The 137,870-nt window shown below is 40.9% G+C and overlaps 2 long non-coding RNA genes across 2 annotated transcripts; both read left to right on the forward strand.

The window, feature by feature from the left end:
- The first annotated feature begins 52,539 nt into the window (after positions 1-52,539).
- Positions 52,540-121,489, forward strand: LOC111267686 (uncharacterized). The gene is made up of 5 exons (XR_002684780.2): positions 52,540-52,651; positions 109,286-110,011; positions 119,829-119,915; positions 120,157-120,536; positions 121,399-121,489. It is a non-coding gene; the product is annotated as an uncharacterized LOC111267686 (long non-coding RNA).
- Positions 79,646-88,261, forward strand: LOC111267685 (uncharacterized). The gene is made up of 3 exons (XR_002684779.2): positions 79,646-79,783; positions 86,836-86,959; positions 87,122-88,261. It is a non-coding gene; the product is annotated as an uncharacterized LOC111267685 (long non-coding RNA).
- Positions 121,490-137,870: the final 16,381 nt, after the last annotated feature.

The following is a 137,870-nucleotide window of genomic DNA, read 5'->3' on the forward strand; positions in this document are numbered from 1 at the left end:
ACAATTTCAACAGTGTTCATTGAAGCGGACGCCCGAACTCGTCTAATTCGTGTTTAGCTCAAGATCGATTATTCCAAACAAGTTCAACAGATGCCCGATAGTAAACGCGCACCTGAGTAACAACGAGGATTGTAAATTGCGCATTCGAAGTCCACTAACGCCAGTACATTATGGGAGTTATGAAGTCGAATATATCAAACCGAAGTGACCGGAACGATTACACACGCCCCGTCAACCGGCGGATCTGTGTCGTCGACCTACTTTTGGGACGCAACTAGCTTTTCGAAACTTACTGAATCTCTGTCAATTATTCAAATCTGTACGCTACATTTCAGTTTGCTCTGTGTGAACTTTGGAGATGATGAAAAGTGTTTGGCCTTTTCACCTGGTACCAACCTAATTGTTATGGATTTTTTCGTCTCAACGGACATCTCACCTCTTTCTTTTTTGTAATTTATTCGTAATGTGCTGGAGCACAGTCTCGCGCGGCGGGGCGACCGCATCAAGCAAACACGCAATTTTGCCATAGTGCAATTTACTGCTGTTTAACTTACCACACAGTAACAAGAGAACGCGCTACCTCTCACTATGTTAATTTTGTTCCTATATTCCATTAACAACATCGTTGTAATTTTGCAGTGTTACTCTTGCTATTGCGCACTAATACGGCCAATCCGACTTTTACATATCCATGGCTCATACTCATGGCTCACGTATTCGTCCGGCAGTGTGCAGTATGAGACCACTTACACCTGTGGATTATCAGCAGATCAACGCCCGTAATTTTGCTTCCCGATGAACGGCAGATCGACCCATATCGCTGTCGTGTTGGGTAGCGATCGTTTAAATCGAAGCCAAAGATTGAGTGCCAAGACACCGAACAAATGTGTTTAGAACGGCGCCCACCGTGGTGACTGCTGCGGTTGTTGGTTGTGAGCGTGAAGCGGCGGATGTGGCATATTAACCCCATTCCTACACGCCGATGCAGGCGTTTGTCCCTGAGGGATATTCGAATTGTACACATTGACATTGTATAAGCCCGCATTATACTCCCCAGATACAAGTTTCGGTAAATCAGACTGGGAGCCGGTATGGCCCGATGAATGGCCGTGTGAGTTTGAATTTTGCTGCTGAACATTTTGGTGTACATGTCCACCGGCACCAATGTGCCTATTAGTGCCGTGTGGTGTTGAGGCTAAGACAGCGGTACCCTGATGATGCGTGTGATTTTGATGTGGATGAGCATGTGGCTGGGGCGGCACTGACTGTAGTGCCCCTGGTGCATTCTGCATGGGCATCATGAGACTACCATGTTCTCCGAGTGCACCCGTGTGATTATGACTCGGACTGATTTGGATTGCGTTTGAGAACAGGCTGCTGAGGTGAGCATCAACCGCCTGCTGAACCCCTGCCCCCACGGGGCTATTGAGTCCTGGCGGGAATTGTGAAGCCGCCCGTTGTCTTCCGTGCTCGCTAGGATCACGTAAATACGCATGTGGGCTGTAGACAATTGTGTTGCAAATGCCCAGATTGCAGACATCCGGATTACAGCCCTCGGGGTCGCATACGTCGAGCGAGCAAACACTTGAGTTGCACAGATTTGGCATATGCAGGCGTGGCCCGAAGATCCGACGCGCACCTCGCGCCTCTGAGAAGAATTGAGCCTTGATCTCAGGTACCATCGAACCCAACAACTTAAGCATAGATAAATCCGGTATGAACACGCTCGGAGCTCGTAGTAGCGGCCGGAATGTATCTACATCCTGATACAGCCATCGGGGATCAATTCGGTTTAGATTGAGCAAAGGATCGTCAATCCGACGCACGTACCGATCCGCTGTGCCGGGCTCACGTTGTACCACATTAACCTTCACAGGCTTGAACGGAGCATCCTGCTCGGACGATAATCGTGATGCCACGGAAACGACGTCACGAACCTGTTTCTTCAACGATGGCATGCTACAACCTAGACCCTCACCCTCGTATCCAGCTTCAGTTACATAAGTACTTTTTCCTCCAAACAGATGGCAGAGCACATTTTTAACCGCTTTCTTGTACTCGTCAACTCTCTCGGCACGCAGTTGCTCGCCATTGACTCCAAAGAGCTCCTCAAGACACAGGTTGGCATATTCAGCAGAGTCGTCGACTATTCTATCAATATCCAAACCCCCGAGAACCCGTTTATTGCCAAAGTCCGTACAAGTGTACAAACTACAGTCCGGTTTATGTCGTCGTGACCCCATGAGCAACGCTGGAATATCGAGTCCAGTTGCCCCACACAATTTGTCGTCGTTTTTTCCTGGAACTAATGCGGCCCGAGTCGATTTCGTCAATACTGTGCTATCAGCGTAGACGGTGCAGGATTTCTATCCGCTGCGATTTTAAGAGTAAGTCCTCAACAAAAACAATGTTTTCGATAACAATCGAAACTTTGTTAGGCTTCTAGGGAACACGTGAGGTAACCTAAACTCGAGCTTCCGATGTAAACAAATTTAGTTTCGTGCTGGAAGAAGCTGCGTCCGCTAGAAGCATTTAGCTTAAGGCTTATAGATTCGAGGAGTCGAAACAATTACGATTCCGCGCAGAATCGGCCAAGCAGATTTGTATAGTGTGAAAGCATTCTCTTTCAAGTTCGGACGAACATCTGGGCCTAATCAGAGTCACTGTTAGGTCGAAAAATGCTCGCATTTACGAAAAAAAAAAAGTCCTGACTTAAAATGCCTTAAAAAACCTTAAACTTTACTTATCTAAAATGAATCTTTTATCTGTATTTACACCTGTAGAAGCTTCTGTTGGCCTACATAGAAACGCTACCTCATGCCAGACGTAAGCATATTTTAGTTGGTCTTTACGAGTTTTACACGAGCTCATTTTGCAAGTTTATTGACATTATTGTATAAGATCTTAACGGGCCACGTAGGTCTTAGTGGTCTTAGCTTAATCATTTTGATAGTTAGCATCGTAATTCTAGATACGCTTAGATTAACTTCATCAAGACCAACCGTTAAGCCGAGTTAGCGTTTGTATTACCCTTCAGACGTAAGTAAACCAATAAAGTTGAATAAAGCGACGGTAATGAAACATCTGTAAGCCGGAGTTCCGAATCGGGTAAACTAAACGATTGTCGATTAAGAAATGTTTCCATATTATTTCAATGTCTGGACTTGAACACACATGGTATAGGTGATCTAAAGTACGTTTTCGAGTGTTCCTACTACGACTATTGTTAGGAAATGTTTAAGACGGTTGGAGAACACAATATGCAGTTCTCGGATCCCCTATGAATATTCACCTTTTATTTTTATTTAGCTTTCTTAGTTATTCTTGGAATAACCTTATTTAGGTTTAGTATCAAAAGATTGCTTTCTTTAGGACTAAAATTGGATTGGATCTTACCGGCCTCTATTTGAGTTTCTACAACAGACCTATTAAACGTCAGACGTTGCAATCAGACAAGCACCTATGAGCCTTAATCATTTCGTAGTTTTTTTATATTCTCTACTTTTCTCATCATTCATTTCGTTATTGCTTTTGCCAACGCTGCGATTTGAACCAGCGTAAAAGTACGCCTTAAAGATACCTGTATATTTCTGCGTCTATCCAAACATAAAAAAAGCTTTTTAAAGTTAGCTATCGTTATTCAAATGAACCCACGCCCTCAACGAACATTGCTTTGGACCTTTATTGGGGACATTATGGAACAAATCCTTACGGGCAAAAGTGATGGTTTCGAAAGCTCATCTTAGGTTGCGCCCTTTCGAGCCGTTTTTACTGAGTAGATGCCTACAGTTTCGTATGTCTTTTTTTATTTGTGCTTTGAAAACGTGTTCGAGAATTATAGATAAATATGGTAATGAGCAATGTCTTTTTACCATGTGAAACTGTCAAATAAGAAAATAACTAATAGTCATATCGTATTGCACATGCTCGATATATGCACGGCTGATGATGATCTCAAATCAATATCACTATTTAGGCCGGCCGATCAACGTACCGTTCAACTTTTTAGTTGCCGCAGACCTACTTGCTACAAGGTCGTTCGCTCGCGATACCTTCAATCAGTATTTACAGCCATTAAAATACCGTCGATATATGTATGTCAAAGTTATTTTAATCTACTCTTTTTTATTCATAATCAGTTAACGAAGTCCTTCCTCCTTATTATGATTAATCCCTTTCAAAGCATTCCGGCTGTCCTTTCCTTGCCCTTGTATTTTCATTGATCGACCAATCCATTTAACATTATCGGTGCTTCTATATCCCAAGTGGCGTGCCTATCAATCAGTTAATGATGCCACTGATCAATAGCAGTAGCGGAAATAATGAGCATAAACATTTAGCTAATATCGTTCTGATCTTACAATGGTCACCTGTTTGCCCACTAAACCCAGACACAAAAGTGAGGCGGAAGGATCCAGGTTTGAAACAAGGTAAAGAGAGACGCACGATTTGTTTCGTGTTGTGCTGCAAGGAAGATCGCTAGCCTGCTAAAATAGTACTGAACGTGCCACACGTAAAACTTGCAATGCATTTATGATCATCCAACAAGTATCTAATAAACAAAAACTGTTATGATCAGAATCCTTTTAGAGTTGCGGTAATATCTGCAAGATATTTCACGAATATTCATTAACTGTGTAATAAGGTAAGGGCATTTTGGTATACAAAACATCATTCAAAGCGACACGGATGAACTTAGCTAGTCATGGCACGGAACGCCACAACAAAAAAACGAAATAGAATACAGCTGGATACAAAAAGCCCTAATCAAATGGCCCCAGTAGGACAATGTAACGCAGCTGTTACAAGGCAGTCGCAGCGACGGCGACGGCGACGGCAGATGATTAATGGACCAGTTCATCGATGATCGTCATAATAGGTGTCCGAGAAAATAGCAGAATCTGACGATCAAAGAGGCTTGACGCGAATATCCCCGGGAACCGGGTGTGTAAAGCTTACCGTTTTAGAGTTCAGAGCCTTGCCTATTTGAGTTCGTGTTTCCTAGTGCTTCTTATAGTAGATGTGAAGCACTGTGTAAATCAGAGCACTTCAGATCCATGCTCAGAAATAACATAGAGGGTCAGGATGACGTTCTCTAAAGGGCATGGTATACGTATGGTCTTGTGGTAGGACCGTCGTTATCATTACTATTAGGTTTGTGATTTCGGTTAAACGGCTAGCTTAGACGGCGGATGTGTAATAAAACGTCACAAGGTGATGTCAACACTATGGGCCTCAATAGAAGCGTCAATACAAACGGGTTGACAAACCATCGTATACATTACATTGTAATCTAAATATGACTTTTTCCAATAATCCACTAGATAGGTGGAAGTTTTATACAAGAACAAACTAATCACTCCACTTAATCCTAGTTAAATTTACTCAATCTATATACTCACTTTCCTATTTGTTTCACTTCCGGTGACTCTAAGCGTGTTAGTTGGTTCTTAGTCCACCTTAATTTACCAGCAAACAAGGCGTAGGTACGATTGTTGGCGTCCAAAGAGGAGGAAATAGGCCCGACGTCCTGTTGCGTTGTCCAAAAATGTTCTGGAGCTCTTGAGTCTTCACTATGGGTCTGTTAATTGTAACATTTTTGCCCAATCGAATCGGGTAAAATACAACACGGAACGCACGCAGGTGTTACATCTTCTCTCAGACTTAATCGGCGTTATCTGCAATAAATAATTGGACCAAATGTAGGAAAAAAAGTTCCGAAATAAAAAGCTTGCAACTCGTTTTTATCTCCTAAACGATAAAGCAATTAAAAATCAAAACCTCTTCAATCCAAGGGTGCAGGGGTAAACATATCTAAGCTGTTCTTGAAACTGATGAGTCTATTGGTGAGCGATTTCCACTCTACTGGTAGCGCTTTTTCCATTCTATAGATTTAAAAGATTTTTGATTCGTGTGAATTGTCTCACCAGCGAACCAATATAATAAATGGTGCAGTTAAATCTCAAAACGTTCGTAAGGCGACCAGTCCTTCATCAACTTTCGATTAATTACATTCGGCCATTCCGATGATATAGGAACCCGCAGGAAACGACCTGTTCTGCTTTTGCGTGAAAAAAAAATGTTGAACTCCCGTAGTCAAACGTACGAAACATGACTACACGATCCGCTCCGTACTCGCTGCTGAGCTGCTTTGAGCCGTACATTGAAGTTGGTAGCCGGCTACCTCAGTCCTAACTTTGTGTTCTCTTCAGGAATACCCCTCGAAATTGAAGAACATAGCTGAACTCCTCCAGGTATTGGGCGGCCTTTCTTTTACTTGACAGAACTGCCTCAGGCATTGGTTCTTGTTGTCGTTTTGTCAGTCCTTATGAACAATGTGGTTTAGTTGTTCGCTTCCACTTCAGCGTCCCGTTGTTTTCTGAATAGCAGAACAGTGATGTCCGCTACAAAAAGAAGAAAGCCAAATCTGCCAGGAAGTAAATTTGCAAAAAAGACAATATATTGACAAGGTTGATTTGAGGCAGGTGGTAGAGCACAATGCTTAAAAATTCAATAAGCCGATAGCTTTCTTTTCAGTAAGTATCGTGTACGAAGCGTACGAATAGTTTGGTTTGTGAATTTAGCGAAAACATCTGCATCTGCTATTTGCGCGACGCAGGCATCTGCGAAGGATCGTTCAACAGCATCAACCGCAACGTTATTGTGGAAAATGGTCGATAGACTGGTTTTGGTTACGAGGCTTACAAACACTTAATAAGCCCCATCTAAAAATCATCCGTATATGTAAACTTAGGCAAGAAAGGGAGTACCGATGATCATCCGTACTCGATGCGTATTCGACGCAAGCTTGTTTATGAGATGTTTGCTGATACGGATAAATGGCGATAGTGATTTGATAGAAATTAAATTTGCATAAAAAGTGCAGTTTATACTTGGGAAAATACGGTAATTTTCAGAAAGGAAGTATCGTTTTTGCGAAAATGACATTTTCCTACAAGATAAATAGATTGAATTTGTTTACGCAACTATCAACGATGAGTTATAAAGGCGGAACCTATAAAGAAACAAACTCGGTGCGTGTGAATCTGGATGGGTCTGGCCGATACAAAGTCTCTCGTGGGTGCACTGGTAATTTTCATGCTTTGTCCCACACCTATATGAGAAGCATATTTTACCTATTTTTTATGAGCCTTCTGTGAAGACGCATTGTAAGTAACGCTCGTAACCGAATAGATCTAGAAGTCCCACAGGGTCTGGGCGCAGCTTGTAACACCTTATCGGCCAACTAAAAATGTTGCGTGGTTCTAATTCGGCCTAAAACAGCGTAACGATAGGTTGCCATAGGACATGGCTCGTTTGTCCATAAACAATTTTGTGACGTGGCAATAAACTGGCCAGAGCAAGACTGTTCGCGCAATTGAAGAGACAGCCAGCAAGGCTCAATATTGGAAAGAAGCATAATGAAGAGACATAGCGCAGCTTTCCTAGTATTTGATGAATCTTCCACAAGTAACAGGTGCTTCTTTAGTCGGCTTTTTGAAAATGGAAAATAAAAAGCACGATGTTCAAACGATACTACCATACTGTAATGTACCGTATGTACAGTACGATAAAAACCGGCTGATACTTGGGTAGATATAATAGAACTTCGCTGGCAGACGGCATGATAACCCAGAAGTTACTGGAGTCTACACGTAGTCTACATACTGACTAAGTAGGAAGGTTTCGAGAGCCTACAGCTCTCAGGCTTGGCTTCTAGCTGGAACTGTATTCTTCTTACAAGCGTATTTATTAATTACGAGCTTGTTTCGAGTTTTAATTGTTTAGTCAAAGAGAAAACCAAGCTGAGTTATGGATAGTGATTACAATCGTGTTTCTACTTCGTGTCACAAAAACTAAACGAGCCCATAGAAATGGCCTGTATTAACGTATGCCATTGCCAACCCATCATTCCGGATAGCCCACGAAGCCTGTGATCCGGATTATTCACATACAGGTCACCATGTAATCTATAATATTGAAAAAGAAAATTATAAATGAAACCTTATATGCGATCTGACATCCAGTCTTACGTTAATGCTAAACACTGAACTTTATTACCAGTTCATTCAAACGTAAAGATCTGTACAGATACTTACATTCATCTATGTCTGAAGTGGTGCCTACGAAGCCTGTGAAGACAGCTGAAACGGTTTGTGTTTGATACCAGTTGTGGAAAAACACATACCGTGTCGTTTCGAGGGCTGATTTTCTGAAACAGCAATGTTTAACGGCTGAATCAGACAAGAAACCGGGAAAGTTTCTCTTTTTATATATCCATCTTATTCAGGCTTTTTCATTTGCGAAGAGAATACCAGCCTTTGACAGAACTCGTCAATAAAACGTACCGCTATGATAGGATACACTTCACCTGGCTTCCATTCTAAGGCCTAATACAATTCCGGGCTAGCTTTGCTCGCCGAAGCTGTAAAGTACCTCGTACGGCCCATGTCGATGTTTTTTTCTGACTCACCTCCCGGGGGGGGGCATCTTATATAAGGGACAATAGTCTATGTTGCACGTACATTTGTAAGACGACGCGTTAGTCCCACGCTTAAAGTCAGAAAGTGAGCGGGCATTTTAGCCATGGCATTCCTCTTCATGTAGCCCACTTATGAAGCCCATCGGCCACATTTTTCCAATGGCTGCATCGCTAACATGGACTAGTGCGTAAATTTAACCGGAGTTCTGACAATATCCTGCCAAACTTTTTTGCTTCCAGAAACACGTAACGTAACGACCGACGCAATATCATATCCTTACTCCGATACGCTAAAAGGTGAACGATGTGATAACCATGCCTTACTGGGGAACGCTCGTCAAAACGTTATTTACACCCATGTAGGCCAGGGTAGCAGCTTGCTGGTGCCTGGCAAAGTCACTATATGTTGCGAAACTGGTCCTAACAAGGAAACGTGTATATGTATAGAAAGTATGGACTTGCTTCGATCGTAATATCGAAGACCGAATGAGCCCGAAAGACGACTTATTGGGGTTAAAGTAGCACTGAAAGCCGGCGATTCAACCTTGGCGAAATTCTGTGTCGATCGAATGATCTTATTGTGCCAATATAGAATGAATCGGCCGCTATACACTTTTGTGGACGGCGTCCACTTGGGGAGGTATATACATTAAAAAGAATCGCCATTGAGACGTGTATTTGATTTAGTAGTTATGTATCGCGCATCAATTAATTAGGACAATTTACACATGAAAAACTAATCCCTTAGGGTCGCTTCATTCAGCAATTACCGTGTTAAAGGCAATGAGAAGTGATTTATTAGTCGGTCGTAAAATGAGCTTCGGAGCTAAATTAGGTACGCATGCATATGTGGTGATGCTTCTACATAGATACATATATATATAAGGTATCTCAGTCTTCTAGTAATACGATAATATATATATATAATAAGGCACACATATTGCGTGAATGATAATTTTGTTAAAATATGGACTATTTCATAGCAGAAGCACAGCATTGTCACCAATAACAAATAGATGCCCGTTGAATCTGCCGCCATAACCCGATGCAGCTATGACAGATCGAGATAGCTGTACCACACACGTCTTTTCTGTTTTATTGACGTTAGCTATGCAAAGCTCGAATTGGCGACTACAAGGTAACGCAACTGCAAGTTAGTTAATATTAAGTTGTCGACTCTCCCTAGTTTATTATTTTGATCCGTATGTTACAAACGTTCTATGCGTCATTGTATCATCATATTCTGTATCATGAAAAAAATCTCTTTATTCGAACCAGAACACTTCATACTACAAATCATGACGAAACCTATTCTATGCGAATCAGGTAAATGCATAATCAAAAACTCTCGTCCTTTGGTGAGCTTTTGTCTAATTAGTTAGGACAATGTTTGCTTATTTTCTATTGCCAGGACCAATCAACACATGTGGGCCGCTAATGAAGCCCTTCGATTTTCGCTCTTGTTGAACGTTTTCTAACTGTCAGTGCTGGCTGGTTTCTTTGCTGCCCCTCAGATTTCGCTTTGGGAGCCCTTTGTCCCATGTGCAGTGGTCGTTTTTTGAAGAGCAACTTCACAAGGGCGGATGAAGCAGCTGCTGCTGCTTAACCGATGAGCAAGTCGGTGAGACCGCCGCGTGTCGGCAAAGGATACGTGGGCTTTTTCTCACAGAAGTTCGTTTAAACATGCAGACACTTAAAATATATATACATGAATACTTAAAACTCATGCCTCTCTATCCCACTGGGAATAGTTCAACTTATTTGTCGGGAACTTCATTCGTGGCCGATTCACGCTGTCATTAGCTGCCTTTTGCTTTCAGCGAGACGGAATAGTTTTCAGGTAGCACCGCTGCTCGTCGACAAGCTGCTTGCAAGTCAGTATGGCCTGACGTCAATTCGTACCTACTCTATTTCTCCAGTAAATAGCATATCTGTAGGTTAGAAGGAAAAGTCGAAGTTGTGAGGTATGGAAAATTAATCGGACGGTCTGCAATTCTGCCGTGGTCGCGTTTTAATATTGGCAGCAAATGGGATCAAGTCCTCTATGCAGTATCGGAGCTACAACGTAGGGAAGAGGTGCACCTAGAATGTTGATAGGGGAACGCTTTGGTATCAGTTGCTGAGAAATAGTTTGGTTTTGAAGATATGCAATCCGTAAGCAGTCTTTGATGTGAATAGTTAGGCTAGGTAGGCATAGTTTGTTTAGTATTGTTATGTAACCTTTGTGCGATTGAAGCAATAGTGATTTGCTCGTTTTAGCGTATCCTTCTAATGTGAAAAGATGCTAGGCTTAATTTCCTGTTGATGTTTTATAGTTCAATTTCCGCATCATGGTGTATAAGTGCGTATATGTGATTAAGGTGTACTTTGTGTGCGCTACTCCCTCCATGACTGCAGTTTTCTAACTTGCTACTGCACACGGATCAATAACTTTTTGCAAAACACAGTTCTATTAAAGAACAACCTTTTCAACTCATTTTTGAACCTCTGAGCGTCCATTGTTATTTGCGAGTTTCGCATCTATATGGCTGGTACTTGTTTCACCTTGTGAGTTACACGGTGAAAATATCGACGGATATTGATTTTCTGTAATCTCCAAAATGCTTCTCTTCTTTCTACCTCGATTAACAGATCTCATTTTTTGCATGATCTGACAATATTATGCTCTACTCGTTCCATTACCCACTAGAACACGTGTGCCATTTAAAGGATACGAGCCGTCCACAGAGCCAAGATGGAATCCAAGCATAAACGAAAACGCTGCGTCAAACGTAGCACGTGTTCCTGTCTAACAGTTTAATTCATGTTCTTTCACTCCTGTGCAGAGAAAGCTGTTGACGGCAAACGAAGTAACCGGCGAGAATGCCACGCTCCCCCGTATTACGAATCGCCGTTTTAATAGTACATTTTTGCCCCTTTTGACAATTTCTCCGAATGCATTCATTCTACTATTTGTTAATTTTTTTTATGTAAATCCGACTGGATTTATACATATATATATATATATATATATATATATATAAATGACCGGGTGATATATACAGGGTAAAACATAAGTCAGAAAAACTCATCCAACGATTTGCGTACTTTTTTTTAGTTTACTACAGCGTACTTTTGTATTACTTTCTCATCTAGCATGAAAACTGCCAAATGGCTTTTTTCAAACGGTTAAGGAACTTTTGCTCCACTCTGTAATTTCGCTTTGGATTTCGAAGAGTGTCTGTCCCTGAACGTCAATCGCAACGGGTAGGAGTCACTACTGAAACGACATCAACGATCAACTGATGCTTATTCTAAGATCCCAGAAGCAATTGGGCTTATTAAATAGCGTTCATTGATTTTAAAACGTATGTCGTCGTGATAATATAGACGCTTACTTGAAATACCCATTGCCAGTTATAGAATAAATGACATAAAGAGTGTCCAAGTACTTGCACAGTGATAAGTACACATAGGAGCAGATAATAGATAGATTCACCTGTACAAGGTAAACGTGACGGATTAACTTTCTCTTCGTAGAACTAGTTTGTAGGTATACTGGAAATTGGCCTATTGATAGGTTGAAGCATCAGTTCATTCTTCAGATTTGAAAAGCAGTCAGATCGAAGTGACGAGTAGTTCTGTTAAAAGCCAGTCGGAGGCCTGATTTTTTCTTACTTAGCAGATGATGAAGAGGACAGTTCAGTGTCAAAACACTGAACCGTCCTCTTCCCACCTCGATGTTGAACAGGGATGTCTTGCGTTTTGGGCGCGATGGGTTAATCGACTTAAGCCCCTGCTTGAAAAAAAAACAAAGCTCACTAGTTCAGATGCTCGTAATAGCACATGAGCATTAGACACCGACTTGTATAAGTAAATAAATAAACACTAGCTGTATCAAGTAAATGTATTCTTGAAAAAATGTTAAAGTCCGCAGGTTTTTCAGTTAATCCGGGGCAGTTGCTTTGACGAATGTCACTTGCCGTCCCTCGAACGTTCTCTACTTTCGTGCTTATTGATAGTACCAATAAAAGCAAAGCAAACTTTACCTGACCTGGACAAGTGGAGCTAGGTAAGAACGCCTATATACCAATCCATACATTGTCAATGACAGGTTCCTGATATTAAACGTTCGACGTTGTGTTTACGCACTTGGACGACTTGAAAGAGATAACGCGATTTACCATGTCGTTATTTCTTACTGTTGCTATAAACTGAAGTCCTTAAAGGATTCGAATTGTTTGAGAAACATGACTTGACAATGGCCATCGATTTTGATGAGATCAGAATATGAAAAGTACCGGCTAGTACTGGAGGTCTATGAAGTTTGTTTATAATCTTCATCACAAAATTAAGTTGAATTGAATTGTATTTTCCATATTTTTCGTTTTATAACTAAACGTTTATTATTGTGCTGTTGTATATCTAGAATTCAAAAGAACCACTCTATCTATGACTACTTCATACGATACAGATAATGGGTGTTAACATCGGATATATCAAGCGGATCTAGTCGAGATGACCAAACACTCAGTTGTGCCAATTGATCTAAATGTGCGGCGTTAACAAGATGACTAGAGGCAAAAATGATAACAGCTTCCAGACACCAAAGAGTTTTTATTCCATGAGCTTGACCTCGTCATCGCTGAGTTTGTCACCTGTCGGGCCTAGTGATGATCCCAAAACAGGGTAATTCTAAAACCCTTAGCGTTGAAGTGCGCTGGCTCGCCTGAAGGAGTAAACTAGGGAAACTTCTCCCAATGAAACCATGAACTTTTCATTGTCGTTGCATAAACGATAATAGATATAACACATTTAGAATGTAGTTTAACCGTGCACAATATATGTCGAGAAATACTGCATAACTAACCGTCTGCTAAGCCTGTATCGTTAGGTTTCAGTGTATCATAGTAAGGTAACCCGAACGCGCCTAGGGAGTCAGGTTGAAGGTTGTCTTCCCTAAGTGGTTTCGCTAGTAGACCCGCCGTTGACGTAAGGAAGAAAAGAGGCTTAGAAACTGCTCCGATAAGAGCTTGCAGGAAATGTACTATTTTACTAAGCAACAGATAAACCAGTCAGCCAGATGGCCAATTGGTCCTTACAAGTCCACTATGACTTCATACCTTCATAGGGACCTGACTTCAGTTACTCGATAGGCCGACAAAATCGCCTCTGTCTTATTTCTATATATAAATTTATCGAATGTGAAAACAGATCGAATGCTGGAGTTCATTGGCGAAGGTGCGGGCCGGTTATCAACAAAAACGCTAAAAATATTTGGCTTCACCTGTTTGATCGAGGTGTTAAGAAACTTGGACATTGCTATCGTTATTATTCGAAACCGCATCGTCGCAAACCAAGATAGTCTACTTCTCATTTTTGGAACCTTGTCATTATCAATGTTTGAAGGATCAGTTCGAGTCAATATCATTGTAAGCTCCATTAGTAACTGTAAAATTGTTTACGGGGAAAAAATCAAAGAAATTTCTTACGTAAATTGGCATTATGTTGAAATCGTACGAATAAATATAGTTTATCGGGCGGATTGAGTGCGCGTTACAGTCGTCAGAACATATAATATTAATAGTAATTAGTATTAATAATAGGAGAGGCGACATTTGTAAGTGTTTTCCCATCAGCAAAACAGCCTCTAGGTCATTATACGTAGTTTGTCTATCTTCCGCGTTCTCATGTCTTCATTGCACAGCCTCAGACCACGGCAGATGTTTGTCTATACGAAGACATGTAATACATCTGCACCATGATGGATCAATTGAAACGTAACGTTTTACGGTACGTCAAGGTAAAGCTCACAACAAAGGAATTGTTCACGTTTTGCCCTGAGTTTACATGTTCTCCTCCATCGACGGACGCTTAATCACTGATAGAATAAGAGGGACCGTTGCTCAATGGTCTAAAAAAGTACGACTGAGTGATAAATTAGTTATTTCAGGCATTCGCTACAGCCGCTGCTAACTTTGGGGGTGTTCTGGCTCAAAGCTCGGAACTGTCCTTAGTCTGCTAAGGCCGAATAGATTCAATGGTGTTACTGACAGGTCGGTCTCTTATTGTCATCTCGACAAGAGCTTGTTAAGAATAGGCTGGCCGCAAGGTGCAAACAATGGACAGTAAAATTCAAGTACGGCTCTGTCGCATCTGTTGCTGGTTAACGGCCAATTACCGATATCGACTAGTGGTATTACTAATTTTTGCACGTACTTTTAATTTTCACTCCATAGTAGATACTCTAAGCCATTCTGTATCACCATTGTATTGGCTTTCCGTTGCACTAAATACGATCGAACATTGTTTCCCGACCCACTTGAGGTCTACCAGTTACGTTAGAAAGCATAAATTAGTGAAAGAAAAAATACGAGACATAACAACGATATTACGACTTGAATATATCCCCAGTATATTTTTCATGATATTTTACATCGAAAATAGACTGCAAAGGACATGGCAGGTATATTGTATACTTGGATACCAACTGCAAACAACGACGCGAAACAGAGTGTCAATGTAAAGACAGTATAAGAATGATACAACTCAAATCAGTAATATTATGTAGACTATCATGGTATGCTGTGCGGCTCTTTTAAAACAGCAGAAAGAATAAAAGAAAAATTAAAGCTCTCAAAAATCAAGTAACTTCAGTCTCGTACTAGAGTCATGGGGGAACAAGCGATAATAATAATGAAAGAATACACACAGAAGAACGTTCACGTAATGCTAATTCATTGCTTTCAAAAGAACAAAACGAACGCAGAGTTGGATAAGTTGTCATATAAATAAATAAATAAAAATAGTCTTCTTTAGGAGGTCCCATATGTTATTTTTACAATGATGTCGGCATGCACAAAAGATTAGCTAAACTAGAAAGCCGGACCGAGTTGGCTTCGTAGTCTTTACACCATTCCTTTTTGCCATCACCTTCGGCGCGTTCTCCCTATTACAGGAAAAATCGCGCTTCCTTGGAAAAATTACGCCACCATTGAAGCTTTCATATAAAACATCGTCGTGCCCTATATAATACAGGTCAGAACGGCGCGTGATTTGTATTCAAGGGTCGTTCTTCCGTACTAATCTACATGAGTATTTGGAAGGCTCCCATTCGTCTCTTTTAGTCGGGGGAGGGGGAGGGGGTAACCGACCCAAACAAGAGTGGGGGCCTTGTTAACAGTTTTGCCTGCTTCTGCTTGTCTGTTATTTATTCCCAAAGCTTTCAGTTAACGAGTATCTGTTGGCTTCTCTGTTTATTTAGTTACACTTGCCTTAGTAATACAGTTCGTTCGCTGGGTCTATTCTTGTTTTTATTCAGCTACACAATTATCCAGGAACATCTGTGCTTTCTTGGAATGGAAATGCTTAAAATACTTAGGGTCTTTCAAGATTCCAATTATGTCCTCTAACGCAAATGAATCAACGAACGATAATCGATTCATATGCAACCTATTTTACAGCGTTAGTCTAATGTGAGCATCAACGAACAGGGGTTCCCAATAAAAGACCTTCCATATGCCGTGTATGAGATGTGTCGCGACAAGCGCGTGACACAGATGGATCCGTGTCGGCCTAAAACACCTTTCATCATAAGAGTCCATTTTCATGTATGACTCGTTTCGTATTTGGCAGTTCATAGAACCCATGTATTTATAGCCCAGTGACTTAATGTATTTATAGCACCGTTGTTTTCCGTAGTAGCCATTGTTTATCCGTATGCGTGCTCATAATGACGACGTGTATGGTATGTGTGACCCCTGTATGGTACGCGTGTAAATAATGAACGTATGAATTAGTCTCAGGGTCTAATGTAATTTTAAACTGTGGAAATGGTAAACAGTTAAAAGTTTAAAAAAAAAAAAAACGTGAACTTGTTATCGATCATTGTCATGGCTCAAATTGTGCTACTTGAAGATCTAACCAGTAGAATGAGCATATTCTAGGCGTCTAAACTCGTAGAAATTGCATTATACCGAAGCGGGAGCACTAGAACGCTAGCATATAAGCCTCGGGCGAGTATGTTTGCATAATCTAGAATAGGGTTCTTGCAATTTTTTTCGTGTAGTCCGTTTCGCCTTTGACGGGAGATTTCTATGGTGAAAACGATATATCGGGAAAAAAAAAATAGTAGCATTGTAACAGTATAGAACGCTTTCAAGTAGACGTTAATCTGAATTGGGCGGAATGGACAGCTCTCCCGATAATGATAACGTCTAGAGAATAATCCCAGCTATCTTTGATGTAAGTGGGAAATATAATAAATTTTCACTTATTTCCTCTTAGTGCGTTTATCGTAAAACAGGAAACCATTGAGAATATTTGAAAAGCACTAATGTTTTTCCCTTACTCGATTTCTTGCCCAGCCTGATATTTATTGAGAGTTGAGGACAGTTTCATCCTAGAGCAACGGGTTAATTGTTAGTGAAAGAAAATAATCACAGGCCAAGCGTAACACGATGACGGCTCATTTCCAAATGGAAAGCTAAGCAATTAGTATCAGGAATTGGGATGGATATCTGCTGAATCACGAGAATGGATCGTGGCAGTCGAAGCAACGATCTAATTGATTGATAAAGACAATTTGGCCATAACGTAACGCTGAGGCAGGGAAACTGTATCAGGACAACCTCAGTAGAGCAATATAAATACCTGCACTGGGCAAAATGAACGAAGAATTGATCGAAGCTTGGGATTCAGGGGTGGGAAGTGGCTACATCGTTGCATTTTTCATTGCTATATGAGCCGAACGGAGAGACCTATTCCAGTTGCTAGTATTTGATAATATCATAACTAGGTCGTTCCACGGATTGTTTATTAGACCTGTATGAACGGCAAATCAATCCTTACATGTAAATTCAATTATCTCTATTATTATTATAAATAATAGAATATTTTCTAGTTGGCATGTCTGTGCAGTAGCCTGGACGGATAAACCTCGAACAAGAAAGTCACAAGATCGTTGGTGGAAAATCGATCCTTAACGTATCGCATATAAAGTTAAGTGGTGTTTAACTTTACAAAAAAAACTCAAGTGGATTTGTGCCGTATTCTACATGATCGGGAATACGTGAACAGCTACAGGCTATCATTGTGCTCTGTATCTGGTTTGTACCGTTTATTATTAATTCGCCATTTGTTTTTCATCTGTGTTTTGGGCTTGGCTGTACCTTGAATCGGAGGTTCTATACTATTAGTCAAACTTCGCAAATTTTTAATTGAACGCCAAATCTAAATTGAAAAATTTAATTAATCTTTAAAAAAATATATTCATTCATCGCGTGTATTTTCTGTTTACGAGTTACGTTGTTGATCTTTAGTTTATAACTTCTAGCGGCCGCCACTTGCTATTTTTTTTTTGGCGAAAAACGTACCCCGTAATTGCTCTAGCATATCTACTGTAGATTGTACATCTACTCGACAAATATCTATGTGAATACTATTAACGATATCTATTTTATTTGTTAGAACTGATTGTTTCTGTCAGACCATGGAGGCCGATCTTCGCCCGTGTCCTATGGCACGATTCCACGGTGTAGTTGTACACGTCGCAGTGAGCTATAATTTGTTCTTTTCTCTTTTCGTACAGGTCTATTGAAGAGGTCGTTCTTGGCAATATTATATCTAACATAGTGAGATTGCATACGAACAAGATACCATCAAACAATCTCTCAACGACAACCGTTTCTAAATGGGGTAATTTCATTCAAATGTTACAATGTAGTCGAGAAGAAAAGTTGTACAATTGTGCAATAGCTTTTAAAGCGTGTGCAACGCTTGGCTTTCTATTCCCCGTCAGATTTCATCGTTCTCTATGGGCATTTACGTGATTGTTGCGCGAAAAGCCGCCGAAACGAACGCTGTCCTAGGGGGTGTCGTGTAATAAGCGTGTCCCGTAGGGATTTGATTTAATGTTTTTTTGGGCCTCCAACTTGATCTAAATGTGTTTTTTTCTCTGTTTAAATCTCCATAAGACAGCTTTGTTCCATCATACAGCTGTAGTATTAATTAACGACATAATGAAGATCGCAGAAATGTAGATTTCTTCATTTACTTTAGTTATTTCGCATGGTTCAATACCATCGAAATGATGAACGTTTTATTAGAATCTAAGAGCTTTTAGGCGAGTGACAGTTATTTTTTTATTGAACAGCCGTTCCCAGAGGCTTGGCCTAACTCTTTCTCTCTCAGAAAGGCAGAACAATTATTCGTACCCCGAATATGTATCCAGTCGTCTGCGCTTGTTTTTTTAACAACAGCAGATATTGACAGTGACCTTAAAGTGGATAAGACGCTGATGCGCATAAAGACATTCGAAAGCTGTATCGGCATTGTGTATTACTGTCTGAACTGGACGGCTGAGTAAATCCGAGCAGATTTATAAACAAATATAGATAGACGTACATGCGCTAGGAAGAGGGTCTTTACCATCTTAGATGCTTGCTCAGTCTAGAGATCATCAAAGGACTGTCTCTAGGGGCATTCATTAGCTTACTAATGGACTCTTTTGCAAATTCAATGTTGGCTAACAGTCCTCTCTTCTTTGCGTTTAATTAGAGAGAGCCCAGGATCCAGCTCTTGTCGAAGGTATGACTCGACGGGCGCAACATCTGTAACAACATTATTGCGAAAAGCGTCAGTACCAAATACATATTGATTGTTTTGTATAGAATGAAGAAAAACATAGTTGACTGATAAGTGTAGTCCTCATTAAGTGATAAGAATAACGATAATTATCATTATTACTTGAGTTTAAAATCAGGATACTGGATACCAGGAGAACAGCTGTATTATAATCACGTACGTCTTTATTTAGAGAAATACTCGGGCTTATTTAAAATAATTTGAAGCGAGCACTGGAATAGAGTACCCTCAGCTACAGCGTCAATTCTTATAGTTCGAATTATTCCGAGCCGTCGTTTCGGTAGTCCGTTGCGGACTTCGAAGCGGTTTAAATTTTGATGCCTATACGTGAGAGAGAAAAGGTGGCCGCTCACAATACTTGCGGGCCTTTTTCCGGTTTCCTTGTGGCACCAAATTTGATTTCACTTTCCAGTTGAATTGTACAAGCCTTCAAAGATGGAGACATCAAAAGTGAATTCAAGATCGATTCTGAAGTTTTCGTTTGAAAAAGGGCTAAATAGAACCCCGTCTCGTGACGAAATATGTGTCACACATGGACCCAATATTTGAGCCGATTATACGGTCGAAAAGTGGGTCGCTTATTCTTCAGTGTCATGCTAAAGCATGTGTAGGAAGATTTGCACTGTACTCGATCAGCACGTGTATCTGAATCTTTGCCAGATTAAAGAAAACGCGGGAGCATCCGAATCGACTGTTCAAAGGCATCTAGAAAGCTGAAATTGTATCCATCGAGCAAACGTAAGGGTTCTTCATGGGGTGACCGAACTTTTACACGGCCGATTGCTATCGAAAATTACTTTTTTCTCGCAACGAAAATGATGAACGATAAAAACACGGACAATCAGCGATAACGTCGCTCGGAGCAGATCCTAGTTAAAGCATACTAGTGCTCGTCGCGGATTCCATTTAAGAAAGATTGTGCTGTGCATTTGGAGGGATTGCAGGTGAACGTTCTTCTATGAGCTTCAGCCGTACAATCAGAACGCTAACTACTCCTTGCGATTATCATCTCTTTCAATCCCTGCAGAACTCTTTAATGAGACAGGTCTCATATCTCTCGAAGGGATAAAAAGCATCTTGACGACTTTATCTCATATAAAGATATTAGCTTCTGGGAAAATTAAATTAAATAGCTGCCTAAAATATGGATAATGGTCCGCGCTAACAGGGGCCAATATATTATTAATCGAAGAGGTCTAAGCGGAAAACAATTTTTACTCATGGTTAGGTACAATTCTGGTGCGAATTCATGGGGTGACTAATATGTAGATATTTATGGGTGCTTGAACGAGCACTTTTCTACTTTTTTTTTTTGCCCCGCACTTATTGTATGCACTTCCGTGCGGACTACTAGATAAATCTCACGTCTTAGTTAGACATTGTGCTGGACAGCGTGTAGTGCTGGAGCCGTTTCACCTAGGGACAACTTTGTCCTTAAAGGCTTATATTTAGAGCGGCAATGACGCGACCTCGCGTGTGAACAAATAGCAAATACCAGTGTAACAAACTACTAGCAGATCTGCTTCTCGCAACACATTCCTCTGCAAAACATTGGTGAGATCTCGAAACTGTCTGATAATAACACTCTCTCGCTTGCTTGCCGTTGTTATCTCTCGCTAATTTTTGATCGTACGGCTTTCACCGCCAGGAGCGTCAACGAGACTTCCTATTTGGACCTTTTCCCTCATTTGCCCGCGGCGACAGGAACGGAACGGCGACTCTTCTGTGTGTTTACAGAGGTCGCCTGGTTGGCTGGCGTTGTAATATGCCGTACAAGAAAATCCAGGAAATGGCAGACTACATTTCGTCTCTCTTCTGTACTAGATTGTTGCAGCCATCAGCTTGTGACGAGGTCTAAAAATGTTAGCGGGATTGCTTCAACAGGTGTCTGGTACAATGCCATTGAAATGTCCCGTAAAGTATCGGTAGATAAACCAGTTGTTTGTTCCGTAGTCAGCAAATGGGAACAGTTTATATGAAGAGAATCAGTAGAACCGCATTGAATTGCTAGACCACTCACGGCGTAACGACGAAATAGTCGGAACTTTAAAGTTCAACTGACTTAATCTGTGAAAATAACCAACCCTACTTTAGGGGACGTCACCGTCTGTTTACTTTTTGAAATGTCACCCGTGCCCATCAGACGTGACTGGAAGCTAATTAAATTAGAATAATAAATATTATAATGTATAGTGCATTTTTATTCAGTGACAAAAAAGGAGCCGTTTTGCATTTAACATCTGTGATACAATTTTCCTAGTTCGCCTTTAAGGGCTGTGGCGTTTAGGAGTGGAACGCGCTTCCTCCCAAAAGCGTAATTACGCATTATAAACTTAACTATTGTAAGTTAGTTCTTCTATTCGAATTAAACCCCTCATGTAGAAAAGGCGGACTGACCACTTAAATTATTACATTGCTGGAATGGTGGTGGTGGTGGCGTTTCTCCATGTTCTATAAATGTTAGATCAAGGTAGCAATAGCAATTTTCAAATGAATATTACTTTACTAAGAAATAGATTGATTTTAAAAGCTAATCTACTAGTGATTAGTGGGAGCAATCGAACTTTAAGTATCAATTTGTTGATTAAAAAAACAACAAAAACAAACTGTAACTTTCTTTCTACTGAAGTTATAGGCATATGGTTTGAAACTCGGCGTAGACTTATAATTTGTTTCATGTTGAGAGTCAACTTTTGAAGCGATAATTAACAACGGTACCGAACGTAAAACTTGAAACATTCTGACTTAAACCTGCTGACTCTAACAGGTTAATAGGTCCAGGTAGAAATAACCAGGTAGACATTAGATGTAATTGGCTTTTGTTTGACGCCGATAATCAAGCACAGGCGTACATAAAAACTGTTTTGTGTGCCGATCTCATTTACAACTAATCAGCGTTACTTTTACTACTATTACTTATCATTATTAATAACAAGACGCGTCCAGTTGCCTTCCTAGGCCTACTTACACCTGAAAATTCGATTAGGAGGCCCGGCTATCGATACTTAAAACAGCAGCACTTCTTTCGTATTCGAACCATTGGTACAAAGTGATAGTACGTATGGACTATGTGCACCAGTTAGTGTCCTAGTCTAAAGGCAAATCATTTGACGATCAGTCTCTTTTCGAGTTCCGCAAAGGTTTAAACGTGTTTAAGGAACTGTCGGAATTCTCGTATGAGAAGGCCATTGCCGAAAGGTTAGATGAATTGTACTGAGTAGTTGATTCCAGACACTGGACCTTATGATAGTCGGCACATCAGGACAAAACGACGTTAAAAACGCAGCCTGTCCGATATCACAGGACAACGTTTTCGATATCAAACATGAAAGGTTAACTTGAAAACCATGACCTTCACGATTTCTTCAGAAGAGATTTTATCTAACCGAATGTTTGATGCTTTCCGTCCCTTGTCGTTTGAAATTTTAGATACGTACTGGCCTTTAAAATATCGTCAAGAAAATTAACCGCTTTACTTTGTTCAATACATTTTATATAAATAGAATTATCAGCAGGTTGTTGCTTGTGCTACAGCCAAAACGTTTCTATCGCGACGAATTCAACTCGAGATAAATAGGGGGCGTTAGATAATCATTCGGCAGCGTGCGTCGTCTACATAATAGGATCATATATAGCCCAAATAGCTAACAAAACTTTAACGTTACACCCTGAAGCACCAGAACCAGCTAGCAGCTTTCGGCCATTGCTTGAACAACGTAATGGAAAACGAGACGCCAATCCAAACTATACTGAGTCATATAACTTTTTTATGTCGCCCCATTGTACTCTCATGCACACAAACGTTATTCTCTCTCTCTCTCTCTCTCTCTCTCTCCTTGTACACATATGTGTGCGGAAATACTTTATTGTTTTGTAAAAGCTCGTCGGGGTTTAGTTCATATGTGATTTAATGATCCAGGACCGCCTCTTTTTCTTTCATGTATGAATTATATTAGAGATCAGGAACTATGTTACATATTTTCTGCAAACTAGTATAAACACGCCATAATCCCATTATCAATTCTTTCACTAGCAAATAGTTTCAAATAGTCTTCTTATGACCTCTTCTCTCTCTCAGAGGGGTTACGTTAACCACCGACTATGCCCCTATCATCGAGCGGTCAGCGGGCTCAGGTCTATCGCCCAAGGTGCCATTACAGTAAAATCTGGCTCGAGATTCAATTACCGTCACGCACAGAAACTCTCCCTCGCCCCAAACGATGTGTTTAGCCTTTAAAATAGATTAAGAACATTGTTTGTTATAGATAGATCTGTTCGACAATTTTTTGACAGGGATATGTAATCAGTGTCCCGTGATTGGATTGACCAAGATTCACCTTTCACTAAGACTAAGTAAAATTATACTTGCTATTGCTATTAGCTCTAAATCTGTATGACACTGAGTATAGTTATCGGATTTAGACTACAATGGAGTTTTCACAGCGCAACGGAGGGACTTTTGGTGGGCATTGGAGGCTTCGAGATCTTGCTGTTCCTTCTGGCTTCCGATCGAATATTAGCCGAGCGAATGGGACAGGATCATTTATGCTATATTATACACGAACCTGATAGAGAAACGTATCTGTTTGCATATTTTACATCCTGTACTGCTTCCGTTAAATGGTGATTTAGATAGCTATCTCTAGACGCCGGACCTGTCTCACCTGGTAACACCAAGGGCGGATGTGGGAACGGAAAATGCTTGACAGCTGTGTCTTGTAAAGGGACCGTAAAAAATAACTCAAGTCTTTTCACGGCTTCGGATATACAAAATTTGACAATGACAGCAGCTTTTACGTGCGCGTAAACCGTTACGAGTGAGTAAAAATAGTGACTCACCATAATTGTTATTGCGTTATGGAACTGGCTTGTCTGGATCCTACGGTCGATTCTGCCTCGCGAGAGTAGGCTACGATGAGTTAAGCAGTCATAAACGGATCTGCGCAAGTATTCAAAAAAACACATTTTTTGCACGCCTATACCGTATTGAACAAGAACCGATATCGGTTCTTGTTCAATACGGTTGTGCTCGGAACCTAATCCGAGGTGTTACGTTATAGGCTATATAGTGTCACTTTATAGGAGTTGCTCTGTGGGCTAGTGTAGCATGGCCCTAAGGTCAGCAGCGGAAAAGCTCTCATTTTGCGAGGATGAGGAATTGTTTAGATAGTATAAATTTTAGCTTCTAGCATTTGAAACCCTAGAAGGTCGGGGCTTACTCACTGAGCCAAATGAGCGGAAGGCTTCAAAAGGTTACAGGTAAAATTCAGGCCGTGGACTGAATTTTACCAGAAAGATGCTCTCTAAATGTATTGGAATGTGGAGACAATTACAGAAGCGTCGTCGGTTCCGCACGACGAAATTTTGCCGCAAGTTTATATAACAGTTACCCAAGGGGCTTTTAGAAATAAACGATTGTATGTAAACTGCTCTCGTCATTATAACTGTGTAACTACAACGCATGATATCATCAGGTAATCTTAGCCGGTATATTTAACAATCTCTGCATCAGTGGCTTCGACTGGCCAGTATTTGGTTTTGTTAGTCCGGTAACAACTGAACGAAAGCTCACCAATATAACAAGTTACATGGAAATCTCTCTCGTATTTGTTTTATCTCAGGTCTATTCAAAGGTTGCCTATTGTTAACTGCTTATTGTTATTGTTACTTATTGTTAATTGTTATTGCAGAAACACAGCCGCGATCATATCCCTAAGAACGTCATTGTAAAATTTCCCGCCATTTCGTGAGGCCAAATCCAGTTTAATAGTACTATATGTATACTTACGCGGCACAAAATCCATGGCTCTATCATTTAACTCCTCATTGCCAAATGAACAATATCGACCTATCAATTTAGCCATGTTTTTTAAATTATCCTCCCTCATTAATTGACTTTCGGCCATACAGAAGTCAGTAAGATTACAATTAAAATACATAACCTGCAGATGTATTTGTACGTACATGCATCGACAATTCCATGCACCTTGTTGTAGGGTACTGCTAGCGGTTCTCCATAGAGACGTCCGTATAAACGCCAATTCGATCTATACTGTCGAAGCTAAAACGCTTTTTTTTCTATACGAACATCTGACGTATGGCGAAGTTTAAATGTAATGCCTCCTGTTTCAACCACATGTTTCTTTCGAGGTATGTTTAGCTTTGTCGTTCCCGTTGCGGCGGCCTTTTCCTAGCTGACATCAGGAGGCACGGAACGAATTTCTGTCGGGTACGTAACGTTCATTTGATAAGGAGCCAGTAACCCTGGGGCCGCGATCCTGTCATTCAGCAGCGAAAAACTAAAGAAGCCTGCAAAAACAGGCTTCAACTTGCCATCAAACCTTGAAGGCTTGCCCTGTAGTAAACCACACACTACTGCTGGTTGTTTTGGCTGTTTCGCCTGGTGCCCTCTCGGTGTCGCCGATCGTCAGAACAAATAGACACCAAGAAAAAAACGAAAAACATTTAGGAGACAGAAAGCAAAAAAGATCGTATTGGGCCTACGACGTCAAGCCAGAGCGGCTATTGGCTTCAAAGAAGTTTCTGGACTTCGTGGCTGATGCAAACGCAACGTTGGCACACAGGAACAGCTGGTGAGTTTGGCAAGAGCGCTAACAAAGGAGGTGCGAAGGGAAACGGGCCTGAGAGGAGTGAATTGAGAAAAATGGAGTTGTGCGGGAAAAAACCCAAAATCCAAATTTTACTATATCCGTTCTTCTATTCGTCGGCCGCATCCGCTTTGATAACAGTACGCTATTTGTAGAACGAACTAGAAGGTCAAGTAGTTGGCTGCTGTAATTCATAGTGATCTTGAAGATGATGTTATGATGAAATTATAAATGTTGTAAGTTTATAAAAAGTAACTTGAACTGCTTATCAACTAGTGGCAACAGATATTAGCTATCGAGCTACGCTAGACATTAGCGTATCGTTTGGTCTCTTTGGAACAGACTTCAGCGAGGAACGAGACAGTGTTTATTGAGAGCAGCGCACATTCCAAATCAACGAATGCTCCCGTTCGATGGCCATTATCTACAAGTAATGTTTTTCAGAGTATAGAGTAAGCTGTCGTACGATCAACGAACGCGAAATGGTGCCGCCGCGATTTCAGCTTAATTTCTTCAGTTATATCGTACATCTGCTTTTTTATTCAATACTTTTATCGAAACGTCGCGAAAGAAAGCTTTGTTGATTACAGCGCAATGAAAAAACTTGTACAACGGTTCCCGCGGTGTATTGAATTCGATCGATTCGATACCGTAGCCTTTCAGCGCACATTTGTGTACTTCTGAAAAACAAACAGCTTAACCCACTTACCAACAGTCGACAAATGGTCAGCTAATTTAAACTTATTGCGCCTTAACCTGCGTGAGTCCTGAACGTTGCTAGGGGTTTCTGTCCATCCTAGATGTACTAACGCCTATTTACTCTACCCTTCCTTCACTTTGGAGCAACTATCTACGTACACGCTTTCCAACTATCACTGCAAGACTCTGTTGTAGCTGTGGGCGCGTAAGCCACCTTCTAGTTTTGCCTTGTAACATAGTCCAATTGTTTGTCGGATCCTGCTGTTCTTCGTGACTACCTAGGTCTACATTGCACGAAAAGCGGGTACTTCAGACAGCCGTATCGGTGCGCTTCTGAGCCGTTGGATGACTGTACGCGTCAGTACGTCGAGGTAAGAAAATTACGGTAGCAAAAAAACAATTCGCAGACATAACGGGTACCTCTTTCCTCTCTTCCCGGATTCCTTCAACTATTCAACCCTTGCCTATAGTAAATCTGTCTCTCTGGTCTTTTTTTCTTAATCATAAAACGTTTTTTCTTGGTTGCACCTTTTTGTCTAAAATGCCATAGACAAGCTGTCTGTATCTTTCCCTTCTAAAAAAGAGAAACTTCCCTATCGTTGATACTTCCCTCCTTCAGAAGAGGCGTTCCAGAAAAACCGGACGTCCGCTCGGGACCACCCTAAACGCCAGGAAAAATTGTCCTAATTTATACAATTTTATTTATCTCCTATAGACATGATACGCGTACGCCGAGAAACGTCCTGGTTTCTAGAAAGAAGCTACTCGTTTACACGGTAGCTGTCAGCCGCAGTCTGCTTAGGCCACAACTGGTAGTCGAATAGGCTACATTTTTTTTGTCCCCCCTGTCCCCTTCGCTTATTTGGTGACCCAGTAGAGAAATGAACCGCAAATCAAACGCGCTGGAAACTGCGCACGTCCCACAACACGATGCCGCCTTAGGTCTGCAAGGCTTTCCATTTTGACACTAGTGCGTCATCGCTTTGTCTTGCCTGTCAAGATTTTCCAGGGTCCCGCCGCTGCTGTCCGTAAAGTGTTAAGTGAGTGTAAATCGGTACATAGCGATTAATAATTGCTATCGATAGAGCAATACAACCCTACGAAAATACTCTAACAGAAGAAAAGGCAGCTTGCCTTCGAGCCTGTCGAGTTTTCCCGCACTCGTGCGTTTTTGAAAGGCCTTTTTTGTTAAAAAGAAAATTCCAAATTACATTTGCTAGTGGACCAGCATGGGCGTATGTGCTTTAATGGGTTTTTCCTTGGATGTGCGCATCGGTTGGTTAGTAGGCTAGCCACTGGATGAAACTTCTCTAAGACAAGACATGCCAGGATAGAAAAATGGACAAAAAATAGAATAGAGATTTCCGAATGTAGCCCGAATATGTAGCCTTGGCATTCATTTGCAAAGAATATGGGAACGACCGATATGATCGGAAAGGCGATTACTCAGCAAAGCTAGACACGTGTCGGGCCATATTGAATAACATAACAGGAAATGGTACCAGGCTTTATCAGGAGCAAATGGAACGCTACAGGTAGGTTTTTAATTTTCTTTTTTCGTCAAAACATGCGTTGTAAATTACTGTTACAGTGAGTGTACACTAGTGACACGTTAACCTAGATAATTTAGCTAAGATCTTTCGACCTTCCTTTGGGCTCTCTTGATCTATCCTTAGCTGACGCAACAGATCAGTAAAGGCTTTAATGCCACAAATTGGCATAATAAATAGTAAAACCACAGATGATCAAAGTGAGCTGGCCGGTCGGTCGGTCTGAAATCATGTTTTTGAATTTTACGTCTGACTCTACGGTCACATCAGGTTCTTATATCCCGGTTTAGTCATGCGCATCATTGTGTATGTGAAACTATGAAAAAATGATGATTTACTTTTGGAAACCGTTTAACATTAGCGTTTACGGTCGCTTGACCTTCTGTAACGTAATGGTATTCTAGATCAGATACAGTCAGAATCAGCAGTATTATCTAATGCTAAACAGGAACATGCGATGAAGACGTTTACCGAGAAGTCTCTTAATTGAAATACATGCACATGGTAAATACGGCTGATATGGACTATGCTTTCTTTCAGTGTATTTCAATATATCCAAAGTTGAATTGATATTATTTTGTTAGAAAATATATGGCAAAATGCTAGGATCGGACATTTTCTCCGAACGACGGCTATAGCTGATCAAAACGCTCAACGTATAGGGTTAAATAGATCAGCAAAGATCGAAAAACGACGCGCAAAAAGTAATTTGCCTTTCGAAAGATTCGTCGAAGTTAGGCGTATTTGAAGCTAGCCGTTTTGTTAACTTTCTCTCGGTTTTTTTTTTTTTTTGTTTTTTTTTTGCTTCTGTAAATACAGATTAGACTATAGCGATAGAGCGATAACTATTCCGATGATACAACATCACTTCAAACTCGAGTCACGCCTTAAACGTGATATAAACACCCGAATAGACAAACATGGCCTGTTTCAATCTAGAAACATGTAACTACTGTTGTCTTAGCTATACGGTGCGAGTACGGCCGTAAAGTGCCCAGACTATATATGCATAGCATCAGGAACGCTCATTTGTGAAAAGTAGAAGCTCAACTCAATAGCAATGGAGCATTACTGATTACCTCTATCGAAATACAGATGCCCCTAGAGGACTGGCCTTCTCTTTTTGCCGAACTCTATGCGCAGGATGACAATACCAGCGATTTATATTGAAGTAAGGCAATTAAGCCACTGTTCTCGTTTTTGATCAGACTGTTGTAGTCTTTTTGGCAACGCTTCTCGTATACATTAACTGCTACATTACACAAGTGATTGCCAATGCGTTATTTCAGTGTTCAAGGGAAAAGATAAACCCGAAACATGTTCACAACTAATGGCCTCGAAGGCAATCAGCCATATGTAACGCTCTTGTACGACATTAGCCTACTTTCTGATCCACTCACTGCTGGAAAAATGAAAGCTGAAGTATCGTAGTACTTCAATAGCGTCGTAATTGCATCGTGTTACTCATATAATAATTTAATATCATTTTATTCAATTTAATATAACTCACAATTTAATAATACTATGTTAATATTTACAGCTCATACAGTCATAACATCTATCAAACGATCTCATCTAAAGCATTCCTTCCTCCGAAATAGTTTTAATTGAAATATAACTTTTAGGTATGATTGTTTCATTGTCTATGGCATTGTCCCGCATCGTGAGTTCCCTAAACCTCAACGTTAGCGTTTTCGATTAAATGAGACTGGAGCTGCTCGTAGCAAACCTATCAAAAAAGACCTACCCTATCATAGGTATCTTGTGATGGATGCAAGATGCATTTGTCGGTCAAGTTAAGTTAAGCCAAGTGGCCCTATTCGAAAGGGTTTCTGATATTGGCGCCAATAATTAAGATGCGCGTTTAGTCAGTGGTTGAATCAATAGTTGATTTTACCAGCGATGCTTGGATGCTGCACACTATCTTAGAGGGGTTCCGATACCGGGTGTTACTTGAAACCCGTCAGGGATCAATGTGGCTATCCCGATGCATTCGATTGCTTCGTGTTCCTAATGTCGCTTTTTTACCTGGGATTGGGACCTCTCCATAGAGGTATGTCCATCCATAGAAATCGACGAAGTTTCATGATACTGGCAGAGGTCATGGATCCTGACCGCTTTGAAAAGCTTTTTTTTTAATCAACATAGAGAATGATGTTGTTATTGTAGTGGTACATCCTATCTGTTTGCGTGGACCGACACATTGACCGACGTTGCAGTGACCGACGTGTTTCGACTTGTTGGAACTGCTCTGCCGATCCCAATTTGCGCGCCCAGTCACGCAATGATGCATCATATTATACAATGATATTTCTCCGCAGTGTTATATAGTTTGAGTTGTTCGATGTACACGAACAGCGTCATTAAGAGTGTTCTAATTTAATTATTGGGCGTGCTATACCATTCACTCTATGTAGAAAAAACCGAAAATGCAGCCGAGCTTCGTCTCTCTCTAATAGATCGGATACCCTGTAGCTAAGCAGATTGATGTACAGCGGTTTTTGTTTTGTTCGTTTTGTTCGCTTAAGTATATGCAAAACAAAGCGTTTTAACAGGTGAGGTTGATTTTGGATGATACTAGTGTGCTGTCGCATCACAATGAAGTTCTTAGCGGATTTCTAAAGAAATAGTCGTAATCCCAAATTGAAGGTATCCCCTCCGCAGGGATAGGAGGTGCCGAGAAGCCCGGCGTTCCATAGCCGTCTAATCGTCTAGCCGTCTAAGATCGATCGAACGGTGTCAGACACGTCAGCAGTAAGAGGTATCCAAATTCACAAAGCTAGGATCTATAAGTGACGTATAATATTGGATATGAAAGTTCGACTTCAAAGTTCGGACGAGTACACAACAAGTTATCGCTAGCTAGACTGGTCGTAAAGCCAGTCGGTTTAAGCGCTTCATTAGAAGTTGTATACAATTGAAAACCAGGTACACATTCAATTTACAAAGTAACAGCTGCTGGTTTTTTACAGTATCGTTTTCGAATTTAGCCTATTTGCCGGATCAAACAGTCAACTTAAAAAAAATCGTCTAACTAATAGGTTATTATTGAAGTTCAGATCGCTGGGACGAAGATTCATGTTCATTTTTTACGACTAAGAATTAACGTGATCGTGATGTGTGGACGATTTAGGAAGACGACTGTGGACTAAATCACTCCGATAATGTACAGAGCCTTGAAAGGGTCGATTGTAAATGTAGCTCAAAGATGAGACAAAATATTGCCAGTGGCAGTGTCCTTCGCTATTATAAGTTATTGCTTGCGTTATTTGACAACAGTGTCCGTTGGTAGTTTAGTATATAAAGGGAACTGATCACTTAATCTATACTAACGGAATCGTTGAAGAACCGTATAAGGAACTGATTGTTGTGTCGTGCATGGTAAACACGAGATTTAGCAGTAAGGCTTGACAATAAGCACATTTGAGATAAGTCCCTTTTCGATATCTGGGTTTGGCTTTTCAGGGCTGCCTCCCTCCTTAAGCGGTGCGATCCTTCGTAGATTTCAAATGAGTAGAACTCATTGCACAAGGAGCTTTACCTGTAAGCTAAATCTAGTATACATTCTTACGCCTTTGATACAAACATATATGAGTGCGTATATTTTAATTGCTAGGATCGTTACTTTATTATACTTTGTATTAACTATATCAGAGTTCTTATTCTAATGCCGGAGCAGCTCTTATTATAGAAAGGTCTCTAATACTATTTATTGCACGCAGTTGCTTTCGTGTATTGATTCAACTGTATGAGATGAGCACAAATCCACCCGCGATTTATGTTTCATAAGTTTTCTGGTAGAGAGACAGCGATGCGTTTTTTTGTGATTTTTGAAAAACGTTTTCTTCGGCCAGTAAGTGTCGTCCGAAGTGCGGGCTGCGTAGTAAAGATCTGTAACGATTTTCAATTTCGTTTTGTAGAATTACATTTTCTGCTTCGTTGAAACGAATAACCTGTGGTCTTCTGCCTCTGTACATCTCGAGTCCCATCAATTTGCTATAAAAAAATATTTTGAAAAGAATAAAGACAATTACGTTTCGTAATTCAAAGACTAAAATGTTTTTAAATAAGTACATAAAACTTAACAACTTGTATCCCAACGTAAATTGGCAATGAAATAGGCCTTTTGTACTTTTAGCTTAAGAAGAAGATACTTACTAAAGAAATCATCAGATGCAGCTGCTTTTACTTTTTAAACTAAAGTACGAATTAGATCGGCATACGATTGATTTTCGTTGTCGCTTCCTGATTGTCGATAAATCTAGGTTGGCAGCTGCGCGGTTCCATTGAAGAGAGCAACCCGTATCTGGACAACAAGCGACTACGTCTTTGCCCACTAATCCTAGATATTTATGGCGGTTTAGCTTTGAATGGAAGCATAAACATACTTCGTTTTGTACTGAAGGAAACCAAAAAGCGACAACCTGTCGATTGCCATTGAAATCCATGGACTTAGTGAGACACCTCAAATTGTAGCTATTTCTCTACGTTTAAATATACAAACAATTTCTTTTCATTTCCATTGTCTAGCATTAATGGTATTTGAAGCCGCAGCAGTCCCTGTTTCAAATGTGCGCCTACGAAACTTTTTTGATGTACATATGCGTATAGGCAAGCAAGCATTATATAACGCTAGGATAAATTCCCGACTCTAGTAGATACGAGTTTCACAGTATCAGACGAGTGGAATGTTCTTTCCATCATGGGTTAATTCTTCAGCTTTCCCAAGACTAGCGAAGGTATAATAGAAAGCCTCTTAAAGTAGTTTCTTTTTATATTTAATTTGTTATATTGATACACGCTCAACTCAACATGTGTCTGCACAATGATTTATACCTGCATTTAATGACAATTAAACCGTCAACTGTAGTTAATTATACTCGGATATAAAATTCCAGTTTGTTTTGCTGCCCCTGTGGTATACTTTTCTCAGTGACTCGACCGGACTGAAACATTTCCCAAGCTCTCCTAGAATGAGCTTTCTAAACGTGTATGCACAACCTGACACAGACAATAACAAAAAGAGTTTTTCAAAAAAAGCTTACTCATAACGGGTCATCAAAAGAGCAGTTCAGGCCCACTAGCGATCACTAACAGCAAACATCCAACTGTTAGCTACCACTCCTATGGCAAGACCTCCTAAACCGTCTAGACTATGTAATAAGCTTATTCACCAGGTCTGGCGGACAAGACCTATCGTGGACCGTGGACAAGCAGCCTGTGTGCTCCATGTAAAGCAGAGCGTAAAGGCCGTCCTCTTTCTAGACAGAGATCTTTTTTCTTACAAAATGGAAAGCCCAATGGAAAAGGCCGCAGCACATGATTAAAGATTAGAAACTATCATAGTACGGTGTAGCTTTCGGAATACGATAAAGGCCGAGGAAAGGCCTGCATGAGTCAAATCTCTCAGGAACGAAGCAACAAAAAAGTTGGTCGGGGCTGTACATACTAGCAAACGTATCATTTCCGCAGTTTCCTTTGCGAAAATGATTAGGCGATGCGTATGGGGTAAACTATTTGGGGAGATGAAGGAAACCCTTAAGATGTTTATATTAATAAAATTGGAATATAAGCTTCAGAAATAACGCAGCACTCACTACACAGAATGAAACCTGCGAAAGAAATCGATTTTTCCGTACTGGACTCGAATATATAGCTTTGTATGCCATATGCTCAAGATGACGATCCGTTTCCCAGAAACGTTGCAACTTGTACAGGGATTTTCGAAGATGAAGCTTCAATTCCACAATGGCGGAATAACTGCAATGATTCCGCCATAAACAATGTAAAATTGACACAGGAAGGACATGAGACGCCTGCTATAAGTTTACAGATCATTGATTTAGATGTAATAGCAAACGACTTGATTAGAGTAAATGACCAATCGCAGGAACCAGACTAATTACGATCTAATTATTAAATTAACACAGGGAATTACGATATCGCGCACGATATAATTTCTCACAACAGCGAAGTATTTTTTTTTATTGAAGCCGGTTAGTAGGTGAAGAATAATTTAAAAAACCACAATCGGAGAATAAGGTTAATTGCAGCGATGGGCGTGGTGCTATACCATAATAAAACGGCTGTAATAGATTCGACCTCGGAAGTCCGAACTCGTTGCAGGTTAAGTTCACACAGAAAGAAATCAGCCGTCTGAAGCATTTACTTAACTAAACATAAGACTTAAAACATTTATCTAGCAATGAAGACTTTATAACACTAAGCGGGTCATCTTGGATGGATCAACTTAGGAACAGCTTTGTTGACGTGTGGTCCTGACTCGAGGAGATAATGCTAGGACGTGAACAACATGGCTAAGGAGTTTGGTCATTAATTTTGAAGGCTTTCTTGTTACCATAAGTAATCCTACCTATAGCATGACGAAAATTCGTGGAGCTGTGTCTTTTACACAATTAGAATGCTAACAGCCACTTGGTCTGAGGCTCGTGATCATCGCTTGAAATGCGGGTTCTAAAATGTAAATACACTTGTATGTATGGATACTTAAAGCGTTTTTTGAATGCTGGCCCATCCTTCATAGTGCCATCGGCTTTTTAGCACGCCCAAAAAGCCTGCTATCATTGTTATATTATATATTGTCGTGGTAGATCACAGCGTCCCGTATTGGAGTATCCTCAAGCTTGTCGTTTACACGACGCTTCATATGGAAACGATGTTCATCTATTTCATTAAATTGAATTCAATTACCTTGGCTCACGTACGAAAATCATGCATGTTTTTGTCAATATTCGACACATCGAGCACGACAGGCACATTGATACCACGCAAAAATAGATTCTGTGCTTTATTCCTATTTAGCAATCCTTGTATGTACTTCTATCAACTTTTTTTTTCGATTTCCGTCTAGTTAATTTCTTTGGTCTCCCAACGACGTCAAATCAATAAAAGCGTTGAACAGCAACAATCACAAATCCCGTTCTAGGTTTGTTAGGGCGTTGCAGCATGGCTTTATCGTTGGAACCATGATAGCGTTCTTTGGCTTGTATCTTTTAGATAGGCTTAGAAGATAGGGGGCAAAACGAAAGCTATCTGCGCGTTTCGTAAAAGGTATCAATCGAATTAAAGTCTGATTTGAAATTCCCATTGTGCTAACAGCGATAGCGGCTGAGACAGCGGTCACTAGTCACCATCAGCAAATTCAAACTGTGAAGAAATCGCACACTCGTGTCTAGCACTTGATTTGATAGGAAGACATTTTTCCACTACAGATGACTGCTTGCGCGTCCCGCCATCGCCATGCCCGTGGGCAACAAAGATATTTGTTCAATTAAATCTCGTGTGAGTTACGGGCATTTAAGATCTCACTCCCGCAGGAGCTATGCTTCATGATACTGGGCAGACAGGTGTAGACAGCAAATTCGGCTACATTTGTGTAAATCTATCGAACCACGTGCATTATCAGGTTCGTAATTCATCGTGGTTCGATCCATTTTTACTTGGTTGTCTATTGTTATCGTTCCTTTGGAGGTTCTTCAGGGCTCGGACTTCCGTTTTCGACGCTACCTTTTTCTTTTTAGCTACCCCCACTTCTGTTTCGAGTCGTCACCTTTCCGGTGCTGCAGACGACTGTCCTCGTTACTTTCTCATCTTCTTTCTTGAAACTGTCCACACTATAGCACCCGCGAACTAGTGTAACAACACACATCCCTGAACCGTGTTCGCAGCCGCGTTCCGCATTGTCACTCCTTTCGTCGTGCAGACAATATTCGTTATAGTTGACTTCTTTTGTCCGCGAACAACTCAATTTGCATTTAGATCAACACCCCAGCACGTCAAGGTGCCGGTGTCCACGTGCAAGCGTAGGGCCAGGCTGCTCAGCAGTCCTATGCTGTAGTTCAGCCTCTGCCATAACAGGCGGCACTGTATTCCAAGTGTTTTGAACTACTATCAAAGGACAAGTTGACAAACGCGAGTTCCGTCGAGGAAAACGCACTCCGCAGTGATCCAGTGCTTCTAAGCCTAGCCTGCAGGGCATCAACGTTAAATTATGCTCGTGACACTGGATTAGTTAGGACGAATCCATGTCTCACAAGCTACCCATGCGCCAATGTCTACAGCCAAGCTCGCGGAGCCGACAACCGTGCGACAAAAGCTTACATGAGTAAAATAATGTAGAGGTTCTCGGGAAGCCTGACTATGTCGCATGTCCGTACTGTTGTCTAAGAAGAAAAAAGAAGGGTTGGGGGTTGCAGGGTGTTTTGGGTTTTCTGCTCGGACGAGAAAAGCGTTTTTGCTACTAAGCAACAGTAAAGAAAACGACTTGAATTCAGCTCGAGGATGGTGGGAAACTCAAAGTCGCGCTTTGTTGTTGCTGCTGCCGAAAAAAAAACCGCCTCGAGTTTGGAATTCTTCCTTAACGTCGAATTCAGCAAGACGTCGGAAAGCAGGGTACAAACACAACAGGAAGGTCGCTAAGTTTGTAAGGAGGAAAATATAGAAGGAAAAAATAGCATCAAGAAAAACTTGGTACATATTGATTAATCGAATTTCTCCAGGAGGGATCAAGATACGGGGTGATATGGATTGGGCGACGTCTCTGAAGAATCTATTTCGAGTGTTAAAGCACGGCTCCGGATGGCTTTGTATTAACAGATCTTGTTTGGAATGGAATGGAAAGAACGTATTTCTTCGAATCGTGTTTAACTTCTGGTCTATATTTATTTTGAAATGTTTCATACGTCCGAAAAGTGTACGACTTAAGACATCGATAACTAGCGGAAAATTCGTTTGTATTTTTTTTCTGGTTAAAAAATATAGCTTTTTTTTTCTAATAAATACTTAAAAAAAGAAATACTTCTGCCTGTCTATACCGAGCTCTGTACGGATTATTAATAACCTATCAGGTAATCACACGATCTTCTGCCGCTGGACCAATAGGCTGAACGCGTAGTTAATATATTGTTAACTTTTCCAATTTGCAGCAGATAGAACAGAATATACTGCAGGCATTGTATCCTATCGCCTATAAGATACACTTGAATGTATGCTACATGCATGGGCAGCGCGCGTTAATAAGAATTGGAAATAAATAAGAATCGTTCTCTTTATAGATTTGTTCGCTGGCAGACGGAAGCCTCACATAGAGCAGTAGCATTCTGCACGATCTGTTTACGCAATTTTAGCTGGTACTGTATCCACGGGTGCTCTTAGTAATTAAAATTGCATATACTTAATAATGATTAGTTAGTACATTTATGGTTTATTCCACATGTATATGCTCCTTTTTTGTGTAGTTTCTACAAGGCGGTGCCTACTTGGTAACGCGTGAGCTCTGAGATCGTCAAGTAATTGCCTGTAGTTCTGAGGGACGCATCCGACTCTGCGCGGCCTTCAACTTTTCGCAACAAGACTTGCTACTTATAGTTACCTATTTTTTCTCTTTGGGCTGAGCGTGCCATAAGACAAAATGCCATTTCATGTTGTGTTTGCGAAGTGTCGATTGTACCTTAGAAAAAACCTTTGAATTTGATAACATTGTTCATTGATCTTAAATATCTTTTGGCATTTACTGTTTACCCAAAGACGAGGAGAAATAACTAGTGGGCATGTAACAATTTTCGATTTTCCGCATCATAAATTAGTACGTTACAAAGAAATTGAGGACATAATAAATTGTTTTCTTTTTTTGCCGTCCCCTGGTCTCAGAGCGGCATGGCCTATTCTGGTTCGGTCGTTGTTCTATGGCGGCCTTTGTTTATTTATTTGATTAATTTTTATTTTTCCGTAACTGAAAGCATCCAAAGTCGGGAAGCTACGAGGCACTCGAGCCAAGATTCGGCCTGGAAAAAATTTTACTCTGCTTGATTTTTTTTCTGCTAACTGAAGTTTATTCCCCAGGTCTCCATTGATGAGGAAACACATAAGCTCTAATTGTCGCAGCAACAAGACCCGCCTACATAGATGTTGTTCTAAAGCGAATATCCTTAAGCAACATCCTTGTCGCATTACTTCGGACAGTTCTATAAACGGCCTTTAAATTAGGCTTCAGTCTTTGGCACGTCCTGGTTCAGTAATGTTCGACCGGATTCGTTGACAGTATCGCAATAGTTACAAAAATAGTTGGTTAGTCCATATGGATTAGATAGATCTGTAGCTTAATGGGTAATGTGTCTGCCCTGCTAATCTTAGGGATACGCTGCGGTCTAAGTTCTGACCCGATCATAGACGGAGAGACACTTCGTTTCGTACTAGGAGTTAGCCGTCTGATAGGACGCCTAACGGCGACACTGGACGCAAAACTCGAAACGTTATCCTCAATCACTGCCTGTATAGCTTCTTTGTTGGACGTTCTTATGAGTAAGCTTGAAAATGATTAGGTAATTGCAATTGTTGCTACGCAAAGGCAGATCGTACTAAAGAAATAATCGATTGTTATAGTGAATTACCGTTAGCAGCACGCACTATGGCTGGAAACGTACATTTTGCAGACGATGATTGACACCATATTTTGAAGTGCTTCCTGAAGTCAGCATGGCGCCTTTGAACACGTATCTCATTTTTCTCTAAAAGCTGACGCTATTATGAGAATCGTTATCTGTCATTCAAATGGCTAATGCGCTCCATCAAATGACCTCGGCCATTTTGGCTCATGGTCAGACCTTCAAATATGCTTTACGCGTAGCACCTCGCACCATTCGCAAAGTGGCAGAGATGACACTAAATAAATTCGAAGAAGTACGACCTGTCTTACTAGAGGGAAGTCTTCATTCGATTCAAGTCTACGTTCATGTGCTTCATTCGAAACTTAGAAACCAATCATTGGCTTTTACCTTATTGGCCGTCCGCTTACAAAGCCTTTTCGCACGTAACACTCAAACATTTCGTTTAGTTTAAATCTCAATACAACTCTGCATCTCATTATTGAGTTAACTGAATGAAATTTGTGTTACTCAAGGATTGCTATTACGTCTGGCTCTCGTTTTAGCTTTCACAAATCGACATTTCTGTACGTTCAGCGGTCTTGCTAACCCGGTGTCAAACCGGTGATCCGGTTATCTTCTTGAAAAGGCAACATGGGTGTATCTATTGTTCATTTTTACGCAAATCGTTCATTACGCATACCATAAACCAGTTATGGTATCGTAGCCCTCCGTCAGAAGGGTTAGGGCTTACATAATTGCAAACAGATTGAACCGTGGTGCTACAATCTTAGAATTGTCATTGGAGAATAGACGGCTGAGTTTCCATAATTCGGGAACCGTGGTTTTTAACACAGACACTGATGTATTAAATTGGGTGTGTGCACGGTAACAACCTTCCTTTCAAATTAATTCGTTTCCACTGACTTCTCGCAAATTCTCTGTCAGTTTAAGATGCTAATTTATAAAAAAACAGCGAAAAACAGCCGCGAATTTCGAAGAAAACGAATCCAATAAAATGATTAAATATCGTTTTCTTCACTGTCGTTCTATGAAAAAGGCAAAGAATGTTTTCCCATACAGAAAAGACTTTTCAGATCAGCAGTGCTTGCCTCGTAAGTTGAAGTTACTTTCGAAGGTCAATTTAATGGCGCACAGCAGTACCCATACATGTGCTTTTGTAATTTGTCATTCCGTAATTTGTCTTCCTTTTTGTTCATCTCGATGCGTTATGGGGGTACGACCTGGTACCAGACTGTGTCTCTGTCTCGTAGATTAATAGCAGTACGCATGACGTCGCGGATTTCACACAATGGGCTATTAATCACTGGATAATTTTAATGCTACATCAATGAAATATTATTTATCATGAAACATAGAAAAAACAAAAAATAAAAAAAAAAAACCTATTACTCAAAGTAGAACGTGCACATGAGGATTGTTTACTTTAAATATCGATCCTGCAATACAAATACCTGCTGTTTACGCTCAATGCTGACTAAACCATTCCAAGATCTTAAAGCTATACCTAAGTAAATTTACTTGCTTTTTCGTCTTCTAAGTTTAAATATTTTTTTCTTTGTTAGCTTTCAATGCTTGAAATATAAAAAAAAATATTGAAAATCTAATAGTTGGAAAATAGTTAATTTCACATTTGATAAATACATCGCTAACGGCTATATACACTCTTTTTCTCGGCCTAGCTATTCTCTATACCCGAGCAAATCAAAGCTCCAACGTAGGTTAGAGAAGGTCTTTTTGACGTACACCTATTGCGTGCCGATTGGCCTAGGTAGTAGCGCCGGGATCTTAAAATCAAAAAGCCTTCGTTTGATGCGTTGCAGTACTTCAAAATCTGTTCAGTAATTAAATTATAATATATTAAATATACTGAGTCTTCGTGAAGAACTTAGTTCACCGAGTGTCTATTACAGTCTTTTAAAAGTACAGCGTTTTGCGATTTTTTCAAGCAAATTCAATGTCCTTGTAGTTGGACCGAATTCCTAGATGTACGTATTCCCGTCTCCTGTTACTTATGTTAAAAAGGCCGGTTTCAGTTTTATCCACGAACAAATAAATTAATAAACAAAACCAACATTGAACGATACACTACCGCTACGTAGTTAATTTTCCCACTAATTACCTTTCGATTCGTCCGCATTTTTATATGGCCTGTTTGAGATGAAATCTCCGTCTCTCTCTATCTTCATATCAAGATCAGCAGTTCCGGCGAAACAGAAGGCCCAGTCCGAGAAAACAGAGTGTGCAACAGGCAATGATGGGCAGGGTTTTTTTTTCTCTCAAGATTGAATCACTCCGTACAGGCCAGCAACTATATGTATGGAAATAGCAGCGTCGATGCACAGCCGTTCTCTAACTTGTCATCATCTAGCGTGGCTGCCGGCATATCGCTGCGGTTCCTTCTGGGGATCAACGCGTAGTACGAGTTTGCTCACTGGTGGAAGCTGAGGGATAGTTCTTCGTCCGCTAAAACATCAACTTCGGCAGTGCTGAGAGCAATGGCATCAATGAAAGAGGTTCACTTCCTTAAGCCTTGCTTCGTCTTAATGATAGAGCTGATGAATGAACAAAAGAGATTGAGCAAGGGTAACGAAGGATCCTTGTCTTTTGCCACAATGGCATAAGGTCTTTTTGGTGGGAGGTTAATACTAAGAACTGTGGGGCGTAGGACGTAAGGGCGTACCAAGACCAGGGTTACTTGAGGTAAAGTAAGAATTAGAGCCAAGAGTTAAAAATTAAGGAAGTATGGATAGCATGGGAATGAAGTAACGTCCAACGGTGTATCGGATCTGCGGGAGTCTTGGTAGAACTTGTTGAGTCTATCTAAGACGGTGCTCGATACGATGCAGGGCAGATCGAGTCGAAACTATGATTCAAAAGGTTTTTTGTTAACTGGAAAATTATCCTTTCGGTGTTTACGATGAACAAAGATCAATGTCAGAGAGTGGCACATATATCCGTTGCAAGATATCACCCAATGGCAATTTCCAAATGGCGCAGGGTTAGAGGAAACTTTCACATTTATGATAATTCTTAGTACTCACACATTTTGAATAAGAAACATCGTTCTCTTTCTTAACACAACGAATAAAAAGACAGTCGCACATCTGTGGCTGCTTAGTATGCCCAAGCAAGCTCAGTGTGGGCAAGCATATTTACGAACATCAGCCATTAGGAGGTCATAACGCTCAAATGGTATCTGTAAGCAATATTCATTCACCGATTTTCGGCCTGACACCGCGATATGTAAATAAGCAAAGGCAGATAAAAAAAAAATCTATTGTATCTTCGGGGGAATGCATCTTTGCGCTAAACTTTCAGCCCGATGTGCTAAGCTTGTCTGACCTTAGCTACAACTTGGGATTAGCTTAGTGTGACAAACAATCTCGCACACGTATCATATTGACATACGAACACTAGCTCATAACTGTACAATTAAATGTTTCAAATTTGACCGCCACTATTGTCTTAGTAAAGTATTGCTTGCAAGTTCATCCACGCTGCTTTTCGAGCCGCAACCGCCATCTGTCCATAAGTCTTGTAGGCAAATATGTTACCACAGCACAATTACAGGGACAAAATCTTGTGCTCTGCTAAATGCATCCTGTGGAAAGACCTGAGAGGCATTTTCATCAGTTATTCACGTTGGCACTTTCGTTTCGTCTGCTCTGAACATCGATCTTGTACAGGTGTACATATAAAGGGCATAAGTTTTGTAGTGACCAAGGATTGTAGGACCTTGCTGTGCACATGGCCATCGCATACTGAGTTGTCACATAGAGGCACGTAGCGGATCCGACGAATATCTGCAGGGTTTTTGCGCAGAAAGCGTTTCTCTGTCGATTTTGAGTTATGCGTATATTTTCTCAATCGTCTCGATGTGTCCAATAATCTGACAACATGTAGTGTGTGGGGGACTTCTACAACGCTCCGAAGCTTAGGTCGAACGACAGCAAGCCTACCCAAGATGAGGGTTTTTCGTACAAAAGAGACCAGGCACATCTTAGTTCTCATGGACCTGCTATCGCGGAAAAATTTGCCGTATTTACTGAGAACATACATGCACGCTGTGTTAGTTGTTCAAACTGAACGACGCTAACTGATTCTATGTTTTTAATCTTCATATCGAAAAGTGAATTTTTTTCCTTTACGTTAAACTAGACTTGAGACTTTTTGCTCTATCCTACAGCATGTGCTAGCATGCAAAACACCTACATCCAACCTACTATCTACACCATATTCGACTTGTGAGCATTGTAACATAGCTCTGTCAGAGACTGTAAAAAAACGCTCGCAAAACAGCCTGTACGCCATACTCGTCAATCCGAGTCCAACACTAAATATGACGCCGATCTTATACAGATGATATGTATGGATATGAACGTATGGATACGTTGTAAAAAAATCGAATTCAACGAGAACATTGAGTAACAGTGAGAAATCTGCGGCGCGGGGGACGAAGAAGCACGCGGTACCCACGTATATCCGATTGTACTGCTTTGGCACATAATATATGCCAATATAGAAGAATGGAAAAAAGTAACATTAATTTGTACATAAGACAGAAGTGTAAAAGAAACAGAGTCCGATCTGATTCTAAGACGTATCGGCAATGCGAAAACGATTGGCAAAACTTACATCGTTCTATTTTGCCCCGTTCCACAGATTAGTTGATAATCTTTCCGTGCACAATAGATATAGTGCGCGATAGACGTTTCATACGACGGCGTATATTGCCTTCACTGTTACTGAGAAAAAAAGGCTAAGATTCATTTAAATGTAGGAATTGAATGAAGAATCTAAAATATCGATGCTTTTGCACCTTCGCTACGAAGTTTCGATTGAAAATAAGAAATTGACTTCGTTTTATTAACACGGGTTGTGTGGTATGTGACGTTAGCAAGATTCGAAGCACAAGGTTCTGGCCTTTTTCAGCTAAAGGCCTGACCGTTTAAGCCACTGCATCGACAACAACAACGAAAAGTATCGGGTATTTCAAATGTTGAGTTAACAAGAGGACGTTTTTAGAATATAGAAGGTTTGAAGACCATCAGGATAGCAAGTAGAACGTTTTCACGAGGGTTCATCGAAACAAGGGTCGAAATTCGAAAGTAACTTCACCATCTGCTACGTAGATAAGTGCATATCGAACGCTATAATATGTGGAGGAGCTTAACCAATTCAAAAGGTATGGACAGAGACCGTTCGATATCGCATTCTAACTAGAAACTGGAAAAAACTTCATAGTTTTTTTTTTACAGTGCTGCTTTACGGTGCAATTCGTTGCATGTTAGAATTAATAAAAAAACGTCTACGATATCTTCTTAGTGCACTGAATTTTACGTTAAACTTTACTCCTTCAATTGTTGAAACAGTTGCGGCAGGAGACGAAGTGTGTGTACGCTCAGTATCGAACCTAGGCCACGACGTGTCCTTAAGCTTCGTAGGAAGACACGTTGCCGTTGCATTACCGCGCGGGGCGAGAGTATGCGGCCTGTGGAACCAAGATATAACAGCCAATGAGCAAAAATGGCTTCCTTCCGTCGTGTAATCGCAAAAAAACATTTAATCCATATTCATCAATTGATTACTTTATTATTTATATTTATTAGATACTTGAATTATTTTAACAAATGCTAGTATGCAGCTTTTACTTTGGGTAGTATGCATGTGACGTATTCATTCAACGTACTAGTCAGGCACAGGCCTTGGTCACTGAATTCCTACAAAGGTAGGCCAGCTGTGTATAGAACTATGCTAATGCTGATTTAAATGACTGGACTGCAATTAGTCTCTCGCGCTTCTTATGAACGGCCTTGTAGATGAGCAAGGCAAAGGAGGAAAAACGATGCAGATCTAACTCAATAACTACTTAAGGTTGCCGCATATTCAAGCTAAGCCCCTAGCACAACTATTCCGTTTAAACATCTTATTGTTATTGACCTTCACTCTCTGATGGCAATCGACCTCGAATGTAGACCTGCTCGCTTTTTGTCGCGCTCCTTCGAACGCTTCGTGTAAAATCGTGCCTCGCCGAACAAAGTGGGTATGAGCCCCTGGATTGTCTGCTTGCCTTCAGCGTAGTGCCCTTGTGGCAGTGCGTCTGCTCCCTGTAAATGTTAGTGGTACATTTTTCGTGTTGAAACTTTATAATGACGGCATATTTCACAAGCGACTTCCTTCTTGCCATGTACACGATATGAGGACCGTCATTGTCTAAGATATTTTTGATATAATCTAAGAAACCGACTCCGAGTATAGACTCTTATTTTCGATTCACCAAGAGGTGGGGTACCGTAAAGCGGTCATAAACAGTCTCATAGTACCTTAACTTAAAACAGTAAGTAAACTAAAACACTTAGTACTGTACAACCTTGAGTTGAGCGTACTCTTATTTAAGTGCACCGACTTTGAAGGTTAGGTTATATTTGCATGCTTTAATCATACGAGCAATAAATGTTGCCAAACTTCGTCATACTGAGTGGAAATCTACATTTTTCCAATGGCGACTCACACACATATATGTACATTACAACTCCATTAGTCTCTCAGTGAACAGACCCCGATTTTGACCACTATTTCGACGAAAAGTAACATGCTGCATCTTTTCGCATGCTTGAGCTACTTATTTCCAGTCCAGTTCAGTTCAGTGTACACCGTTCACCTGGCTTCGATCTGAAGGCCGATGAATTGGTGAACACTATTTATGCGAAGACATCGCCGCTAAATACCTTCTGCACACCATTAAAAGAGATTTTAGACACCAGTTTGGATGGCTTCGCTCGAAAAGATATCGGCCATTTTTCCTTCTTTACCCCTCTAGCACATTTCCCTTCTGTCAGTCGAAACGCATAGCTGTCACTTCATCTTCTAACTGAAGGTCTCGTGAAAGAGATCAATAGCTGTGTGCTTCTGCCTTCAAGCGGTCAGAAACAATGAGATGAATCGCCGAAAACTAGCTTAATATTGACCCGAACAGCAACATCATAGCTGAGTGCCATCTACCAGTTGATCCTTGGGAGCTGAAAAAGTAGTTGGATACCGAACTGTCAAAGAAAAGCGGTGAGAACGATCGGATCAATATTGACGTTTGTTCCTTTAATTTATCAAGCCAGTTAGACTTCCTTTCGAACACCACACTTTTCTCGTTAGATCTGTGTGGATTTGCGTCGATTTCAAATAAGCGATAACCGCTGACATTGATTTACTGATCGGATCTTGCCGGTGGTTCGGGCTGACTGTTCTTGAGAGAGACAAAACATCTAACACCCACGATATGGAAGATCAGCTAAAAAATTGACGCGTTAACAAACAGCGTTCTATTTCCTATAGCTAAGCAGATAGAGAAACTCTATTGAAGGAAGCCGATGCGGCCACGTTCGACTGGCTGTTTTTACATTGTTATGATACTGTGTGGATGATCGAATGAGCGATAACCGTATAAGTTTATTATTCGATATTGGTGTCTACTGTCGTCCTGATATTGCAGTACTTACTACTAAATATATGCGCTTGCTTATTAAAGATAGGGGACACGAAGTGATCCGGGTTCAAAACTGGACATAGACACAAGATCTGTTTACCATTGTGAGCAAATACCTGTCTCTAGCAATGCTTAACTAGGATAGTAACACCAGAAAGCAAAAGTCGAGATATTTGTGAGCATAGATAAGTACGGTACAATCTGTACCAATAATGGAAGTTGTTTGATGATTTCACGTTCTGTTTCAAACTTCCCCCCATGTCTGATGTTCCTGTTGTATATATACGAGAAAATTTCTCCGGTCTCGTTATTAGCAGGCAAAGGTAGCATCACGCATTACACTAAGAAAACACCGCAGAGAGATAGGTAACGGCAACTTAATCGAATTCGGCAACTATGTCTTGCATCGACAGCTGACTTGCGCTCGCTTAACAATGTATCCTCGAGAGTACAACAACAACCGCCGCTCACCAACAGCAACACCTGTTAGCAAACTTTTCAAAAAAAAAATAGGCTAAACGCCTGCACGGCCATCTTTTCAAAATCCACCTGAGGAGACACCTGCATTGTGACCTTCAAGCAGGTATGTTATCACACCTGCCTGCAAACAAGCAGGACCGCTGGTTACACCCGAAATTTTTCCAGTGCCCAGCACAATTGTCTGATGAACACAATGGCGATTATCAATTTATTTAGTTATTCCTATTTGAAATGGTCCAAGGGGCCCGAGGAGCAGGAAGCATAAGAAGCTTCATTCAAACAACAATGAAACATTATCCGAATGAAATAATAACACTAAACTAAATCACTGATCTTAACAGGCTGTTCTGCTGTCTGATCGGCAGGTTTTTTTCGGGCGTGAACGTGTATAAGTCTGAACTAGTTGTACAGTTTGCGTTACCGTTCCCGGCTCACTAAACCCATGAAGTAGCTCGGCGAAAATATTTCCCTCAGCACTGAAAAGTCCCGCAACAATTCTAGTGTGTATAGTTACATCGTGAGAGGTCGTAACGAACTTGGTTTCGTCCTTTCGGGCAGGGTAGTGTTTTTTTCTTCTTCTTCTTCTTACCGGAAGGTAGCGGCAGTAGTGGTGGGAGGTCCCTTCTGCGCAGACAGAAAAGGGAAACGGCCACTGTCGGTTCGACGCAATGTCGAGTGTCGAAAGGTTGATTATTGTGAACGTTACCGGGAACGGTGAATGTATAAAATTTACTATGAGGAGTAAAAGTCTCAGACCTCTGTTGAATTAGTATAACACAGTAATTAGACAGCTCGAGCCGAAAGATTGAAACGTTCCACTCCATGTACCGGTGGAAGCCATTATACCTGCACGACAAGTCAATGCACTTTTTACTAACCGATAGGCCCAAAGAAAGCTCGGTAACCACCTCCAGCAGGAGGCAGTGATGTACTGTTACGGTGTTCATCCCTATTGCTGCATCACCAGTAATACTCTACTCGAAATATATACTATATATAAATAATTGTTATCAACATCTACCAGTCGCTACTTTCTGCTCTTCATTAATATTGTTTTCATTGCCCTGTTGCCGCTTCCTCCACATTTCTCGATAGTGATACACGACTTACAAAGTCAAACTAATATAGGAAACTACTATATTGGCTTGTCGAAAAAGATCTCACCGTTTTTCTAGCTAGATTGGCTTTAAGGCCAATGGAGTCGTCGTAACCCTAATTTGAAAGCTGGTTTAGCAAATGTAAAGCGCAATAAAATTACTGGAAATTCTCTGTTCAAGCATAAAATAAAGTGCTTCGAAGACGAACAAGGTTCCTACGGAAATTACCTGTTCTTCTTAATACTATGATTACAATACAGGTACAAATGCTGCCCCGGTCCACAAAAAAAAATAGTGTTATTTAGGGTTATTTGAAAAACGAGGATGGTTCTATCGCTTTCGTTCTAAAAATCTCGATGTGGAAGATGCTTCTCATAGTGGTAGACCAAGCATAGAGAAGGGTGACGACCTTGTTACGGAAATTATATAAGATTGGCACGTGAGCAGTCACGGTATCGACTAAGAATTAAATGTCTACCACCAAATAATCTTTTGTTTACAAACAAATACATGTTTGGATGCCACACAAATAATTCACTTGATCGTATTCCCATCTGCCAGATTCTATTACAGAAACAAAACAAAGTCAAGCCATTTTTAAAGCGGTCGACAAAAACTGTATCACAGGCAATAATATTGAGTAAATAAAGAATCTGTGCAAAAGCCTAGATGATGCTATATGTTCGGTAAGAGATCGTACGTTGCGAGTTGCCGTTACCTGTAAAAACGATCGATTCGGACCTCTACCGCCCACGACTGACAACATTACTAGGAATAGGCCAAAAAAAGGGAAAAAAAGTTGCCTCCTACCATTTTGGCTCATATGCATTTTTAGCTAATTAAGATATCTCGGAAATGGAGAGAAATTTCAGTGTATTCCGCCGTGTAGCGATGATCAAAATAGTAACCATCTCGGTCCCTATAGAACGCCTTTAACAGTGTTAATGTTGTTTTAATCGAGGAACGCAGAAACCACTTGATCGCACACGTAATGTCGTTCTCAGGAGCTATAGAACTTCTATAGACAGTGACGTTACTGAATAAATAGCAGAAGGCAATCGATCAAAATGGCACATATGTGACTTAATAATATTGATTTAAGGTATGAAAAAAAAAATTCAAACGGCTAGTAGTTTTTTCGGCGACCCCATCTATATATATGGCATACAAACATTGTGCGACACAAATGCAATATAGGATGTGTATGCCTATGGCCTATATATGCAAGCACGAAGTATTCAGTCGTGGGTTCGCCAACTAGTGGGGTTCACAAAAACAGGCTGAAACGATGTGAATCTAATTCGTTATCATGCCACTCAAGAAGGCTTCTCTTTCCATACCCACTTGCTTGCTGTTCGGTCATTATATGTAAAAGAGGCCATGTGGACCTGCTTCATATAATGGTATGGTTTGTAATTTTTTTTCCTTCTAAAGAAGAGTTGTTTATATGCATGCCCCAATGAACGAAAAAAACTCCCAGGAGGGAAATACTCAATGCAATAGGAAGGCCTACTGCCTAAACATGTAGAAACGCTCAGAAGTTACTTTGCATAATTGTAGGATCCAGCTACAGTGGAACTATCACGTTGCATTTCACCTAAGGGATTCACAATGTGTCCTAGAAATGTCCTATTTGTTTATGATCTTATCGCTACCTGGCAAATGTGCATATACAAGGCAAGTATCAAATTTAACCACGACTCACCGCTTCTTCTTGGATGCTCATCCGTAATGTATGAGATGCTACTGATCACAATGGGATAACTGTGTATAATATCCGTACAAACAGAGCCGCGGCTAGAAGAGTGGAGACCAACCGAGAAGTTTGCGAACTTCCATATCCTCATTTGTTCTCATCGTCTAGCTCCAAATTCCTTTCACTGATATCAGCATCGATTCTACTCGCGGAATAGGTGAAATACCAATCTGGTGAATAAATGGTTTTACATACATACATACATACATACATACATACATACAGCTGCTCATCCTTATTCATTTATGCAAATTTAAATAATAGGTATTTTGCCACTCCTGTGTATCGGCAAGTTTTTTGTAGTCTCGGTATCTAAGCTGTACTGGCAATTCTTATAAAATCTCTGCCCCCGTCTGCACATCAATGTGCAGACGGGGGCATTTTATCGAATTTGAGGTAAGTTCGAGACGATTTCCACTCGTAGAATCGCCGCTATCGGTACGTGGATCCACGAACGATCCAGTCGCTCTCGGCGTCCGCTCGCCAATGTCTTTGTTATTCAGCATAGTCGCCCATTGCGTTAAACGTATTTAATTTGCGCCTGACCCGCCATTTCTACTTCGCGTGTCACCTCCGACTTGAGAGCTATTACTACGCCCGTTCCGTCGCTGTACCTATACTGAAACAAAAGTTCGACTCCAGAAATCAAATGCAATAGGCGCAGGTCCTTGCCTATGGAAATCGACAAGGCTCTGGATGACTATAGTGCCGACTGCAATTTAACAAGATATAGGGTTTTTTTCATCGGTGTCAACGACATGATCCGGCATAAACATAATGATTATTATGTACTAGTTGCCGATCGGTTCAAAGGATTTGAATTGACATAAGTAACGAGCACCAATTAGGTTATGCATTAAACCTGTAACAGCTATTCAGATCACTGAATCATCATTTTCGAATTTATCAAGTGACAGCTGATAGTTTGCAACGGCCAATACAAACGGGTTGCATAGCTAACTAATATTGTCGCAGGGTTACATTACAGCTTATACAATCTCTTCTCAATCTTCTTTTACTATTTACAAGAAATAAGATAGTTCCTTTGTTTTAGTTACTTGTTGTTTTAATAACTACCTGAACAAGAACAGAAACGAGAATAGAACTCACGGTAATAATTGTATTTCTGTAATAGTCATCTTATCGTATGGTACTTCACCCTTAGTTCTCTTCCTTAGCTTTAGCTAGAATCAATAGTAAGTTTAGCGGCAAGTCTTCTAGATGGGGTTCGCAATTGATTTTTGAGAAAGCAATTGTCTGACAATGATCATTTCTAGATAAGTAAACTACGTGAAGATTAGTTTTTTTTGTGAAGCCTCTGCGTTTCGAGTTTTTACGTTCGGTATCATCGCTAGGCGTCACGAAGCGAAGTGTGTCTATGACTGAGCTCGAACGTTGTGTAACCTAACGGTGCAAAACCTCGTAGTGTAAGCAACCCGTAAAACAAATTCAAACGACCCAGCTTTTTACCTATGTCCATTCCTGGTCGTCTGTTCACCATATAAACCTATTATAGTTGTACAGAAACACCATATTCCCACTTCTTACCGAGTTTCTATTACGCTAGAAATCATCATTGCCGTTCTGATTAGATGTTTCCTTATTAAATCTGAGGACGAACCGAAGTGATCTAGAGTCAATCACGTTTTAGTTCATGCTGGGGGTCTTCTATCCTAATCAATGCTTGACTAGTGCGGTAACGAGAAACAAAATATTTATGACAGACATTAACATTCAAAACGTTTTTTTCGACCCCGTCGGAGCTGTGGGACCACATTTCAGTTCCCCCCACCGAACCAGAAAGTTTAACAAGTTCCACGCATGTTCAGTGCAGGTGACACACGACTAACTTGAACAACTGCAAATAAAGTTTGACCAAATGAAACCGCATCGACTTTGTGCAAACTGCGTCCCCCGACTTTCAGCACCCTCAATGCCGAATCGTTGTCCATTGGGGGCTCGTGTCTCCGTCGACAAACGAGTACACCCCTCGCCTTAGGACGTTCGCAGCGCCACCTGTGGTGGATATCTCTCCTCCACCAACGACGACAGTACGGGCGTGAGCGTAACGATAACCAGAGTCGGCTGTATGCCGGGTTGCGCTGAAGTCGAAAGACAGGGTTTAGGCAGGCGGTTAACCAGGAGCTAACGGGACCAGAAGTTGGGTTTACAGTCTTATTGCTTAGCTGCTTGGAAGTGCTGAGAAGTTGCGTGAGAAAGTTGATTGGACAGAAAAAGAAAGCGACAAATAATTCGAGATTTTTGATAAAGTAGAGTGGAAAAGTTTTGAGGGCCAACTGTGCCAGATGGGACGGAGAGGAACTAGAAGTTGTAGACATGACAAATGCTGTATTATGCCAGATTGCCTAATATGTTGTAGACGTGTTGAGTATTGATTGATTCTGCTAATTCGTTCGCCGCATCCTGAGACGTTTGAAAGGGCTCTAAAGGCTCAGTGTTAGTTTCAATCATCCGGAAAGTTTTGGGCGGCACGGCGCTTTTGAACAAGCAAACTTAGTAAGCAATAAAAAAATGATACAAAGAAAACTTTAAGGGGAATCGGCAAGTGGGGATAGGTTTGCCGCTTCCGTTGTGAAGGTCGCCAATAGCGTGCTAACACATATTCAGGTGTCATTTACGCCGCTATTTCAACGGCGAGATAATCTGAAATACCCGGCTATCTACGATGGTGTTTGTTAATAAGTGAGAAAAAGATAAGTGATTAAGTGACAAAGTGGACAAACTTGGATGCTGGGAAAACACATTTGTTTTTACTAAATTTATTGTTCCGCGTCAAGTTACTCCCGTTCTGAACCCATCCGCTGATAAGTTCGTAATCGTCATGATTTATAAATAGGCTGAGGTGCTACGAAAGGTCGCTCATGTAGACGCGTACTTGTCACACTGGTCGATAACTATGGTGAGACATGAGCATATTCTGCTTCGTTCTACTGCAATAGTAAGCACGAAAACCAGTTCGATTAGGCACCCCGTAGAAAGGCAAACCTACAGTGAATCATATTCAAGCAGCAAACAGCTGGAAAACATAAGAACGGCGAGCACTGATGTGTTCAAATACGTGCTACGCTAGCACGCTCATAATACCTGTTAGTTTTTTGTTCGAGTTGAGCCGATTAACAGGAAGTGAGCAAAGCTAGCGGTTACAGACATCTATTGTATACCGAGCAGTTTACCATAGCCCGGCGGAGTCCACTCTTGTGAGGATTTTTGCATTGTGCTTCCTACTATCTAACTTGTGCTAACTATAATCCCATGTGATCGTCATGTTGAGGTCGTGGAGCTTAGCTAGTGAGGCACCATCCAGCAGATAACCATATGGACAGTCGCACATTCTACTTGTTGCAATCTGCTCTGCTTTGTTCTGTCCTCGACACGGCCTCACCAGTCTTCGCCGAAAGCCTGATCCGGTTGTAGGTACCACGTCAACTCGCCTCTCTACGCAATCGCCGGTAAGTCAGAGTAGCCTGTACAACTATTATCAGGGTAAGTGCTCTCGTCAGTCTCACGCTAATAACACGTGGATTTGAATAATGCAGCACCAGTGGCGCTCCAGACGGAAGTCGGCAAAGAGGTACCAAGCCAGCCGTAAAGCTCCAGGGGCCAAACAAGTTTCGTGATTTCTTTTTTTCCCGCACATTCCCAGTCTCTCACATTATCCCTGTACTTTTCTCTGCGGTGCCATTTTGCGGTGTTTTTATTCGGCCGGAAGCGCCGAAGCGGTCTCGTTAAAAAAAATGCTCCCGCGCACGTTAAAGAAAGAACTAAGGCGAGGGAGGGTTTGAAGTGGGATGCAGTGAGGTGTAGGCAGGAGTGAGAAGAGAGTGAAGAAGAAGAAAAACGAGTGTGATGGAACGAGACAAAAGGGAACAGACATCTACGAATGCAAATGTGTGGTAATTAATTATGCCCGGAGTGCCGCCAGCCAGTAAGTCAACTTGCCAAAACGAAGGGCATTCGCAGGGCCACGTACGCTCCTTGGAGTACCAGAACGGAACGGTGGGAGGCGGGCGCTGTTAGGAAAAGAAAATAGTGAATAGAGTAAAGGTACAGCCGACGAACAGCAGGCAGACACAAGTCCAACTGGGGATATGTTCGGATTTCAAACAAAGAGGCTAGCAGGATGAGAGAGAGAGAGGGAGAGGGAGAGGGGGGAAATGGTACTCGCCGCATCCCTGTGGCCTGTGCTCACAGCCGTAAAAGAGCACTTGATGCAGTCGTGAGATATTGTTACGGTTTCGTTACAACGTAGCAAGTACAGAAGCCTTGTGATACCTTAAGTTCGTTCTAGAACAATACGGCGTTAAGGGAGGTAGTAGATTTAAGTAGCAAAGGACAGCCTGAAGCGCAAATGTATGTTTGTGAAATAGTTCTTTATAGGGGAAGGGACGAAACACTTATTATCATTTCATTCCTTCGGATCCGTTCGTTTCCAGATCGTGAACGTGTGTCCTGTTGAACACTGTTTTCGCTCATAGGAAGTAGCTGGATTTTTGAGTAAAATTTAGAGCGCTACTGCAATTTCCATTAGGGCATCAACTCACACAGTAGGATTAGTGCAAGTAGATACGTATTTCCAACTTGACTTCCGCTATAGTGGGATAAACAGCCGAAAAAGTTTGTTGAATTCTAATTCTTTTTAGTGCTCTGACGGCTCAAAAAGTTTACACGTGCTTCTGTCAGCTTTCGCAACCGCGAAAACGATTTTTCTTTGTGAGCTTCACTCTATACTAGCCTCAACTAATAGTACGATATATGCGGGAGACGTTTGGTCACGTTCAGAAACAGGTCGCAAGCAAACGTTTTCCGGCTGACCGTTTTTAAAATCAGCTTAGCGGCCTCAGGTGTGTACGGCACAATAAAGCAATAAGTATTGCAACTGTGAATTTATTCGGCACAATTTAGTTTCGTATAGCGGCGGTATAGAGCGCAAGAAAAAAATCGTTACTGCACAACATAAGGCAACGCGTCTGTCAGGCATCAGCGTAAAAAAGAATGATGTCCTCTTACTGCTTCTGGGGTAAAGAAATGAATTGTGCAGTAGGCCGGAAAAAATTCAATCTGAGCCGCAGGCTAGCTTCAAAAACGAACAGAGACCTAGCACGTTACCACATAACGATCTTTGTAGGGTTGCTCTTTGTAGACGAGCAAACTGATTTGTCGAACGTAGCCGATTCCCGTTGGTAATCAATCATGCAGAATGAATTTAAGCTAATAGGCGACGTTCGTGACTAAGGTGGCTGCCCAGTAACCGGTGACACGGATGGTGACCAAATAGCTTCATCTAACCTGGGACTATCTTATTCTGTACGAAAACAAAGTAGGATGATTAGATATTTATATCTATAAATAAACGCTCAAAGCGTTTCCGGATTTGAAGGCCTTTCCACTGGATATGTTTAATATAGGCCTAAATTACTGTTAATAAAACTTTTCGCCAAACAACTTCAGATTGAAGTCTACGTCCCGCCTCCCTGACCGACCGAGCCATATATATTTTTCCATATACAGTACTTCCAATAAAATTAGTATAACGAACAACTAAAAACAAACATGCGAGCTGCTTGAGGGCAAGTGACCTTTCCACCCCCTTAATAAACACTTCGTTGGATTTGGATAAGCAATTATTAAGAAATTCATTTTTTAATCGAAACTATTAATTGGCCGCTCAATAATAATAGTTATATTAATGGTACCAGGCGCACATAGACAACCCTGCACAAGTAACTTTATTTGTGCAGTGTTCAATTGACCATTATTCCTGCATACGGCTAGATGCACCCATACTATAATTTGTACTACCGTCACATTGTCGTCCTCCCGACTTATATGGCTGAAATCACATTGGAATTGAGCCGATCGTATATGCACATTATTGTATACAGTATACCACAAAAAACTACGACGGTCAGTCCTGTTCGCGTCATGATACATAAACGGTATAGGTCCATCAAGTCCAGCTAAACAAACTAAAGCCATCCCATGCAAGCATTTTTTGTAAAAGTAACTTCCTCGATACGTATATATTGTCCCGTTTCTTTCTTCTTATCCTTAATTCGAGATCGACACTAGCCTGAATTTCTAGGTCATGCCAAGAAACGAATTAGGTTGAAATGAAGGTAGCCTTCCCGATTGACCGACGAAGCTGTGGTCTACCCACAGGCCGTTAATAACGGTTCGCGTAAAGTGTGTCGCCAATTCTTTGGGTCTTTGCGGCTTATAAACTTCGCCTGGACGGATATGACGGTGGGCCAAAATCGATGCGAGGTTACAATTTGAGAACTGCGGTGCTACGACTTGTATCCTACGTTAAACTGGACGTTGATTTGTTTTTGCAAATTGTTTTTTCGTGGTTTTCCACTTTATTCTAATCGAATATAATTGAATTGAGTGGATCTGCACACACTCACGGGGTTCATCCCGTATTTTCGTGCCGTTGATCGCTAATTACGACCGGTTTGGCGCGTGGCCAATGACTAACTACAATATGAGGCCAAGCATAATGAACACTTCAAACGAATCATCGGTTAATCCAACCTCATTGTGCACTTCAATATATTAAAGATATTTTAGTAATGCCCACCTCAACTGATCCCTGGCGCGAAAAATTTGTGCCAAAATTCGTCTGATCGCGCTGTCCACGACAAAAGACCTACGCTGTCAGCACTGAACTGATTATTTCCAAAATCTGTTAATCTGAAGACTATGATAATAACATAATTATTGATAGAGTGGGTGCTAAAGTGAAGCTCTGACGACGGCCAATTTCAACGACCTACTACTGTCAGGAAAAATTAGGCTAAACTGATTAAGTTGGGTCTGTGAGCAACCATACGAGGAAATGCTCCAATATTCCCATCAAATGTTTAACTGTCTATTTAGACATGGCAATTTGCGACAATTGTTCAACAAAGTTGGATCAGGGTGAACTGGCCAGTTAGTATGACAATTTAATATCAGCGATATTATTTTTCGACGATAGACCGCGATCGAGCGTCGCCGGACGCCATTATTCCTTGATGGTGGCATATCTCCAGATTCTTGGAATACCGTAATAACACTAATAATAATATAACTTGTACTGTATCTAGGGCACGGTATAGGTTATTTCTTGTCGTTAAGAGGTTTTCCAAGGCGCGATGTTCCTCATTAGCTTCTCCACAAGATACATTGCACAAGGCGATGCAAGCATTTCTCTCTCTCTTACCTATGTAGATGCTTTCCGATATGTTTGCTTGTCGACGCCTGCTCCTGCAGACCAAGAAGGCCTTAGACAACGCACCCTGCCTTTTTGCACCCGTAATGGATAGCATCATGCTATACGCCGCCCCGATCTGCAAAAGGACAACTATTAAAGAGTCGACGCATAAGAAGCACGGGTTTCTTCAGCATCTCAAGGGAAAGCCGCACCGCAGTCAGGGTTCCCGCGCAGTCCCTAGCACGATGAATGTCGTAAGACCTTAAAGCTACCAAGTTGTACAAACGATAAGTAAACCTGACCACATTAAGGCATGTACGAAAGAATTGTAGAGAAATGGTCGTAACGGTGGATTTCAATCCAGAGTGTACAACTCGGATTTTGGATGAAATCCCTAGTTTTGATATTAAATGAGTGATACGGGTGTGAGCACGGGTCGTTAGCGTATCTACTAACCCAGTTGCCTACGGGTCGCGGGAGTCACGTATATAAAACAAATAAAATATAGACGTCAAGGAGGACGTAGAATGCATGTATACGCTAACTAACGAGAAAGACGCTTTTGATGAAAGGTTTTAACAATAGTTTTACAATAGGCCGTTAAGGAGCGCTTGATAACAAAAACAAATACTTTGAGCCGAATCCTACACTGACAACATTTAGAACGAATGCTATACGTAAGCACTCTTGGGACCGCCTGAACTAAATATGTCACAATATATCTTTTTAAATATCCAATATAACTTTTTGAATCCATGGCGTCATTATTATATCGTGGATACCACTATATATCTATTCTTCTTCTCCGGCTCCTGTTCGCTTCTGTAATATTTGACCCCTAGATTTTCGCCGACCTCTAAAAAAAAGTCACACCCACTTCATTAATGTAATGCTTGTAATGACGGTATATCACGTCTCCTGCATCAGCGCCCAGCACCCTAATTATTTAAATGTACATTTCGCAGAGATAAATTCAGATCCTATTATTTATCGGCTGGTCTGTAAACACTGCTGCGTCTGCATGTCTATTATCATAGGATAAAATTTAAGTTTCTTCTAAGCATAATATTTATGTTGTTAACCGAAATTTTGCTAAGTCGGATCACGTTGCAAGTTAACCTAGCAAGTTAAGTGTCGCTTCGAACACTGACCGTAGACTGTAAGGTAGCGGTGATTAAGGGAATTAGCTAAAGACATGAACTTATTTTATTCAGGAGAAAATTAGCCAGCTTCTGCGCCCGATGCCGCGTTAGACGATTTCAGCAGAGGCTCCTTATGCAGCTACGACGTGAAATTTGAGTTAGTTAGAAAAAAATGTTTTACGATGAAAGTTATTCCCACGCGCAATCAGCTCTCTAAAAGCACACCTGACCAGACCGTTTAATGAATTCCAAAGTTATCTATACAGGCTACTTGTAAAGTTGATGTGCACTCGTGAAAAATAAGTTTATACTTGCCCATTTTCTGGGTGTAGCAATTTCTGATTAGCGAAGTTACATTTGGGGGTAAAACTGAGCTTATAGCTTTGTAAAACACAAGTATATAATGAAGAAAAACGGAATTCCAATTGAAAGGAAAAGTTGTTTGCCCTTGACGATATAGGCAAGCAATTGTGTGCGCAATTAGAATGGTGTGCAGGAATTGCACACCATTCTAATTTGCGTCGAGGTGTCTCGCCCAGGGCAAGTGTACAAGTGATTTCCTACTGTGGAAATGCTATTTTGTGGCACTGGGGCATTTATGAAAGTTTACCCAAAATTTCCTATAGCGACTAGTGCTGCTGCCACTGCTGTTGTCCCCTAATCTTTTTATGATGAAATGGCAAGTTTAAGTGAGTTAAAGTACGTGCAAGGTCCAAGTGATTCATAGCATCCAGTATGACTTACTGATGATTCTCCTAATATCCATTGAATCGACGCGGCAAGCGTAAACGTTACGCGCTGCTTCTGCGCAAAAATATCCGGAGCTCGAAATAGGCAAGAGGATAATATAACTTTATTTCTATACGCTGGAATGTTCCTATAGAGAGATCTAATTATATCGTGTCATTGTTAAAGAATGCGCGAGTAGTAAGTATTATGGAAGACTTAGGAATGATAACTAAGAGAAGAATTGATTGGTTCAATTCTGGAACTATGACGAAATGCCGTGTCTGGAGTGGCATATATAAATACTGCGTTTAGCCGGCAATAATGATGGAATGTGTTTATCACTACCGTCAGCGATGGCAGCGAACAACTGATCCGATAAGCCATCGCCATTAAAATGCTTCATTTTACAAGTAAAGCTCTAAATGCTACACGTATCATACGTGTTCTGCTCTAGCTTTTGTCTCGCCGATGTCTATGTACGCTTCACTTTGTCGTGTCTACCAGTCTAGCCGCGTACATTTTTGAAAATCTACTGAATACACGCTTATCGTCAGCCGGTACGTTAATATAACCTACATTTGACCTGCTTAATAGTTTTTGGCGTATTTACTACGGGCGCAACCATTCAAAACTACTTATGTACAGATTGTATTTAAATGTCTGATGGCAGACCTTTCTTAAAGTTACATTATCGTTGCACATGCCCAAACCCTGAATACATCCAAGTTTTGTAAACCTCGCCGGTGTCCCCCAGCCCATGCGACCCTACGGTTTCTCATTTCCGCCTGGCTCTTGTCGACCCTTGACTATCTAATTCCTACCTTACCATTATCACGAACCATCTAACATACGTGTCTCAAATTGATGTTACCTCTTTTCATCAAGAGGCGTGTTTGGCTCTTTGTGATCCCCTTGACCTTAGCGCCTTTGCAATTTCATTTCACGCGAGAATCTGTAACGCGTCAGTTCTTCATCGGTGATCTCACCGTTGACAATTAACGGTCAAAGTCACCCGTGGCGGCCGCCAAAGTTGTCGTCAGTCGCCCACTCACGGCAGCGTATTTCGCACTGAATGTTAGTCGAGCAGAGGCGGCTTCAGAGGTCACTCGCGTGTTGCATCCCAGCTTCAGTGTGCACCTTCTCCGGCAACTGGCTCATGAAAGGCGACGATTCATCAACGTTTCAACAAAAAGCATTACATGAACCTACTTCGCTCGACCTCCAGGATAGGGAACGAATCCTGCCGTTGGCAGCGCCACGTCTGTCGGTGCTCCTTACGCTACAACGCTTTTTCTAATTGCTCAAATAGTAATTCGTATCTTACTTCATTACAACAAACCTACTGTCGGTTCTGTAAATTTCATTTAATATAGTGTTTTTCTCCTACTGTTTATCATAGTAGTAGTACTAGAATCATTAATAGGATAAAACCATAGCCAAGGCCGTCGACGCCGTTCACAGCAGCTGTATCCTGTGACTTTAGACAACCCGGACTGAACTAACGTACGTCTGTGTGCGTGTCATAGCGTGCGTCTCTGTATTAATCTACTGGTCTCTCAGAAAGACAAATGGGTAAAACAGTTATTAGGGTACTAAGTCATTTTTGAAAGCCAGAGTTGACGCACTAATCACACTGATCCGAAACGACGTACCCAAACTCTCATTGAAACAAAGCGATACATAATTCATCTAAATGATTCATGTAGCCGTAATATGTACAGCGTAAAAATGTCGTCCTTACGGTCATTGTGAAATAATATGGTACTAATAGATCAGGGTGTTTCGGTCCAGTACATGCCAGAGTTGGATCAGGTAAAGATATTCTTCAAAGAGGATCATTCCTACGATTCATTTTATTAAAATACATTTGATTAGCATCGAGCAAATCAAGTGATTGATCTGCTGATCGTGGAGAATTTCGATCTGCGTCAGATGGGCTGTTTGCCTGAAGACTTTTCATACCAAAGAAAAAGCATCCTCAACGAGCACCAAACTGATTCATATTGTATGTCCCTTATGGTGCCGTTGCTGGCCTGATGTGCTCTTTAGTGTCAGACGAAAGTTACACTAAGAAAACGATACTCCGATCAATGAAATGATACAACTACGTACTCCTACATGTTACCACTGAAAATGATCAAAATGACAATTTTCGTTAGTCTTTACCAGCCCGAGTTCCATTTATTTCGTACTTAGTGCTATCTTTTGTCCTTGTCTTTCGAATGTATTCGCTACTTCGTTTTTTTATCACCCCATCATGACCACCCCAACCCACAGTCAGATCGACTTGCGAATGCTCCAGCTGCGACCCGCAAAACACTTATTATTTCTTCCACCTAAATGATTCGCACAGATTTCCATGTTATTGACATCCATTGCGTACCTAGACGTACATTGTGGCCGTGGGTATCTTCCTGTTCTTTGCCCTGCTAATCTAGGTCAGCAGTTACGGCCTCGTACAACCGCCACGTTTTTGACCTTAAAGGAAAAAACATTGGAACAGTACCAACGCTTTCACTCACTGTTTCTAATCTCTTTTAATTTCTTTTTCTTTTATAGGGAGAAAGGAATAGGCCGAAAGAAATAATAGGGAAAGAGAGACAAGAACCAATTAACTTAAACGGACGTGCTATAAAAGGCCGATATATTAGAGTATAACAAAGGTTGCACGACATCACGGAAATGACTCCTAATAACGGCGATGTGTTAGCGAGCTCAGAGAAAAACGCGTTAAGGTGACGGCGGCTGCTGAAAAATCTGGACCGTGACATTTGCTTCACGTCGCAGAAGTGGTTTAAATCGTAGCCAGTTAGGTCATCCCGGGAGGTTAGAGTGCCGTATCAGGAAACACCTCTATTGACTTACTCGAAAGACGCGCTGTTTCTTTATGTGTGAACATGGAATTGGTCTAAAGCGATGAGATATTAAGAAAAAATTCACCACATATGGTAGAACAAAGCCTCCTGAGAGTTTTCTTTGTATTTTTTTTTACGTATGTGACATATGTACACCTGGTGGTGTATATATATATGTAAAATAACTTTTGTCCCCATATAGATATAATACATACTAGAAATGAGTGCACCAACCGAAAAAGTTAGTAAAGGCGAAAGGACTCGCCAGTTCTTTTTATCAGGTGACGATAATAAGAGACGTTTGAGGTCGATCAACTTAAAAAATCGGGGGCAATAATGGACGTAAAGACGGCGAGCTGTTTGGTAGTTGAAAAATATTCTCTAATACGTTAACGATTCGTGGCATTTTTGACAAATTGGGCGTTGATTTTATCGTTTATGCTGTTGCAATGGGTTTCCGGTGAACTGGTAATAACCCAAGTGGTAACAGCGCAAGGTCATCGTTTGGATATAATCTTACGTGGTTTTGTAACATATCATTGGTTTTGCTGTTGCGTATTTTTAAATGCATCAAATTGTTGGACGTGTGTTATCAAAGGTAAATAATTGGTAGATATTATATAATATATGTCGCTACGAACTGATTAAGCCTTTCGACATTGATTAAGAAAGCAGCCTCTCAAGGCCAGAAAGTCAAGCTCGAGGCGTGAATATCAAGTACTATAATTAACGTAACCCCATGCACTAAATGCGCGTTCACAGATCAACTTATGATGCGTTCGATGCTTTCAACTACTGCAAGTTTACTTCATCAAAAGTGGAACGCGTTCCCCATTATCTACGTAACATGTAATCGAACAAACTTAAAGATACGGCGAACATCAATGATTGTTTTGCGCATATTCGAGCTATTGAAATTAAGAACTTTCGAAACGAGCGCAATGTCTCCGTCTAACGCCTTTAGTATCACCGAAACCTTGTGGGTTTCATCGTGTACCGACCAAAAAGTTTTTGCTCTGTCCTTCTTCTGACCCCTCTCGGAAACTTTTCAGAGCGTAAAAAATGAGCTGACCAAAGCGACGAAGTATAAGGGCACCATAAGAGGATAAAATATTGAGTGTTCTGAAATTGTCACCAGTTTGTACGAGATTAGTCGTTTACGGCGTCCATGTGTACGGTCGTCCATAACCTCTCAATTGGTATGTACCACGCGTATTCACTGAAGTACACGATTAGACGGATACAACGTCGGGAGCTTGTCGTCGACGATATGCGAGTAAGAAACGCTTGAACCAGCCTGTACTGGCCATCAACAACATTTTTTGAAATAAGAGGCCGACACGAGCAGACGTGTTCTCTCTGCAGAGACAAGGAGCAAGGGAGAAGGAGTAAAAGCGAAAAAAATACGTTTCTGAAAGCGGGACACCAATTTTCGGATTTTTTTCTCCTTCGATATATTCGGGGACATGTAACCGATGTGTCGACGTGTTAGCCCAGTATGGTGTAGCTATTACAGGCATAGTGGTTTTAGCACCGCTGAATGGTATTAGGCCGTCTAGAAAAATGCAAATAGGATATCATCAAAGGTTTCTGAAGATGAATTGTTGAAAATTCAAGGCCTACATTTTGGTCGAAGTAGTAGTTAAACAAAAATCGATCTAGGATCACACCGAGGAAATGTGACTGTGGCATGACCTTAATGGGTATTTATGTAATTAATAAACACTGACTGATTTAAATATGCAGAAAATATCTAGGAGTAAAACGCGGTATCCGTAAATGTAATTTGAATATTATAATAACGTCCAATAACAATGTCTAATTAACATTTCATTATAACAGTGTGTTCACTACAATTTGCTAGTTTATACGGCAGGTTGGACCGAACCTAGAACTAATCTAGCAATGTGTGATACTATTATCAAGAGTGCTGATGGTAAAACCTTCATCGTTTATAGAAGTATGCATGGCTACCATTATTCCCAATATTTCACTTGTTTAAATGATGTCATCGCCTTCAAACATACCGAATATACGCACCCCGGGCTAAATATAGTAAACGGCGATTGCGAATCTCCCATCCTCTCATAGATGCTGTGGTAAAATTAATGGAGCAGAGATGGCTGCACGACCGATCTTCGTTAATAGGTCCATTCACTTCTTATAGCTCCTCAACTCTTTTACCAGCCTCATTGTGGGGTTGAGACAGACAGCCGTTAACTTTGACACTCCGTATTATGCGCGTAAGCCTTGAGCCTTGTCTCGACCAAACAGTCGCCCTTTCCTTCAGCGTCCCCAGTGCCAATGCGGATCGCGCTGATAGACCATGACATGCCTACAATCTATGGAAGGGGCGATTTTAGCCAACTAATGGATAGTGCAAACGATTCGTAATACCACTGGTCAATTGGCAGCCTGGCTGGACTAAAAGAGCGTCGAAATGCTGAGGAATAGGAAAACGATTGAAGAGAGCCAGAGCGAAACTCTACCCTGGTGTCGTTTACATCGAACCTTGCTTCCTCAGCTGCTTTGAGGTTTGCGGAGAGTGAGAACAGCGCGAGACGTCAGCGACGGTGGAGTTCCGACGCCACCTAGACACGCACCGTTGAATACGCATACACGGATTTACCTCCGCAACAGGGTTATGACTGGCCTATGCCGAAAGGATCAGACTACCATCTAGAACAGGATGGGAAGCGTTAGGGGCAGCACGTACTGCCTTGTCATCGAGTATACGTGCTATGGATAGGATACTAACCATAATTACGTAGGTAGCGGTGGGGTAACATTAGCAAGATAAGAGAGGAACTTTTTTCAGAAAAGGATTACGTGGCAAAGCAACAACAACAACAACAACTATAGCAATATGACAACAATCGTCGACCATAGATGTTATAGAATGATTCCAAATGAGCTATTTATTTACGTGTGTAAAGAATTAAATACTTCGGGCATATAGACTATTTTGAGAGAAGAGGTTCCAACTAGAAGCATTACCAAACTGAAACATCTCTGAAGTTCATATAGCTTATTATATATAGAGTCTTTAACAAGATTATTGGTGTGGAGAAGTTTCTGTTGTTACACTCGAAAGTAAACTTTGATCTTAAGGTGTTGCCGGTTACACAGTTTGCAACAGGTTTACATGGCCGTAGGCTATTTGTTGAAGAGTTGAACATCTACCATTCATTGAGACACACTTAGAAGATTTTCCTGATTGCAATACCAGTATCCTGAATTGACAACTGATTGGCAGAATGGTAATAAAAATACTTTGGCTGCAAGTAACTGTTAAACTCATAGAGGCCTAGTCAAGTATTCGGCTAGAGTGCTTAAAGCCCTTCCCACCTTTTTTAAACGTCCTATGAAGTTAGGCTGCAGTGTGTAAAAATCAGTTCTTAATTTTCCTTACCATTCCTGACTTTTTGGTTGACATGTTGTAACATAATGATATTCCCTAGATGTAGGTCACCGGTTCAAAGTATTTAGTATGTAACACGCATGTTTCTACACTTTTGAAGTCAGAGGGAACGAGTCTTGTAAGTATGGTACCTTGTTTACACTTTAAGATAGTTCCATTTTAACTGTCCTATAAGCATTTTAGTCGATGTTGAGATATTTTCTCTACTCAGTTTAAGGCTCCAGGCTTTTTGACGGACCTGAATCATCTGATACGTCTGGAAGATGTCACGTCTAAGAAAATTTGTTGCGTCTGCAAGTAGTTTGTCCTTTCTAATTTGTTTTGGGGCGCACCAAGTAGAGAACCGGCCGATCTCGTTGACAAGTTTCGTATAATTTTTGGTAAGTTTAGTCAAACTAAATCATTCTATGAGCCATTGTACAAATTGCCCCTAGAAGATTTCTGGGAAAAACATGTATATATATATATATATATAATGATAAACATGTGGTCCACACTACAAGACGGTACCCTTGTAATGGTCCTATAGTGACGTGTTCGCCTAATTAACTTGGGGACGAGAGGGATTGTCTAAACTGGACGCATGATTCGTTGGTGCAATGATCTTCGAAGGAGCTAGCCTTCTAGTATTATGTATCACTATAAAAGTCAGTTATTTTCTCTTACATTTTCGTTGGAATCGTCGCTCTCGTATATGACGGTTACGCATTTGATAGAATAATTAGTTTAGTACAGAAAACAGAGGGTTTCAGCTTGTGTTCAGTCTTATGGTACGAGTGTCCTATGGCTCTCGTAGGAGATTCATGCGGTCGGCGCGCATTTCGCATCGTCTCTCGTATCCACTTCTGGCAATGATATGTATTTGCACGCACGTACTAGTACCATGCAACAGGACACTGGAAACATCCGCAGGCAATATGATCAATTACATTTTCCCACAGACGGGCCAACTGACCTTCCATAAATCACCATTCGAACGACTGTACTTTTTTTGCCTAAAGAACACAAGATCGAAACAGATTTCGATCTACTGCCCACCTGACTGTTGCTCCGTCACTTTGATTCCCTGTCAATTCATTGTTTTCGTATTCAAAGAAGTGGCAGTAGAAGAGAATTAATCATTACGCTATTGGCATGGATAAAGTAGAGCCGGACCGTTTTTTGTTGTAGTTTCAAAGCAGCTGTAGCAGAACAACTTCTTGATGAGTCGCTGTCAGCTTAACGTACTAAATGTTTCGTGTTTCATCTACGGTCCTGTCTTTTGGTGCGCTCAAATGGAAAAGTCTAAGTTAAGTACTACCTCAGTTATGCATTACTTCAAACGACTGGCTCGTTACAGCGTCTAATGAAGTGTGTCTACGTCTGATTTCAAACCTAAGCCATCTTATGTGTACCTAAGTTTAGCAAAAAAAACACGTTACTACTCATCACGAAAATAATAATAATCACGAAAAATCTTAGCAGTCTAAAGACGAACAGATCTAGCTAAAAAATAGTCAATACGTTTGGATAACCCACTACATGTATGAGGATAGTGCGTTTCAATCAGGAAAAATTTTTGTCCTAACAACCTGCGGTCCATCCGCTACTCTTAACACAAGACGAAAGCCAGTTTTTGACAAGAATAAAACAACTAACTCGTCATAGCGAACTATAGTATATCGCTTTCAAACTAAAGCGAAAGACTGGCTGTCATCCATTATGAACAAACCCACATCTAAGTCATAAAGAAAACTTCTGTTTGTCGAATCGGTGGTCTACTTTATTGTCAGTTGAACTCTTAGGAAGCGAACCGCTGGATCCTCAGCAAGAGCTAGATTTAAGGACTTCGAAAGTTCATCAAAAGAACTTAACAAGCAATTTTCAATATACCTGTATTTTCATATTAGAAATGAATAACCACACTCTACTTGGGTCGTCTAGATTTTTCGGAACTTCCTGCGCTTTTTTTGCGATTGTTTTAGGCCTTAAATATTTTCTGCCCGTTTTCAGCTCAGAATGCATCCCGTTGGGAATTTTCGTGTGTAGCGTATTTGAGCTGCATTTAACTGGGTTCCCAGGTACCAATATCGCTTGATGTACGGTTATTACTGAGAACATTTTGGTATAGACACAACTGACCTTTAGCAAGTTGTTGTTTGATGGAAAACTAACGCTGGATTTTCAGTTTTTCAATTTGCCCCTAGGGCGAATTGAGGTGAATATTCGTATCGTATGCGAAATTACTATACGTCGTTAGTGTTCATTAAAGTCTACAAAATGGGTATAACTAATTAGCCATTCTGGTTCTCTGTAACAGTCTCACCCAATGAGTTCTGCCGTACCGCCACGGACGGCTCGATCACGACTGTCACGTGTTAAGATTTGCCAGCCTCCTAATGCGATAGCATCCCTGAAAACAGCCGTCTAAAAGGTTAAGGTTGCCATTCCATTTGTTCAAAGTCTATTCAGCCTATCCATGGCTAAAAGAGAGAAGCCTGCTAAACGCTCGAGGAGATGGTCGACCAGAGAGGTTCATCTCTGTGAGCATAAGCGTTCCACGCAATAGTGGACCCGGCAGTTGCCACAGGTCAAATAGCCATTCCAGGTAGACCCATAGGCCATTTTATTTATTGTGCCTCACTTTTCCCTGCAAAACTTTATAATGGAGTTGTTATTTTACTTGAGTCTATGTTAAGTATCAGAACGCAAATTCGTCACTAGTCGAGTTGCGCGTGATGCCGCAAAGATCCGCATAGGTTAAACTAGACGACGGCATGTCACTCGTTCCTGATGTAAGGATCCGTGACGTACAAATGATCGCTATCTGGCGACAACGGAAACTCCCGCTGTGCTTCACCGTGATATACCGTTCAGCTTATAAGGTTCATATTGTCTTCTGGCGATGAGGGTAAGCTTCTTAAGCAGTTCGACACATGTCCAGTATTACGGAGGTTACAAGCGAAGTTTAACGGGACAATCAGCGACGTTGCACTATGGCAGGCAAGGGTATACTGTCAAAAGCAATTTACAGCATCATATCATACGATAATACTGCACCATCTCCTTAAGTTCGTCCTGACGTTCTACGTGCGCTACACGCGACTACTGGCATACGAAATTAGACTTCTCCTATTTAGTCGATTTTGTCCGGTGCTTGTCACTGGGCAGCTCAACTGAGGCCGTTCTGTCGTCGACAACAACATGCAACATGCGCCCTGTCTTCAACGTACCATTAGACATACATACTAATGAAAGCCTATTGTTCTGCGATGCGTACCTGGGGCAAAACACGGGTCTGGGTTTGTTATGGAAACACAAATTTACTGAACATCGCAGCATGCTTATTCTGTGTACGTTCGGGGATTTTCTCTTCCTGTGCGACCGTTTGACCTAGTGATTCCCCGGTGGAACGTCTCGGAGGACACGAAAGGCATGACATTGAGTCTTCGACTATAAAGGGTCTCAACGTGCCGGTAGGATGTGCCGGCGTCTAGTGCCTTCTCGATTGCGCTTGTACTTCTTTAAGACAAGCGTCATGAACACGGCCGCAGTCGATAATGTTTCCACAAGTGATGGCTGAAACAGCAATGAGGCATTGCAACCCAGTACTTTGGTCGAGCCGACTGAATGAATATCATCAAAAATGCGAGTCCCTAAAGTATCGCTGATGTAGCTTTATACTTGTTTATCATTCATATTCATATTTACTTGAGGTAGTAATGATAATCAGGAAGAGATCCCTTTTATTTTATTGGCTATTTCTGGTCGCTACTGTTTGTTTGTCGTAGGTCTCAGCCAACAAGGATGTACTTTGTGATTCGTGCTATTAAAGAGACCTTGCCAGAACACCACGGTCTTAATAGTTAATCTCGTAGAATTTTCCGCATCATCGACAACCTTCCTGAAACATGCTCTATACAGAAAAGAAACGGTGTGTCTCGGTAAAAAAGGTCAACACAAGGAAATGAAGCGAACGCATACAAGTGCCGATCAACCGAAGCCGCGAGGGCGAATTGGAAGAAAACTTGAAAACCTTTGCCGTGTCAGCGCATGTCGGCCTGTCATGAACGTTGGATCAGGATGCTAGGACGACGATCTGGCCTACGCTGATCCTGTCATTGTGACCTAGGAGGCGAATTATAATTTAAACGCTTCAAACGGTTGCAGCCCACAAAGGGATACAAAAGAGCAAAGAAGAATGTCAGTTTGACCGATAGGTATACCGAGTAGAGACTAATGTTTCACAATGGCTACGGGTGCTAGAGTTAAGTCAGTGATTTCCCTGTTCTTCTAGAAGGAAAGCGTTTTCTGTAAACATTGACTTGCCGCTGATTTCAGTTTCAGTCTTCGGAATGTTACATCACCTTTGTTTATTTTCTGGCAAGGTTAAAGGCAAATGTTACGCGACTTTATTCTTGACTTTCGAGAACAGGAACGGGAAAAAGACTTCGAGGTGGCACCGACTTCTGGTCTAAAGTGATCCGGGAGCATAGCAAAGCGAAACTTCTAGCGAAACCGCTCCGCCAAAGAACACCCCAACGAAAATGTCTATGGAAAGGACGGGTCAGCTTGCAGCCTTAAAGACTATTGTAATCCTAAATCAACTTAGGTCTATTCTGCACTATTCTTATGGGTTGTCGAATAAGTATTGACGATTTTTCTAGCTAGGTAGCTTTATAATTACATATATATGTCATAGAAAAAGCGCTAAAATTGTCGGGATGCTCGTGTTCGCACTCAAGATAGACTGCCCAAAACGGCAAAAAAATGTATACTGTTTATGGCGACAATGCGCTATCGAGAAACCCGGCCCAGTGATGATTCTGTTACTTTCACTCTAAGCGATTCCGTTCGAAATGGTTGACCAATTATGCAAAAAGCTGATGTAATGGTTATAGAAATTGAACAAGACCGACACGAAGGCAAGATCGGATAATGAGCTCCTTGCCGAGATCGGCAAGGAGCTCATTATCCGCCACGAAACGAATTCTTTTTGAAAAAACTGGCCACAAAAAAACGCTCATTTTTTGGGTCTTATACGAACTGAGGCAAAAAAAAAAAAAAAATACTCGTTTGCGAAACTTTACGGAAACGCAGTGAGATTGAAACGTTTATAAAATGGTTAGTATTGGGTGATGAAGAGTAGATCACGAACGGCAATAATGTACGAAAAAACTGAGAGACTGAGGCCAAAGCAGCTGATAACAGGAGGGTGTTTGGTGGGATTGAAAGAGAGCGGTTCATTATGAGCGATTAATGTGTACCTCTACTGTCAATAATAACCAAATCTCAATACGTTTTTGAAAAAAATTGATCCGAATTACTGGGCAGAGCAGGCGTTGTTTTTCACCATAAAAATGTTAGACCGCGTACATTTTTATCTATCCGGGAAAAAATTAAAAGAACTTGGATCAGAAATCTTAATACATCCACCATACAGCCTATCAATCTATGTAGAACTCTCTTAAAAAATGTTGATCTAAGTTTGGATGAAGGCATACAAAGATCATTTGATACGTTTTTTCATATAGAAATCACAGAGGTTCTGCAATGATGAGATTATGGCGTTATTAGAGAAAAATGGCACAAGGTCATCAACGAAAATGGTCCATGTGAAATAGAAAAACAAAAACATTTGTTTCAATTTCGGCTTAAAAACAATCAATACTTTTTCTACCGTCCAATAGATCTTTCGCACTTACAAGAACCGCAAAGATTTCAAAAATGGATATTGTGTAAATTCCGCATAATGTACCAGTTGTAGAAAAGTGACAATAAAACTTGATTAAATAGGGATATTTTCGGAAAAGAGAAGCTAAGCGACCTTGGCAATACTTTTACGCACTGTTCTCATCCTCTCGTATACATTTAGGGGCTACTTACCTGTATGCGTTGCATTTGCAAATAATGCCAGTGTTATCGCTAGGAAATACAAGCAGAAAACTTAAACCAAAGTTGAAAACGACCGTCCAATTATTCAGGAGGTTTTAAAAATGGCGACGAAGAAATTAGGTGACAATGCTTTGTAAATGAACAAAGCGAACCTCTTACTCATATGGAATATGACTAAGGAAGGATCTTGACAGATTGTTGAGGATTTATCGCGACTTAACTTAGCCATAAAAACTGCTTATACGTCCTGCTTTCAGGAATGATATTGTATGACCCATTGCAAGTCTGAAAACTACGACAGTATGTTATTATTATTATTATTTTATTTTTCAATAAATAGAAAGGTTAGTAATTAAATAAATCGTACGTCTAATTCAGGGTTTTTTTTTTGTCAAAATTACCTTTACGTTTGCTTCGTTGATTTATGTTACGTGCACAAGGTCGGGCGTCTGACTGACTTGAACCAAGTACTGCTCAAGATCAAGTACATATTTCCGCGTAATGTACTGGTAATGCGTTGCTCCACAACTGGATTGTCATGTATGAGCACCATATCACAAGCTATGGGTTCAATATGGATTATGTAGAGCTTATTTACGCATGCACTTCGAACGGCCAATCCACTTAGAGTTTATAATGGCGTTTAATCCGCTGAGGGCAAACTAAGCTATGAAGTAGTCGCGTTTATCAATTTACCCAGGATAATCTCCATCCTGTACATCAAGTACGCCTATCCTTCCAAGCATAACAGCGCGCCTCCGGAATCATCTGTACATTTCGCATGTCGAGTTAATATACGGCTTAGTATGAAAAGGCACCGTATCGTAACGGGTTTAGGGCACAATACCTGTCATGCGGAAAAATCGTGGTATTCACTATGGTTCATTAGATATGCTAGGACAAAAATCTTCTGGTAGTTTGTTTGAGAGAAAGATGTTGACTGTTTAAGAGCCTTGATTTGAGCTCCATGCGAGTAACAGAAAAATAATTAGTGTAATAAAAAGAAAGAACTATAAATAAAGACTCTCAAATTGTCACAAGATTTTCGCTGCATCCTGTATTTAGTCGAGTCCAGATAACAGCTAGTTGGAATCTAGTTGATCGAACGGGGTCCCCCTCGGTAGCATATTTCCGATCTCTCGAATCTATCTTCAGAGCATTTAGGCACTAGATATGGATGAGGACTGAGATTAATATGAAGTAAACGTGCAGAATTCTTCTGCACCGCAAGTACTATAAGAACAGAGTTTAGAAAGGGGTCCTCGAAGCCAATCTCGCTCGTCGCCTAGAGACACACAACATTATTTGGCGCCGGGCAGGAACAGACAAATTTTTCTTAGCAGCGAAAAAGATTTGCTTGTGTATAAGCTGCTAATTGTGGAGTCAATGGGTTCCCGAATAGTTTGATATATCATGATTATGCAGTTAGCGAGTCTACTCTCTTATCTTGCTGTTTATCACAGCCGCGAGAGCGTTGTAACGGACTTTCGGTCTACTACAATTAAAAAAATTAGCAAATTTCAAGTTGTTGACAGCAAAGATCCGAATTAATTGTTTTGCCATACGGCAGAAACTCATAATGTACGATCTCTTTCTGTCAATCGTGTATCTGTGGGACACATTTTTCTCATACATACTAATTTTCATTGCTCAGTTTTGTTACGCTCTTGCAGAATTGGAATAACGGCTAAATAATATCCTTTGCGTCAATTCGTGTAGCACCTAAATGTCGGGCTTTTTTTTGTAGCCAACTTTTTTTTTCAAACGGTTTGAACCTGTATGGCGGTGGAGTTTCGATTGCTCTGCAACGTTATGGCTACCCACGTGTCGATGTTGCTTACTTTTTGTAATAAGCCCGTCAGCTTTTTCTGTAATCGGTTGACGACCACGAGGAGCGTCACGTAGATCTAGTTAACATAAAAGTAACGATAATGGATCTTGGGTAAAAATAGGACGATTTTTTACTGGACTAGGACTGGTTTGTTGTGATAAAACATATTTGATTTGTGTAGAGATTTGATTCATTTTCAAGGGGCTTTATCCTCAGTTTGAATACGGGCACCGTAACAATTTCGGCGCATCCACTATTGTCGCCACTCATATATAGAATTAAAGCCATCTAGCTAGAAAGCCGTTAATGCCTTTTCGATAAGCCGTGACAGTTCTATGTCCTATAGATTTAGGTTGATTTCGTAGTGCAATAGTTGTTATCCATCTTTCCTGTAGCCGTTTCGGCGTTACCGGTTTAATAAACGGCTTCGCTTTTCTATGCTTTCGGCTCACTAAACAAATCTGTTACCGACAAGTCGTAGCTTTTTAAACAATTCCAACGACGAGCAAACGCGACTTAGTTTATTTTAAACTAAACTGTGACTCCAAAGTAATCCAGCCAAAGAAAAACCGTTATACTTGTTCGACCCCACTAAACATTAACAATAACCGGCGTTCATACATCAGTGCAATCTGGCCAAAACATAGCGGTTCTCTTCAGACCGACCATTTTTAGATGGTAGTTTTTCAAGGGAATTATTTTCAGAGCTACGACCTGTAACACAAAAGCATAACAGGTATAGCAACCTGTTGTAAGTTCTAGCAAGACAGTGTTTTCTACCATAGCTGATCTCAGCTTTCGTACGACGCCAATGCCGACCCGAGGCGCGCGTATGACCTGAGATATGTAACCTTAAAGACACCGACCCCAAAAAAACGATGACTATTATTTAGACGACCCAACACACTAGCATTCTGTTGAATCGCTAGCGCGTTCCGCGGGCGTACAAGTACAAACCTCGATCCGTCTTGTTCTTACCTTTATGACAGCTACAGCATAGATGGAAGTGGAACTTTATATATATATATATATATTACCGTTGAACTACTGCTAGGCCGATCTCCGAACAGATCAGTTGATTGCGGTTACGTCCCAGCCTACTCGAAAGAGATCACTAAGTCTGCGATGTTTATCTTCAGATGCCTTTATTCTGTAACATATCTATACATATGTATATTAGATAATTGTAAGCTACGTTGTCCAAGAGCAAATTGTGCGTCTGCACAAGCCGGCTTATTCAATATCGCTTATTTGCATCGGATCTCTCCCGAGTTGTTAGATTATCCTTTGTTGAACTAGTGTGCAAAAAAAGTACACGGAGATGTTTTTCCAGCCGATGAGGCTTTCAATAGAAGGCACGAAATGCACACATTGTTTTAGACCTTTAACTGTTATAGGCTGAAGTACAGGTGAAGTGTGACCGATTTTGAGTTGATCTGGTCGCTGGGAATTAAAGCAGAGACCGACTATGGGTGAGCTGAAGTGACCTGTCTTAATACCTTCAGTACGGCCAATGAATATATCGAGGCGAAAAACGCCGTAACCATAACAATATAGCATGAAGGTTATTATTAGCAAATTGTTCAGCAAACATGTCCATCAATCTGACCTATTCATTGCTCTGATTAAATCTCGAAATACTTTCAAAACTTGTTCTGAATTAAGGAAGAAAACAACAAATTAACCAAAATGAATACAGTAAATTAACTTTTTCTGTGAAGTTGAACCGTTGAATTTAGTTCTGGCGATGGCATCTCTTTATTACAGTCAAAAGCCCCTTACGGCAGTATTCTTACAGCTTCGTATTATACGCGAATATACAAAAAAAACACTTATCAGTACAGATTTACGTTTTATTAGGTAAGGTTTATAACATTTTATAGATAGGTTATAACATTTTTGATCGAAAATCATGCCCCTTCAAACAATTTCAGTCTGAACGCGGTTTAACAAAACCTATAACAAGGTCGAGTACAGCGCATAGTTATCCAACGTCTGATCGTTGGATAAAGGAAAAAAATCAAGCAAGAAAATCATTCGAAGACTGAAGTGGAATACATTTAACTACCACATTAAACATAGCGTCACTGACTCTCGCTACATGAGTTACGTGACCTATTAGTAATTCCCAAGAATCTATTTACATTTTTTAAGCCGGGTCTTTTATGGTATCTTGCATCCCATTGGAACTATTACGGCTTAATTGGGCCCATAGCGCCTGCGCAGCCAATCAGGCTAAGTGTCATTTACCGATAAGATCATATCAATGGGAAAATTGCCAACGATATATTTCAGTGAGTGAGTGAGAGGTTAGATTTTATCTTGGTTATCCTTGTTAACCTTAAACTTGGGTATCCTTGGTTATCTTGGTTAAACTAATACCAATAGATAAAAATACATATCTTCAATAAAAATACGATGTATCCGGAGCCATTTGTGGCCGCATTGGTTGGCCGACCGATTGATAGTGCCCATTTTTGTATTAGAGAAATAGCTTTATTGAACGCATGGCATCATCACGGAGTACCTCGTTTACGCAAACGAGGATGCATCCGGTAAACTGGATCCTATATGAGCGCTAGGTAAGCTATTGTAGATCCTCTCAAGGATTGTATAAATTATTTCTATTTTCGGGGATATGTGAATAGATAAATCCGATATTGGAAAGTTATTCTAAATAACCAGTAAGCGGAAATGAGACCCTTGGGAAGGCATTGGTTCGGATTGAAACAATCTATCCTTTCGTAGCTTCAATGTACACGGGCATAAAGGCCCGTTGCTGAACAGTCTAAATGATTGCCAAAACAGTTACCAGTTGTGGCCAATGAAATTTCGACATCTCTACAATAAACACGATTTTCTAGTAGTAAACTTATTACTGGTCAGGGACTTGAAATAAACACGAAAAATAAAAACACAGCTTAATATAGCAACAAACATAATAAAAAAATCATAATAGTAATATTAATAACAATAACTTAGCATGAGTTGTCTGTTACACCTAAGACAGAAGTAGGCCTAAAAAAAATATAGAAATGAGTTTTGGGCCTTCATGAATATAATACTACGCCGCTGTCCAACTGGCCCTAAAGACCTAATTTTAGCTTAAATATCTTTAATTCACTAATCTACCTGAGAGTATCTACCTGAAACGTGCCTCATCCTTAAGGTCTCATGTACGTACTCCAGAGTTACTTATCTACTTCACTGCCAACCATACGACATGTAGTCCGAACGGTGAGCTAACATAATAAGACCACTCTCAAATATTCCTTGCATTGATAACTAAAGATTTTGGGATTAGGTTGAACTCAACGGTAAATGAATGGCATCTACAGTTTTCCAGAGTAACCACCGCGGCGATGTTTAGGACCCCGTTGAAGGACTCTAGGCTTCGTGTAGCGGCGTGTCACTCGCTTTCTTCGCTATCCAACGTATAGATTAATCTTCTTCTATTTCACATAAACTGGGTATACGTCTTAGGACAGAACTTGTCCTAACGGTTTCTAACCATTTTTCTAGCTAAGCCACCTAAGCGCAAGTAACGCGGCTCTGTTTTCAGATATATGTGAGCCGTTATGTATGTACAGTAACTAGTTCTATATAGATATTAAAGTACAACGTTGAAGACTATAGAAGGCGAGTGTTTATAGGAGAAATCCTCCCAGCTGAATCGCACTAGCCAAAAAACGATATCCCACAAGGCACAATAACAATAATGATCCGTCTCCAATCTGATTGAAAAAAACTTTGCCATCTGCAGGGGGTTGGTAGCCTGCATTAGCTAGGAGCTCAATAGAACTGTTGTGCATTTTTTGTCGTGCGCCTCGTTGTTTGTGTCACTAAATCGCGAATTGACGCATTCACACGGACAGAACTAGAGCATTTGCCATTTTGTGCAAGCTGATAGCTATAGCAAAGTAATAATGGATGTTGGCCTGCAACTTCGAAATGTAATCGCAGCGCCTACTGCGAGTTAAAAAATAATGCCGGTAAACAGCAGGACACTGCGTATGTTAGGACCGAGTGCTGCGACGGACATTCAAACGTCAAAATGCTAAGTGACTGATTCTTGTGGTATCCTTCTTGTTCGATGGGTCTAGACCACAGTGTTTTCATACATCGAATCTTGACAACCACTCGATGTCATGTGATTGGGTATTGTTTCCACGTAAAGACGACATTGGGTTCATTAAATACAAACGAGTATTCTGGTTTTGTTAGAGTGAAATACTATCTCGTTACTGTGTATAGGCACGCGCGTAACATCTCAATTTGACTCGTTGATGTGGGTAGATCGGGTCTTCTTTGGTTCTACCAATGTGTACAGGTTGAAATATTACGTACCAGGCTGATTCGGGTAGTTGGTCAAGTCATCATCAACGCTATATCTAAATATACGAAAGGCAATTGCTTGTAGGCCATATCGCTTGGCATCCCTAACAGAGTGTGAATTTGATCAACTACAAAGGTCATAGTAGTAAATATACAACTAAATTCTAATTAGCCCGCTTATTTCCAATTAAGCCGTAACAATAACAAACCTATCACGTGCTCTCATAAGGTGGCCTTGCAGGCCAAAAAATACGTTAAGAGCCCTCCCCGAATGTATTTTCGCCCCTCGTAACTCAACTCGGTAACAGTTATGAGATTTAATTTAATGACATTGAATAGACCTAAGTGAACGTATGGCACAGTTTATAGTTACCCCACAAAACTATGCATACATTTGACAGTTTTTCGTTGTTCCCTCTTGTAACGTCAATTAGGTGCGTTGTTTTTTCTGTTGTAGGCTGTCGAGCGCCTGAAAGGACGAAGTGTGTCTACGGCCGGATTCGAACTTAAACATCGCCACATGTCCCCAAGTTCTCGCGGGGATACTAAATCAATACAGGCATTGCTGAACAGCCTGCCAGAGCTGAAGCTATGTAATACATATCCAGTCTATGGGTCGTATGTATCTACGTGCTGGCGAATCATTTCTGCCTAAATTTGTTTATGCTCTTGTTTGTGCAAGTCGCCTATAAACGTTTAGACGGTTACGGGGTGAAAACTTGGTCGCGTGTACGAATTAGGGCAGTAGAAACAGAAAGATTTGTTTGCGGAAGCAAACTTAGAAGTGGGCCTTGGTGGGCCTAGTGACGAAATTCGAACGTTACCCAGCCACCGATTGACATTCTCAGCATATGTATATAATGAGGTTGGAAGAGTTACTTAATGAGGGAATCAAGCTGGCTTGCTGACCAATTACAGAAAGCCGTAAACCGCGTACAGCACAAGCAAACGAAAAAATATATAAGCTTATAGAAGGGAATCCCCTCGGTCCTACATTCAAATGCGCCTTCGAGCGGATGACTGATTTACGAACGATTTACGTTGTTTACGTCATTAGCAACATTGGATACTAAACGAAACGTTATTACGTCGAATTAAACAGCCGAGTAGAGACATTTGTACCGAAACAGCTTTGTGGATGCAGGCAGGCCCCAAGGATGACTTTACACTTGAATTGCTGATGCCTTATTATTGTTGGTAGTTATTGGACGCACAACCCCTGGCCGTCACGGATGTCTGTTTTGGTTAAATGATTAACAAGATGAACCCCAAGCTGTTTCTTCGAAGAAAGCACTACAACTCACGTCTTGTTAAACACAACGTATAAACCTAGACCCGTGCACTACCCACGTTCACGTGATACCGTATCCCATAAGATAAATGATTAACTATATAGAACAAATATTTCGAGGACCTGCCGGTACTATTGTAGTTAAAAATAACTTCGAACGGCTGGTCCCTTCCAGCATGAATCAAAGCGCGTATCGATATCGGTAATATCACTTGACAATAAGTATATGCTCGTTCCATTAAAATCAAAAATAATAGCATTAATAACAGTAGTACTGAAACCAACATGTTAGCTAACTTTCTTACACATGCTGTTGCTTTACTGACGATAACTAGCAACATTTACACACAGTCAGACATACGTACAGGCAAATATGCGTTCTGCACTTGGTGTAGGCGTAGGCGTATTCATTTATAGGTTGTCCTACTGCCGTGTTGTCCGGCCTTTTCTTTATATACCCCTTTTTTTGTTAGTTTCTTGTGTCTCATTATTACCCGAAGTTGCGACCTACCCGCATCATTCGCATGCACGTTAGCTCCGATGGGGCAACCAGCTTTCTTCGTGAAACAGTGATGTTAGTGATTATGCTCCTTGCACGGCTCTCCCGGATGGCTTCGCCACTCAGTCTGGACACGTGACGACACTAAACCCCCGTTGTAATGGTTCCACTGATCCCAGGGTGGATGCCGCTTTTGCTGCTGTTGTTACTAGTTTGGCTATGAGCAACTAGAGCCGCTGGTGACCCGCTCCTTCACGAAGACCCGAATCTCCGCTGCCACGACTTCGCATGGAAGTAGTTGCAGTGGAAAGAAACTCGGTGCGGGCGACGAAAGGTGGAGATGTACCGAGCTGGAAGCGTGCTTTTGGGCTAAGGATGGGATTTGTGTCATTTCTGTAGTAGCCGACGCTACCATCGTCGTTGTTGTCGTGTGGCGAGCATATCAGTTCTGAGAAAGTTCGTCAAGCGACCCAGCACCAAGCGCTGACGTTGCCTATCTGGCAGACGCAGCAGACGAATGAAAGAAATTAAAAATGCGAAAGGTCAGCAAATATCCATCTTTGCAGGGACATAGCACTAAAAGAGCATATATATACATATATACAGCCACGTCTTTCAAAAGAAGGGTGCCTCGTTTACATTGGTTCACTGGTTTAACCCTATCCGAGTTTGTTCCAGTATGCACAAATAATATGCACGTCTCATTTGGTTAACCTAATCTGTTGTGGGAAATGTGCTCATATAATACGAGCTGATTGAAAGCAGCAGTTTTAATATCTGCACGTGATGCATACGTTTGTATGCGCATCTCCGCAATGCGTGCCTAGCGTTATGAATGAATGTAGTAAAATTTGGTATTGCTATTTGTGTAACAGATGATATAGGAAAGGTATGATCTACCTGCTTCTGTTTAGTTATAATACGACCGATGCCATTATTATGATTATTGTCGTTTCTGTTTAATATCACAATAACATTTTCTTTCGGTGATGACCTCTAGCCTACTACTGGATGATGTTGAAGTACTTGAGGTTTCACGTATGGTTGTGCTACGTATTTCCACAGCCAAAGCTTTCAATTCCGCTGTTAAAAAGATATCCGATGCTCCTAATTGCCTTCTTCATTTATTTACCAAACATTTGTACGACAATTTTCCACTTCGTACAAATTCTTGGCCTGTTTAGACGCCTTCAACGAGTAATAGTTTATAGAATATTAGTTTTTACAACAGCTTTGTTCGCCTTCTCTTATGTCGCTTATGTCTTAGGTCGCTCCCAACCGGAACTACGCAGTGTCATAACTTAGCAAATCGTGTCTTATGATCCATTGAATATTTCCACAGACCGTGTGAATGTAAACCGGACGACGTACTCCTTCCAGAACTTCCTGCGTCTCTTTCGGATATCTTTGTAAGCATCGCTTCTGCCTTGCAGCCTAAGGCAATACATAAAAAGTACGTTACTCTAGCCCTTTCAATATGATCAATCACGGGTAGACTACCCGTTACGTTTTCGGATCTAGATTACTCTTCTCAGCCGTCTACAATGATATCCGATAATATCAGCTACGTTAGGGTCAGGACTATTACGTTCCTGTATGTTGGAAGTTTCTCACCAATTGCTCCAAAGGATCTTGCCATTCGAAATGTTCAAGTTCTCGGTTTTTAATAATTTCCTTTGTGGTTCCAAGCTAATGTGGCACATTAGCTTGAACCTTTTCTTTCGAGACGAGGGTTTCCCTTCCTGCTTAATAATTTAACTTAATTGATGAAATACGTTCAAGTTATATTCAATTAAATGCACGGACGAACCTAGGAATGGCTAGGACGACTACTGTGTAGGGATTTAGCTTGCCGAAAAACGCTATCGCACGAACGACATGTGGCAAGATTAAAATTTATGCTAACGTAATAAAAACCTCTGTAACGTATACCGTCGCTGCCAAATAAGGTGGGTATGACAAGTCGAATGTTGCATTTTAAAAACTAGATCATCCTATTTTACCGTTATTGTACGGTGAAGCTTAACCATGGATGTGTATCAAATGGTAATCGCTCGTTTGGCAAATGCTTGCCAACGCGGAATGCCGTTATCTTTTACAGAAACGACAAATAGTTCTAATATTTATTATGGGTTTTGTTGTTTTATTTGATTGAGTTTATCTATTTCAAAATAAAATATGTCGGATAGCGGGCTGAGTGCGCAATTCCAACAACAGCAGCTGAACCGGGCTGCTGCATGGCCAAGTTATTTTGAAGCTAGGATGTCCCACACTCCAATCGTTGTGAGATAGAACTATTTCATCGCCGCATCTCGACGATCCGGCAGACGTTAGCTCCAAGTTATTGAAATAGAGTCAAAAAATCTTACGATCACACAGGAGTTTCGTAGCGGCCGTTAACAACTGTTGGTGAATCTCCAATAGTCTTAATGACAAACATAGGGGCATCGGTCGCGGCACAAATTACTGGTGCGACCTTTATACATACATAGATATATAGCAGTAATACAGCAGCCCACAAATCCGCATTGCTTGCTCTCCTTTTCACAATCTGAAGGAGCTTTTTTGGACCAGCGCCATTTTTTTTCTTAGAATGTAATTTCCCTGTTCCATGCTTGACCGGTTGTCTGGTCTTATCCAAAAAGACAGATTTCCACCGCTGCCACCAAATCATAAAGGCCTAGACCATTGGTTGGTGACTATCAAGATATGAATGAATTTTTATGCCAAGACTAACAGCTATTTATTGTTTACTTTTTTTGGCTGCAGAAGGAAGCTACTAAGCAAACTATTAGATACGAACTAACCCGGCGCGATGTTTGGCTAACCCCTTGTTTTCCAAATATAAAAGCTATGGACAAACGGCACTTTTGATGGAACCCCCTTAGCGGAAAAGACATTTTGTCCCATTGGACTAGTTATGGAGGAACACATATCGAGTTGTTACAACTTATTAAACTTTCACCTTACAATAGCTTATCATATCTATTTTGCTTTACGTTGAAGGTCGCAGTTACCAAAATAATATCCTTGAAATAATCGTCTCGAAATAATTAGTATGAAAAAGGACGCTGTATAAAGGCGACTGTTCTTAAGACTGGGAGTTGTTCCCATTTGACTTAATACTACAGATAGAAAAAGTATTGACGCTTGGCCTAATTGGATGGTTCTGAAAATATGACCAATCGCGTCGGGGTGGCGCTGGCATCGTTTAAAAATTGGAACTTAGCAGTATCAGACGTGGTAGTGGGCAAAGATGAGAGAACAGTCAAACCGTTCGCCGAACTGGGGACGTCCGAGAAATACTCCGAGAAATACGTTGTAGCTAAAGGACGGGCCAGCTCTCAATGAAGGGAACAATTGTGTTTCAGAATTAACCAACGTTCATTGCGTAGAATTTGCGAGTTGTCAAAAAAATATTAGCCGTCTTCCTAGCTAGTCAAACAAGAGTAGCAACAGTGGGGGATGTGCTAGAACTGTTGGAATATCTTTACTTCTTACAACAGAGCATTTTAAAAATAAACTAAATGTGTTACGATGAAGATACAAATACTGCCCAGGTTTATAACATTTCTCTTATGGGTTATCAACTCGACTCGTTATCGGTAAATGGCTTTAAGATATTTTCTCATTTTCGTTTGAAGAATTTCGATGCGACTGAGACAGATCAGTTACGAAAAACATTAAAAAAATCATACAAAAAGTTAAGCGAGGTTAAGTAAGAGAGTAAGCGAGAGTAAGTCCGTCACATTTCCAACAAACTAGACATTTACTAGCGAACGATCTCGGGTTATTTAAAGAAAGTTAGCTAGGTTGGAAAAAAAAAGAAGTTCGACGTCTGGGTACCGCACGAACTTCTTCGTTTTTCTACGAACGAACGCAGAGAAAGTTTCCTCGATCGTGCTTTATCTGCGATGCTCCACGGAAACGCGACAAATTCCAGCCGTTGCTCAAAGCGGTTGATTATATGTGATTAAAAGTAGATCATATGTAACAATAATGTGTAAAAAATTATCGTCCAAGCGAAGGAAAGCTCCACAATCCGGGGCAAAACCCTGCCTGGCGCCAAAGAAAGTGATGCTATGCGAAAGAAACTCGGTATTATGAGCTGCTGCCATCTGGCAAAACTATTCATTCGGACCTCTACTCTCAACAATTAGAAAAATAACAGGAAGAAAACTGTCAAAAATAACGTAATCCTCCTTGACGACGATGCCACACCACATACATGCTAGCTACCCAGGAGGAACTGAGAGAAGTTCGATGGGAAATTTAAATGCGTCCGCTGTACAGCCTGTGTCCAAGAAGTTCCACAATGATAGGATTATTATGATGTTATCAGCTAAGATGGCGCATATCTAGTTCAGCAATATTATGTGAAATATATATAAAAATATTTGTCTTACTGTCAATATGTTTCCACGATCAAATATATATATATACATACGTACCAGATATGCTGACTTAATTTGAGCGTGCATTGTCACTAATTACTGAACAAACTCCCGATTCAATAGGAGAAGATAGGCGATAGTATCTGTTAGTGTCATTCAGTCGGTGACCTAGATTGTGACGAAAAGTTTGTTAGTTGCCCGACAGGCCCCATTACGTATCAACAGCGCTGTTTGGGATGGGGTCAAGATTTTATTTTACTACTTCTGGGCATTACGATCAGCTCCAGGAGATAAGAATTTTATAAAGACATTGTAGTCACGTTAGATCTATTTTAGCTTGCCCCACGAGTCTCTGCCACAGAAGTAAACTGTCGTATACGTCACTGTCTAATATACAACGTAAACCCTGTATCAATGTATCTGTAGATTGGTCAGATTTTTGGGTAGAAGAGTTTCAGCTGGGTCAAGGATAATTTTTCCAATCAGCTTATCATGCAATATGCAGGTTGGATTAGGTTAGATAGTATTTATTAATATTTAATTAGTATCCATTAGAGAAGCCTTGTCATAGGTTGCGTTATTACCGACCGCGGGAGTATTGACGTAAAGACGTTCCGATTGGCGCAAAAAGGATAACAATTGGCTTAGCAAATTAACAGCAGAGTAATGAGATAACAATGCTAAATTTCATAGATTTTATAGACCTTACTATAAAACAGTGGTATCAAGGATGTCGCCTACGAATAGATTTTTACCTGATTGGCTCTTTCAGCCTGCCGTTCGCTAATACCCTATGTGCTAGAGACCGTCTGCTAGCATGAAATATATGTGGGATGGTCTAGGTTCGAAACCAGGGGTAGGTTCGCTTTGTGTTGAGAGATGCCAGCCGTTTGAAACAGTGCTCAATGGCAGTATGGGGCTGAAGACTCAAAACATGCGGGTGTTACAATAGGATGGCACTATATTTTCGTCAGCCAAACGACAAATTACATACAATTATCCCAAAATCATGCTTCTTCAATTTTTCTTTGTTTTGTTGCAATGTTTTCCTTTGAATTAATTTCGATCGTATTTTTTAAAATTCTATATCAATTTTACGTTAATCTCTTATATTCGCAGGGTCTTTACTTATGAAGTGCTGATAATACGGCATTTTGAAAACCGGTATACCCATTACAAGCTTCGAATCTAAGACAAACAGCTCTGACTGACACAAAATAGTGATTTCAGGCTTATAAAGCAAATAATTAGTTTTATAATGATAGAACTTGGCCATTGATAAACGACAAACCGGGAGAATAAGACAATGCACGAAAATCGCGGATTTTATATGATCCATTGGGCTTGGTATAAAAAAACATTAAGACAGTTTTTTTAACTTCGTTGCCCTTTAAAAGTGGCGAGATTTTCACGCGGTTGAAAAACAGCATCCTAGTAAGGATGATGTAAGAATTGGTGTAGTATTTACGGTACCTATATGTTTCTGGTTCGTTTGACATCTTTCGTTCGATCTACATAAACCATTGTGATTTAGATTGTTTCGGCTGTTTGATGAAGCTTCTCGATTCTGGACAATTCAATCTGTCAAATATCAATAATGTATACTATGTCAACTTTGCTTCTGTTTATGTTTATCAACTCAGACGACGTCATAGTCACTGTAATAAACCTGAACAAAAGTGTGAACTCTTCGAAGATCGGCTTCGATTCTCACTCTTCGGCTTCTGGCCGGACTCAATTCCCAACGCCCTATTGTTGGTCATGTTGGAACCATATTTGCTACATGACGAGTGCTAAGCATAGTGAGCTCAAGCTAATAGTAACATTTCGCATACATCATAAACAAGGAAAGTCCTTGCTAAGTATTTACCATTGAATTTCTAATAAGATCTCGTTTTATCCATGTCTGCTGTCGACAAGAGCGAGTTAGTATACTTCCGGTAATAATATACAAACATGGCAAATCTACTATAAATACCTGAAAAAATTTGTGGACGTAATGAAGGAATCTTCTCAGCAACATCTATTCGTGTTGATTTCTTTTGTCCGTATTGACCAACGATGCTCGCTTTTGTAGATGCCATCTGCTACCACGATCACACCATTTCCGTTCCAGACAGCTCCTCTATTTAGTGCCAGCAACAACAGCGACGTTGCCTCTCTATGTGTACGCGCTCTTCCTATGTGTACTAGAACGTCTTTTGCTAGACTTCAACACATAGTCTTCTGTCAACTCTATTGTCCACGCACGATACACGTACACGCGATTGGAGAAAGACATCCCAAAGTGTCCGTACGTAAAGCTCTATGCTTTCAATTTCTGCCGAGTCTAATCTATCATATGCAAATTGGCTGATTGCATATATTCGAGGAGTTAGCAGTTCCGGGGAGGAACGGCCTTGGGGCCGCGTCAGGGGGAAAGGTTTGGCAGAGATTTAACGAGAGAGCCATGGGGTTCCGGCCTTCCCCGAATTCAGCGACGTTTGAGAAAAGTTATTGATGCGGTACGGGCGGACGCGGCAACTAATATCCAAGCGGCAGTACTATTAGTAACAGTAGATAGATAAGCAAGCAAAAAACTGACGCGTTGGATCGGGTTTACCAGCTTCGCTCTGGTGAGCCGATAATGGCGTTATTTTCCTGAATCAAAGTATTCATTTCTTGAATAGGTGCGTCGGTAAGATGGTTACTGGTGCTTCCTTAGCTGGTTGCCCAATTTTATAAGCAGTGGAACTGCACAGAGACGGGTGATGGCGATGTGACAGAAGGAAAGGTGCATTTCTCCGAAACTCTTACGTTGTTATGTAATGGTGATATGAAAGCGGTTGATGATGCATTAGGGCTCACTTAGAGTATACCAAGATTATAGGTCCATTCATTGACGACCTAATTTATTCCGTATACATTCGTTATATTCCAATTAAATTATTTCTAACAGCGCGAATGAATAACTTCTAAAGGTTTCTGTTAGTGACACAAGTTCGTCAGTGCGCTCTATATTTGCCATATAAACTCATTATTATAGTGAATAGTCAGAGAGCCCGAAGAGACAGTCAAATATCGAAGTGATGCAGTCATCTCTTGCCTTAATGGTTGATATTTACTTGTTAATGAAATGGGTTGTGTCACTCAATAACATACATACAGTATCAAATTTTATAACAAGTTATATTGAATTACATAGTTTGCTGTATAAACATATTTTTAATGAATAAATGTTACATACATAGTAAAAATGATAGCTTAACGGCTCAGATGGTTCCGGCGTCGAAGGTTAGGTACGGCAGCGGTGAGGCTCTGACGCCTGCCGTAAAACAGATGGTGCACGTAGACTAGCACGAGCGCCTAACATGCACGCACCCCGATACAGGGTCGGAGCCTTTCTACAGATGAACATACTGCTTTAAAAGCGATACGGTTAATCACAAATAAGCTTGATGCCCCCAGGGTCGGCCGTTCTTCGCTATGGTTTTTGGACGCCAGGCATTAATACCAACCGACGTTGTCTGCGGGGACATTCGCGTCGTCGTATTCAACGTACCGCCGAAGAACGAGTTTGGCGTTAGCGATAGCCTAAGTTAAGCTAAACTGTCTAGTAATCAAGCGAGCTTTTAAGTTAAAGGTCACAACATAAACGGGACTGATATTGTCTCTTGAGTTCCGTTGGACCATTTCGTTCCTTAGACTACTTCGTGTCCCTCAATGGAACGCCCGTGAGTTTCAAATAGTCGTAAACAGCAGCATGATTCGCATTATAGCAGCAGGTCGTTCGTTTCTTCGACTTCAAAAGAAGGCAATGAAGTTTGTCGTTGTTGTCAGCCTTGATTCGGACGGGGGGTAAGGAAACTTCAAACATCGGCCATACCCCGGAAATTCAAATTCCGAAAAAAGGTTAATGGCCAAGAGTACAAGGTGATGTATTCTTATAAATCTATCCGCCATCCAGTAGCGGCATCAAACCAGCGCGCAGTAGCGTTTTTTAAATGGGAAGATTGCAGGAGTGACTGGAAGGTCTGTCTCCTGGTGCATGCGTTCAGTTTAACTTCCAATACGAATATGTATTACAGGTGCTGGTTCAGATATTGGTCCTAATGATGAACAGAAAAACGTTTCGTAATGCATCCAGAATAGGCTAGATGCTATGGCTCGTTTTAGTGTATGTTTGCAGAAGACTTGTCAAAAGGCAAAGCCGTAAGTTTATAGCAAAAACATCGGATATTAGCATTCTACCTTGTGGCATAGCATTTTTCTGTATGCTTTATATATACATATATGTTTATGCCCACAGATTATGATATTCAATTCACTATGATGTCTATTAATAAATAAATAAAGCTAGAATTCGTTCCGCAGCTATTACAGGGTTAGTTGCCCCCACTTACTCGAAGCCTTATCTACAACTGTGCTGGACATCATCTGCCGTTCGTTTGCTATTGTATATATACTCGGATTGGACACGTGATGGGGTTTGGTCGTCTGGGTTTATTCGACGATAGCTCCTAGTGTGACGACGGTATAATCGTTGACTGTCGAAGGGCAAGCAGCTTCGTTTGTCGTCGGTGAACTATGGCGCGCGTTGACTACTATAATATGTATTATAATTCAACTTATTCTTGTAAATATTTCTATCTTCTACTTTACGGAAATAGATGGAATATCTAATGGTAATGTCACTGAATAATATGCTTTGTAGAGGCAACTTAACATGTACGTATACATCTATCTAATGTTCATGAATGAACTAAATCTATTGGATAGTAGTGATACAAAAGAAAACCGTGCGGCAATCTAAGTGACATGGCCACTTCGAAGACTCGATTGGCTGCCGCGCGCAGACAAAATATCGCTAAAAAAAAAAAAAAAAAAAAAGCGATCGCAATACTTAGTTATAAGGGACGCGATTCAACTATGGGATCTATAGTATATATGACCATGATATCAATCGAAACAGCAGCAGCTCAATACAATATCGTCAGCCGTGGGCAAAGTAGATCGTTATCGATGTTGTTAATATCACCAGTTATCTATGTTTAAAAATTCTATAAATCTGCTAAAATGTATGCGTCACATTGTTATTATTTCACATAGAAGACAGACTATTTACTACGACGACTATTACTGTTATTATTACAATTGTGTTTTACCAGTGCACGTTAAAATTGAACGGTAGAACAAAATCTTCAGCAAACGTCATATGATCGTAATGTATACCACTGACTGATCGATTAGTTAAGGCTAGTTATGCTCGTGTAACGTGTTTAAGTGCCTTCTCTCTGGATAAGTGTTCACCGCACATTTTGCGGTTGGTGCAAACGTGGACAAAAAACCTACTTGATAAAAATCCTAATTATCTCACAGACTACAAAACTATGGTTAGTATAATCTTATATAATAGTGAAATGTTTCGAAAGCTGTGTCCGTCGCTATTTTGGACGGCCTGCGGCGTCTTCCGGACTCGAACCTTGATCCCATCTCACTGCCTAAAATTAATGTGTAGCTACGCGGCATTTCGACTGTTGTGGTGGTTACGTCTGCCATAAAACACCTATTTCTAAAACCGGATAGAGGCGCATTGTTTTTTTAGTACTATACGTCGTACTGCTATATGAGAATGCATGTTTTTTTTTTTTTTTATATTTATTCCTACGAGATTTAGTGTTCGAACTAACAGACATCGAACGAGAAGAGCTCTAACAAACTGTCATGGCAAACAGGCTAACAAGCGTTATACTGCGTTGATCCAATGCATCTGACATGAATCGTAAATTGTGTTTGTTTTCACCAAACTTGTAACAAACACAGACTAGATAGATGCATCCAATAGAGATATATATCGAAAGTTTATACCTGGGCTTGTTCTTTGAGAAACTCTCGCAAGCTATTATTGTGTATCTACGTCTGCTTTCGATACACTAACCGTCGCCGAAAATGAAACCGACGGCGGGGCGTTAATCATATTGCTTTGCTCTATCGGAATTACAGCGTAGGTTTACCGGTTCATCGATACCCTAGCCCGATACATTTCTTAGAATACCTCTCTGCGTATTCCCAAGCTCCAGCTCCAGCTCCAGTCCACCACCACCACCTTCACAAAATAGATCTCTCTAGATGTCAGATGGTCTTCGTCTATCGCTGACAGCTGAGGGAACTCGGCAAGGCCTTCGACAGCGTGGTCCAGCGGTCCCACGCGCAGAGATTAGATCAACGGCTATTCTGATCCTTCTGTTGCCGACTAACGTTTACCTTACGAAGCTTTAAGCTCCTTTCGCTCTTCGCACTTCTCGTAGATGTCCCTGTGACAATAGAACTGACACCTACAGCAACGCCGGGCCGGGCCAGAGGCCGATCTCATCACCACCGCGATGGACGAGACTAGCCAATGATCCCTTTCATGATTCGTCTTTCGCATGCCCAGCCCCAAAAATGTATAGGCCGATTTGCCAATACCTCTCTGTAGTCTTGTACATACACACACCCAGAGTCACTCAGAGAATCATTTTCTTCGTGACGTTGCCACGAAGATGTGCGTTTCCGGAGTCACGCTCCGTTGACAGCAGTGATGGTAGCCTAGGCATGCGCTTTCATAGTTCCGTTCTGCATCGCCTGCTTTACTTATTCGTCATCTTCGTGGGTCAACGGCAATGCGATCGTTTCGTTCTGCCGCGTTAAACACTCCTCCTTTCAACCTCCTGGGAATCCATGATGGGGGTTGAAGGAAAACGGGTAGGAATAGAGAAATGAAATCGCCAGAATGCAAAAAAAATTTTCGCTTGCCCGTTACAACTAATCCGGACAAAATGTCCTCCAGCGAACCTGAAGTAACTATCGTTGAAATGATCGAAGTAGTCCCAAGGGGAATGCCTTTATGGCCGTGGATTTTCAGTAAGATGTCTTGACCGGCTTCTGTGAGAGCTAACCGAAGTGGTGTTGCATGACGACGCTCACTAGAAACAAACAGGTGTAATTTGAAGAACTATGAACAACTGAATTCGGGTCGACCTTGCGACAGCTACAAGCTATGAACGGTAAGCAATGTAATCCCAGAACACGGCTCTAGCGGAACAGAGGCATCGTTAGCAGTGTGCTAATGTTAAGCTAACCCGAGGGGCATTGCTATAGAACGCATGCTTAAACGCCCTTACAGAAACCAAAAATGCGTCAGGAGACCATCTCTACGAATACGGAAGCACACGTTTTCATTTAACACGTGACTTTTGCTACTCCTCGGAGGTGAATTTACCTACATTTTTTTCAATGGTTCGTATCTCTCGAGTTTTTTTACTTACACATTTGCCGAGTGAAGGGACTTTTCTTCAAACCACATTATCATTTCCGCATTTGGACTGGAACACAGTCCACATTGTTTCAGCAACCATATTTGAAAATGGCTTACCCAAATTGTCAGGTTAAAGTTTTACAAAACCCTATAATACGAAATAGAGTTTCTCAGATAAATTTGCCACTGATCTATTGCGTATACTCGACTTGGCTGTGCTCCGTCTCTAAACACTTGGCTGTGTAATGATCGTTAATGAATATGTATGCATTTTACTACTTATCGGCTTCTTACAACAACGCACAAAGTGTCCTACGAGAGATAGTTCTGCATCGATCGGGTGCTACTAATTTAACCCAACTCAGTCAAAGTCCGTACACTATACAGCCTATGTGCCGGCTGTTATCGGCACTTTATCATAGACTCTTCGAGACGGAAGCTCACTCCCTTGCTTGCGGCCGACTCAGATAAAATGGTGCTTAGGGCTCTCTTCAATCGACTATTTGCTGTCTAATGGAAGATCCAGATTTGCTCTATATCCCTTGTAATGGTGCTGCCGCAATCGGATGGGCTTGTAAACGATTGATCTTTATTGTTTCGTTCTCGCAATTACCGAAATAGGGCCCTTGCTATAAATTGTGATACTGCATGTATGAAATGGATATAAGGAACTGTTGGTAGCAAGCTACAGCCTCGGACATGTTGAATGAACATGACCAGTTTTGAAGCACGATTTTGTGATTTTTTTTTCATAGTTCTACGTTTTTGTTGTTGGAGAAGATATTTCCTTAGTATATGGCCACAAAGTCAGGTAGTTTAATTGTTTGGGTTGTAGATTCTAGCACGACCTAGAGTGGATAGAGGACTCTTGACAGTTTGAGATTCTTCATTTTGCCCATTTGTTTATGTTCAAATGGCAGCGGAGTAATCGGCAATAAAAATTAGGCTTAAAAAGGCTAGGGTGAAAATATTTAAATTATCAATGGACTCGTGCCCCAAGAGAGCGAAGGGTACAACAATCGAATACGTTAAAGTATAGTATACTTATATGCAAACATAGAAGGGAATTACATTCTGAAGTATCGTATCATACGTATCGATGTCTTCGTTCAAAATTGCGAAGCATTTCTGTAAAGCATCGTATTGTCGTTGGCTATATTCCCTTACGTTTACCTGTAAACATTGCGGTATGGAAAAATCTACCATACTCAATTCAAGACATTGTCACACTATGTGACGACTCAACGTTCTATTGTTTTGACAGAGTTGATTTGGGGTCTTGCCCGAAGTTTCGTCTGTTTTTCTAGAGCGCTGCGAACCTCCTTTATAGCCTTTAACAAAAAAAATATCAAAGGCTTCTGCTTAAGCAGACAGCTGCTCGAGTTGAAATGACGCAAACAAGCGTTCACCTGTGGGCTTTGAAAAAGCGTAGAGATCCCGGTTTGGGCAGTTACCACGGCCTACATAAAACGATTCGTTTCCAATGCAATAAAATTCCAGACGAAAAGCGCGCCTTTTTCGCCTCCCCATCAGCGTCGCATAACCGTTAAGGGGTTCAAGTAGCGAACGTCAGTGAAGGCGAATCAGCCCTTGCGAAATCAGAATGCCGTATAATAAGTTAAAATTTGCTTAGTGGCCTCAATAAGGTGTGTGTGCTTACTGGTTTTTGTTATTGCGTTTTCAGCCGCGAGGCCCATTTGCATCTATTACAATTAACGAAACATATTTGTTCAGTAATCCTTGATTTAATAATATTAGCAGTATATTAGCAGAAGATGTTGTTTTATGGGTTTAAGTGGTATATATGGTTAACAATTGTCCAATAAATACCCTGACTGTGAACAGACAAAACGCTGAAAACACAAAAAAACTAATGTTCGCGTGTCTACCTAGTGGCAAAAGAGAACTTGACATGAAGATTTCCATGAGCGAGGTGAGCATGCTGCTTATGCGATCTGTCTTTTATTTATTTTTCAGTCATTAACAGCTTTAGTCACCAAAAATGTAAACAAACATAGCATATATATATATATATGGCATGATGGCACAACGAAGAGCGAATCACTATAGAATAGTGATATCATATACTTTCAAAAATGACACACACGAAGTAAACGAAAAAACTATATCAGATGCGAAAGAGTTTATCAATGAAATTAGATGAGCGGGGCAGAACGGCTGATGCCAAAATGATTTGCCACCTGTTAGAAAAATATTGCCATAGCGTCTTAGTGATCCAAACGGGAGTATTCCTATTCAGAAGTACTATAAATAACTTATAAGCAAGCTGGCAATTAAAAAAAGATCCTATCTCATCTAAGATGTAAGGGTTCAAACTATGATAGAAAATGTGGCAGCTATACCCAGGTCAGGTATAATGGCTAACAAATGCTACGAATGTTGAAATTTCGCTGTAGGTAAAGGATCGATCGGGTTCGTAATTGATTTATAAAAAAAAAAACTGGGAGTTTTCGGGAGAGACCAACTGCGACTCAACGACGGAAATAAGAAGTGGCTTCTTTTCTACAATAGTTCCGTGTACACCAATCAGGAATATTTGCATGCTGTCTAACTAACATATATAGTTACAACCATAATCAACGTCCATGGTTCGTAACTTACAAGATAACCTACTCGATTTATAAACAAAGCTTATACAACACAATTAAATAATGAATTCTGTAACTGTCCTTGATTAACAGTTACAATCTTTTGACATACGCCTTACGGATGATGGCACAACACACGAAATCTGTTTCTATTCTTCAGTGTAGCCTAGTTTTCTACCATTCGGGTGGTGGTTTTATTTTTAAAATTATGCACCAATACTATAATAAACGTTGACACCTGTATTTGTATTTGTACTAATCTTGAAACTAGTATTGCGTTAACCGAACGTCGAGTTTGGTCTCGCGTATCAGGGATTAGCGATGTCGAAAAGTAAGCCAATAGGATAGTGTTCTATTGTAATGTTCTCAACATGTATAACGAGACCAATTTGGATACGTATAAACGAAGAAGATCAACGTTCTCAGCAATGCTGAATAGTTACGCGTTTCGATCATACCGGCGTGCACGGATGTTTGCGATTAAATTAAACGCTCCTGACGCTCTTGGAAGGAACGTCGTGAATACGTTAAAAGAAAAAAATTTTCGCTCTGACTAGCGATTTGTAACCATCTGTGAAAATCGGTCCTTCAGCTGGTCTTCTCTTTGGCAAACGGATACCCTTCTGAATATCCAAGGTTCATATAGGGTCATGTGGTTATATTCCGACACGCATTGGGGTATAGCAAATAAAGGTTTGGTAATCAACTTTAGTTCGAGTTAAGCATTACAAAACCCTTGCCCAGGTAGAATGGAAATGTAAGTTCACTGGGTCTCGAACCCAAGTCACCTCATGTGTAACTCGGGTTATCGAGATGTCCACTAACTTTCGAGCATGCAAAAAGGCAAATTTCGTTTGGCATTGATTAAACTGACCTCGATACCGACTTATCGAGTTACTGTGCATTTATTAAGCCTTGTAAAGGCATATTTAAAGCTTGCATGATTATGAATGAAGCCAAGCACGCACCTCACCGCTCCTGCAGTAGTGATGTCCAACAAGACTTTACAGCCGGAATCGTACGACACCTCAGGCCAAGGATCGGCCAGAGAAAATACTGAAAATCTTTATCAGTAGACTGTTTATCTCTAAAGCTGTTTCAATAACAGAGAACTACTCTAATGCTCGAAGAACTTCGAAGAAAAACGTAGCTGACCGTGATATCTAAGGTCAGTACGTTGACAATTCATCTCTTGGCTCAATAAAGCATTTTGTAATAAAGAAAATGATGTATCTAATCCACTGTTCTTGGCGGGGAATGCCTGGCTTGTCTATGCAACCACCATCCTTTATAACCTATGACTATAGGATCGAAATTAGTAGACAATAGCTTTACAAAAAAAAAAAACGAACAAAATATCAGCATGTTTATGTTAAGGATACGTGTGTTACGGCGCAGCAAAACGAAGCTAGGATTGCTTCGAAAATATTTATTTTAAACTTTGAGATTTTCCTGTATCATTTTATATTAACAACAACAACAACCTAACCTTCTGTTCGAATTCGGTCCGCCGAAATACCTATCGCACCTAAAAGATGCCACGAAGTTTCTAAATTATTTTATAGATCTTTAGATGTTAAGAAGAGATATTCGCATCATAAACAGCTATAAACAGACATGTGTGAATAAACATGTCTTAAGCGGCAGTGTTTTTTCGATTCGTTTCACGTACGAATGAACGAATGGGCAGTAGGCTCCGTAACGAGATTGGTGTCAAAAATAAATATAAACAATATTCAATATTATTCATGTTTCTTTTGTCCTAGACGTGGACAGAAAATCACTAAAAAATCAAATTATGCTTTCAATATATATATAGTTATTACTAATATTGGCAACAGCGTGAGTGATTGCTAGATCCTAGTTAATTCCATGAAGCGCTGATCGGCTACTTCCGGGACCGTCGTATACCCCTAGCTCTAGTCTGCCTCGTAAAACCGTGGTACGCACAGAAGAGCGCATAGAATTTATTACGCCATGTTTGTGTGCAAACGACTGATTGATTTAAGTTCATCATTAAGTTAAGAGCATGGTAAGTTCATCAGTGCAGAATGTTAGCAGAAAATCTGTCTATGTTGAATTCTGTAATAGCACGAATATCAGCGTGGCAATAATTGAATTTCCCTATGGAGATTTCACCTGTATATATCTACTGAAATAGATTATTGCTAGTGTGTATAGTGGACGATTCCAGTATCAGCAATACGCCTCAAACAATAACAATGTGGACTCGCTGTGATTCTGCGAACTTGAGATAGCCGCATTTGCTTCCAGTAGGCCGTGCTCCCGCCTCATTTCGTAGCCAGACTAAAGCCCATGAAAAGCGCCTGACCACCTGACGCTCGCGTGGCCTTAAATATATATACCCACCATTCTCTTGTTAGTTAATGCTATAATTTACTGAATGTTAGTAGTGGCCTTTCTGGGCATCTATGGATTTGTAGAGTTGATAAATATATTTTTGAGGTAGTTCCTACAATACAGCTATATTTTTATCTTGATACGAGCGCCGCAAGCAGACTTGCTACATTGACGGGTGCTTCAGTTGATTCATGAAGCAGTATTTCATATTCATAAAACGTCGGGTGGGATCGTCAAAAGATTCGAACTTTACGTCATCGTCCGATCTACTCTCTCTGAATAATATATTTACCACCCCAGAGAACAAAGAGAGCTTCTCACGTACTGAATTTATATAGCCATCTACAAATGTATAAGCGAAACGACAAACATCCGAATAGTCGGTGTTCTCAGTTTGTCGATCTGGATGATTAATGGCTTCTATTAACCCACTTAAGATTGACAAATGTCCTTATTTTAGGCTGTAATGATTAATTATGGTTCAAATAGTAATTTGCCGCAGCCATCGTACAGGGTAGCGAGAAGTTTGGCTTTGATCTTCAGTCCTGCCTAGAAATTTCATCGTTCCCTTTTTAGTTCTAGATTGTCTATGACCTGGAATATTTGGACTTAGCTTGATTTTCATCTAAAAAGAATACTTCCTAAGATATACCTTTCACTCGGCCGATTCTACATCAATGATCAAAATGTACGAATTTTACTCGAACATGGAGGCCCTAAGCCGCATCGGTTGAAAAAAGACTCACAAGGACAAATATATATATATTTAACAACGTAGCGACAAAGCATCGATATACAGCTGAATCGATACCCTATGCACACGATTTAGTTAATTTTTCTTAGCGCTCTTCACTCAGACATATATTTAATTTAATTATATTCCAAAGTATATTTAATTTCGTCGCTTTTCGGCTTTTCTCACTCGAGTCATGGATCAAAACGGATATTAGGCGAATTACTATGATCCTGTCAATACCATTACCTGTACTCGGCATTGCCATACACTGATCATGATAACATTGATAATTAGTTATACAGAAACTGTTTTAAAATAATCCTTTAGTCCATATCCTAAACGTTTCTCTATTCCAGTGGCTTGTCGAGGATATTTTTGTCTGGGCTCAATCGTTTCTTCCCTGCTACTGAACCAGATAAAAATCTAATAGTAAAGAAATATAGCTTTGCTAACAGTAGGTCCGGGATATCCTGGCGCGTATGTAATTCAAACATGTCCAACCTTTGTTTTTATATGGATTTCGATTATTCTAATGTATTCTAAGTCTTCTACTGTTGCTGCTATTGCAATCGTGTCTTTACCGACTACCACGCCACTTTAGGTCCGGCTGGATACTTAGGGACGCGCATCGGGAGGGTTTGTCCATAACGGATCGAATCGCGTCTAGATCTAGCTCGGGATCTAGCCCATAACGTCAACTGCAACATAATCTACATTACAGCGGGACCGCACGAAAAAATTTCGCGGAACGAGGAAGTACGAGCCTCAGTTGATAAAAAAAAAAAACACACGAAAACGTTGTTGTACCTGTTTGCTTACAAGTTCATGTCGTTTCATTTAACCCTCGTGGGCCTATTATGTACCAGAAGGTTCTTTAGGTGATAACATATACATTGGGCTAATGGATGAATGCATTGAATTGGTCTTTTTTGTATAACTTTGTATCTTCGCACTTTGAGTTATCTGCGAAGATCTCATCATCGTATTTTATTCTAAATCACCTAATATATCGTACATACATGGTGAGAAGTACTTGATAGTTTGAAAATAGTCACTTAAAAGTTTTAGAATCGTTATTTTCCCAAACTAGCAGACAAATAAAATGCGGGGCGAAGAAGAGTAAAAAAATACGACGGAAACTCTAAATATCAAGCGACCCTTTTCAAGGAGTAAAAAAAACAACGAAGTTTGCCCCAATCTACGTATTTCACTTTTTCATAGAAGCTTAGCGTAAATGCTTCACCCACAAACTCCGAACTTCACACATAGGGATCTGCTGATTGAAATCACGTTACTTGCTCATTTTTACTAACTATTGTATCTTCTCCTCCCAACTTTCACTAAAACCGTTTGCACACTGTGACTTTAATGGGAGTTGAAGAGGCCACTGCTTCCACTGAAGTGCCGCGTTATCAAGTTCGAACATTCTAAGAGATAGTTGTTAATGGTCATTTTGCTTATCGTTGGAACCGTTGCCACCCGGGCAATCTTTCTTTGCATTTCTGTCTCGATCTCTTCATTATATCAACAGGCTCTGCCAGTATCCCAATCTGAGTCATCCTGAGTGCGGTTCTTTGCCAGCTATCCCGGAGGTACTTACAGTGCAAAAGGTTTGTCATTAGAAAAAAGGTAATACGGTAGAATTGGGGTGGTCTCGCCCATGTATACTGCGGGTCGTACGCCGAACCGAACAGTTTACAATATCGCTAGTGACTACTTTAAATGGCTATACAGTAAGCAATGGAATCAATACATAAACATATGTTTATGATGTTATATATATATATGCATTAGCTAATAATAATAATGGCTTGACTAGTGCATCATGTTTATGTAGTAAGCTCCGTCGACTCTGTTTGTTTTGTAAACAATACACAACGAGCAATAGCTAGGCTTTTATTAATATATGTTAAAGACGCTCTAGCTTTTCTTCAACTAAGAGACAACTTCAGGACGGCCAAGCACTTATTATTTGAGCTTCTATTTTTAATATTTCCACCGATGGCTTCCTGATAAAATCGATAATGGAATATGCTTACCTACCACTTGTTTTTTTTAGGACATGGAATGCTCCATAATCACACAAACCTAGATCGGGGGAATTAGCGGGTTGAAGCTATCGTTGGGTATCCTTTTGCTTCATTCAGTAAGTGAAGCATGACAATGAAGTGCGTCGTTGCCACCAAGTAACCAGGCTGCGCGCGTTCGATCGCCGTGCGAGCGTTCTATGGGTCTCTTGAGGAACTCAATATCGCGAGCTGCATTCACTTTTTTTTTTTAAATTTTCCGCCACTATTTCATAGTAGCAGGTGCCCCTGAGGTAAGTTGCAAGTACGGCCATCATTCTTATGCCCGAACCTAATCGACAATGCTACCGAATTCAATTTCTCTCCAGGGTGACGCCCGCCATTCTCTCGCTTAGTTTTTCTATGGCTGGTAGCAAAAATTCAACCATACTATGTTTATGATGACCGTAGAGTTCAACGTAGGTTTTTTGTTGATTAAAATTCCGCAAGTTGTACGTAGGCTATACCACACGCATTTCTAACTAGCATAAAGTTTATTCACGGGAGACATTTTTTTACATGGCTTCTAAATGTTGAGTGCCTATGCAATATAATAAAGTACATGTAAAGTGCTAGTTTTGACCGACAGAGCTCCCAGACTCCAGACTCTACTTCTGTAAAATTTATCTCGATTGCGACAGGGCACCTGGTTACCTTCTCGCTGGTTTTCTACGTTCTATTCTTGATCCTTGAAACGTTCTAATCGTTCACGTTTCACTCAGTTTTTCTCGTATAAATTTCTAGAAAACTTGAGTACTTTCCAGCTAAATTAATTAACCTTTGAACTACACGCCGCTACTTCGAACTTCGCCAGATTCCTCTGCCTGTATAATGGCAATTGAATAATGCTGCGCGTGTAATATTAGATACGTAACATTGTACGGAAATAATTATTGTGTAATTATAGTTAAGAATGAATTGGCCTTTTTGCTTTTCGTTCATGAAAACGAAAACTTTTACCAAAACCTACCAGTGCTGAAAAGTCAAGCGCTATGACTGTTCCGTTCATCATTTTTAGTTGCACAAAGTTTCGGTGCGTAGACGTCTGCCGAGTCAACTGGCAGCGTCAAAAAGGCTACACGTCTTTTTGACTATTGCCTACCTCTCTATTTGGCGTTGTCATTACGCGACAATAATAGAACTCAAATCCGGACAAGTAACGTTTACAGAAGCATGCCTTAAAGCAGTGGTGCCATCGTAAAAACCACATCGGAAGCTTCCTCCACAGAAACGCCGTGAAGGAGAGGAGGCATAGCTAGTATATCATACTACCCCCCTCCCGCTGACTTTTACGCAGCGCAATGACCTTTAGGCGAAGGCGACAAGTCTTTACTGGAGTACTGAAGTGTTTTTTGTGTCCGTCTGGAATTTAAGCCACTACTTGTGAAATGTGTACATTCTGGATTGAAGCCTAGATGATCATGCGTTTATGTTAGCAATCAGATACATTATGCACTATGCTATCAGCCTCAAGCTGAAACACTACCAATACACCAAACAGACAAACACATTTGAAAATACGCGTTGTCACATCCTACTTGCCCGCTCTGTAGGCTAGAAAGCTACAAGCGTGGCTTTTCAGTCATTAACGGTCGTGAATTAGTTTCGTCACTCGTCCTCACCGCTTCTGTCATCGGCTCACGCCGTACTTAAAACTTCAATCATCACGTTTCCAAGCTTCTCATCCTTGCCCAGAGGCGCTCCCTGATTTCCATTTTGCCGCCCCACCTTCCGTCTCAGTCTGCTTCTTCCCTGCAACACCTTAGCTACTGAAGTTCTACCGTATCAGTTACTAAACACCCCTCCCCCCCCCCACACACAAACAAGATGCTACCGCTACCATTGCTAACAGGCGGAAACACTTAGGGCAGTAATCATTCGACTTATACTACATACACGAAAGTAGACTAACGTATGTGCTTTTCGGGTTTGGGACTTGACCATTCACGATTGCATTAAGTTAATCGTTTGGCGACTGCCCGCTGCCAATTTTAGCTTCTGCTATGTTGATTCGTCCTTCTGGCCCGTGTCGACATAACCGAGGGGAATAAAGTATGAGCGGAACAACGGATTCTACAGGGGCGTAAGGAGGCGTCGAGGGATGTAAAGCGACAGAAAATAACCTGCCGGACCGACTAGGCCGATAAAGCATACAACGCATAAGGACCAAATAGGTTAGGTTAAGGAAGCGTGCAAGGAAAGGGATGAAAGCAAAAGAATCAGAGGGGACCGTTACAGCCAGCGTATAATTGTTGACGAGTATAGCTTACGACGATCGATAATAGACAAATACGTCAAACTAGAAGGCTTTACTGGGAATTGCTGTTCGTGTGTTTTGTCAAACTTTTCTATGGTGTATGTGAATGTATGTGACTGAAGACAAAAGAACGCTGAATTGGTTTGTACAAAACAACAAAGAAAGCGACACTCATGGCAAAACTCGTCGTTGCTCATAGCGATTTCGTTAAGACGGACAATTCGTGTTGAAGAATAATAACTAACGGGGAAGGGATTTGAGCTTAGAATCTAGAATGAGTCTGCCAAGGACGTGCCATCCTTTAAAATTTATTTATCCATTGATTTCTTACCGCGAACAAACTGCGTCAGGTATTTTGAAGAAGCACCGCATCGTAAATCATTTTATAAAGTTAATTGGATAAATGATCCGAGTTTTGCGTCCGGTTTTGCTTTCAAGAAGCTAGCTCCTATCAGCGTAGGACAACATGGGTTTGCCACCTTAAGTCCCCCAAAGTTTACTAAGTAGGTGCGTTACCGCCGCAAAGACTATTGACTCACTAATTCATCGTCTCAGATAGGGTTTGATTGAGGAATCTGAGGAAATGATTTTTGATGAAATCTGAACAATGGTGGATGTCCATTGAGGGTCCTGTCTACTAGCCGCCACTACTTGGGTAGATGGTTCAATTGAACTAAATTGTCGCTTTTATCCAAGACTGCCTCTTTTTAGTAATCCGTGTTACATGGCAGTATACAAAGGTTTACATATACGAATGGAAAAATAATATCCAAGATTTTAGGAATTGATTAGCGAAATATCGATTGTTAATTATACCTTTACCTGTCCATAATACATTACATGTGGCAAGAGGCCACATTCAAAATCCAAGCAGCGCTTTTCTATCTCTAACCTGAGTTAAGTGACACAAACTTTTCTAAGACATAGTCAACCAACACGCTTGCGTGACCCATAGATAAGCCGTAGAAGCCGTCTAAATCACGTCAACAGGCACTCTCAATGCACCCTTCCAAAATAAATCATCGCGTGTATTAGTCCGGGCAACACGAGATGCCACATATACGCACTGGATTTTGTATTGTCATTTTAACAGCAGCGGTCAACGACAATAGACAATAGGGTGCTCAGAGAACCCCACTGACTCTGACTGAATATCCGAACTAGTGATACCAGCAAAACCAGTACCGCTGAGTAGCAGTACGATTACAATTGCTATTACTGCTACCAGCTATATGGTCCATTCATGGTGATCATTTCAGACAGCAGATCCTCTGTAGTTCCGGTGTTGCCAATAAGCAGTGAGTGGATTTTGCTGAGCAGACATTGTTTATCTGATAAGGCAACGATCTACTAGAGGCCGCGCAATATGCAGTAACATAAACAGATTTCGTTAGAGACAGAGACCAAATGAAACCGGGATTGAGTTCAAAGAGGATTATTCAACTACACATTGATTAAATTGCCCTGCCTCGCGCCGGTAGGCAGCTGTCAGCTGACGGCTTGGTTCAGGAACAGGGCAGGCAGATTGGACGTGTTGCACCTTGGGCGACGCATACAAAATGCTGTACAAACTCTAAACTCAAGAGCCGGGAATATCGAGCACAGGCTAAGCGAACTGAGGGACTCATAGCAGGTCAGAGACAAGGAACGGGCACGGTAGCCTCGAGGGTCTAAGTATCCCGGGTCGTTTCATCGGCATGTTTTTTATAGCGAATGTTGGCGTTGACGAAATCGGCTTTAGTTCTGGGTCGCTCCTTGGCGTTACTTAGAGACGGGAATAGCGCGCGGATAGTGAATATCTTGTAGACTGCTGATGGCGTTTCCACGGCTGAGGTCGCTATGAAGGGTCTAATCGAAGGACCCCGACAAAGTGTGTTAAGATGAAACTAACCCAACCGTAGTGGGTGTTAAAATTATGCTGACTCACTAACTTGGATAGGCATAACACCGAAATATTCTTAAGGAGCGACAAGTATAGATAAGTTCTTCCCAGGTTCTCCGTTTGAATTTTAAGTATTTTATCCATCTACAAAATGACAAAGAGCTACAAAGCGTATTTAGTGTCCATAACCCGCGTTGGAGTCAGATGGGGGCGCAGACTTCTAACTTGTTACAGCCGGCGAACGGGGTTACTTTGGACATTTTATGGGCGAGGACGTAAGCATCAGCAGCTCCATGCTATTTAGTGCAGTAAGCGAGTAAAAGCTATATGACGATTTCTATCTGATTCGGCATGTAGCGGACAGCGACCAGACAAATCTATCCATTCAGTTCTTTAGATGTTTGGTAATATGCTGCAAACCGTCTGCAACGCAGCTGTACGAGCGGGTGCATTAGTATCGATGTATTTTCGTTACGACTCGACCAATAATCGCGTTTTAAGTATTTTCGAACATCCCGCCTGATGCAAGAGTGGGCGTGGCGGTAAATTTAAAATTGGTTGCCCGCGTCTACCGTCCTTTTAAGGTTACCTGAAAGATGGAGGTATGATTAGTCGCGCGTTTTTGGGCAAGTCAGAAAAAAAAACACACACAGAAAAAGGACCTGTGCTCCTTCTAGCATCTGGTCGTATTGAGTCGACTGATGTATATGGACCGGCAGTGTGGGGCCGATGGTTTTGACAGAAGAAATGCACCTGTGTTGAGTGTTGCCCAATGGGGCAATCAGATTTTGCTGATCTAGATTTAAGAGGCAGATCAACTTTAATCTAGGGAATTGTTTGTGGAGTTCTTGGCGACAGTAACTGAATTGTTAATGACTAAATTGAACAAATCGATCACGAATAAGTATATTATTTGTTTATTTAATAACAATGACCATAAGAATAATTAAGAGAAAAAGAAAGGATGAATCGTAGTAATAGAGATATTAATAGGTACTATGCTTTTTATTATCCCTATTATTGATCACCTTATGGATATTTCCAATTCTGGTCCACCTTAGACCACTGGGCTGATGTTTGCTAACTTCTTCAGCAATCGTAGTTGATTCGAATCTCAGGTAACTAACATAAGGTAACGGGCAGTGTTAAATCAAAAAAGTTTCTCGACAACGAAGACGAAAAGAATGCTCGTAATTAAACGTTCCTAGTGTAGGTTAAGTACTCGACCCGGCGCGAGTACTGTCTAACAGCACATTGAACCTAATATAGGGCATATCGACGTTCCCCCCCCCCCTCGCTCGTTTGAGTTCCGCGAATGCCCACCTAATCATATGACGACATGATGACCGAGGAAGGCCTCACATGCATCCAATGTGTAAAACTGGCGAAAAAAACACCTAGAGATCGCATGTTTACTCGACCGTACTTCGATTACACAGCCTCCCACAAAGGTGTACAAAGTGTTGCTTTCCAATGATAATTGGTTATCAATATTTGTACAGGACGTCGAAACGGCTTGCGGGCATGCTCCTGTTGTACCACACGTACTTCTGCTCACACATTTCTCAAACGATAGAGAAACTGTTAATTGTATGGACGACCTGGTTGAATTATCAACCCAGTTTCTGGTGGAGGTCGACGTGGTGGGCAGAGGATTTACTGATAAGTTAGTTAGTAACGACCTCCGAGTGAGAGAAACTGCTGACCGGTGCTTACCTAGAGTAGGTCGCACGGGACTAACATATATCTCAGGCCTGTGAAGTTCCTTGGGCAGAATCTGTCAGACTGATTTGTCTGGAAAACTGTCCGGCCTAGGAAGGGTTGTTGCGTGCTGGTGTTTTCTACGGGTACCGGTGGCTAGGTTAAATAATGTGATACTGGTAGCTGCGCTGTCCGCGGTCGCTGGTGGAAGGAAGCTGTAGCGCTGGTGAAATGTTTATTAAGAGCGATGTTAACGTATTTCATTTCCATGGAATACATTCAGTTTCGAAACTCCTTGAAAGCGTAGCTTTTTTGACATTTCAAACAGCAAGCTACGTGAGAGTGGGAATGTCTCCATAGAGTGACACTGTTGTTGGTCGCAATATCGCCTTTACATTTAACAGACCCAAAATAATGGCTGTCCTAGTACTAAACGACCTTTATTGCGCTACATATACGTACGTATGCCTGTACGTATATTTAGCGCAATACGTACACACGTATACGTATATATGCATACTACTACTCGGTGGCACAACTAAAAAAGAGCTGTAGTGCACCAATTTGTCGAATATAGAAAAATTTGATCAAATTCCGGGCTCTCGTACCTTTCTTATTGAAGCAATTATTCCCGATATAACTGTTAAAGGAGACTGCATACAATCAACGAGCGTTAGGTTCTTGGTTTAGGTCTTGACACCGCCATAGAAAAATCACTATCATTCGTACACGTTCTACAACATAAAATTGGCTACAATTCGATAAGTCAAAGCTGTTGAAATCTGCAATTGGCTTGTGAATACGTAATCCGCAATTTTGCATTCATGCAATAATCATCACTGAAGAATTATATATCTTCTTCTGAAGAATTATATATCCGAGGAAAAAATTATCAAGACAAACAAAGCTAGGCGCGATCCGACATCGAGCACGGCACTGAATGGAAATATATATATATATATATATAGGGCATATATTTGCCCTCTTGTAGCGTTAAGGATGACGACGTAATGCCATGATTATAGTAGAGAATTTAATGAAAATTCGACCACCTCCCGTATGCTTGAGCTTGCCCTCTGAAGTTCATGTGTTATTGCATTGGGATGCACAGAACATCGAACAAAACATTTTGCTTATAAAGGTTCCTTTCATTTGTTGGCAAAGGGTTCCACACCAACTATTATCATTTTCCCATCAACTGTGACCTTATTATTATTATTTTTACAGCCGGTGAAATTGTTTCAAAGGGAAACAAATCAAATATAAATAGCCTATACACTATCTCGTGACATGATTTTTCCATATTCAAATTAGCCCACCGAGTCATCTTATTTTCGAATAAGAGTTAACTTCGTTTATTAGTTAGTCCGTATTATTCGTTCGATATCAGCCCTTAGGCAACACAATAGTTGCCGACAAGGGCGAATAAGCGACTCAAACCGGACGACTTCGAACTATTTACCATAGTCCAATTGGGCTCGGCCGCGATTTCTGCCGCCAGCATGGTCATCACCACATCCAACCTCTGGAAGCTATTGACGTCACCGTTTCCGGTAGCACGATAACCGTCAACGATTAACTGCAGCGCGCTTTACGACCGCGAGCCAAGCCGATCATGTTAAGCGTATTGTAAACGTTGTCCTTTTCCATTTCTCGATGTACGGGCATGAAGCGTTTAACCTTACGGCAATCAATTCGTCAGGTAGGGAACGCTATTGATCGGTTCAAGGGGCGTCCATGCAGTTGTGAGCGAATATAACGTGAACGTATACATGCTTTGCGTTCGTGTTTATCCCTAGGGAAGTGTTTGCGTGAGAAATCTGTCTCTGGTTTGAATAGCACTTCAAACGATGAATACACCGCTTGCCTTAGCGTACGATGCTGCAAAGAGTTCGGATGCTGTCGTGAACAGCGTTGCAGGTTGCCAAGGCCGTTAAAGGTACACTTTTGCCAAAGGACAAGCCGACAGTGGGTTACTCAATAGAAGAATAGGTGCCTTGCGAATGACGAAATGTTGAAAGATCTCATTAGCTGGCGATTGCAAGTGCTCTGACGTGAATCGAGCCAAAAGAATGGAGGCGGATAAGGTGATAGATAGGGCAGGATTAGCGGTCGACAAAAGGTGCTGCCCATTTAACTCTTGCACCTATTGGGGTCAATAATGATATTCCGAGTTCGGTTACTATCGCCGAGGGCTGTTTCAAACGATTGGCCTTTTCTAGCATAGAACGAAGGGGTCACCCCTGATTCAGAATCTGGACCATCTTATTACTATATGACTTTAATTTTAGAAAAGAAACACGTAATCACTGCACCATCACGAGGACAACTTCCTCAGACGGATACACATGCAGTTAGTTCCCTCCTATAATTGAAACGGATAAGTTGACTTAAAGTTAATTAAGAAAAAGACACTTATTCTATCTAGTTTTTTTGGGATTTTTAATCAGTTCGTAATGGCGAAATGGGCGACGATGGCAAAGCATCACTGACTTTTACGTATGGATGTTTGATATCAACGTTCCTCGGTATCATCCGTAAACAGTTCTTTCCTGTAGAGTATCAACGATGAAATGCACAGACATGTAAAAATGTAGTGAGTTGAGGCAATTTGATAGGCACGATACATGACCTAAATGTCGTAGTCTTTACACGATCACCTTTTGCTCGATATCGTTTATGGCTGTAGTCATCTAGTACGGATTTAGTTAAAGCACCCATATTGCGTATTCGTTACGTCCTCTACGTTTAATGTTTTTCTATGCATTGTCATTGACTTTAAGAACCGTGAATGTAAAGCTAAGGGTATTACGAAAGGTAGATTCCACATAATTAGTGTCCTTGGCTTGATAAATTAGCTTACAATAAACGCTAGAATTTACTATCTTGCTTTGAATAGTTGCGTATACGTATTTCCCTTCGTAAGCACGTGACGTAGAGGGGACGAATGAAGGGCACGTCGCTAACCGGAGCCTTTTTCCCATTTGTAACAGACGTCTATCTATGCGCCTTATATACATATATATATATATATATATATGTATGTATATATATATATATATATGTATATATATATATATATATATACACAAAACGGCGACAGCATAAGATTCATTATTCGTTGCTGAATGCGAATAGGCCCGTACACATACTTACGTGGCTTTCAGCGTAGCAACTAGGAAATAATTAACACGAGCGCATATCTGGACATTTGCTGTGTAGGTTTCAATTAGTGGCAGATATCGTGCGTTTCCCAAATGGAGAAACGGTATAAAAAATTAAACACAGTCCACGAAAAAACGAAAAATAGAGGACAAATAGATCGACAATGAAAATTCATTTTTGTTGTTATTATTATTATTAAATGAATGTGAACATTTAAGCAGTAAAATAGAAAAGCTTGTAAATGCAATCCAATGGCTCGCTCAGGCTATTTGAGTACAAAACATTACACCGTACACATGCTTGGCCGCGTCTCTTCAGATCACAATAGCATTTAATGGCCGTATTGGTGTATTTTGTTAGTATCATGTAGAATTGGGCTTACTGCGAGCAATTTTCATCAGACTACTTATCGACTGACCTTCTACTATAAAGCTTTGCAGCTGGCTGACGAGGTCAGGGCAAACGATCTTCTAATACAATACCCACAACTATCCTCAAGGTTGGCTATCTCATTACGGCATTATGGCGTTGACTCACTCCATTCTCGTTTCTGAATAGAGATCCTATGTCGGGACGGCGCATGGTCTTGGCAGACTTGACAACGACAACACTGACTATAAAGTGGTTCTTCTTAAATTGCTTCTTCTATCTCTGATTCTGCATGAATCTTCGGGTGCTACTTAGGCTTTTATAAATCGGGGAAAATAAGAAGCCCAATGATGTTAACACAAATTTGATACATTTTAGTAAGAATATGTCCAGTCAGACATAAACGAAAACTCGCCGGATCACCATATCCAAATCTCTGTATGTATAGAAAATGATTCACGCATGTTGCATGCGTCGTTGGCAGGATTTCAAGCGGGTTTCGAACTCGAGCAGAAAGTTGGCCGTCCACTCACTGACTCAGCCAATTCTAATTATAACCCAAGTGTCTATAGAGAATATCTGCATTATCGCTAAAATAAAAATAAAATCATCATACACGAGTCTTATCCACACTTTAGAATAGATCTAGACTGCCGCTAAACCCTGTCTGCAGAATGCGTTTTTCTACCACAATGAACTACTGCGACTGATAGCCTATGGATAGAGCTTTGGTGATTCAAGTCGACATGAACGGATCCGAATCATTTCTCATAGAAGAATATCTTTGTTATCACCAAATCAATATATTAGTTTTTTTTTTTCTTACCATATGTATATAATAGCAGCCTTAGCTGGAACGATCTCGGAATCCTACAATTGTTTTAAGTTTTGGTTAAAAAAAAAACCTGTTGCCCCATCTCGCCTCAGACCCAGCGAACGTTGTCGCCCATCTGTTTAACTGGGGTCACAAAAACTTTACAATTAAATTTAAAACATCCATTAATCATATTTGAAATATTCCTTCGTCAATCGGCAAATAACTTCCCAGTAGTAATGTGGGTCAAACGATAACGGTGGGTCCAACACTTGTGTAGGTGTCGTCCAGATACGCTACGTGCGAAGAAGAAAGAAGAGATGTAAGCTACTAAAAAGTTCAAGGGACGTAAGCAGATGCAATAGGCCTTTGCGACGGTCCAGTTGGTAGCTGATATTGTTCCCTTTCAAATGACCGTTAATTTATGCATTAAAAAAATCAATCACATCTGTCAAGAATGGTTTTTCAGCCATTTTGATAAATGTTTGAGCCCTTCAAATGTAAATTTTACTTAGTATCTTCTAGCTTACCTGCAAAATTATATCGGTTTTTAAACATAAAGTTTACCGTCATCGAAGTAAGCTACCGTAAATTAAGAAAAACTAGATCTTCAGCAGATTTTCTATAAATTGCTAAAAATGTAAGCCGTTGATTCCTTATGGCGTTATTACTGTTTAGCCCAACACGAAAATTTTGCATAAAAGCTGACGTTTAATCAAATGATGATGTTGGTTATTAGTGACGCATTGTTTTCCGTTGTGATGAGAATGTTGTCTGGATTTGGATGAACTGGCTCCCTTCTAATACTTAGAATAGATCATTCAACATAAGGTACGGGACATTAAGCTTCTAGCCATTGCGATTAGTTTATAAGTTTCTATATCGGTCGAAGACGGTAAAATCTCTTACGGTGAATCTTATGATAATATTTGTTACTATTAAATTTTCCTTTTTCAAGCATCATTTCTGTGGCATAAAGAAAAGACGCAAAAAAATAAGTGCTTCACCTTTTCATTTTGGTAAAATTATGATCTTGCTTCTGGAAAGGAATCGAATACTTTTTTTTGGCACCTTTTTGAGTTGTTTTTCCGTCTGTCAGGCGACTGAGAGTTACCGCGAAGTGGCAGTGACTTGACGTCGCTGCCATAAACTGACAACGTTGTTCAATGCGTGTTTCAAGGATTGCGCGAGCAGAGAACAAACTCGAGAGCTGGTCCCGGTTGTTCCGAACTACGAACTCATTTACCCATATGTCCTAACATCTGTCACCTGTTGTTTCAGATACCGACCGTAAACCGGCTATATGCACCTGCCAAAAGTAGCTACTTGGAATAACAGTTTTGCACGTGTGACCAGATTGTCATCGAGAAGAAATTCCCTGGGTGAGCGCGGTGGCGGTGATAGTAGCTACCTGACAAAGGGCAAAATTTTCACGTGGTCACAACTCCGACGCGAACAGGCATCGTCAAAAAACAGAAAGAAAAAGACGGGCAAAACGAAACAGAAAGGGAGTCAGAGAAGGGCAAAGATGTAGGAGCGGGCAATGAAAAACAAAAGGCTGATATCCATAAGAGCAAGCTGGCTTCCTCAGATCCCCCTCGGAGGGGTCGTGATCAGGCTGTGGCGGTACCCGAGAGCGTGTAGCATCCATCTGTTGCAATAATGTGGGTTTAACTAAACCCAATCCGTGACAATCCTTCACTTGAGGAACAAGCATAACAAGAAAGGTGGGAAGAAAATATGAGTTAGAATCGCTATTGGATAGCCCTTCCTTGTCGATTGTTATCGTTGTCGTTGATAGTGGCGGTAGTGTTAGTAAGGAACGGTAAAAAAAATAACGTTGGCCAATTGCTGAATGCGTTAACACCTATGCTAATAACCGACATGGTTCAACCATTGTGAAGCAAAAAATCATCAGGGATGGAAACTGTGCCTGTGTTAATATGATGATTCTGTCACGGAACGCTGGTTCCAGCGTACGGACTACGCCAATATCGCCCGACGAAGGTGCGTATTCGTTATGGTGCTCTGAGAAGGACATCATAAATAGTTGTTCTGCGTTAGCTTATTAATAGAGTATCGACGAAATCGTTGGCGTTTGCTGAACGGACGCTGTCGGATGGATGGTTTTGTTTACATCCACACATAGAGCGATTGCATAAAATCCAAAATTGAAAATAACTATTTCATTTAATTTACTAAAGAGACAGATTAACGCATAAAATGTTTACTGTTTTTTTTTTTTGAAACCTTTCGAGTAAGGCTCGGCGGAACTTCATGTATCTGTCGTATATGCGCACCGAACCAATAGTACGGATCTATTCTTGTCGCGAAGTTCCCTCGACAAGGCTTTCTCTTCCACGCGGGTTGGTGTAATGATAGTTTTAGGCTAATGTTATACGCGGCATAGTGATCAATATGGACTTATTTATATTACTACAGCTTTTACGTTTCGTGGGTAGATAATGCATACGATAAGGTACGTGAAAGTGGAGTTATAGAGACGAGTTTCTAAGCGATGTCTATTGAAGTCGAGAGCTGTTTTTCTGAACGAAAATCTTTTTGGCTTAATTGTATTCTGTTACGTAAAGCAACGATACGCATCTAATATGTTTCTGAAGTATTGTTTTGAAGGCAACTTCCAGTACTGCACGAACTAGGATATACGAACTAGGTTGATAGGTTGGAATCAGCTCATTCGTCGATTATAGATTTTATTGATCAGCCTCCAGCTTCCGGCCTTAGACCCCCTTCAAGTTCTATTGCTAAGTAAGCCGTGAGGTGCCTCGTAAACACGCAACGTACATCAGTCTCTCCGGCCCAAATTACCAAACTTCGGCGTTGTTGACTTATATTACGTTATTTTTCCGTAGGAGACATCTTTGCCTTCCAAACTAGGTTTAGATAAATCTGATGTCTCATGACCTTTCGTTCACGCTGTGTAGATATTCATTTTCTTGCGAGAACGTTCTCCGAAAAAAAACTTTTTACGCACTGCTTACTGTTAAATAATGAACGAGTTCTTCGTTGTTAAGTATGCACTGCTGTCTCAGATGCGATGACCGCTTCACGCCAAATCTACCTACTATAACACACATAGACAAAGATCTTGTCCAGCACATGTACATTTGGGCGCGTGGATGTGTTATTATATATAAATTGAATGTCTCTTTCATTATCTCCCTATGCATTACCGTGCGTGAGCAATTTTGCATAAGAGTCTGTCAAGCAGAAGAGACTAAAAGCGACTCGCGTCTGTCGGCCTAGTCGAAGACGTCTTGCCCAGACAGACTCCTTCCTGAGAATTCATTTGATATAGTCCGCTGAAACGACTTTCAACTCTGCAACTTGCTGCTCCCCACGGCCATGATACTTACCAACCACACCATTCAAGCATTGTATTCTCCCTTTGAGCCACTCCGATCCGCGTTCCTGCCTAAACCAGCAGTGACTTTCCTTCTGCTCCAGCCTATGTATCTGATACCGCTTTCACGGCTCTTCGCTGTTATAAGAGGATTTGCGTCAGCGGCGACACCGTTGCGGATAGTCGCTCGGTAACAGGACATTGATACGTGTATGCGGATGACCGAATCTACAAACAAACTAGAAGATTCAACTATCTTGAACGATTGCGCACACGGCCACGACTCACTGATTCTTTTCTTCAGACATGGTCGGGCAAAGCTGCCACCTCGCGCACTTAACACAGCCGTCGTCATCTTCGTCCTCAATTAACTTAAATTGAAGTTCATTTTAGTCGAGAATATTGGAGCAATTAACCAGTTAATTGCTTAAGAACGTATATCCTCATGGAACTCTCGAATCACAAACCAGCATGGCCAATTTAACGTAGAGCTTGAAGAATAACGAATAGGTAATAAAGTAACAACGACAATTCTATGCGTAACATAGCAGTCTGCGTATACAGGATTTAGGTCCTCCTACATGCGACATACTTGACGGCCCTTATAGACCGTACAGACCTTCGGACCGCAGCGGCATTGTATTCATTTGGCTATACTTGAGTACTTCTAATGCATAGTTTAAAAAACTCTTTACTGGCGCTACTCTACGCGAGGGCTTTCCCCGTGAGAAGTAGAAGGATCCCGGGCGCTCAGTCGGCGCACGGTTTGACGATGCTCGAGTCTTCCCTTGAGGCCACTGAATTCGAGTTGTATTACTTTCTATTCCCTTACAATCCGTCCCCTTCAACCCCCTACCGCCACTAAACGCAGGCGGTCTAACACAAACAGGGTCAGTCTTCTATCTTACTCACGTACGTAATTAGAACGCAAGTACGCGTTCTTCTTGAATGAGTTGGAGCAGAAGAACAAGAGGGAAAAGGCGGAAATCCACGAAGACGGTGGAAAAGAGATCTATCTGTACTTTTGCTTTGCTTTGCTTTTCTTCCGGGTCTGATGACTTATTCGAAAACTAAGCGAAAGTAGAGAGAGAAAGAAAAAGGAAACCTCTGAGGAACTCTCGAAAATACGGCGAGTCAAGGCGTTGACGAGAACCCAAAGTTGAGTTCCAATGATCCTCGCGCGTTCCTGCGTTCGCCGGCAATCTTGCCCGACGGCTACTATAGACGCTGCGATTTGACTGTAGCGGCTTAACAAAGGACATCATCATCGCCACTAGCACGGCTCAACTCAGCCGCTTCGCGCGCTAGTTCTAACGAAAGAGGGCAGAGGGAAATCAAAGCTGGAGCAACAAAAGCTCAGGAGAGACGACAAAAGCACACTGCGCCATTACGGGTGCAAGCACTTGAGACACAAGGAGAAAAGCAAAAAAAGGCGACGATGATAAGGGGAAACTTCCTTCAGTCGCCATACGGGAGCAGCGCATAGAAAAGGCCAAAAGCACAAAGACACGGCCAGGCGTATAGAATGATCCGGAAACGGAAATAGCGAAGTTATGTCCTCATACATGATATCCAAGAAAGAGAACCGGTGGCGTTTCATGTGTCTGCGCAATGTGCCAATGATGAAATACATTTGGCCCAGTAGAGTTGAGTAAAACTCAACCTTTAGCAGTGTCCCTATACAATATAAGAAAGTTGAAAGATGAAAATTCAGCAAAGAAAGGCTTGCGTTTCTGTTAGCAAACGAGAAGCTAAGAGCTTTATCTCAGCGTTTTCTCTAGCAAGATAGCTTTAACCTATTACAATGGATCGGAGCTGAGTAGTTGGTTTTCAGTTACTGGCTGAGGATCAGACAGTAGTTTTCAGTGCTGATGACTTGCTATCAATAAGGTGTCGATAACGTGTTTTAACTATCGCGGTTTGCCAACAATTGAGGGCCAAGTGTTGCTATAGGGAAATGGTAACGCGGAACTCCCAAATTTTGCAGGGTCAAAATTTGTTGCTATAATAATGATTTTGGATCAGACATCTTCCATAGCTCTGAGCTGGTTGTCAACCAAACGCTACGCAGTACAGTATTGGACAGAAGCATATAGAAGCCTTAGGACAAAATGAAGTAACAGGCTTCACAATAATGAAGCAGTTGAAAAAACGAAACCTATGTATGGTGCCGTCGTTATACGGTTCGCTCAGATATTTCACTTGCCTTCCTCGAAGTGAACTAGCAAAACAAGGCCAAGGAAGACAAGACTGGAGACCTTATGAACTCTAAATCAACAAAGATAGATGGTTCTATATGGCCAAGGCCGTTATAAATTCATGTGCCCAATGCGCCAGTATAAGACATATATACACAACATATACCTGAAACGGCAGAACAATCGTAGGAGGTCTAATAAGAATTAAAAGGTAAGCAATGAAGATGATACATGAGAGTTCTACTTATATTATATTAAAATGGCAATTAGGTATCGTTATTGATGTGTCGCTATCAGTCTGACAGATGGCAGGTCAATTAGCTAAATTACTTGAGTATCAATTATGGGTTAGGCCAAACGTAACGGTATACGCCTAAAACATATGTGTTCAACATAGCTCGTACGAATCTTTTATCTACAATCTAATCAATATTCTTGCTGTCTTCAATCATCCCGAACCCCAATCTGTTAGAGTACTGATTAATCAGTAACTGACTAAGCTGCCTTCTCCCAAATCAGATACACTGTTCAATGCTATATCATTGTATAGAATCACTATATATTTCTCAATGATAAAGGAAACAAGAAAATCTTAACTCACTCTATAGCCAAATCTCGTCTATCCAACAGCCATCAAAGAATAGCATTGTTTCATTCTATCTTTCTTGTTTCATATAATCTTTTCCTTTGAAAGTGAACGCGTAGCAAAGCGTTCGGCCGCTCGACGACAAAGGATAGTCATCATTTGATTGGTCCGCCACTTTGTCTCCTGTTTTACGTTTCTATTATATGCGGTGCTCACTTATGGAAGTAACGCTGCTGGGACACTATTGTACGTATAGCTATGTACATACATATCGTACTTATCTTGAGTGTGATACTCAAGACTAGCCATATCTCTGGTTTTCCTTTATCCTGTCTTTTTCTCTTTTACTCCTCTTTTCATCCTCACTGTCATTTTCCTGCTCATCACATTATTGCTTTCCAATTTTCCTCATTTCTGTTTCACTCTTTCAAGGCACAATCCCCCTTCCATTTACCTTCGCTTCACATTTGTTTTATCTAAAAAAGTGTTTTTCAATGCCTCTTGGCCGATTGTCCCTGTCGACACGATGGATGCATGCCGTCCAATATGGTACCTTTTGGACGCATAGCATAACCGAACGTTATGCGTAAAATTACACACGTTACCCACGTGCCTCATGTACCCCACGTGTCTCATGTATCCCGCGTACCTTTTGCTGTCTGTTTGAGGACAAGATCTTTACGTCTGCAGTACCATATGATGAAGATGGTAAATGAAAAAATGCCTGAGGGGCTTTTCAACTTATCCGCATTGCAGATTTTTATATTAAATCTACTTTCAACTAATACAGTGGTGTGCATATAAAGCGTTAAGAGCGTCGTAATGTTTCTTTGATTGGGGGATACATGTAATGCGTATGTATTGTAACGTTCACCGCGCCTTTTTTGTATAAAGCTGTAATTCAAGTAGAGATCGAAACTCTATTAACTGTTTTTCGCTTGTCAAACTAGTTTCTGGCTTCGACGACAACAGGTTCACTCCAAAAACAGAGTGACGGGTTATTGTACAGAAAACATAAAGATGATGGGTCTCGCGTTCCGTGCAACTATTTATGCGCAACTTTTAAACGGGTACAATAAAGTAGTTTCTTGCTCCTATGAATAAATGTTAGTCTGATAAATGCAGACGGAAATGTCGGTCTTTAAATTAATTAGTGGACTTTTGGCGTCGATGAACGCTTTCAGCAATACGAACTTATGGGGAAAGGGTAACTGCTGAATCAACCCAGGAATAACCCGATAGATAAGGGAAGCAAATTGGAGTACAGCGGCAGTTGTTTATTCGACTTCAACGACCGCGCCTTCGCTTTTGTAACAAAAATAAAACTAGACAAAGGAGAGTTACGAAGTAGAACGAAAAGGTGGAAAAACATTTCAATATTTTCAGTTTTTTTTTCACCCAATCTCCATCCTGCTTGGTTTTCGCATGAATCCAATGTGTGCCATGCCTTTATGAATGCAAGGAATAATAGAAGACCCGGAACTAGACTGAAGCCTGGTGCCTTAAAAGTCAGCGACGATCGTTTCATCTGTTTATTACTAAGGTAAATATTGCAGAATGTATCGAGATCGCAAAGGACACGATATAGTGTATCTACCTGTGAAAGCCCATATCATCTTTCCATTAGCAGAATCTATAATCAGCTGCTGTCACGTGAATAATATCTCAATTCATGGTAGGCCCATAATCCAGTCTAATCACAGACCCTCTTTCGTGAGGCCCCTTGTAGGAATTGCTTCTTATGATCCTTCATCGGTTCGTTCATCCTATTGCAACCGTAAAAGGACCTTCTGTACTCTATAGTCTACAGTGCACCTTAGGAGATCGCGTACCGAGGAGCTTTTACAATTTCGACAAACAAAGATAACCCTAGGTCCAGCGGTGATTTGAGAGAACTTTGAAACCAAAAAACAATAAAGCAACTATCACCCGTTTCAATTCTAAGAGAATTGAAACAAGGAGACGTACATGATCAGCAGAAATCTCCTATTAGACTGCAGCGTAGTAAACGCTACCAACACTAAATCAGTCTGTAAGCTGTACTAGAGGCAGACGTGGCAATCAAGGGGGCAACGGCTCAAATTGAGAAAGGACGACAGCCGAACATGGCGGAAATACAGAGGGTCAATATACTTCTTTAATACTGGCCTGAAATCTGTATTACCTTTTGATACGCTTTTTTTTCGATAAATGAGTTGATGGCTCACCTAGCACCGCTGGTTTAGAATTTTTCTACAAGTATCTACAGATATAGAGAAATCCGCCTCTTACCAACGGCAAGATGTTACCACCCATTTTTAACACTGCTTGGTCGCCCCGTAGTTTCGTCTATCAATACAACAAAATAACAGAATTTATCCATTAATCTTTGTCAGGTAGTAAACAACAAGCTACTGAGACAAGTGCGATCCAGTTAGACTTACAAGATTCTTAAATCACTGCTTTAATTTTACACCAACGGCCTACTCGGACTTGTTTCGAAGTTTCTATGCTACACATCCCCTGCCCATTAGCAGAAGTATACAGGCATATAACCTCTCTTCTAATGCACCTTGAGCCTAGGACTAAAGAATCAACGAGGATTTTCCGATCTTGCTTATATGATTCCGGATGTAGGAGCAGTGCTTGCTAAAGGAATAACAACAACTTTTGTCGAGTGCACTGAGAGACACGCAGCTCCAGTAAGTTTCCGAAGATCGACTTATAGCTCTTTTGCCTATTGAGCACAGAAAGGCAGCAACTTGACACAGCGTTTACGAGAACGTAAAGTTTTAAGATATAACGGAAAGGAAACAGGCACACGAGTTTAGGGTAGGTAAAGGTCTCATGTTAATCAGGTTCTACTAGAATAATGTATTACTGCAGCGTCGAATCTAAAGATAAATGGCCTATGTCTGGTAGGTAACACTGAAGTAGAATGATAAGCGTATGCTAAAGAAGTTAACCCGCAACGTAAACAGGCATAGACTAGAAATAGAACTCATAATTTATTCTTCACCTGACAAGTGATTTTATTGTTTATGTAACCATCCCACAGAGAAGGCCTGCGTTGAAACCCCAGTCCATGTTTGTCTACCTTTTTGAATCGAAGTCCTTAAAATGTAAAATCATTAATCACATATTGTCAGTGCCGACTATACGTCGGCTCTATGATTTCTCCAAGCGTCTATTTATTTATACTATAGCAGTAAGTTTCCAGAAAAAAAATAGCTCGCTGTTCCCATAATAGCAAAACACATTATTTCACCGGAATTTTAGCATATGTTTTTTATTGTTTATTCACCTTCCGATTTATCCGCTCTATGTCATCAGAAACTTTCAGATCTTGTACCGAAAAACTTTTTTCCGACCCGTACCGAAAAACAGTTTTTGAGACCTTTTTCAATGTCAAATGTACGGCCACATATATCATTCGTCATTAATCGAAAAAAAAAACTATACTTTCTTATATGTATATACTTATTATTATAGGATAAGTGTGAAAGCACCTCAAATTCTCGTGAGGGGGAGCTTTAACGATCATTGCCATGTGTGGTCTGGCACTGACTGCGTGCGTATCGGGCTCTTCCTATTTCCATTAACCTCGTTCACTTGATATAACTGAGTTATTTACATTTCTGTCGAGCGCCTTGTTTTTCATTTCTGCCGTAAAAAGCAAATCTATGGCCCCATTAGGATGGAGATCTAGCTCAACTTTTGGTTTAGGGGTATGGCCCAAATCTGCCTATTTCTTTCTGTATTATATTGACACTGAGTCACTAGGTTTCGTCGTCCATAGCAATTTTGTGTAAAAGTCCGTCATGGTGTGACCGTGCGTCACGCGACGGCAAGCGAATTCTTGATAGGCAATAAAAAAACTTCGCTTTTCTCTACATTTTGTTGAGTTTATGGGTCATTTAGGTTCTTAATTTTTCAATAAGTCACATACATTCAAGATGTCTTTCGATAGTTAGACGACCAAAATCTATCCTCATGAGGAAGCCACGAGTTGTTCGCCAGCCACTTTTCTTCAAAAGTGTCCACCGTGCCAATGCTGGACTTTGTAAAACTTTGAACACCTTTTTAAAGCTCCGTACCGTACAGTCTTTTGACCTCGACCGAAAGCAAACAGGACCAGGTGTCGAAAATGCGTATTTTTCATAACTAACATACATCACACGAGGCCCCAACTTCAGATTCCCTTCACTACAAAAAGACGGAGAAGATAGAGAACCTTTGAACAGCATATAGAAGCAAACAAGCAATAGAGAGATGACGGAAAGCGAGCATATTTGAAAAACCCACAGTATCCATGTGCCAGCCTAACACTGCACAGCTATTCTCTGTTTATTCCCACATTCAAAATATGTGTGTCGCGTAACTTCTCGTCATGTTGTGTACAATAATATTGAAGTTCAAGTGATTTTTTGCCGATCTCATCATCTCGTGCCTGCCCGCTGTGTCTCAAACTACGACTTTCGTGACCCATTGCAGTAGACTACCTGACTTACAGCTTCAAATGACGACCACGAATGCTAGTTCCAATGGATAGGGAAGAGCAGAGAATCGTATTTCATTGGAACGTGCAGTACCTGCTGTCGTTTTCATGATGCCGTACCAGTTACGAGTACTCGTAACTGTCCTCTCTATTCCCGACGCCATAGTAGTGTTAACATTCGAATAATACGGCACACTTTATTTCTCCATAAAGGGGTACAAGATGTGTCACAGGTTAGTAGCAGGTGTTGCGTACTGCGCCCCCCAGTGGCAGATGTTCTCACTTGAATCTTCCTACTCCTGCGGGTAGTTGTTTGAATTCTATCAAAGTAGGTGTCATCACACAAATACAAGAATATATTGTATTTGATGACTGAGGCCACGACATTTCTTGCTGCTGTCCGTCCTGTCGTTATCGTCACCGTACTCGTAAAGCGGATGTAGACGCACATCCGATAATAGAAAACAGTGAGGATAGCATCGTGTTAAAGCCGCTGTAATCAAGGGGAATGCTTATGGAGCTTGAGCTATATCTGTTCATAGGGTCGTGCGGCAATAGCTAACCATAAAACTTCGAATAGCTTCACCTCCTGTACCTCATTTTCTGTACAAGCCGTAAGATCAAACCGTGTGCCACAGTCGTGCCCGGCTTTGTGATGTTAATCTCCAAGTGCAATAAGCATCACCCCCATGTGAGAAGGGACAATTGAGAATGCATGAGTAGGGCACGATCAAATCTAGCCCGATTGCCCTGAAATGTTGTCATAGGCCAGAGAACTGGTAAGGACAAGATCGTTCGCCACAATCTAATCATCTGTGTGAGTTCGAGATATATATATATATATATATATATATATATATATAGCGACGCCAAGATATATGCAGTCCTCATAGAAAGTTTTGGGAGAGTGTGTACGATATTGCAGAGATACTCGTAGCCTTGAGTTGTTACGTGACCGTAGTAACTTACCCAGATATTTTACAAAGGGCGATAGTCCTTAAGACATAGAGATTTTGATCAGTAACTGCACCTGTACTTCTTTATGTAGAGATTTTTCTGAAGTTCGTTAATGCGTTATGATATGATTGATTAAAGCACCTCAGCCTATTAATAACTGTTAACCCAGCATCCACATAATTTACTCACTCATTCAGCAATTCATTAACGTGTGCATGTGTACAATTGAACCCAATTTCCAGGTCCTTGCTCTGCACCAAGATTGCCAGGGCATTTGTCGTTATCGTCACTGCACTCGTAAGGCGGATGTAGATGCGCATTCAATATATGTATGTGATCCGACAAGCTAGCATATATATGTGTATATATAGGATCTACAAAAACGGACGCTAGTCAAGTTACTCGAAAGTTGTAATTTAAGTGTAGATTGTGGTTTTAGTAAGTTTATCACAAAGTTATACAGTTCAATAAACGCACAAATGGTTTGTTTCATCTTCTATTCAACTTTAAAAATCGTTTTCAACGTACTCTACGAATTAATTTTGCTAACGTTTGCTAACCACTTTACAGCATCGTGACGACTTTCTACGATGTGACCTGACGCCTAGGCAACATGGGCCCGCGTAAAAACGTGTCACCGAATTGGACGCTGAATTACCGCACCGCAATTACTGATCCACTGCCATTGACCTGTGATTATGTAGATTGCAGTGATCCAATCATTGGTCAACTGCGACTGCAATGGCTCGACCGGTATCGAAAATATGGCAATATACTACCGGCGTTTCTGCGTCTAAAATCCTGCCTGTTGTTCCTTCACCCCTGTACTCTTTCAGCATTAGTTCTACTAATGGCCGCGGCGACTATTTCAGTATTGGGATTAGAAACTCAGCCGACGCCCCTACATGAAATTAACACATCTCTACCACTAACACAAGCTCCATCGTCAGGTAAAAGTAAAGCTTGCGCAGAGTAACTTTGAAACAGGATTTATATATATGAAGAAAAATCACTTGGCGGTTTGCGAGACTACATTTTGCGTTTATACGATGTAAATAATGATTAATTATCTAACTGTTATACTTAACTACAGTGATACAGTTTCCTATAATTAGGATAGATCAGCCGCCTAGAGTAAATCCCAACCTAGTTTCGCACGTAAGGCTTGAAACATGGATTACCGTCTATTGTTATTTTCTTGTCGGCTATCTTTAGAATTTTTTTTTCAGTGGTACAACCAAGCAGACCTTATGGTAGGCAAATTTGACCACTGCATAATAGTTCTATGCTCCCGTAACGATTAGAACAAAATAATAACGTACCTGTGTATTATTAAATGCAGTGCTTTTGTACCTTCAGTTGTCGGATATTAGTAACTACATTTTTTTTATAATAGTTTTTTTTAACTAATTCCAGTACGCATGTTCTTATATTGTTATTCATCTTTCGATTATATTCTAACAAAATGTAAAAAAAAAAAACAAGCCTAGCATTCCATGTGAGGTGCGGCAGAAATGGGCAAATGTGAATTAGCAGGTAGCCAAATATAATTTAATGGTAATAATATTCCAGGTAGTTGAATTACTTGAGTATAGGGTGCACCTGAACCGAAGTGATTTGTTGTGTATCCATGCTGAAAAAAAAACTATATAGAAATTAGAGAAAAATATCCATCATTTTACCTCTAGCGCTGTAAAATTGCCTCGTAGACATCTCACTCGCCGACCGCCTGTCAAATTGAGCTCCATTACGATTATGGGATGCGCTCTGCTAGTAACAATTGCAATACATTTAAAAAAATTGCCGTTCTAGTGTTTGCATTGGGTATCCCACAAGAGTCCGGCCACTGCCCCAGGCTCTGCGAATGCATATGGAAGATGGGCAAAAAAACGGTTCTGTGTGTCGGCGCCCAACTCACCGAAGTTCCTCAGAAACTCCACAAAGATACCCAAGTCAGTATCACAACCTCACGAAGAGAAATGCGATATATTAGAACGTAGTAGTGTAGAGTTCAACATAGGTAAAGGTTAAGGTAAATTTCATCTGACGCTCGCTCTATGTGCGTAATAAAACTAAAATGAAAATGTCGTCCTTGGACAACTTGTTATCGTCTCTGATAAGCTAATTACAATATTCTACATACAGCAACATAAATGAAAAACATAAGCTGTCATTTGTCGGACCATAAATTCGATTTTGGAACATTCATTACTACTCAATGTTGTTTGTTTACCTCTGTCGAGCCTGGTACTCATGAACGTATAACCTCCTGAAGTATCATTGTAAGTTAGCTACTTAACATATTCTAATATATTGTTCTACGCTCAGTCGTTACATACGCTTTTGAAACATCTGATTTTTAGCTTTCTGTAACAAACCGCGCTGCTGAGTCAGGGCGTACGGGACTCGATTCGATCAAATACTGGTAGACTAATGAAAGCTGAAAGGAAGTTTATTTATTATAATGTTACCTGAATGGTAGTGCAACGGTAACTTGCTTGCCTACTAAAGTTAGGGACTATGAGAGATTCCATGGAATGTTGCGTCTCGATTCGGGTAAACTTTATGGCAATTTATCTATCATAGCAGGCATGCGCTTACCCGTCATTTTCAAGACTAGAAAATCCCCTTTAAAACGGAAGCAACGAGTTCTTTATAGCGGAAAACAGTGCTCCGGTTCCGCAGTTAGCGAACATCAGTTACCAAACGACCTCCTCGGGCTGGACGAACTATCGCCTAAACTTAAAACTTACTTTCCTGATCGAAATCGACGGTTTACGTTATTTTTATGCAGCTTCTGAAACAATCGAACAACACCTTCGTGAAGCAAACTGAAGTAAAAACTTCGTGAAGTAAAATAAAGTTTTGTTTTAAAGAGCTCAAAAGATCATTTTTGAAATAGCTGATTTTTTGATAGCGGCCGCTTTAGAGAGGAAAATATTCCTTGGCAATTTCATCGTCTAAGTAGGCTCCAACGGTACGCTTTTTGCGAGACGTTTGCACCTTCTGTGTGTCTGGAACACCTGGTTTACTATTGAGTTGATCTCCTCCGGGATCTTTGGTTGATACCATAATTAAACGAGTTTACATGTATCGAGATACCGCTCAACGGTTGCTATTAGTGTTTTATCGGAGAAGGGAACTAACGTTGTCTTTGATTTCTATTTATTGCTTGTCGAAGGTTCTAGATCTTTCCGGAAATATTCTTCAGACATTTGAGTCGCGGGAGTTCCAACGCCTTGGCTATACAAACTTGCAGCGGCTTTTTGCTTCACGCTGCGGTTTGGTCCATCTGGCAGACGAATCGCTTCAGGTAGTCATACAGTAAATACCTTCGAGACTAATATATGGCTGGATTGGCATGTTCGCTGGCACAGGGTGAAGAGACATGAGAAGACACCCTTACAACACGATGACTATCCGCTGTTCTGCCTATTCAAACTTTACCTGCACAAAGCGAATAAAATTTACCTTTATGGGCGTATCTTTAGACGCGGTGCCAATTCTATCACAATGTTCTATAGGTATTTCGATAATTTGATAACTTATAACGATATAATCAAAACTATATATATAAGATACTGGGGTTTAGGTTGGTAGATAAGCCTTTCAAAAAACCTAGGGGGCGCTACGTTATTATTGATACTATTGTCATCACCGCCATTTACTCACATACACCTCTGTTGGTTGTTGTCGGATGGCAGTTGCTGCATAATCTCGTCAACCTAGATCTCAGCGCGAATTTCCTCACCAGGGTGCCAACGCGAGCTTTGTCGGACTGCTTGGCCTTGCGGAAATTATCACTCAACAACAATCCCATCGAAGTTTTACATGACGATGCGTTTTTGGTGCGTATTATTCAGACTGTTTTAGTAGATAAGGCATCGCTTTATACAGCCAACGTATGTAAATCTTAGCAAATTTCCGATGTTCTCCCAGTGGCTTCTGCACACTAATATCTGATGATGGTAATTGTTGAAGCAACGATGAGCTTTCTTAGAATCGTTTGCCAATAGAATGATTAATTAAGGCTACTAATTAGGTTCAGCTTGTTAAATGATTTTTTTGCCTTTGGTATGCTGAGCTAAAATGTTGACAACGAATGCTCTAATGGGTTACTTTTTGTAATACCTTTTATTATTTATTTATTTATTTGTTAGTTACGAAAACGAGACAAAACGCCTGTGAACTTCATTCAGACGTTTAGCTACATAACAATCTATCGCTAAGAGCCGGCTTCTGTAGTACACAATTATATTTCGCTCAAGAAGAGCCTAGTGGGTGAATAATATGAAGCCTCTGGTTAAACCTAACCGTGCAGGTTGCCAGCGGGAGGGGCACAACGTTTCAATATATTGTTATGTTTTATCTGCTGTGACATGCACGTGTGCGACCGTTTCCGCTAAATATCAATCATCCGAACTAATCTGGGGGCGGAGTGCGCAGGTTTTTATTTATCGACCGTAGAATATGTCATTGCTGGCCCTTGTTTGGTTCAACTACATTTAGTTATATGCCATCTACTTTATCCTTTATACTAAGCGAAACAATCCCTAGTGCTAATGGAATTTGCCTTAAAAACCGTTCCTATTGAACTATAATGGATATATGATTAACAGACTGTTAATTAAGGTTGCGTGCCAGACTTCCACTCATTGTACGTTGCCTTCTACCACATATTAAAGAAACTGCTACTAATTTGCTTTTTTTTTTCCCTCAAATTTGCGTAAACTAAGCAGAAACTCGAGCCTTCGTTGCCTACTATCAGTAACTATATAAGTATCCGCGTCAAGTTATTACTCGAGTCCGTTAAACTACCGAAACCATGGATGCCTCGAACACGATCATACCACAATACATTCGTTCTTCTGCTTTCTGCCTGCAGTGCACTATATTCATCGAATGTTTTTTTTTTGACAATTTTCAAGATTGCATATAGCTGGTTAGTCAAAGGAAATTTAACAGTTCCCTGCCCTTTTTCCACGAGCACGACGCGGCAATATGAAGTTGATTTTATGCTCACTCAATTTTAGCTATATCTTGCAGCTGTTTTTTAACCCACATGTTTCAGTGACCCCAAAATAACAGTCTTATTTATTGTGACTCGGATTTGCGCAATTAAAAAATGTTGTTAGCTCGTTAAAAGTAAACTATTGAGCAAAATTGAAATAAACGTTTTTCATACCTTATATATAGCCAAATAAACACAGGATTTTAATCGATGACCGTGTACCATTTTTCTAGCATGATCTGTGTAATTTCTAGGCGAAAAGTAATTTTGTAGATCAAATCGCATTGGAATCAAATTAGCACTATCAAAGGAGTGACGCAGAGACCGAAACAGATGATAGCGTCACGCCGCAAGACTCGGCATGTACATTCGAATCCTGCCCTGTCCCTTTTTTGTCCTATTTTTATCAAGTAGCTCAAAATATACGTGATCGAACATTGTCGTGGTGGAAGACGAGACCTTCTCCGTCCACTATTTTCAATAGGTTTTTTTTCGGTGTTAAGCCTGTCAGTGTCAATTGTTTAGCCAGGCAGTAGCAACTCATCTTGTATGGTTCCTTTTGAATTCCACAAACCAATCGTCACTTCCTTTTACGTCAGTCTGGGCTTTGTCACAGCTTTTTTTCATCCTACTTTTTTTTATTTACACGTTATTACCGCATATAATCAACCACCTTATTTTTGGATCGAGTTCCTGTAAAATTTCGCAAAATGGAATAGGATTAAGGGAATTTTTTTCCCTCGGTTCTTGTGACGCCTGAACATCTGACTTTTTTAGTAGCCAGCTTTCTGCAAATAGTTTAGCGTAGGGCGTTTAGTTTTTTGTCAATAAAATGGCTGAATTTTTCCAATAATTCCATTCAATTTTTTTGTAATTGATCGACCACCACAGGAACATCTTTGATATATCAAAATTTATGAAAGGGCCATCCCCTTCGGTAAAGTATTTTTAGCATAAGTAACAGAATTTGTTTAATGGGTCCGAAAAACATCTGTGCCTTCATCATAATAGAAGCGAAAAAAGACCCATAGCGAAATATCGAAGAAATTTTACAGATATTTTACGTATACATTTTACTTTAACTACGAATAAAAGGATTTTTAACGTATATTGCTATCAAATAACATAAACGCTGACCCGGCGCGGGTCATACCACCTGATATATGTGACTCTGAGGCTAGCTAGCTGGAAAGATCGTCAATAATTTTCAATCAAATGAAGACAATTTAATTAATCAGTTAACCCACGTAACTACAGCGCCCTTGATCGATCATACAATATTCTTGACAACAATTATACCATCGTGGGGTAAGGAAACAAAGAAGATAGATGAGCTTCATCAAAGCCAAATACTGGCCAACCCCACTGAGGAAATGTTATACAGCTGCTTTATATGATGCTGACAATTATGCCTAACGCCTTGTTTCTGACTTGACAGTGTCAAAAGCTACAATTTTAGTCCCATAAGCATGAATCAATACGAAAACTCGTTGACCCCAATGCTTACTCGGCTAATATATAGTCCTGTTAAAACCGAACGCCATCATGAATGCAGTGACAACGGAACTATCTATTCCGTACACATATATACATATATAGCACGTCAGATTAAACCGAAAAATGGCTGCACTATTTGTGCTTAAATATACAATCAGAACGAATTAGAGTGTAGTGAACGAAGTTTACATTGTTGTATCGTACAGTCTATTGTAAAATAAAAGAAGGACATGTTTCAAAGGCTGTCTCTGCAGGTCCAATGAAATAACTAAATAATATATATATATATATAAAATGTCTTTTTAGGGTTTAGGCCGTCTAGGTACGCTCGTGCTAACCAGTTGCCAACTGAAAACGATCGATCCGCATGCGTTCCGAGGCCTTCGTCTTCTTGAATTCCTAAGGTTATCGCACAACTTTCTAACCAAAGTACCTCCTGAAGCATTCGCTCAGCATCTTTCAACTCAGCATCTACACGGAGTTGACCTTGAGGTAAGCATTGGCCCTTTATGTCTAGTTTTGCTAAGAATAATAGGTTAATTTTAATAACTAATTTCAAATATCAACGCTCCACCACTCAGTTAATACAAACAATATACGTCAAAATATATATATATATAATCAGACTAGTTTCTTTTGTTTGTCATCGTAACGAATACGATCTTAGAGTCATGATTCCTATTGGCTATTGATGACTATTAGTTCAGTGGCACTATTCAAAGATTAGAAAGATTTCCTCAAATATCGTTTAACAGCAAAACACATAGATTGGCGCTAAGGTATTCTCTAGGAAAAAGGGATGGACCTGTTCTCCTTGGGCTGAACATTGTTGTTACTTGAAAGTGTAGTGTGTTGCAATACCATTGTTGTACTTCAGTACGGCATGTACATCAGGGGAACATATCGTAGAGCTATGTTTAAACGATTTAGATATTCGATAATCTAGACAGTCGAACAACAAATCAATGACATCCTCTATACAATAGAAATGTGTAAACAAACAAAAAAAAACCTACACAATCTTACGTGTCTACCTGTTTTAGGAAAATCCCTGGATGTGCGACTGCAAGATGCGGCAAGTTCGACAATGGATGTCAAATAACAATATTCCATTACCACTGCCACCGAAGTGCGCGCAGCCTTCGAGGTTACAAGGTAGATTATTTCTTTATCTATTTGTATATGTTCGACATTAGCTCGTCCGTCTATTCGATATGGTGCAATATCCACCTTGTACCTCTCATAGTCACGCTCGAACTACTAGTTATTGAGCTACACTCAATTAGATAATTTCTGTCGTGTTTTCAAAGCTTATAGGCCTTCAGCCTAGTTATTCAAACTTTCAAATACTTTCAATGGGTGTTCCACCGCTTTTCACGTTCAATCGTCCATTACCCGCTTCTTTTAAATGGCCATATATTTACAATCCTTGTTCATAATTTTCCTCCATTGCCTCGGGCACGTAGGACTGCGGTCCCAGCCATTGCAATAACGATTTCAAGACCGAAACTGATGTAAAGATCGGCTAGAAAGTGTTCGCCGGCATCAGTGTCAGCGTTGTCGTAGTCGTTCCGAAAGTTTTACTTTCCTTGTGCCACGGAGAACGAAAGTTGAAGAGGAGAGAGGTAAAGAAAATATAGGGGGGGTACAAAGAGGAGAAGAGAAGGGGTGTAGACCATGGCCTACGGCGTTATACAACACAGCAGCCCGTAAACTAAACCTTCTCCCCGTGTCGTGCTTTGCCATTGTATCGCACTACTCTTATTTCCCTTTTGGCTTTCCACCAACTTTCGCTACTTTTTTTTGCCTGCTGTTGCAGTAGTTTTGCACACCCTTATGTACATGCAAGGTGAAGATAACTAGGGTACCACATATTATAGGCAATGGAGAGGGTAAACAATACAATTGATCGACGAGAAGATGCGCGTATGGGTCTACGGGTAAGACTATGTAGGCTAAACTTTACCGATGGTAAATTCAGACCTGTGATGAGCCCCGTGGCGATCTTTCGATCGACTAGTGAATCTAGTGAGGTTGGTGGATTTCATCGGTTTCGCTGATGAGTTGCGGTATAATACAGTGGATTGGCGGACGGACTGTGGTGCGTACTTTCAATACAATATTGATGCCTGATGCACATCGACGCTTTGATAATGTAGTCGATTGGTCAGATATTAAAGGCTAGCCGTGCCTGTTGTTCTACCTTGCAATGAGTGAGATAAACGGTCATGAAACAGCACTTGCTGCTGACATACAACTGATCCTAGTTACAGCATTGCATTACTTCATTTGGGAGGCTCAGTTTCGTCCATTTTCTAGCGAGATACCGATGTTCACCAAACACAGAATCAAAACTGCTATAGTTTACGTCGGTTTGAACGTTCCGCCATATATATATATATATATATATATTTACGTTAAGATAAATGTCATCATACTTGTACATATACATGTTGTAAGACATGGAGCAGAATCTTCGTATCGTCGGTGGTAATTGTAAAGTATCTGCGTTTTTTTCCTAGTTATTGGCGTATAGAGCGACATGAGTATAGATAGGTCGCTAATATAGTTTAAGGCAAACATTATCGTCGTTTTCAGGCTCCAAATGAAAATAAAGGTCAGTCGACAACAGGCGCGAGAGAAACGAGCAGCGCGTTAAGAATCGTATATTGTATTACATATATTCGGAGATTGCTATTCAGAGTAAACCAGTCCGTAGGCTGTAACGACCTAATTCTACTCAGTTTGAATTACAGTGTATTATTGACCCGTTAAAAAGTGTTCCGTTTGTTTTTCCCCATACATGATTGATTTAAATCGAATTCCTTTAAGTATTAGCGTCTGCTGAACGCAGCAAAGGGAGATACGCAACAGAACTATGACTTGGTAACTTCTGTCAGTGTACCTGTCCATAAATGCTCAATATTGCCTCATACTGCCGGCCCTTCCCAACACGAAACGAGATGTCCTTACGCTTGCTTTGTTTGACCGTACTAGATATGAGCAGCTAACGATTCGTTAGGGATAGAATTTTCAAATGAACTCATTTTTCAATAATGGTAACGTTTCAGAGTTTCCTCAGTAGTTATTTACATAGCTTGACTTTGTTTCTTGCCGCAGGTATTTCGTGGCAAGCTCTAGACTTTGACGATTTCGCGTGCCCACCCGAGTTAGCAGCGATGGACGCCTCGGTTACCGCCTCGGAAGGTGATAATGCAACTCTCCGTTGCGAGATTGACTCTCAGTCGCCGGCTGACATCCGGTGGTCGATCAGGGGCCGGCAAATACGAAACATGACAATGATGTCGTTCGGCAACCAAATGTACGTTGTCCAGGAGAAGTATATTTCCGCTGTTGGATTCAACTTCAAATCCAGTGTCCTCACGATTGTCAACGTAATGCCAAAGGACGGCGGTCCCTACAGTTGTGAGGCGATTAATCGTGCCGGCAACGTATCGGCTTCTATGACGCTCATCGTTCATCCACGTGCCGAAGCGTCCGTTGTTCTCATAGCTTCAGTTGAAATCGGCGGAGTCGTTATTGGAGTCTTGTTGACCATCGTTGTTCTCGTAGGTTCCGTCTGCCTGGTCATGCAGCAATATTCGCAGTACTGTGAAGAACGCGATGCTCTTGAGGCGGCCATTCCGGGAAAAAAGCAAAATGGCATGACCACCCTTCCTGACACGGGGACGGATCGCGCAGGCCAGCGTTTTGCTGCTGAAACAAACGATGCGTTTTACAAATCTTCTAATCGAGCCCAATCGCCTCCATCATCGAACATGAAGGAAAAGCCATGCTACGAGACGATTGTCACTGTCCAAAAGAACAACACCATTGACTGGACGACAATCCCGACGTCTGTCCTTACGGAACCCACAATCAAAACTGGCATAGGTACTGTAGCGTCGATCGTTCTATCGTCGGCAGGATGTCAACAATCTCCTGAAGTTAGCACAGAAAGCGTTCCTCCAACGATACGATCAGGCGCGGCGTCGTCACTCGCTCCTGCTCGATTATGTTACCATACGAATGTCGAAACTCCGATCAACCCAGAAGATGGAGGACATAATCGCAGTACCGACGGTAATTGTAGTACTAGCTATAGCAGTTTGATTAGCCATAGCAATTATGCGACTTGTAAAACTGCAACGTCGTTGACGGGAGTCACTTCACATGTAGGGACGCCGTTGACGTCTACCGAGCTGTTGACCACAATAGGCTCATCGATTTGCAGTGCTAGCCATTATAGCCATCATCATATCGATATGCTCCTTCCAAATCCGGAAAATTTTTCCCACAGTACGCCTGTTCACTATCATGATAAAGACGGGACTATTCACATATATCAAAGCGGCCTAGAAGGTAATAGGCAGTTAACAGGTAATGTGGTTTTAACTAATCTTCTGCACCAGTCCGCCTTAGCATATGTAGCTGCATCGTCTTCGGAAGAACCCATCGAAGATGGCGCCGGCGGCGAAAAGAAGACGTTTGATCGCACGACCACTGCTAGCAGACTCGTGAAGGCCATAGTTAGTGAACTCGAAGAGCGGATCGCTGACCGTATCACTGAACACCTTCGAAAAACTGCCGTCGCCACCAATGAAAACCTCAACGAAAGCAGCGCAGTTCCGTTGCCAGCAGCAAAGGCATGTCATAGCAATATAAGTAGCTCTACTACCTATAATTGTGACAATACCAGTGGAACAGCTATTGATGTAGCCTATTTGGGCCAATCGCGGACCTATCACGCGGCACGGGGAGAAACACAGCCGCATGCGTTCTCATTGGTGCCAGCGGTCGGAAACAGTCTTGAGCGTTACCGGGTTGGTTCATCAACGGGAAAAAGCTCAATAACGGCATGCAACGTGTCGACTAGTTTGGTTCAGGGGTCAGTACCTCCGAGATCAGTGGCTGAAAGGGCAATCGAAATCGCTGGGCCACGTCGTGGAAACGTCAACTTCGAAGCTCTGTTAAGACAAAGAGCATCGAGAGACAGTCCCGACGAAGGCCTCGGTGACGAGGTGCGCGAAGATGATAGCCACCGAAACAAGGACATGCATGGAGCCCCTTACTGCTGAGCCAGTTTTCAATGCGTAGTTTGTATCGCTTCCTGTGTGAGAAGCTATAAAATAGACACAAGAGGCTAGAGAAACGTTCGTCATAGGAATGGGACGGTAACATCATATAATCGCCCTTACGCGTACGATCTGACGTTTATCAGTACTATTTTCAATTGATTTTTCCATCAACACTAGCAGTAAGCGATACGAGTCAGAACTTTCGCCCGATCATCATCTTATGAAAGTCAAATTTACTCGAGAACTGTGCGCGTGCGAGTTGGTACGTGAAACGATCAGTCACACGACTATATTTATTGGTCATATATTAATCAATGTCTGATCAAGGACCTCACTACCTTTTACCTTAGTAGCAGTTTAAACTCTTCACATGGACTCAATTTACAGAACGATCAAAAATGACTACTTTCATAAATATAAAATATGCACCTCAAATATAGATTTGCATTTAGTTACTACCATAAACATAACAGTTCCCGACCATTATCTGCTCGACGATCTTCAATGTTTCGAATAGTTCTATTGCTTTTATTACTACCCAACGCTTGGTTCGTAAACATCCCCAAACGAACATTTAGAATAATAATGCGTAGACATAATTCAATCAGAGCTACCTATTCGTACTGAAGAAGTTATCCAACCTTAGGGCCTTGACCTCCCACGGCGCCACGCATCACTAGAATACCTCTGTTTCTCTTTTGATAAACTGATGATGCTTGCACGGCCTACTGGCCGGGAAGTGGGGTCTCTCTGGTTGTCGACAGAATCATAGCGGTTGAAAATATATCGTCATTCGGCTAACGCGAGTGCGTTGACCGCCACGCGACACCTTGATCGAAACACATGTAACGTCCTCAAATAATTTTCAGATAAATTAACATTATCATTACATAAATACACCAAGCAAAGCGTCTGTGATCTGTATGTTGGATATGTGTAGGGCATAGGTAAAATTTGCCTTGTTCGAGCAACACTTACGTGTCGGATCACGGACATCCGATGATTCAGAAGGCAAGGGGTGGCATAATGACTCATCAGTCACCGATGCGACTCGACGGGTCATAGACCGAAAGTAATAGTGGGAGCGGTTTGCTTGAATGAAAAAGAGGAAAAACAGAAAGGATCGATGTGTGGTACGCCGTGGTAACGTGTAATGGTTAGCGTTAAACGTCAAAGAACAAGAGTTTACTGACAAAGTTTATAAAATGATATGAAACTGATCAGAAACGGACTAAAAAAGTGAAGGACTACTGCAGTAGTCAGTAGCTGTTGGTGTCATTCATTTTTAAAGTTAAACGAATACGATAGCAGCTACGCAAAGGTCCTGTTATCTAAACCTCTTGAGTACGCACCCCTTGAGTACGCTATATACACTTTAGCTTAGGCCATAGGATAGCGTATGGCTGTCAAGTTGCACTAAGGCATTTCTTGTATACCATTATCATTATATGTATGTTACCCGATTAGTTTCCTTATTTTACAACTGGACATTATCCACGAGCATACATCACAAACAAGCCTATTACCGGTTCTAATTAAGGCCGACAGCGTACAACTAGAAAGGATATGATCACTCGAAATCATTGACATTAGTACAGAGGCAAAGAACTTCAGGCAACAAGCTAACATGCTGAATGGACTGAAACAATAAGGGCAAGCCCGAAAGAAAATATCGCTATTTTATTAGTTTTACAGTTCGTAGAAATCGACATCACTACAGTTATTTTACGTATCGAACCCATTGTATCTTTTTTTTCCTATTAATCTAGACGATACCCCCTCATACACCCCTAATGAGGACACTTTAGGCCGTCGTCGTACCCTGGATCTGCGGGGGTCTTGTAACCTCCGCTGAATTTTCTCTGTGTAAACACGCAGTACCAAGAGTCCGGCTGCTGGGGCGATCATGTTAACCCAATAACCCAACATATTTTCTATGTGTACATAATAATCAATGTAATGCAATGTAATTAACTGGGAAGAGAATACACACGAACTACGAACGTGTGAACACACACAGGTCAGCAATGCTATAACTACTGATAGTAGTAGAGACGTATCAAGTCGTTGTCCTATTCGAAGTTAGCTCTGTTTTTTTCATCAAGTTAGGGCCATTTGTGCTAAGGCGTAAAACAGAACAAAGTCCAATGTAGTAATTTAACCGTTCGAGAAAAGACAATTCGACTTCCTGCTCTCTATACTTAGACACTGATCTTTTCAAATCGTGCACGTGCATTGCAAAAAGGAAATTCTGATGACGTTTTTGCTATTATTACAACTACAAATTTTTGAGGCATCTATGAGGTATATAGAAGCAATTGGTTGTTATACATGATATGTGCATGTGTGCAGATGATGGTGTTGATAAAGATATGGGACTCGATAATAAAAAGGAAAACTTGAAGCCCCAAAACTTGAGTACTTCTGTCCGTATTGGGTATTCATTTTTGCCGAAACTTTTGCCGACCCAATCAGTGTTTCACTCATTTGATTATAAAAGAAAAATCATCTCTTAGATACAAGCCGCTGCACGCTTGCCCCGTAAGCTGAAGACGTACCTTCAAGGCGCGAAAGCATATCCATATAGAATTGGCTAATTTGATACTCATTTACGTTCAGATGTGTCTAGTAGATTCCAGACTGCAAACGGTTTGTATATACGTAGGGTAAGACAAAAACAGGCCTACAGTGGAAAAACACTTGACCAAACATGGGTCTACAAGTGTGAAAAAAAAAACAGGTCTAGCTCGAACTCTCTACCTTCTGCCCCAAAAGAAAATCTACTTTCCACAGCTTTTGTTACTGTATGCCTAATTTTGTCCGATCCTATGCATATATTATGGATGTCGACAAAGTAGCCTACGTTAGTACGGGCACCTCTAGTATGTGTAAGTAGGTCCCACTATGAAAGAGAAGAACACGATGTTTAATAAATGCAAAGGAACAGGACATTGCTTTGGAATATATTATATAAAAGTAGGATAGATGAGTATAAAATATTAAATAAAGTCGTTAAAGTTCATGTTCAAATTAATGAGAGAGCAACACGTACTCAATTTACTAAATGCGACTTAAGTAAATTAAATTTACTATAACTTCATTGCAATTACAGCAATGTGTACAATATTGTATGTATTATAATTATATTAATCATTATGTATGTATTATAATAATAATAACAAATGTATAATAATTGCACGTAATAAACTAATCAGCTGTTTAATATATTTCAGCTTTATAACAGTTTGCCGCCATGCAGTAACATACTTGTTTAAATCACAAAATTGAATTGACGATTTCCGTTAAGCTAACAATGAGATCTTCAAGCGGAGCATTTCTATCTAACAAGACTTTGAGTTTTTTTAAGGACTCAAACGAGTTCCAGGATATGAAATAAAGATCTATTATTTGCATAACGCAAAAGTGCAGGTGTCAGAATGTTGTCACATTTTCTTCACGACCGTGAGTCTTACGACAAAGATGACGCACAAAGAACGTCAGAATCAGACTGGCGGGGAAACTTACAAAAAACATCCGGATAATATGGACGACTTTGCATTTTTCCTTCCCCATTTATAAAACGTCTCTCATCTGCTTTGACAGACATACGCTGCGGGAAAACATTTTTCAGCGTCCCTTACATGCAGATTCTAGAGACCCAAATATGAATTTTGAAAACATCCTGTCGCCTTAAGAGCCCACGACAAGAGATGGCCGGTCACCTGTACACGAAGAATTTCCCCTTCAAAGAAACAACAACGCTTATCTTAGGCTTTTTCTTCTCTACCGAATGGTCATAGCTCTGAATAGCTTGCTGAAAAACTATCAAAAGCATCTACACAAGTACAGAACCATATAGCTATCCATCGTTGCCGCAAACTTGAAAATCACTCCCTGATTTTACTACAGTTATTGGCGGCAATAACGATGACAGCTTCGAAAAGCGTCGATTTGATACGTTAAAGCTAACAGTTGTCTTTGTGATTTTTTGCGAATCGGGTGACGACGGCATTCCCAGCTTGGGTCATACCTTCTGGAGATCGACAAAAAAGAATTGACCACAAGAGGAAAACAGAGACTTCCTGCAACAAAAAAAAAAAAGCGCTCGCGTTGTATGTACTGTGTAGCTTTATTGGAACTTCGGTTGAAACTAATGTTACTGCATTGCCTCACACAGCGTAGGTAATCCAGTCGAACTGTCCATACCATTGTATGCTTACTCATGAATATCTGTGTTACAATTAGGTGAAAGTTTCGTTCCCCTCCACTCGGTGCTACTTCTTCGCTTGCTACTCTAATTTGACTTAGATATCATTGAAAAATTAGAATATCGAATAAAATGCTCGACTCGATCCTTCAGTGGCCTGCTGCCTATTAACATATGAATAATACAATTGTATCTTTGAAATAAGAATTATTGAAAAAAAAAAAAAAAAAAGTCTTCAAGCCTCCGTGCTTGTCAACATTACAAGAATGGCCAAAAGACAGAACGCCATATTGGCTATCCAGAACACTCTGAACGTCTATTATTACCTAGCAAATTATCACAATATGCACATCAAAACGTTACCAAACGCTTCACCGTCAGACAACGTTCTCCTATTCAAATAGACCATGGCATCCATCTAGAAAATGCTAGACAATTAATGTAAAATATGATGACAACGCCGTTATCCTCGAAAACAACGAACACAGCGACAGCTACGGCCATAGATGGCGAGTCACATCAGGTACGTAACTTATACGTTCGCCCGATGATTTATCAAACTGTCAAGATAGCTATACCAATAAGTCTGTGTCTTTGTATGAGCAAGGGTAACTAAGGCGTGAGCTGCCTCCCTCTGGCAAATCGAAATAAAATAAAGAATGAACCGAAGAATACCGACCGTGTTCGCCCATTGTTCCGCTTAAGCCTAGTTATTTACTCCTCTTTCGCTTCACGACGGCTCGATCCCTTCAGTCTTTCCCCTACGATAGACTTCAAGCCAGGCCGCTTTGACGATCGATGGAGCGGACAACGCAACTCTCATCCCTAGCTTGATGACAATAGTAACAACACAGGATAAACAGAAGGCAGTGATTGTCCGCTCATTGCAGTAGGGGGCTAATGCAAACTTGCTAAGAGTACTGAACGCGGCTTGACGACTGAAGTCGCCAATGTCGAAAACACGAAGCTGACGACCAGACACGTTTCGCTAATTGAACTAAAATACCAGGATAGGGCAGCTCACAATGATTCAAGCCTATTTCTTTCGCTGCCTTAATTTTACGATTAAAAACGTGAGGAGAAGGTGAAAAGACGACAGTCAAACAATAGGTCCTTTAGAGTGGGTTTTTTGTAGGGATGACATTTAGCATTGATGAAGCTCGACACATCTGCCTAGTCCTGTCATAGGCTCGAAAACCAGTGTGGTTCAAAAACTGACCCGCGACCAAATCGCGTACGTTGTCGAGGCAACAACGTCTGAGATTGCTTCCAACAAGTGATTCATGTAGTAGCAAACAAAATATAATGGGGCGCGAAAGTTTTTTTCAGGACACGGCTACAGGACATGAACGCATCATTTTATCTGGCATAGTTTGACCTTGTCCACGGCTATATCTATTTACAAGAGAAGCACCTCATATGGACGTTGGAAGTATTATCGCGGGATCCATGACGTCGCTGGTTTTTGCAGTCAGACTGATAAGCCTTATTATCGACGTTTGCATGTTTCGATTTGATAAAAACAATAATAGAAAATATTTACATACAAATTGCCATTGGGCGGATATTATCAGATGTTATGCATTGCATAAGTTAGGATGGGATTCAGTTTGTTTCAAGATTCACCTCCATAAACTCGGAAGTATATAACGGATGCGAGGTTAAATCCGGCGGAAGAAAATAATGTCTTTCATGCTTGCGAACGCGAAGTAGTTAGCCAAACTAGACCCAGTCTGCATAAGGCCGTTTTCAGCGTGTGGGTCCTGCCCAAAATTATCTCGAACCAATGTTTATCCTCCACTTAACTTGTTTTTCTAGATGCGAGCGGTTTCATTGGCTTTCCCAACGAAAAGTAGTATCTACCATGACAGAAGAGAGAGATTTCCGATTCCATCAAAGGTCTGTGATTGTGCACTTCACTAAAGCACTAGACATTTTGTTACTATTCGGGCCGTTTCGATGCATTTAGGGGAACTCATGAGTAGTTTCCAACAACCGCGCCCCGCTGATCCTGGCGAGCACCGCGGTCCATGCATTGAGGTCCATTGCACTTAGCCGTAAACCGTAAGTTTGTGCTGGCCGATGTAACCATGCGTCTATTGCGCAACAGGAATGCCTCAGGGATTATTATGTTAGGGAAATATTAATGACAGCATGCAAAACGGCACTGCTAATTAACGATCCCAAACGTTAGGTACGGCGCTACATGCGCTTTCAAAGGCCATTGGCAAACGGGCAACAGATTAACCAAAGTGGTCACAACAGAAAAAGCAGACCTTTACACGACAAGGTAAGAAGATTTCTGAAGACAGATAGTAAATAAATGTGTAAAATACTTAGTACTGGTTATTCAGTGTCCAGGCTGGTTCGCGTAAAATAAGTACAAAAAAATCCCTTGCGCTCAATTTTCAAACGTAATCTCAAAAGTAATCAAACGTTTTCCCTGTTCATGGCTCAACCAGACGATGTATATTTGTGTTATTATATATAT

This window comes from Varroa jacobsoni, unplaced genomic scaffold (assembly GCF_002532875.2).
Source record: "Varroa jacobsoni isolate VJ856 unplaced genomic scaffold, vjacob_1.0 scaffold_1209, whole genome shotgun sequence".
Lineage (NCBI taxonomy): Eukaryota > Metazoa > Arthropoda > Arachnida > Mesostigmata > Varroidae > Varroa > Varroa jacobsoni.